General features: G+C 45.9%; 2 protein-coding genes across 5 annotated transcripts; one reads left to right on the forward strand and one right to left on the reverse strand.

Annotated features, from left to right (window-relative positions):
• Positions 1–29,449: 29,449 nt before the first annotated feature.
• LOC119372437 (zinc finger protein 337) lies at positions 29,450–105,071 on the reverse strand. The gene is made up of 7 exons (XM_049420243.1): positions 104,876–105,071; positions 90,934–90,996; positions 69,848–69,968; positions 65,532–65,654; positions 53,604–53,699; positions 34,852–34,905; positions 29,450–29,987 (listed from the first exon to the last, which is right to left on the reverse strand). The coding sequence occupies exons 3-7, from the start codon at positions 69,906–69,908 to the stop codon at positions 29,470–29,472; spliced, it is 852 nt and encodes a 283-aa protein (XP_049276200.1). The 5' UTR covers positions 69,909–69,968; positions 90,934–90,996; positions 104,876–105,071; the 3' UTR covers positions 29,450–29,469.
• A 3,011-nt stretch (positions 105,072–108,082) lies between these two features.
• On the forward strand, positions 108,083–113,512 carry LOC119372438 (uncharacterized). 4 transcript variants are annotated; one of them, XM_037642920.2, is made up of 9 exons: positions 108,094–108,409; positions 108,489–108,539; positions 109,391–109,462; positions 109,570–109,623; positions 109,746–109,817; positions 109,982–110,053; positions 111,431–111,636; positions 111,937–112,094; positions 112,805–113,512. In XM_037642920.2, exons 2-8 carry the CDS (start codon positions 108,521–108,523, stop codon positions 112,051–112,053), a joined length of 612 nt encoding a protein of 203 aa, XP_037498848.1. In that variant the 5' UTR covers positions 108,094–108,409; positions 108,489–108,520; the 3' UTR covers positions 112,054–112,094; positions 112,805–113,512. The 4 variants fall into 4 exon arrangements, with proteins under 4 accessions (XP_049276203.1, XP_049276201.1, XP_037498848.1 ...); XM_049420246.1 differs by lacking the exon at positions 111,937–112,094 and having other exon boundaries at positions 108,083–108,409; XM_049420244.1 differs by lacking the exon at positions 109,570–109,623 and having other exon boundaries at positions 108,092–108,409.
• The last annotated feature ends 30,667 nt before the right edge of the window (positions 113,513–144,179 follow it).

Genomic DNA, 144,179 nt, shown 5'->3' on the forward strand with positions numbered 1-144,179 from the left:
GTTTTGATTTATCAGTAAATATGGTTTTACTAAAAGTTCGGCCACCAGTGAGCAACTCCATTACTCGTCCAGATTCATAACCGCAGCTTCGCACAAAAGGTGTAGTGGTAGCAAATGGTATTTGCTACCATCTCAAAATTACTTTCGGCCATCTTGAATTGAACTCACTGACATATAATTAAAGCTTCCCGTGATAGCGTTAGCCTACTCTCTCCTGTGTGGCGCATGTTTTAACAAAGTAAAGCCTAACCCCACGCATTGCGTGAATCGATTTTACGCGACGCAGTCAACGAGTCAACGAAAAAGGTCACCTACGCGACCTTTTTCGCTTCGAGCCAAGAGTTACGAGGCGGATCGATGTCTTTGTGTAAACTGAAAAATAAATCTAGGGTCTTCCACTTACATATCTTCATTATGATATCGCGGGCACCTAAGAGACTAAAGTTACAATAAATTCTTTAATTTGGAAGTTCGACTCCTCCCTATATATATATATATATATATATATATATATATATATATATATATATATATATATATATATATATATATATATATATATGTATATATATATATATATATACCGGGTGTCCCAGCTATCTTTAGCCAAGGGTTAAAAACACTATATTAGAGGCAGGCGAGTGAAATCTGTTACAAATTGCTGACAGCGACCTTGCGCACTACAGACAATTTTTTTGTTTTGTAATTAACTAATTTGTTAATTAGGACGATTTAACTAAATTGCTAAATATTGACTTTAGGCGAGAAATGCTGCTTGCAAACTTCGAGAGCGTCTTCAGAAACCCCAATTGCATTATTTGCAATAAAGAAAGTCTCACGTATACCATTTTTTCCAAGCTGCAAAGAAAGCCCGCGAAATACAAAAAGAACCACTGTGACTAGCGCGCACGCGCCGCGAGTATGCTGCCCTCAGCCGTGGTTTGAGCGAACGAAATCAGCTGCGGCCGCGACTCACCAGCTCCGTTGCAGCGGTAGGCCGATAAGTTAAAGGTGGTTTCTTGGCCCGCGCTTGCTACAACTTGCATCGTCACGCGCGCCAACTGGCTGGCAACAGGCCAAGAAACCACCTTTAACTTATCGGCCTACCGCTGCAACGGAGCCGGCGAGTCGCGGCCGCAGCTGATTTCGTTTGCTCAAACCACGGCTGAGGGCAGCATTCTCGCGGCGCGCGCGCGCGCAAGTCACGTGGTTCTTTTTGTATTTCGCGGGCTTTCTTTGCAGCTTGGAAAAAATGGTATACGTGAGACTTTCTTTATCGCAAATGATGGAATTGGGGTTTCTGAAGACGCTCTCGAAGTTTGCAAGCAGCATTTCTCGCCTAAAGTCAATATTGAGCAATTTTGTTTAATCATCCTAATTAACAAATTATTTAATTACAAAACAAAAATTTGTCTGTAGTGCGCAAGGTGGCTGTCAGCAATTTGCAACTGATTTCACTCGCCTGCCTCTAATATAGTATTTTTGAACTCTTGGCTAAAGATAGCTGGGACACCCTGTATATATATATATATATATATATATATATATATATATATATATATATATATATATATATATATATTTGGGGAGAGTGAGAGAGAAATGTGCAAGAGCAAGTCGGGCCCCCGCCCCCTCCGGTAAAATGAAAACTCTCCGCCTATGCGCGAGGCCGTCTCATTAAACAGTTTGTTTTCCGCTGGTGCATACCTGCTCAATAAGAAGGAGCCAACATTTTTTAGCCTCGCAAACAGGAGTTACTCACTATCGTCAACCTTTTAGCCGCTAGGGGGCGCCGAGCAGTGCAGTCTAGCTCGCGTCGCGCTCCGTACTTTTGATTGATTTCGTTGTGAAATCTTGTCCCAAACCACCGAAAAGTGACACCGATCGATTCGTAAAGACGAGAGGAATCCGAAGATACCATCCACTCCAACCGGGAACGTCTCAACAACAAGCAACGTATGTAAACAAGTCGGCCCACGTGGTGCACTCGCTAGGCCGAACGGCTCTCAGGCCTTCAGCACCCTCTGCGCCGGCGGCGCGGGGTCTTGCTGAGAGCTGGGCTAACCATGACTACGGACACAACTGGAGTTTTCAAGAGCACCGAGATTCAACACCGGCAAGCATCGAATAACGACGACGGAATGGACCTGACTGGGCCCGGCACGTCGACGGGGTGTTCAACCAGCCAAGCGGAGGTGAGTGGACACGCTCTACCTTCCATCGACACCGATGCAGATTGGAAAACTGCGTTAACGCTACGCCAGCGGGAGAAACAAGCGTCGGAACGGAGGCGCGGGAACGCGCCGGCTGAACATGACGCGGAAACGAACACAGACATCAAGGACCCAGCTTCTTTGAAAAGAAGGAGAACACCCAAACTCCCACCGCTGCCAAAAGGCGATTTCAAGATCGTTATGCGACCACATCCAGGCTTACCCCTACGTAACATCACCACACCAGCACTGGCGACAGCCATTATTGAATCCTGCAACCACCAATTCTCTGGAGAACACTTTCTCCTGCGACTCAAGCCGGGCTCAAGCATTGCTATCTTCTCTACTCCGCACCAAGTGGCCATGAAAGCTTGGGGAATTCGTCTCCTCACCATCAACGGCAACGCACACGCGGCCAAAGCATATGCCGCCACCGGAGAAGATTCCCTGAGAGGAGTGGTGCACGGCATACCGCAACACAGTCCGTCGGAGACCTTGCTAGGCAACTTGCGGGTTCGTACGCAAGGAGTCGAGCTGCTGCAGGCCCGAATGATTGGAGATACTCAAAGTGCCAACCTCACGTTCAGCGGGCCCGTACTACCGAAAACTGTGTACGATTATGGAGGTGAACTCTTGTGCCACCCCTTTCGCACCACTATCCAAGTCTGCAAAATCTGCCGCGACAAGGGGCACCGCGGGGACGTCTGCCCTAATCCTGCGCGACGAATTTGCAATGTATGCGGCCTCGAGAACCCCAGCGAAGGTCACCCCTGTGAGCCGAACTGTGCCTCGTGCGGAGAGGCCCATCTCACCGGGGATAAGAGCTGCACTAAGCGCCTAAAGCAACCGCGACAGCCACGAGCACCGCAGACCTCGCGTTCGCAGGCCACCAGGCAATTTAGATGGTTTTCTTCCGAAGGCGAGGAAGAGGACTACAGGGCGGGTCGAAGCGCGCAAAGCAAAAGCGTCAGCACAGGCAAGTCTCGTTCCAAATCTGCGCATCGCGCAGCCACCACCACTGCAACAAGCACCCAGAAACAAGAAGCCCGATCCCGGACTCCGGAGAGGAAAGCACCGGCGGAAAAACCCAAAAGCCAGCAAGGATCCAAGACCGACTCCCAGAATGCTCCAGCTGAGGTAAGCCGGGTGGGGGGCGCGTCTTCCACGACCAAACTCGTCACGCAGAGTGAGGAACACCAGCGAGCCATCTCAGAGGCGAGACAACTTAAGGCCAGCTTAGATAGCAAAACGCGAGAGGTGGAAACACTCAAGCGGCAGGTAGCTATGCTCATGGCGCAGGTTAAGACACTAAAACCCACAACACCCACTCCATTGCCGTAACAGCAACCACCAGCACTTGCGACACAGCTCACGCAATCAGCACAAGTATTGCCTCAGCGGCCACCAACACAAACGCAACCCTCACCACAAGAAGCGACAACGCAAGGGACACTAATGCAAGTCGAACACATGTTTACGTTACAGCAAGGACAAATTCAACAATTTCAACAAATGCAAGAACAATTACAAGCGCAAATACAGCAGATGTTTGCGGAATTTCAGGAACTCAAACGATACGTGGATGGCTCAATTCATGAACTCCAACGACCGCGTAAACGACGACACAACGTCGCTTCAGACAAGATGAGCGCAGAGACCATGCTCTATACTGACACCGATGATACCGCAGCCTCCTAAACCCAACATCATGGCTAACAACACAACTAGACAGCAAGAGAATCTCACTATATGGCAGTGGAACTACCGATCACTACACAACAAACACGCGACACTAACACAATATATCAAGACGGCACTGGTTCCCCCCGACGTTATCTGCTTGCAAGAGGCGGGGAAGCAACCAAGACCCATTCAGGGTTACTACCTATACACGGACCCGGACTACCCAATGGTGGCAACTCTGGCTCGGAAAGACCTTGCCATAACGAGCGCCGTGGCACCGGGAGTAGAAATTAACCACCAAATTTTAACCATCTGGCCGGTGAAGAAGGGCCGACCCAAGTGCGTCTTGGTTAATGTCTACAGCCCGCCCAGAGACCAAAAAGCTGACTTTTCGCCACTACTTCACCACGTATACGTATCAACCCTACTCGTGCGACGAGACAAACTACTACTCCTCGGCGATTTCAACGCTTGGCATTCAGAGTGGGGATACAAGAGAGACACAGCAAAGGGCTCCAATCTTCTGAGCACAACACAGAAACACGACCTCTTGCTGATCACGCTGCCGGGCGTCCCAACCAGGGTGGGCAACAGTGTGGCTCGAGATACCACACCTGACCTCACCTTTGTCAACGACGTGAGTGGAGTAACCTGGAGCAACCTGAACGAGACGCTGGGCAGTGACCACTATATTATCAATGTAACCTGCAACACGGCAAAAGTACGCCAATCCCTGGGGACGGCCAAGCTCACTGACTGGAAAAAGTACAGAGAAAAACAAGAGACAGCACTTTCCAGGCCCGTAACTAGGGGGGGGTTGAGGGGGTTCTGACCCCCCCCCCCCCGAAATTTTTTTGATGCTTTAACTTTTCGGGTGATACTAAAATATTTACACGCCTTCACAGCGACCCCCAGCTGCCAAAGTTACACTGCAACTTTCCTGGCATTGCTTCCCTCTTCTTCCTTTCTTCAAACCTACCAGAACACCTCAGCGCTCCCTCCCCCGCACGCGCACCTACCCTATTTGTACAGCTTTGCACTTCGCCCTCGCGTTCCTTCGAGTCTTTTCTTTTTCGTCTTTCACCCCGTAGCAGCTCCTTTATTGATTCCAGATGCTTTCCTTGTGCATTGCCGCTGGAGAAGTTATCCGTCTGTGCGGACCGCACGTGTCGGCTTTGGGTTTCTACGAAAAGCGCGTCTCCTTCTGTGAAAGTAAACAGTTCGACAGCAACGGCAACACCAACACGACGTGCGCAAATTTGCCAGGGAACGAAACCCCTAAGCGGAAAAACTCAGCGGCGCATTCCGAGGACGCAGGCTGCAGGGTAAACTTTTCTCAAACTGTAGTCTTCGCCACCGAAACGAATCATCGAAGATGACATCTACTGAAAGACTGGCATATCCGAGCAACTTCGAACAACCTTAACCACACGCAAGGAAATCTACCTCTTCTGTACACACAAGGTATATGCGCCTCCCTACAAAGCACACAAAGCGAGGATACAGCCGGCACACAATCCGGCACCAGCGGTCAACTTTCACAGGAGAGAAAAAACGCCGCCAAGCTGGGCTGCGCGCGGGAGTACAGAGGCTGACGTCACAGCCTACAAAGTGCATTTTTGGGGGGTCACGGCTATTTAATTAGCGCAGCCCAGAGAGAATTATGCAGGCGCCCAGGGAGCCGTCTGTGAAAAGGTGACTTTTTCACAGGAACGGAGCAACACCTGCTTTCTGGACTGTACCACGGGAGTGCAAATGTCTCGGCAGTGCATTCTTGGGGGGTTCACGTATATTAAGGGGAGTATGGAGTGCCCATGGAGTCTTCTGTGAAAAGGTCTTTAAGTAGCGTTAATCCAGTTTGCTGCAGCGGGAGTACAATAATGGTCCTGCATGCACACCAGCTGTAGCGGCGTTCAGAAAACACATGCGCCACGCGGGAGCCGGCGCGTTCATCACACTTCTACATTCTAGCCAGTGTAAAGTGGATAAGAGAGGAAGAAAACATCGCCCGCCGTTCACGCCAGGCAGTCGAAGCAGTCGCAAACGTCTTTTTGGAGCCACTGGCCACTTCTGTGTGCGTGCACAGGATTGCGGCAGCAAAATGAAAAGACACTCTGCAACAACGAAGCAAAGGAGTCTTGCGTCTTACTTCAAGAAAGTTCGAACCGATGAAGCGGACGGAGAAGAACCGCCTCCTTCGAAGGATAAAACTTCGCCCTCCTCAGCACTGGTGGAAAGCCAAGCGCGTCGGAACTTCTGTAGCGACTCAGGAGAATGCACCGGTTTATGTGAATCACCTGAGAACGAACACAAGCAGGACACCCATGCGCCGCCGGAAAATGATGGTGGCCGCAGTGCAACTCCAAGTGACCTTTGTTCTACAGTCAACGCTGGGCAAAGTGACGCCTTTACCACTGGGCAATGCCCAAGGAAGGTGAGTGGCATGGCACCTACACATTCTGGTTCGCCTCCCCTCTGTGCGACGAGTGCGAATATTTTGGACTTGGGACTGTTTGTCTCGAAAAGCAATAATGTAAATGATCCAGAGACGACGGAGAAGCTGCTGCTCAATCCGTGGACCCCTCCGGCTAACTATGATTATCCAGCCACAGGGAAAAGGAATCTGAAGTTCCAACCTCACTGGGTAGATCGTTACCCATGGCTTGTTTATTCAGAGAAGCTTCAAGGAGCATTATGCAAATATTGCGTAGTCTTCGCAAGCGAGTGTGCAGGAAAAGGGGAGCACCAGCGCTTGGGCTGTTTTGTAACTAAGGAGTTCACCAATTACAAGAAAGCCATGGACGCCTTTAAGAGCCACGCATCCAGCAGTTATCACGCCATGTCAACAACGCTATCGGAGAACTTTTTAGCAGTCCGGTCCCGCTCACAGCATGACATCTTAACACAACTTGACCACGGTCTTAAAAAGCAGGCGGAAGAAAACCGCAAGAACTTGCTGCCAATAATAGAAACAATCCTTTTCTGTGGCAGGCAAGAAGTACCGCTTCGCGGCACAGACGACTCTGGTCCGATAAATATGTCTGAAGTGCTGCCATTGAAAAATGATGGAAATTTCCGCGCACTGCTTAGGATGAGAGCAAAATGTGGAGATGCCGCCTTGAGAGCTCACATGGAAACATCTCCGGCGAATGCGCTGTACACGAGCCCAAAAATTCAAAATGAGTTGATCACCCTCTGTGGTAAAATCATACAAAGAAAGATAGTTGAAAACGTCAACTCAGGTTCGTGTTTTTCAGTTCTAGCTGACGAGGCCACTGATATATCTCGCACCGCCCACATTTCCCTATGTGTAAGGTACGTTGGACACGACACGTCGGGAGTGCCCATACTTAAAGAAGATTTTGTAGATTTCGTTCCCGTGTACGATCTCACTGGCAAGGCGCTGGCGAGCACAATCCTGAACAGCCTTAGAGGTCATGGCTTTGACCTGAACCTACTTTGCGGGCAAGGATACGACGGCGCGGCATCAATGAGCGGCCACCTTAACGGTGTTCAAGCCTTCATTCGTCAAACAGCGCCCAAAGCGTTGTACGTGCATTGTAGCGCCCACTCGTTGAACCTTGCTCTGCTTCACGCATGCAAACTCCCCAGCATCCGCAACTGTTTGGGAACTGTATCCTCAACCTGTACGTTTGTGAGAGCTTCGCCACCGAGGACGAACCAACTGCGAGACAAAGTAGAAGATTTAACACAAGAAAAAAGAAAATCAGTTCTCTCCTTTTGCCAAACAAGGTGGGTAGAGAGTCACGATGCACTTCAGCGTTTCCTTGAACTGTACGTGCCTATTGTACAATTCCTCGAATATTTGGAAGAAGAGGCCGCGTCATCTGATACTTCATCAAAAGCTTCTCAACTGCTCAATGCCATTACGAAGCCCGAGTTTGTCGTTTCGCTTCAGATCTGTAGCGACCTCTTCTCTTTGACACTGCCACTTTGCAAGTTTCTTCAAAAAATTGACTGTGACTTGGCTCAAGCGTGCGATCACGTAAAGAATGTTATAGACGTTCTTTCCACAAAAAGGGCTAGTGCGGAAACGGAATTTAATAAGATTTTTCTGAAGTCGCTCTCTTTGCTGAAGATCACAAATGTTGAGATGGCCCTACCACGCATCACTGGAAGGCAGATGCAAAGAAGCAACGTACCTTCTGCTACTCCCGAAGAGTACTACCGGAGGAATGTGTATTTGCCTTTGCTGGCTGACTTCGAAAATCAATTAAGAGACCGGTTCGATGCCCATAAGAAGGTCGTGGTTGGCCTTAACATGCTGCTGCCGAAATTCTGCGCATCGGCTAGCCTTTCTGATATTGATGATGCAGTGCAGTTTTACCTTGGCGACATTCCTTCCGCTAATGTCATCGAAGCAGAGTTCACACTGTGGGTGAACAAATGCTGCCAGATCGAAGAAAAGAATCGCCCAGCTTGTGCTTTACAGGCCTTAGAGATGTGCAACCGCGACTTTTTTCCGAACATCCACAGCCTACTTTCTATCCTGGCGACTTTACCCGTGTCGACGTCGACCCCGGAACGGACTTTTTCCACACTGAGAAGGCTGAAGAGCTACCTTCGAAATCATATGAACAACGACAGATTGACCGGACTAGCACTGCTCAGCATCCATCGAGAACTTCAAGTGACCCCAGAACAAGTCCTCACAGAATTTTGCAAGTTGCCGAGAAGGAAAAACTTCCTCGTTTAAACTTCCCTCTATGTTTCAAGAGTCGATTAAAAGCTAAACCCAGCTAGCCCAAGCTTCAACCCTTCTATTCTTTCGCAATTACGAGGAAACTATCCAGCAAGCAGAATGTGCGAACGGTAACAAGAAGATCGGAATGTCGGGCGACTTGTTTGTTTGCTTGCATACATACTGTCACGGACTGCCATTTTTGCGACCCGGCGTAACGGCAAATTAACGGGCGCCGCACTCCCCCGCTGACCGGTGGAACCGTTCGCTCATGAAAAGACTGGTCTTTAGTGCAGGGAAGTACTGAATGGGGTGTTCTTCTTCAAATGTTAGTCGCCGATGTTTGATCCTTTGTACCTACGGCGGCGTCGGCAGGGTCGTCAAAGGCCGCGATGCACCCCGAACCAGCTGTAGACTGCAAGACGCACCGGCTGAAACCAAGGAAACTGACCATTCCCACGGGCAAAACTGCTTGTGGACAAGCCGTATGAGAGAACCCCAACAGGTTGTCACTCTCGCTCAGTTGAGGACCCTCTCCTAATTAAAAAGGGACGCGGTCAATATATTTTTAGGGTGGAGTTTCTAACAATGAAACGTGCATGATTGGACCCTTGTAGAGGTCTCTTTTCCCCCAGGACGAGAATGAGGGGACACGGAGGTCGATTTAAGCGCAGGATTTCGCCTTGCTAAGCAGTCTAGTTGCTGACCAACATGGTGTAGAAGGAGATCAAGAAGTATCCCTTAAGTGGTTGTGGCTCCGTATCGGCTGGCCACCTAAACTTAGCCATTCGTCTAGTTGTGACGCGAAATTAACGTCTGTAACGTAGGCATCGGTACTTGAATCTCGAGTAAGTTCAACCTGCCCGAGATCGGCTTCAAGCACTAGCCTACCGGAAACACCAGCGCTGCAACACCGCCGACATCGCAGTTGTGCCAGAACTCTCTCTGACTTCTTGCATCCGATCGTCGTGGACTCGAAGCTGCCGGTCATCACAGGTATCCCTTCACCTGCTTATACCTTCGGACTTTCTCATCTGTAGTTTTATTGTTGGTTAGTTTTGTGTAGTTTGTAATACTTCTCTCTTGTAAGCTGATTTATTGATTTTATATGTATTTTGTTAGTTGGTATTAAGTGTTGTACTAGATTCCTCGTGCTGCAATATCACTAGAGTTTGTTTTTCCCCACACACGTCTCTGATCTCTTCACTGTCTCTGCTTACGTACGGAACGACCTAACCTGCTGCCATTCCCGTCGCCGACTTCGCGCTGGCGACGCTAGAGTGGCAGCTTGTAACACATACATACCGTTTTTGTACCGTGGTTACATTGTGTTACTTCATCAGGAGCCGTTGGTCGCGGTGTCCCCGGCTTTGGTGGTGCTATTGTCCAAACTTATTTCTTGCTTTAACCAGAATTTGAGGTTGACATACCAATTTCTTTATTTGGGTACAAATAATTGAAAAGTACCATCGAATTATTACAAGTAAGCGATGTACTTGATTTATTCACAAAAATAAGCCAGTATAAATCTTAAAAAATGGCAGCCGTTCTACACGCAAACCCCCCCCGAAAAAAATTCCTGGGTACGGCCCTGGCACTTTCAACTTCAGTAAAACTTCTTTTGGGCCTAGTTGGTTCATAATTCTAGAGGTACATTTACAGCGCAAACGTAAAGACGCACCACAAAGAAAGAAACGACACACACAAGCGCTGACTATCAACTGACTTTATTACGGCGATTGTCAATGCATTTATACCTCCAAGGCAGTCTTACCGCGTCAACGAGCGGCTCAGGGAACACGCGCAAAAGATTAACAAGAATGCAGATAAAGGAGCCCATCTTGTGGCTCACATTAACGCTTGCTGCAATTGTGAGGCACGATTTGAAGGGACGTCGATCCTTGGCAGGAGCCACAATGAGCATGCGCGGCTGGCATTAGAAGCCTATCAATCAGAAAAAGGGCTCATCTTTGCATAAGCGACACGTCTCTGTCTCTGCACTCATCTGAGTTTGATTTCATTTCATCACGTATGTAATACACCGATTCTTTGTTTCCACCTTGTTTCAGTTTTGTTTTTATGTTAATTGCGTGGCGCATGTGCGGTAAGACTGCCTTGGAGGTATAAATGCATTGACAATCGCCGTAATAAAGTCAGTCGATAGTCAGCGCTTGTGTGTGTGTCGTTTCTTTCTTTGTGGTGCGTCTTTACGTTTGCGCTGTAAATGTACCTCTAGCACTTTCAACACCAGCCTCGGCAGGATAATGGAGCGTTTTCCTTAAAGACACATACAACGCCACTACCAAGGAGTATCACACCACACCGGAAACTCCGGCGGTAGACAACCACCTGGCACACCTCTGGGAGGCCCGCAGAAGTCTAGTAAAGCGTTGGAAGCGCCAAAGACACAACAAACTGCGTCGCCGGATAGCCCATTTGGCAGAAGAAGCAAACGCCTATGCCAGAAAGCTCAATAACAACTGGCGAAATTTCTGCAACTCCCTACGAGGCACCCTTAGTACCAAAAAGACCTGGGCTATTCTTCGTTGCATGCTAGATCCAACCAGCACGCGCACGGAAACAACGTCATGAGGAAACTCATCGGAGAATACCCAGGTACGGAAGATGAGCTCATCCAACTGCTTAAGGACACTTACACCACAGAAGCACAGACACCCTCAACCTGCCCCAGAGACTATCGCGGCCAAGAAAACGGAGATCTTGATGCCCCCATCACTTTCGCAGAACTCTATGCCGCTACTCAGACTTTCAAGAAGAACACGGCACCAGGCCCTGATCGGGTTACCAACGCAATGCTGAGAAACCTGAGTGATGCGACCATCCAACAGCTAACAGACTTTTTTAACGACATGGTATGGAAACCCAACGGTAGACTACCCTTCGATTGGAAAACGGCGAACATAATTCTAATACCGAAGCCGGGTAAACCGCGTGAACTACAACTACGGCCCATATCGCTCACATCATGCCTGGGCAAACTTTTCGAGCGAGTAGTCCTCAACAGATTAGAGACCTACATAGAGCAAAAAGACCTGCTTCCGTACACAATGTTCGGCTTCAGGAGAGGAGTATCGGCTCAAGACGTTTTCCTACTGCTGAAAGACGAAGTCCTGAACCCACCACCGGGAAGTCCGGACAGAATCTTGCTCGCACTCGACATTCAAAAAGCATTTGACACTATCTCGCACTCCACCATTCTTGAGGGGCTCGAAGACGTCGGGTGTGGAGACAGAATATATTGCTACGTGCAAGACTTCTTGAGCAACCGCACCGCCTGCGTTGGAATCGGTACGACACGCTCACTCCCGTACGATCTACCGGGACGAGGCACCCCTCAAGGCTCGATACTATCACCGCTACTATTTAATAACGGCCTACGCAAACTAGCACTACAACTGGAGAAACATCATGATCTAGGATGTGCCATATACGCGGATGACATCACGCTCTGGGCCACTCGAGGCTCGTACGGCGACCGGCAGGACACCCTCCAAAGGGCCATTGACATGGTCCAGGCCTTTGCGAAAGAAGCAGGCATGAAATGCGCCCCTTCCAAGTCGGCCTACCTACACGTCAGACCCAAGCACACTCAGGTGAATAGAGCACCGGCCCTACAACTATTTCTCGATGGCGAACCCATCAAGAGGACACCAAATATTCGGGTTCTCGGGATGCACGTACAAGAAACGGGCAGCGTCTGCATCGCGCTCTCCAAACTCAAGCGCACGGTACGCAGCATCTCCGCACTCGTCAACAGAATCGCGCGTGGCAAAGAGGGAATGACGGAGGCGGACACTTTGCGATTGGTGCAAACCTTCGTCATTAGTCGCATAACTTACGCGCTACCCTTTCAAGCCACGCGCCGCACCGAGACTGACAACTGAAGCTAGGGATGCACAACACCTACGAAGAACTCGCCGCAGCCACGATCATCGCTCAGCGAGAGCGACTCAACGCGACGCCGCAGGGACGTTGTGTTGAGACGCCTACACTACCCCCTGGCGCCGCAGTTTTGCGGGGACGAGACTGAAATGCTACCACACGCACTGCGAACACGGCTACATGTAGACCCCATTCCGCGCAACATGCACCCTACATACCACGCAAAACGAAGACGAGCTAGGGCGACAGCTCTGCTGAGGAGGCAGGACGACCCAGACACGTATTTTGCGGACGCAAGTCTGCACCCGCGCACAGCAACACCGAGCCCCGCTTTCGCTGCGGTCGCGACAAATGGGGAGCGCACGGTCGCGGCTGCATCTGTACGCACCTCATCCATTGCAACGGCGGAAGCCGCGACTGTCGCCCTGGCTATACACTCTACCCTGGCCATACGAGCCGCCGAAGCCAAGGAACAATCGGCATATATACTTACAGACTCACAGGACGCATGCCGCCTATACCTGCGGGGAGTCTTGCCAGCCAGTGTCCTACGCATCCTGGGACCGACCCTCACGGAATAACCTGGTGCCCAGCACATGCCGGAGTGGACGGCAACGAACGGGTGGACCGCCTGGCTCGAGGCCTCGAGGTATGACAGGCCGAGCCGCGGAGCACTCCGCCCCAACGAACGCCCCCACACCCGGCACGCCACGAGAAATTCTGGAGTTTCAGAGATTCGGACGAAGATCCAAGGCTCCTCCCCATCCCAAGCTCAAAAGGGGCCAGGCGAGAGATTGGCGCCGACTACAGACACATTTCCTCACTTGCAAAGACTACACAAGATGTACCCCGACAGACACGAAAATAAATGCCCTTGGTGTGAAGACACACCAACACTCCGCCACATCACATACGAATGCCAGATGCGCCTTGCAGGCGCCGTCTCGCCGCTAGTCAAAGACTCACTAGCAAACTGGTCGTGGGAGGCGCGACTCTCCGATCTGGACTTGGGAAGCCATCTGGCAACCCTCGGCCAGGCCCGGCGAGCCGCAGAAGCGAGTGGGGCCCTGGAATAGGGGCTCCACCCATCTGCACCAGGATTGGTTGGTTGGTTGGTTGGTTCCTTGGGGGAATAGCCCAACCCACTACGGGGGATCGGCCACGAAGCGTGCGGCAGTAGACTTCGTGAAAAAATAAGTTAAAATGAATATGCGAAAAAGATAATTTATAGTAAAGAAAAAAAAAATGTTTGGGCAATTTTGGTTCTTTTTTTTTCTTTAATGAAATGTTAATTAAACAATTGTTAAATAATAAAATTAAACAAATAAGCAATTACAGAAATTTAAGTAAGGGAATGAAAAGATATATTTCTACTTATAATATTAACATGGCAGTCTCTTTGTTTCTTTAATATAAATGAATATGGCATCATATATGCCCCTGTTGCATTGCCCTAGTGCCGACGCCCCCAGGGAGAGTAATGCTGATGTGGAAAGCTCAAGGCCAAGTTTTTGAAAAGGAGGTTTTAGAAGTCTTTGCCTTATGTTTTGGTATCTTCGGCATTCTGTGAAGTAGTGCTCTATTGTTTCCGCTTGATTACAATAATTACAGTTAGGGGAAGGAACGAAACCAGGCCTGTGTAAATAAAAATTTAGTGACGGTATTCTGCATCGCAGTCTAGTTAACGTTACTTCCAATTGCCTTGTACTACACCATGTGCTATTCCACGAAAACCTTAGGTGCTGAAAATATGTATTGTTTAGGACGGAAGATTTAGTGCGTTCCTCTTGCCGACAAAAATTTCGGAATCGTGCGATCGTGTTATTAGAAGACGGCCTCAGAACATTTATGACCGGTCCTTTAAGGGATGCTGCCGCCAGAGTGTCCGCCGCTTCATTTAATATCAGTCCAGTGTGGCCTGGTACCCAAACCAACCGGACGTGCCGTACGTGATTGGGCATATATGAGTAAAATTCTGTTAGGCAGCTCGATGGCTGTGGCGCTGTTAATGCCGTACACACAGACAAGGAATCCGTTAATATAACTGCTGAAGAGATATGTGCTGGTAGTTTCCGCAGAGCAAGAATAATTGCGATTAATTCTGCCTGGAATATTGGTGTGAAGTCGGGCAAACGGAGGGAAAATGACCAATTTAGTGCTGCTGAATAAATTCCCACCCCTGCCTTCTCATCAGTAACAGAAGCATCTGTGGCTATTACTGAATTTATCCGTACGTTTTTAAGGTGGTCTTCCAACAACCCATTTAAATATCTAATGGGCAATAACTTAGCATTTTTTGGAAATATGTCGTCATATTCTATTACTGCAGTGTGTTTGAGTGCGTTTGGGTAGATTATCTCACTAAATGTCACTTGTAATGGCTCCAGGAGCTTTTGCACGAAAATTATTTGAGGGCGATGTAGTCGGGACCATTCACTTTCAAAAAATGTGGACGGCTCTCTAAGAAATACATATTGGGAGCGTCTGTGTTGGGAGGCATATATGTTTAGAAATGTTTGAACTGTTAAAATTCTAAACCTAGTTTGAAGACATGGCAGGTTTGTTTCATGGTAAAGTATATTATTAGCTACAAATTTTGGAAGTCCGAGACATAAACGTAACGCCTCACGTTCTATAGTTAGAAGAGGGCGTAATTTATAAGCAGGTCCCCCGCAGAACAAAATGCATCCAAACTCTAATATTGGACGTACATACATGCAATATATCATTAACAATGTTTTTCTACGCATTCCAAAACGAGTGCTGTTGATTCGTCTTAATAATCCAATTGCACGTAAACCTTTAGCTGCAATGTACTCAATGTGCGAGCTCCAATTAAGATTAGGCGTGTATATTATGCCCAAATATTTTAATGAATCGACCTGCGGAATAAAGGCCTGGCCGTACATAAGTGCGATATGCACGGGGAAAGTCAATGGAAAAGCAAGAAGAGCACTTTTGTTAACATTCAGAGACAAATTCAGGTCATTAAGCCATATTTCGATCTCATTCAAATATGACTGTAGAATGTTGTACAGCGAATGTATATCACTGGAGGATGCAAAGAATGCAATATCATCCGCGTATACATACACTTGCACGTCGTTACGCGACGGAATCGAACTTAGTAATATGTTGAATAAAATGGGCGAGAGAACTGACCCTTGAGGAACTCCCCTTGTTTGTTTGTATTTTTGAGAAGATAACCCATTCTGCGAGCAATAAAATGTGCGTCCACTTAGAAAATTTTGTATCCATGCAATTATATATTCAGGAACATTTACACTTCGGAGTTTACTAATCAAGATGGCGTGTTCTACGCTGTCATATGCCTTCGCAATATCTAAGGTCACTAGGGCGGCATACTGTTTTTTGTGCCGAGCAAGTTTAATTCTACTTTCCAAATCAACATGGGCACACCAAATAGAGCGTCCAGGGCGGAATCCAATTTGCGATTCATTCAGTATATGTTTTGCTTCAATCCATTCTTCAAGATGTCTATATAACAATCGCTCTATTAGTTTTACGAGGTTCGACGTGAGGGAAATAGGCCGAATGTTATCTATTGCATAACCAGCGCCCTGTTTTTTAAGCAGCGGTACTACTTTGGCAACTTTCCACTCTGGGTGAATCCAGGCATTTTCTATAGAAAAATTTAGAAAGTTACAGAGATCGATGGGAGATAAATCAAACATAATTTTTATCATGGCTGCAGTTATATTATCTGGGCCCGGTGCTGAGCCTGGCAGTGACTTTACTACTTCCGTTATTTCTTCTAAGGTCGCTGCCTTATATTCGTTGGCTTTTTCTGTAACAGATAAATGATAGGGTAACACCGATGTGAAGCGACACTCCAATCCTTTCGCAACTGTTTCCAGTGACTGAACCAATTCTACGGCTGATAAACAAGCTGATTCTAAATTTATTGGTGGGGGAACAATCTTTTTGTGTCTCAGAAACCTAAATAATGCTTTCTTATTTTTTGTCTCTGACATATACCTGTATCGTTTGGAGTTATAATCTTCTTTGGCTTTGCTAATAGTCTGTTTAAATGTAGCAGCAGCATATTTATAATCTTTCCAGTTACGTGGACACTGGTTGTAAAGTAATTTTTTCCAAGCTGCTTTACGTCGCCTGTAGTCGCGATCACAGTCAGGATTCCACCATGGCGCATGAGCGCCGCCTTTAGTTGACTGCACACTGAATTGAGCTTTTTTCATACTATCTCCTAATAGTTGACAGAAATTAAGTGCCTTTACTTGGTCACTTAGTCCTGTTTGCTTGTTTAAGAGTGACCGTAATGAATCTTTAAATTTGTTGTAATTGACATAATTGCGAACACATTTGCTTAATGACGTAAGTGGGCACGCTATTTCAAAAAATATTGGTTGGTGATCACTGTTTGTGGCCGAAGTGATGGCAGACCAAGACGAAATGATGCAACCGGAGCTTGAAAAGGTCAGGTCTATGACAGAACGTGATAGGCCAGATACATAAGTAGGGGTTCTGGAATTCACACACTGAAGACCATTCAAGCTGGACCATTCTAGCAGCCGTTTACCACCGGCATCGGATCGGTAACCCCACGATATGTGGTGAGAGTTAAAATCTCCTGCTATTATTATGTTCTTTCTGCATGCTGCTAGTGCGGAATCCAGATAATTAGTACTCGTAACGCCTGCAGGAAAATATACATTGACTATGGAAAACGGTGTCCAGCCAGGAATATTTACGTCTACTGCCAATATTTCACTTTCTGTAGATATGGAATGGTGGGTAATCTTCGCTTTATGACAGATGTTTTTAGAGATAAAACACGCTAAGCCCCCTCGACAAGAAGGGCGATCCAAACGAAAGCAATGGTAGTTATTTAGATTGAAACTTTTTTCTGTAGAAAGCCAGGTTTCTTGCAATAGAACTAAATCTGGAGAAAGTTCTGCACAAAGGTGTAACAAATCAGTTGCTGCGGAAAAAATTGATCGGCAATTCCACTGTAGTACTTTTAATGAACCTATGTTGACTGTAAACCAGCAGTTTCAACAGCTTTCTGGAGAATGCTGTCTTTTAAGAAATCTTCCTTCTTCGATGGACTGTGATCTTGACATTTTTTTGTTTTCAGTCTATGTAATAGAACGGATTTCGGGGAGTAAGGGGCAGCTCGACGCTTAGTGGCTCTAATGTCCAAATCCATACTTTCTAAGCTTTCGGACGTGGTCTCCGAGATACTACCACCCTCCTGTTCGAACGAGATGTTGTAGTCTCATTGTCATCAGAAGCGCCAGATACGGCTTCTATCACAGGATCCTCTGTTAGTTCCTCATGGTTGGGCATGACGCCTGTATGAAGTGCAGTGCGCCCTGCAACTTTCAAGATTTGTGTCATATGATCTGTCATAACTTGTCCAATTGTCTCTGAAAGATTTTCAAAAAGTGCGCTCAGTACTTTCGACATTGCCTTCTCAACCGCAGCGGCTACAACCTCGCCTATAGTTGTATCCATGGCTTGCGAATGACGAGCAGCAGCTTCAGCATATCCGCAGGATCTCTCTAATACTATAGCTCGAGCTTCGCGGCGTGAGCATCGCTTCCTTTCTATAATTTCTAAAATTTGAAGCTCTTGAGCTCTCGCTAGGCAGTTTGAATGATCAGCTGGGTGGGAACCTTGACACAGACAGCATCTTTCGCTCTGAGAAGCACATGTTTTAGTGTCATGGTCTTCTCCGAATATCCGGCATCGAGGAGATGATCGGCATCCCTTAATGGAGTGACCATATCGCCAACACTGAACGCATTGCAGTGGACGGGGAGCAAGTGCCTCAACTCTATATATTAAGGGCCACGCCTTAATCTCTGTGGGCCTATTTATGCCGGCAAATGTCACAATGACTGATTCTGTGGGGACTCTTTGATTGTCAGATACTCTTGAACATCGATACACTGATATGGCCCCGGCAGCAGAAAACATTTCCAAGACCTCTGAAGCGCACAGGCTCGAGTCAACTCCACGAACTAAGCCTTTAACGCAAGCGAGATGAGCAGGAATAAATGGGCTCACCGGATGGGATGCAAACGATGTGCACTTTAACAGGTCGGATACACAGGCTTGGTCCGGCGAGCAACACAGAATACCACCCCTGCCAAACTGTCGAACATCGGTGATACTCTGGTAGTGTGAGGTTGCTTTCCGCAGTTCCTCCTGAATGACCTTCGGATTCTTCACTCGGATTAATCCCCCATTGGTCGGCACTAGAGCAACAGGAACGCTGTGGATACCACTGCGCAAAAAAGCCTCTATAGGCATGTCATTAGTGGGAAGAGAGGCCGTCCAGAGGAAAGTCCTCTGACCTGGAGAAGAGAGAGACATCAGGTACTCTCAGTACAATAAGATCAGAAAAGGTTGGAAGTCGAAAGAAAAATCACAAAAACACTACCGCCCGAACCGCGACCGACACCCCGTAACAGATCAGCGAGCCAGAACACCGGGGAGGAACACCGGGGAGGGGAGAACACCTGTGCGCATTAATAAAGTTGTTCTTCTTCTTCATCTATCAATCTTAATATTGTTTCACCCACCCTTTTACTTGAGTTTAACTGGAATGTCAATAAAAACCCCTACGGGAGCGACCATTTTCTCTTACTGTTAAGCACGCCAGAAGAAAACGAATCTCCACCACAGGCTCCCCAGTGGAAGGCCGATGCAGCAGATTGGGAGAAGTTTGGAACCCAGACCCGTATCTCGTAGGCTGAAATGTCATCCTTAAAAATTGGTGCTGCTGTTCAGATTTTATCGCTTTTATTATTGACGCCGCTTCGAAATCCATTCCCCTGTCAAGTGGCATTGCCCCCAAAAGTCGTGTCCCATGGTGGGACGACAATTGCCGGAACGCTCGAAAAAAGCAAAACAAAGCGTGGGGGTTGCTCTGCAACTCCCCTACTGCTGAGAATCTTATCAATTTCAAAATGATCAAGTCCCAAGGCAGGCGAACGCGCCGACAGGCAAGAGAAAGCTGGCAGAAGTATTTATCAGGTATTAACCTATTTACCCTGTTCCACGTCTTAGCCTCGTCTGTGTAGGAGCTAAGAGGCAAGCAAACACATGAACTTCCTTTAGTAAACGCAGATGGCAACAGTCTGGAAGACCAAGCAAACTTTCTTAGTGCACATTTTTAACGTGTGTCTAGCTCTACGCACTACTCCGACACTTTCAAACGACACAAAACAAATATGGAAGGGCAAAAGTTAGAAAGAAAATGTGCAAAAAACGAATCATTCAACGAACCATTCAACTTAGTTGAACTGCAAGCAGCGCTTAACTGCTGCAATGAATCTGCCCCAGGATCTGACCGTGTTATCTACCAAATGCTTAAACACATGCCCTACGAAACACAAAAACACTCCTCTGCCTCTATAACGCTGTATGGACTTCCGGCGAGATTCCCTTTGCCTGGAAAGAGGCCATTGTGATCCCTGTTCTGAAATAGGGAAAGTATCCATCTAGTGTTTCCAGCTACAGGCCCATAGCATTAACAAGTTGCCTTTGTAAAGTACTTGAGAAGATGATTAACTGCCGCTTAACACATTTCCTAGAATCAAACAAGCTGCTTGATCCATATCAGTGCGTCTTCCGAGAAGGTCAATCCACCACTGACCACCTCGTACGTATTGAGGCACAAATTCGCGAGGCTTTTGTTCACAGACAATTCTTCCTCTCTGTGTTCCTTGATATGGAAAAGGCCGATGATGCGACGTGGCGGTTTGGCATACTGAGAGACCTGTCACACTTAGGCATATGTGGCCAGATGTTAAATATAATTGAAAGTTATCTGTCAAACCGCACATTCCATGTTCGGGTTGGAAATGCTTTGTCACGATCGTTCGTGCAGGAAACCGGCGTTCCACAGGGTGGTGTACTCAGCTGTACACTTTTCATTATAAAAATGAACTCGTTGCATTTTTGTATCCCATAAACTATGTTTTATTGCACGTATGTTGACGACATCCAAATAGCGTTTAAATCGTGCAGTCTCACGATTTGTGAGCGGCAGGTCCAGCTCGGCCTGAACAAGGTGACCCAATGGGCAGATGAGAACGGGTTCCGGTTAAATCCACAAAAGAGCACCTGTGTTCTCTTTTCTAGAAAGAGAGGCCTCCACCCAAATCCCGAAACAGACCTGCATGGCCAGCAGTTCTAGGCATCATTCTGGACTCTAAACTCACCTTTATAGCACACATCAAATACATAAAAAATAAATCCAGACTACAAATATCCTAGAAGTGTTGTCGCACAATTCATGGGGCAGTGACAGAAAATGCCTAATGAACCTGTATAAAAGCCTCATTCGAACGCGCCTAGATTACGGGGCCATTGTTTATCAGTCTGCAACATAGAGCGCCTTGAAGATCCTCGACCCTGTCCACCATTTGGGCATCAGTCTCTCTACGGGCGCTTTTCGAACGAGCTCCGTAGCCTCTACGTTGAATCCAATGAATGGTCGCTCCACCTGCAGAGATCCTACATACCGTTCACATATTTTCTCAAGGTGCACGCAAACAACGAACACCCCTCACACTCTACTGGCAATGATTTGTCCAGCTCTGCACTTTTTGACAACCGTCCTTCAGTGAGACAGCCCTACTCACTTCGTGTGAGGGGCCTAGCTCAGGAAGCGGGTGTGCCACTTCTTGAACACCGTCTAATGGTTCCCGCTGCACAACTCCCGCCGTAGCAGTGGCAGCGTATTGATTGCGATATATCTTACGTGGAAGTTACAAAGCACGCGCCTAATGCGCATATCCGTGCATACTTCCTCGAACTAGAACACAAATACACTTGTCCAGAATTCTTTACAGACGCCTCAAAGTCCAATACTTCTGTGTCTTACGCAGCCGTTGGTCCATCCTTTTCGGATTCCGGTATTCTGCACCCTGATTCAAGTATCTTCACGGCAGAAGCTTACGCGATACTTGTGGCTGTTAAACACATTAAACAATTAAAACTACAAAAGGCAGTTATCTACACCGATTCCCTAAGCGTGGTAACAGCCCTCAAAACTCTCAAAACACACAAAAACCCAGTCCTCATCTCGCTCTACACACTCCCATGCACGGTCTACACTCTCAAACAGCGTGTCGTAGTGTGCTGGGTGCCAGGGCACCGCGAAATTCAAGGCAACGTGTTGGCGGACCAGCTAGCTGCATCCGCCCACAAAAACAGTCGTAATACATCCATAGCCATCCCTGCACTAGACTTAAAACCCTTCCTCAAAAGAAAACTCAGGGCCTTTTGACAGAGCACATGGGATAGGCACAAACAAAATAAGCTACACGTCATCAAGCCACATCTTGGCATTTGGTCACCGGTATCAAAGTCGCGTCACACAGAAATCACACTTTGCAGAATTAGAATAGGACATACACACAGTACACACGCACACCTTCTGTCCGGTGGTGACCCACCCATGTGTGAAAAATGCGGTGCACCACTTACTGTCCTGCACATCCTGCTTCAATGCACGCATCGAGAAGATATTAGAGAAAAACGTTTCCCATCATACCGCCAACATCTCCCACTTCACCCTTCAATGTTCATAGGCAGGGAACCTATTTTTAACCATGACTCACTCTTCCGTTATTTCAAAGATACTATACATAGTTTTAATTTACCCAGGGAACCGCAGCACGGCTTCTCCAGAGAGACCGCTGCTGGGGTAGTTCTTTCAAAGAAAAGCGCTGGTCTCCGTGCCTTTGGATGCAAAGGAAGTGAGGAGGCACACGTGCTAGTCATCGTTTCTCACCTTCCGCAATTATGATTGCTCATCACCTATTCAATAACCATAGACAACTCCATACATCATCGCCATAATTTTTACATATATTTTTTATGCTTGTACAGAGCACATCTTTTTAAGGCCCCTTTACAGCCATCCTACATCATGACAATGCAAATCACTGACAAGTCTAAACATCCCATCATTAGTAATGGTGCTCTTTGGCCATCAGTGGCCCTTGAGCCATGAAAACCCATACATCAATCAATCAAATGTCTAAAATAAGTAAATCCACCATTATTCTGGGTTTTCCAAACATGAAGCGCCTGCAATGAACATTGTGCCACTCAGTTGTCGCTGCTTGTTCCAATCGAGAAAGCAGCTTAGAGGAATAAATTATGACATGATTGACACATAGGCAAGTGTGTGTCCAACCAGCGGCTGTTTTCGTTCTCTGGAGGAACGGTCACATGCACAATGATGTCACTGCTTCCTGAAAATATTGAGCAGAGATCCTTCCTTCGTGACAACATTAACTCCAGATGTCGTACTGCCAAGCAATAGTGCTGTACAATGCATTATTTTCCTGTATGTTATTTGCTGTACAAGACTTGCTTTTTCATGTCTGGTTGGTGATAAAATTTTTTTGCAAAAGTCGGTAGTTGTACTATTAGTATGCAAAGATATTTGAAAAATATTCGATTCACACTTTGTTTTCATTACTTGAAATCACTCTGCAATTGAAAATTTGATGCTCGCATATAAAGAGTGAGCCACAATTAAAAAGACATGGGAACCATTGTTAAAAGCGCAACACCATGCAAAAAATCTAACAACGAGAGAAGTCATCTTGTCGACCACTGCATGACATGCCCGAATTGTGAACCACGTTTCCGATGTGCAAAAATTGTAGGCAGAAGCAGACAAAAAACGCCTCGTGAAATGTTGGAAGCATTTCTAATCGGAAAAGCAGGTGAGGAGTGTGTCAGCGACACTTCCATTGCACTGTAAAAAGCTGAAATTGATTTTCTTTCGCGACATGTTTGATTTTTCCGAAGATTGTTGTGACGATGCGCCTGAGCAGCCTGCTGGTATATATACCTGGAGATCTGCCTCAATAAATCAGTTGTTAGTTTGCGCTTGTGCCCATCTGGTCTTCTCTTGTGTTGTGTGGTGCTGCGCTTTTAACGATGGTTCCCATGTCTAAACACCAACTAGCACAACAGTGAACTCTCTTAAAACACAATTGAAAAGGTTACTTGAAAGTTAATTTCATCTGTAAATGCAAAAAAATAGGTGCTTCATAATTTAGACATGCAGCCAGACTGAGAAACTATATTGGTTTTGTTGACGTAGGTAGCCCAGCCGCAGTTCTATATTGCAGACACATCAACTGCACCAAGGAAAGATTGTCCCTTGGTGTCTATAAAAAACGGTGGGGGGATGCTGATAGGTTAGTGATCCCTGCGACCACTGCCATTATGTTATCTAGTTGTCCTACCCTTCTCCATTAAACTCCTGTAGGTAAAATATTGAAAATTTTCATCTGCTGAATGACACGCTGAACATGCACCCTTGCTGATGCTGTTTTCTGAGTACGTACAGCATCACCTTTTGTTATTTGTTGCCTTTTCTTGAAAGGTGGCCGAATTTGTTCAATTAGCCTTTCTGCACAACAGTCATCAATGAGGAAGCCACAGTCTGCCATCACTGCGTCTGACACAGGATTCAGGTTATCAAGTAGCTTACTTTGCAGAAATAGAGTTTTGTACGAAGTACAACCACCATAACCTTGTGTCACATGAGCAATCACAGCACACGGTGTTACAGTGATCATGTATTTGCATCTGAATGTATTCAAATACACAGAAGAGCACCTCAGTGCACACTGAAAGCAATTTGGCTGGGAAACGGGTATTTCTGTGCAGTATAAAATAATTCTAGCATTACTGAATTGTCTGAAGTGAGTTAGCATGTTTTCCACGACCTCTTCTTTTGATGGCAGCATTACAACAGATGACAATATTTGAGCAAGAATTCCAATTGTTTGTGTTATGGTATTGGTGCATGTTGTGAGGGAGCACCCAAACATGTGTTTAAGGAATGCGTTTCAGATATTGTGTTTTAACTTGATCAGAGCTAGTACAATTTTTTCTTCAGCTGTCAGGCGGCTCCTGCCATGTATTTGCTGCACCTGAAACATGCAACCAGGCTTTCCAGTAATTCCATGAATGGGAATTCTGTGTGTATGAGATATTAGTAATGTTGGTGTTGTCTAAGGTGTCCACAAATTTATGTGTAAATGCCCCAGTGTGTACTTGAGAAGCATTGTCCTGTCTTGATAGAGCACTGCCACCAAAAGCCATTTCAATAAGCACACTTGCGGCGTCTTCTTCTTCTGCAGTTGCATCTGCTTTTTGGCTGTCACATGAAACCTGTCACAAACGAGCGCGTCAATAAAGTGCGCGTGCGGCCGCTCTCAGATGGCAGCGACATAGCACGGCGCCAGCCGCTCGCCCAAGAAGCGCGAACAACGAAAAAACAAGTATTAAAAGACGCTGGCGCGGCGCTCCTCCTCACCCACTTGAGCCAGACGCAGACAACCAGATCGAACGCTCGGTAAAGCCTGTTATCATCTAGAGGGAAAGCATGATGCAATGCCGAGCGACGCCGCCGCGAGTAGAACCGGCGAGAAAAATCTCGAACGTTCCTTAGCCTTGGTTGTACTGCACGCCGAAGAACCCTCCCGACGCTTCTGGAACCCGGGGGAGAAGGGATAAAAGCGTGCACCGATGACGGAGTGAGGCAGTCGGCCCGGAGATGGTGAAGTTCTGCTGAGTGTTCATGAGGATGTGCGGTCAGTCGATCGTCGATCTGGAAGAATCAGATGACGACGCCGTGTAAGCCGTGACAAGTTACGTCGACGGAAGGAACAATGACAGACAACGCTGGAGTTGGCGTGTTTCCTAGAAGTGAAGCATTCAAGTACCGTCCAAGAATTGTGGACTGGATACGCAGTTGAATATTGAGGGCTTTAACTGTTCTTGAATTGTTGTAATGCATGAGATTGCATTTGTAGCGTGTGATCTGTTCGTTTAGTTCCCGTTGTGTTAACACCATCTGAGTTATACTGTGAAGCTGTAACTGATACCAGCCGAGTGTGCATGTGTTTGTGATGTTTGTACTGCCTTAACTGAGAATATATTTCGTTTGTGTTATCGACTCTCGGCTCTGACTCGGTCTTTGGACCACAACCGGCGTTCGCTGACGCACTAAAAGAACCAACCCTAAATGGTCCGCGCTTTCGTGGTGCGTTTCGGGGGGCCGATACGTCCGCCATAGGAATCCGCCCGGGGATTGCCATCCCCATTAACGGGAGTAGTGACACCATAGTTTGTCGATAATAGTACTGTCGTACTACTATCGTACTACCGATAGTTTGTCTACACTATCGATAGTTTCAAAAAAAGCTATCGGTGCTATTGATAGTCAATTTGCCGATATTTCTGCATCACTACTCAGAGAACACTTTGCTTGCAATGTGCTGCCACCTATCAAGAAAGTAACAAACGTGCAGTGCAGCGCTTGCTATAAAGCAACACACTGGTGAACTGGACGACGTTGGGAGCGGGGCTGCCGATCAAATTTCACCAGCTGGGGTCCACTAACGTGGATATACACATATTCCACCAATCAAACAATCACGTTTAATCTCCTTCGGAATGCGTCAGCTGAGGAGTTGTGAATTGTGAAGTTGTAACTGGTACCAGCCGGGTGTGAATGTGTTTGTGATGTTTGTACTGCCTTAGCTGAGAATACATTTCGTTTGTGTTATCGACTCTCGGCTCTGACCCTGACGCCGTTCGCTGGCGCACTAAAAGGACCAACTCTGAATTCTCCGCACTTTCGTGGTGCGTTTTCAGAGGGCCGAGACGCCAGCCCTTGGAATCTGCCCGGCGAGTGCTATCCCCATAAACGGGATCAGTGACAATTAACGGGATCAGTGACAAAACCTGAGGATAAATCAACCACACACACACTGAAGGTACTCACGGAAGGCTAGAGCAAGTGGGGTTACAACAGACTGGTCGACATTTAGGCTTTAATTTATTAGGTGTTAGAAATTTACTCATGAAACTGAGTAAATTTTGTTCACCTGTGTTGGTAAAGCTCCCATTTTGCTAGATGAAGGCTCATGTGCAGTCATCTTGAAATCTATGTACAGCACTTGGCTGTGGTTGGACATCATCCTGATTTCAAAACAAACAACACTCACTGCATGCATCAAATAGCTTACACTTGTCACCGGATCTCTGCTGCAGAAAGTCAGATTATTTTTTGTGTTTCCATGAAGTTGAGTAAATATTGCTCACCTGCGCAGGTAAGTCACCCATTTTAAGATACGAAGACTCGTTATGTGAACTGTCGCCTCGAAATCTTGACAAAGAACTTGCCTTTTCTTGCTCATTATCCTGAGTTGTAAATAAAACAAACAAAAAGCAGTTGCTGCATCCATAAAAGAATACCATTTACAGGTTACCGAATCTCCGCTGACCACCGTGTCCTCCTTTCTGAACTGTTGGAGGCGGGCATCTTTTTCGGCATCATGTACTGTGGGAGATTTTGATTTGGGACAGCAGTCCACTTTAGTCGTCTTCTGACACACGGGAAGTCTCAAATTATTCATACTGTATTGTCCAATTTAACTTCGTTTTACAGACAAAAAGGCAAATATTGAAAGCATGCCATTTACAAGTGAATGAGCCGTGCAGCATTGAAAAATTTAAAAGCAAACTTTGCATGAATAGTGAGTCATTGGCATAGCCGGGGGGTGAAGGGGGGGTTCGCCCCCTCCACCCTTCGAAACTTTTCATTCATATATATATATATATATATATATATATATATATATATATATATATATATATACACGCACACTACACATGCACGAATAACATAGTACCTAAAGGGTGGTGAACCACACCCCACCCCCCAAAATATGCCTGGCTACGCCCCAGTGATGGTAGTATTAATAAATTTGAGAAGTGACTAAGTATATTAATTAATTCAATTAACCATGTTAGGTTTCCAGAAATTAGTGTTGTTTATTCATTGGCGGGAGACGAATTGCAGCTCATGATTACTGAACTGGATACGGAAAGTAGAAGAGTAGGTCTGAAAATTAATATGCATAAAACTAAAGTAATGTGGAACAATCTTGGTAGAGAACAGCGCTTTGCGATAGGTGGCGAGACACTGGAAGTTGTAAAGGAGTACGTCTACTTAGGACAGGTAGTAACCGCGGAGCCGAACCATGAGAGTGAAATAACTAGAAGAATAAGGATGGGTTGGGGCTCATTCGGCAAGCATTATCAAATCATGAATGGTAATCTACCACTATCCCTGAAGAGGAAGGTATATAACAGCTGCATCTTACCGGTACTTACCTACGGAGCAGAAACCTGGAGACTTACAAAGAGGGTTCAACTTGAATTGAGGACGACGCAGCGAGCGATGGAAAGGAAAATGATAGGTGTAACCTTAAGAGACAGGAAGAGGGCAGACTGGGTCAGGGAACAAACGGGGGTTAAGGACATCATAGCTGAAATCAAGAAGGAGAAATGGATATGGGCCGGGCACGTAGCACGTCGGCAGGATAACCGGTGGTCATTAAGGGTAACTGACTGGATTCCAAGAGATGGCAAACGCGTGAGGGGGAGACAGAAAATCAGGTGGGTAGATGAGATTAAGAAGTTTGCAGGTATTAAGTGGCAGCAGAAAGCACAGGACCGGGTTGATTGGCGGAACATGGGAGAGGCCTTTGCATTGCAGTGGGCGTAGACAGGCTGATGATGATGATGATGATGATTCATTGGTATGGTGATAACCGCATCACTCTGAAACAAGCCTACTACAACATAATTAAGTTCCGCTGCACTGTGTCGGAAAGGAGCGGTGTGGGCGCAAGTTGAATGCTCCGTAAGCTTTTTGCTCTTAAATTTCTTGCAAGCTGACAAACCTCAACTGTTAGCGCACCGCGTTAATTAGAACACAGCATCGTCTGTAGACACCGCAGAGAAAACGCAGGCGTAACCACCGTACCTTTGTCCATCATAAATATATTTCAGGTTTCACTACTAAAGTGCGCGCGGAAAAAACGTACGTCAGCGACATGGGCGTAGCAAGAAATTGTTTTCGGGGTGGTCCAGCCACTGTTTACGTTCGTGCATGTGTTTGCATAGCTGTGTGTAATACACACATGCAAAATCGAAAATTTCCAGGGGTGGAAGTGGTGACACCTCCCCCCCCCGCCTACTCCAGTGGTCTGCGAGAATATTACTGCAGCTTAATTTGAGAATGAGCAGCACTACGACTAGCGTAGTGCTGCTCAAGCAAAAAATACACTCGCACATATAATGCAACTACTGTATTAAAGCGCTTGCTTATATGAATGAAACTACACCCCAATCTTTCAGAAGCCTGAATATTAAAAAAACACGCACACACGCTAAATATTGGTGTAATCACCGGGGAGACAGAAATCGTCTCGAGCGAAGTGATTAGAACAAACCACCATAGTGTTGGTCACCTTCTTTCCAATGCGTAAGTTTCTGATCCATGCTGTTATCCGTAGCGCGTCGTCTGCATCCTTTGGGAAGTGATGGAACGATACGTTGCCACCTTTCCACCGTGATGCCACGCATTGCAGCACACAGCAATATGCAGATCGATTTCTTCTTTTTCGGGCTCACGCGTGGTGGCATGGCGAAAATAAAGGAGCTATGCGACCACTTCTCAACGCACGCACCGTGATAACATGTCTCCTTTCAAGGTTGACCCTGCTAGTGCCGTTTCCAGGCGCCCCTGCTAGGTGGCGAGCGCTCAGTTGGAATCTCAAATGCTGTTCCTAATAAAAATGTAGAGCAAGCATGGCGTTACAAAATATGCCAAAGCCTGACGATTCAATTTATGTAACATAATGCACACTAAATTATCTGGTTGTTTTACGACTGCATTCTGTGTCAAGCTGCACATTTACACTCCGAATGATTAAACAGCGTGGGATATGAATGGAAAATACGAATAGAATGGAATTTTCGAAACAGCGTGGGATATGAATGGAAAATACGAATAGAATGGAATTTTCGAAAGTACGCATAGCAATGTGAATTCTGATGAGATTTCGCATTTTTACTTTTTATTCATTTAGGCTTGGCCAACACTTTCTGCTGTTTACAAGCGTGCGACCGCCTGTGGCGGGCCATGGTGCCAACTTGTGTAAATGTTCGTGAGCAGGTTGGACACTTGAAAGGCCTTTCTCCCGTGTGTGTGCGAAAATGGCACTTGAGTGTCAACCTTTCTGCAAAAGTCATGGAGCAGATGTTGCACTCGAATGGCCTCTCGCCCGTATGGATCTTCATGTGACGCAGGAGCTGAGCCTTCTGGGCAAAAACGTCGTTGCACACCTCACAGCAGTGCGGCTTCTCCCCCGTGTGGGTGCGCACATGCACGACAAAGTTCCTCTTCCGGTGGGTGCCGTACGGACACAGCTTGCAAGAGTAGTAATCCTTGACTTTCGACCTATTGTATTCGGCCACGTATTTGGAAAAGTTCTCGCTGTCCCTCCTGTCAACGCTACGAGTAGGAAGCTCACTGTCAGTCTCATCTTTTTCCTCAGCACTCTTATGCAATGTTCCAGAATTAGTGGTGCAAGCATTACCTGAAAAAAAAACAAAAAACATGCGAGGTCAGTGAACAAGTGTGCAGTCACAAGTGTACAGTCAAACTATGGGTTTAACATCCCAAACCTGCACAATGTTATGTGAGGCCCCAAAGCCGGACATCAAGGTGAATTTTAACTACCTAGGCAGTTTAGGTGCACCTAAATCATTTCACAGGCATTTTTTACATTTTCCAAAGGGCTAGTTACAGCGTGTGTGCTTTACTTTTGCAGCTTGTAAAATTTTCTCACACCTTCTAGAGGGCAGTGACTCCACATCAAACGGCATTCAGCAAGTGTTGTTTTAGCCACCACAGCGCAAGCTCCCATGCTACAGTGTACTAGAACTGCACCCCTGTTCCAGCTTATGTGAGTTGTCGTTCTTCCATCCGTACTTGAGCACTTGAGAGAACGGGAGTGGGCAAGACCAAGGGTGTTGCCTTACATGCACAGGGTGAGCCATAACCTGAGGAATGTGGCCACTACGTATGAAATTCCTGTTGTGTTTTCTGCTCCGAATAAACTGGTGCAATTGTGCCACCGAATCTCTCGTGGTAAGCCGCAAGGGCCCCAGAAAAGGAACATGAAAACTTTCAGGCGTTGTGCCACAGGTGTCGTCTGCAAGATTCCCCTGAGCTGTGGCAAGTCCTACATTGGAAAAATGGGATGGTGTATTAACGACCGCCTGAGGGAGCACGCCAATAGCATTGGATAAAGTGATGGTGCGCATCTTCCGGCGCATGTTAAGTGGTGCTCATGTGTGCCCCGTTTCCGCAAGTTAAGATTACTGGCAAGAGCAGAGGTCAAAGGGCGAGTTAACTATTAGAACCATTTAACATTAGGGGGAAGGGGTCCGCCTGAGTCAGTGACACATCAATTGCGCTAATATGGATCTGAGTTATCCTTTTTTAATAGACGGCTTTTGCTATGACATGTTCGACGTCACTCTTTCACACATCTGCGCATGCCCGGAAGTTTTCTTGGTTTGCGGCCTTTGCTGTCGATAAACAGCTGGTAGTTTGGTGCTCATCTGTCTCTTCTCCCTGTCTTTCTTCACGTTTCAAGCATTGCACCAGAAATAACATGAATAGCAAACTTAGGCCCCAACTCGCCCAGGAACAAATTCATAAGACTTTTCTCAAGCAAAAGAAAAGTGTACTGGTTTGGTTCCAAACACTGCAGCTTTTCCTCCACCAGAATTCCGAGGTGAAAAACAGATTGGCAATATCAATCCGCAAGTTGGGCGAAGAAGGAGAATCACCGATGTGAGGTCATGTGACGCGCCTTCCGCCCCTCCAAACCTTGACTCAGTCCTTTGTTTGAATATGCACAGTAAACAATGATGAGTGAATTGTTGTCCTGTGACTTCGACAGCGATTTCAGCTGCTGTGTTAACTCATCACGATAATGTCCACTGTGTCGAGGCCACCCTGCAGATGCTGGGCAACAAAAACATTATAATCACACTATAATACTTTATATGTGTTTCCTGGCTCTGGTGTGTGTGGAAAGCACTAAGGCTACGAAACAAAAAAGGAAACAAAAAACATCCCTTTAGCAATACCTCAAAATCGTGTCAGTACTCACTTAAAGGGACACTAAAGAGCCAAACGATTTGTCTCATATCAGTAAAGTTCTCTTTCATGATACCAAAAACACCACGCTTGCTGGAAGAAGACGCCTAGTAAAAGAGAAAATGCGCAAAAACAAAATATGAGTGGCGACGCCACCTTGAAGTTTCCGCACCATTCGCCGTGATGTCACATGTTTTGACGGCGCCTACTAGGGACTACGTAGTTTCTAATCGGTAAAAATGCAGTATAGTGTCCTCTGAGGGGCCCATAGACTTAATACACCAAGTTGGGGGAATTTTGTAGAGCCAATGGCGCCAAAATACATATATACTTTGAAATCCGTGACGTCACGCGGGGAGGTTAAGGCGCGAAATTTAAAACTGAAACTTTGAACTCAATTTCCTCCTCTATAAATAAACGTATGATGGCAAAATTAATGACATTAGAGTTCTCAGAGCACAATTTATCGATCTAAATGAATTGACTGTTTCTCTTAGCGTCGCTTTAAGTTTCAGCCTGTAGTTGGATTTCTGCACAATTAAACACTAAATTAGAAGCACCACATATTAATAGAGCAGAAATTCGTATTTGTAGAGGAGCCCATGTCCTGTGCGCTTTTTTTTTGTTTTTGTACATCACATGCTTAAACAGCCAAGAGAAGTTCTCAAACACTCCAGTTACTACTGCACCAAGGGAAACAGGGCAATTCCCCAATGACCTCATGCATACTAATATTATGTGATGAGGATGAAGATGCAGTCACTGAGCAAGTCAAGGTGAAAACAGAGACGTTTTGGAACCCGTACAGCTTCCAAATTGTCTTCGTGTTTTCACTTTGAGTTGGTCAATGACCGCATCTTCATGCTCATCATGATACCTGAGAAGACGAACTTTAACATTTTCAATTGCATAAGAATGGAAGCTTGAGCGAGTTGGTATGCGTTCATCTTGGTTGATACAGCGCACACGAAATGATGACGAAGTAGAAGAAAACACAGGACACAGGTCCTGTGTTTTCTTCTACTTCGTCGTCGTTTCGTGTGCGCTGTATCAACCAAGATCAACATCTTCAATTGTTCAACAGCACACAACTGCAATATACAGTGAAACCTCGTTAATACGTACCTGCCGGGAATGTGGCATAACTACTCACTAAACGATAGTACGCTTTAACCACCAAGTACAAATTTCCATCTCATGACGTGCGCCATCACTGCCAACAAAGAAATAAATACAGTGTCCTAGCAGATATTACCTAAAGGGCCAACCTCAAAGCCTTTTCTTTATTTTTGCCGAAGTGCATAAAAGATTTTGGCACTCTCACGCACGACCATTCAATAGCGCGCCGTGGTAACACTAAGGAGCATTTCGAAACTATTACAGGGTCCAGGATACGCAGCGACTGACATAGCGACAAAACGGACAGTATCTGTTTTCTGCGATACATGTGTACGCGTCTGCACCGTGATCTGCTACTAAGCGAAAAGCGACAGTTTCACTGAAACTCGGCACGGTCGCATGGAACCGATCATCTCGTCGCTGGTCGCGTGCAGCGTATCACCTACTCGGCTCATGCCACCACTGCCGGGGCCACTTGCTGCACAGCGCACACGTATTTGCCATAGGAGTGTCCTTCGTACCCACACCGCTCCAGACCGTGCACAGAAGCGGCGACGACAAGCTTCCTGCAAGGAATGTGCTTTTGGGTTGTCGCGTAATAAAAGCATGCAATATAGTTGCACCAGCGCTACGCTTGCTGTACCATACGCGTGACACCGTGAATGCAGCGATGTTTCTCGGCGCCCACGACCCGCAATGCTCAACTCCGCAACAGCGAGCTGCCTTTGTTTCTACAAAGTGACGCGCGTTTGAACATGGTCCCGCACCACGAGGCGGCAGCGATTGGCGCGTTCAGGATGTCGCCTATTAAAAGCGTGCAGTAGGCTTAAAGTGGTGCTAGGCCACGCGTGTGCCTGAGCAGATAGCTGAAGATACTTATTGTGATAAGGTTGTCGGTAATAAGTTATACTGGCGCATTCGTTGGTGGCCGCCACCTCGCCTTCATTCTTTCCCGATGCTTACCCTATAAATATGTTGGCGTCCACCTTACACCAGGACTTTCCTGGCTGGAACACATCACTGCTGTACGTGCAAAGGCCCCCAAAACATTAGGCCATTTGCGCTGCAACCTTCGTCATTGTCCCTCTAACATTTGCAAACTGTCCTACCTAACTTTCGTCTGCCCGCAACTTGAATATGCCTCATCTGTTTGGACCCCGTCCACTCATTATCAAATTAACATGCTCGAAGCAATTCAGAACAGAGCTGCACGTTACATTTACAGAATCTGCTGCCATCATTCCAGTGTGACGCAGCTTAAACTTGATTATTCATTACAACCATTATGCGTTCGCCATCAAGTGTCTTTGTTATGTCTATTTCATAAGTACGTCTACAGCAACAAAACATCATCGTTGCAACGCCCCCTATACACATCACGCAGGTTACATAATCATCTCAGCTTGACCCAGGTCTTTGGTAACGTAAATGTGTTTAATACATCAGCACTACCGCAAGCCATCCACATGTGGAATGATCTTCCCGATGATATCGCCTCTGATAGTACACCCTAGTGTTTCGGCAGAAACTTGAGATACATTTTCACAATGTAGCGTTGTAAGATTTCTTTTTTTTCGTCTAACTTTCAAGCTTTTATATTGTGAAGTATTGCGCTCTATTTTGATTAACGTGCTGTAATCTGTTTTTCGTGTACTATTGAATTAGGATGACTGATTGCATTGTTAATTTTATTGAGAAGTATTTTGTTGTTATTATTACTAACCTGCACTGTAGCTTTGTTCATTATGAGTTTACATCTTATTTCACTGTAACCCCCCTTACTCAATACCTTCGGGCCTGTAAGGTATTTTTCAATAAATAATAAATAAAGGCATCACCGCAATCACGCAGAAGTCGGAATCATTGATCGACTGATCTCCGCACTTCTCGAAAAGACAGAAAACCTACTAGGCACATTGTGGCATCAGAAAGTTCAGCGGCGCAGTTAACTTTTATGGCGCAAAAAATTATCGTGGTACGCACTAACCAGCAGGCATAGGATGATGAACCACTACGGCTTAAGCGATCAGCGAATGCATCAGGCTCTATGAGACTCTGTCGGGGATTCGTCGCAACTACGTTTTAACCATTAGTACATGTAAAATGGGTATGTATTAACGAGGTCCGACTCTAAGTCGCTTTGCAGAAGCCAGAGGGAAAGAATAGCTCACGTGTTTTTCGTGCCTGTTGCAAGATGTTTCTTCCTGGTCCAATGATGCAGTCCTCTGTAAAACAGAAAATCATTTGTAGTGGCAATACCCAAAACACAGGCCTGTGTAGAAGACATATTTTATTACCATGTTTACTTACACAACCTGTGCTCTCGCGTAATTTGCGCACATCTGAGGCATCACCTTGGTTTTCAAAAAAAAAAGGATGGCCACTTTTTGTGGAACCAGTGTTGTACACGTTCCTCTAAAGCAGGAACGAAAGTTCGTTCCTTGCCAATATTGGAACGAGTTCCCGTTACAAGTTCCTTCAATGTGAAAGGAATGCGTTCCAGTTACTTTTCAAACATTGGAATGTGTCACTACTTTAACTTTAGATATGATTCTTTAAATTAGGATATAGTGTCGGGCAGTCCCGAGGCGAAATGAAGCGATCAACTTAAAGGGACACTAAAGGCAAGTAACAATTTATGTCAAAGTGAAAGCTCAATGTATAACAATGTCTAAAACGGCAATATTATCAGCGGCAGTGGCCCACTTATCAAGAAATTAAGCTAAATATATCACACGACGTGCACCACGAGTGGGACATTTTTGAAATGATCCCGATGACGTGAGAGTGTCCGACTACAATTAAGGGGAGATGCGGGTCAAAGGCACTTTTTTTTTAATGTTCATCCTAGAGCATTGAAACTTGGGGTATTTGTAGAGTTTTTATGCTGATTTCAAATATATAATTAGTTTTCTTGTAAGTTGCATACTTTCTGTTCTGCATCATGACAAATGTGTAAAACATAGGCCCTTTAGCCCCCCTATTTCGATCCTTAAACTTCTACACATATTGACAATTAATGGCTCATATTGTTCCATTTGAACTGTAGAGTGCCGAAAACTATCCAGAAAGTGCAGAGAAAATATCTGCTAGATGTGAAAAATTCAAACATGGGAAATCCATTATTACCCAGACCCCGGTAAATGTTTACTTTCAAATTTTCTAATATGCATAAATAATGCTGCGGACAGCCATCAAAAGACGAATAGGCAGAAGACGACGACGACGATTTGGAGACTGTTGTGTGCTGCTGCCTTGCCCAAGTACTCTCCTGAAAATACACTTGTTTACAGTCCCTAGTCTTCGTCTCTTCACGTAACATTTTGGTGGAGGTGCTGGGTACCTCCCTTCGTCACGAAGCTTCGCAGTGGACGCCACCTTGAGCCTTCCAACATGGCTCTGGAAAATGCTTCGACCACTCCGGCCCCAACACCTGCCGCCAACACGACGTACATCAATGTCACCGCACCTCGCGACCCTGGTGTGTTTTCTGGCGCCAATGGGCAAGATGTCGACAAGTGGCTCAGCCTTTACGAACGCGTCAGCACAGGTAACCGGTGGGACTCTACTCTCATGCTTGCTAATGTGCTATTCTACCTAGACGGCACCCCGCGAGTCTAGCATGAGACGCATGATACTGAGCTGACAAGTTGGGATATATTCAAAGAGAAAATACGCGAGTTGTTCGGCAACCCTGACGGTCACCAGCTCGCTGCGAAAAAGGCGTTGTCGACCGGCGCGCAGACGTCAACAGAGCCGTACGTGATGTACATCCAAGACGTCTTGGCTCTCTGCCGTGCAGTTGACTCGCACATGACGGAACAAGACAAGGTTGCTCACATTCTCAAGGGTATCGCTGATGATGCCTTCAACCTGCTCGTCTTCAATAACGTGTGCACTGTTGATGCGGTCATCAAAGAATGTCGGCGCCTGGAACTCGCTAAAAGCAAGCGCATTATTCAGCAGTTTGCTCGCTTGCCTAACACCGCGCCGACGTCGTCCTGTGCCGATGTTCCCCCTTCTACAAGCAACAATGCAAACGTTACCCGAATTGTGCGACGTGAAATTGAAGCCACTTATCCAGCTACCTGCGAGCCCAGCACCTGCTCTTCCCCTGCAGTTCCGGTTTCGATGATTCAGGCAGTTGTCCGTCAGGAGATTGCCAACATGGGACTCCACTCTGTCTGCTCGGTAAACCACGTGGACTCTCGGCCGCATCCTCCGACTGCACCCCCTTCACCACCTCAGTTGCAACCACATTTCCGCAACGCTGAATGGCGCACTGCTGACGACAGGCCCATCTGTTTCATCTGCCACCGGATCGGACACATCTCTCGGCATTGTCGCAGTCGCTGGAACTCTGCTGCACAGTACACGTACACTGGCTATCACCGCTCCAATGGCTCCTACCGTCCCTCTACAGCACGTACAGATCACGCTGCCCCTGAATCTATTGCTCCTAGCCGCCCGTACTCACGCCCACCTTCGCCCCTACGCCGCCAGTCCCGCTCACCCCAGCCCCGTCGCTCCAATTCGCCAAGCTTCAACGTGCGCTCCCAACCGGAAAACTAGATGGTGCAGCGCCCGGAGGTGCCGCTGCATCAGTGCTCCCAACGCTTCCAAATCCTCTACTGACCCTTTCGACCAATATGAACCTCATTGATGTACACATCGACGGTGTTCCTGTTCGTGCTCTAATCGACACGGGAGCCCATTTATCTGTGATGAGCGCTAATCTTCGGACTCGACTGAAGAAAGTTCTAACACCAGCCGCGAAGCCAGTTGTTCGTGTCGCCGACGGCGGAACAGCTTGTGCAATTGGCATGTGTACAGCTCGAGTCGACATCGCCGATCGCTCTACCATCGTTCTTTTCACCGTACTCGCTCACTGCCCCCACGACGTCATTCTAGGCTTGGACTTCCTTTCTGCTCATTCGGCCCTCATAGACTGCTCTACCGGTACTCTCCGCCTTGACCTTCCTCTTCTAGATCCCCCTGCACCGCCTCCCATTCGCCTAAGTGCCGTAGACTTCGTTCGCTTACCACCCGCAGCTCTGACCTACGTTGATTTGGTACCATCCTCACCAGTGCCCGACGGCGCGTACATTGCGACTCCTGTCAAGGATGTTCTTCTCCACCAAGGTATTACAGTGCCTCGTTCTGTTTTATCTATTACATCCAATCGCACATGTTTGCCAGTGGTCAACTTTGGCTTGACAATGCAAGTGCTGCCACGAGGGATATCCTTGGCACATATCAGCGCCTTCGACGATCCCTCGATAGCATCAGTTACGTTGTAGGATGGTACTACCGAGCACACCGACCACTCGCAGTCCACCGCATCTGTTCTCGACGACCTGAAGAGAATTATTGCGCCAGATCTACCCCCAAAGAATGCTGACGACCTCTACCGGGTTCTCTTTTCGTACCGCAATATTTTTTATCTTCACGACCGTCCTTTGGCACAAACTACGACCGTGAAACATCGCATAAATACTGGCGATGCCGCTCCTATTCACAGACGTCCGTATCGAGTGTCACCCGCAGAGCGTCAAGCGATTCAAGCAGAAGTCAAGAAGATGCTCACCAAGAACATCATCGAACCATCATGCAGCCCATGGGCGTCACCCGTTGTCTTAGTGAAAAAGACGGCTCGTGGCGATTCTGCGTGGATTACCGACACCTCAACAAAGTAACAAAAAAGGATGTTTACCCCTTACCTCGTATTGACGACGCTCTTGACTGCTTACATGGTGCTCGCTACTTTTCGTCTATTGACCTGCGCTCTGGCTATTGGCAGATCGCTGTGGACGATCTGGACCGCGAGAAAACTGCCTTTATCACACCTGACGGTCTTTATCAATTCAAGGTAATGCCATTCGGACTATGTAACGCGCCAGCCACATTTGAACGTATGATGGACTCACTCCTTCAAGGATTCAAGTGGTCCACATGTCTGTGCTACTTGGACGACGTTATAGTGTTCTCCCCCATGTTCGCGAGTCATCTAGAACGCCTGTCTGCAATCCTGCAAGTTTTTCGCCAAGCCGGTTTGCAACTTAACGCATCGAAGTGCCACTTTGGTCGTCGCCAGATTACAGTGCTTGGTCACCTCGTTGATGGCACTGGAGTACAGCCAGACCCAGGCAAAATCCGCGCTGTTACGAATTTCCCGGTTCCTAAGTGTGTTAAAGATGTACGCAGCTTTATTGGTTTATGCTCGTACTTCCGCCGCTTTGTGAAAAATTTCGCGGACATAGCACGACCACTTACTGACCTTTTGAAAAAAGAGGCGCCATTTATATGGGGCGACGCCGAAGCTTCTGCTTTCGTTCATTTGATCCGGCTGCTTACAACGCCACCCGTTCTGGCCCACTTTGATCCTTCTGCGCCGACTGAAGTTCGTACCGACGCCAGTGGGCACGGCATAGGCGCAGTACTAGCACAACGACAGCACAGTACTGATCGCGTCGTCGCCTACGCCAGCAGGCTCCTCACAACTTCGGAGCGCAACTACTCTATCACGGAGCGTGAGTGTCTGGCCCTAGTTTTGGCGGTTGCGAAATTCCGCCCATACTTATACGGCCGACCCTTTTCAGTCGTCACGGACCACCACGCGCTCTGCTGGTTGTCCTCACTGAAGGACCCTACCGGCCGACTTGGTCGCTGGGCGTTACGCCTTCAAGAATATTCTTATTCTGTCATCTATAAGTCTGGCCGCCTGCACATGGACGCCGATTGCTTATCCCGTTATCCAGTAGTCGAGGCCGATGACACCGACCACGACGCACCACATGGCATCTTTTCTTTGTCTCCTTTCGACAACATCGCAGACGAGCAGCAACGCGACCTTTCGCTGCGAGCGCTCATCCACCGTCTGCAGACATCGCCCAATGACGCTTCAGTCCGCCACTTCGTCCTCCAGGATGATGTCCTATACCGTCGTAACTTCCATCCAGACGGGCCGGAACTTCTTCTAGTCATGCCGAGACAATTACGTCGAACTGTACTTTTCGAACTTCATGACGCTCCCACTGCAGGACACCTAGGTGTATCGCACACGTACGACCGCATCCGCCATCGCTTCTATTGGCCCGGTCTCCTCCGTTCAGTTCGACGCTACGTTTCTGCCTGTGATTCATGTCAGCGTCGCAAAACACCCCAGATGTTGCCTGCTGGTCATCTCCAACCAATCGACGTTCCAGTAGAGCCATTCTTCCGTGTTGGACTTGATCTTCTCAGCCCCTTTCCTACGTCATCCGCCGGGAACAAATGGGTAGCCATGGCGACTGATTACGCCACCCGATATGCCATAACACGGGCTCTCCCCACTAGCTGCGCTACCGACGTCGCGGACTTTCTCTTACATGACATCATCTTGCTCCACGACAGCTACTCACTGACCGCGGCCGTAACTTTCTTTCTAGAGTTATCGCCGACATTCTGCGTTCATCCGCCACGCAGCACAAACTGACCACCTCATACCATCCGCAAACGAACAGTCTCACGGAGCGGTTCAACAGAACCCTCACGGATATGCTGTCCATGTACGTGTCGAACGGCCACCATGACTGGGACATTGCTCTCCCTTACGTCACGTTCGCATACAATTCTTCTCGACACGCCACTGCCAGATTTTCGCCGTTTCATCTATTGTGCGGTCGTGAACCCACCCTGCCACTTGATACTGTTCTTTCTTTGGCTGCCACCCCAACTACCGGGTATGCACGTGATGCCATAGCACTTGCCGACCATGCACGCCAAATTGCCTGTACTCGGCTGACTGCTTCGCAAGACACCCAGCGACATTACTACGATGCCCGCCACCGCGACGCACAGTTCTCGCCTGGCGCGCTCGTGCTGCTCTGGTCTCCTTCTCGTCATGCGGGACTTTCGGAGAAGCTCCTGTCTAGATACACAGGGCCCTACCGCGTCATCCGCCAAGTAACACCCGTAACTTACGAGATTACTCTGGTCAATCCGCCTTCACCCTCTGCCGCGGCATCAAGTGACATCGTGCACGTCAGAAGACTCAAGGCCTACTCCAGTGTGTCTGACCCCTAATTTTAAAAGCCCCGGGACGGTGCTTTTACCGCCGGGGGTAATGCTGCGGACAGCCGTCAAAAGACGAATAGGCAGAAGACGACGACGACGATTTGGAGACTGTTGTGTGCTGCTGCCTTGCCCGAGTACTCTCCTGAAAATACACTTGTTTACAGTCCCTAGTCTTCGTCTCTTCACATAACAATAATATTGAGATTTGGAGAAGATAGCAGCACTCCTCACACCTTAAACAAAATTTGGGCCAAATTTCATGCAGATCTGAGCACCAGAAGTACCAAAAACAAGAGGGGCATGCTGAAAAAGCTGCAAAAAAAGTGTGTTTTGAGAAAAACGAATTTTAAAGTTAAAATTGGATGTTTATTTATAAAAGAGGTAACGAAATCCGATCAAAATTTCACACAAAAGAGGTAAATTGTTCTTCTAGTAGCCACTGCCACTAAAATGAGCCAGCACCACAAGTTTCTCCTTCACAGCTCTTTCGAGCAGAGTAGCTATTGCGCGAGCTCCCACTGCCGCAGGTCCTGCTTGCGATCGGTCCGTCACTCGCCGCCCCTACGCTGGACTCCTCGCTCGAAGCAACTCGCCGCAACGTATACGTAATCGAAAGAATACTTTCGGGGCACTCGCTGTTCTCGCATTGTAGTACCAGAAACGACGCCTTTACGTTTGTAAGCTGGATCTCGAATGCGTATTCCCGAGCGATGGCACGTTGGACACACTGCACCGATCACGAGGATGTTCAATGCTTTTATGTCAGCGATCAAGGAAGACTCTTTCTACCGTCATCCTTCTTCGTCGTCGAAGAGTCCGATCTTCTCTTTGAGAGGCCCTGACATACTCGAACGCCGCAGCAAACTCGTCGGAAGCATCGCCGTCGCTGTCGCTATGCCTCGCGGCAGCAGACGCACTTGCCGTTCGGCGAGTGTTTGGCTTCAATTTGCACCAGCAGCCTCAAAATTTGTTCACCGAGTGATACTTCACTGGCTGGTGACTGCGCTTGCTACGGTTCTCTTTATCCATGATGAAAATAAATACGCGAGAGAAACGTTCAGCTGCGCAGCTCGATGAAACACGGACCCTTGCAAGCAGGCTTCACAACACGCAAGGCATGCAGCGGCCAATGGCAGTCCCCGATCCGTACAACGTGATTTAAAAGCCAGTCCAATGCCTCCTCTAGAAAGATGCCTGCGACGTGAGTCGAAGAGCTGGTTCCCCGCCTTCTCCTGTTCTCTCCTCCTCCGCTCCCCCAAACAGTGTCGGCTGCGAGCGCTCGCTGCGGCGGCTGCTTTAAACCTTGTAGCCTCTGAGATTAAAGTACTGCCTACGGCCATCTTGGAGGCAATGCTTGCCGTTGTGGCCGAGCGGCCGTGCCACCGGCAGCGATGGCGTCACTTCCGAATCCAGCAGAAGTAGTAGTGTCGGCTGCGAGCGCTCCTTGCGGAGAAAGCACTGAACTACGGGGAACCTCCCGTCCCCATGGGAAAGCGTGCGACGTCGCAGGCATCTTTCTAGAGGAGGCGATGGCCAGTCGCAGCGCTCGAAAAGCCCGGCAAAAGCATGCTTTCTTTATTATTTCTTGTGCTTCTGTAGTGCGGGAAACCACGGTTATTTGAAGATCCCCTCATGCGATCCCCAACAGCGAGCGGCCGCGCTTTATCGGCCGTGAGGCACTAGAAGACGTCACACTTTCGGTCAAGATTAACAGCCACCTTGTGCTCTTTAGATGCAATTTTAACGCATTTCCAGTTGAGTCTCGACTTTGATTTTTATTTTCGGAACAGCAGAGATACTAATCTTAACAAAACAGGTGAAAACAAAAAAACAAAAAGAACAAAACACTGCTGGCAGCAGGAAATATGGAGGTAAAATGAACGTATGAAAACGCACCTAGACAATTTTTTTTATTGAGCACTGGATGTTCGTACTGCAAACATGTTTAACTGCAACACTAGTGCTGGTCCATTACAAGTGCAACACATATAGCGCTGTCAACTTCGGTCTTCAAATGTGCAGTCAGGATGCTTTGAATGTACAAACAGCAAGTTACTCACATGCACCAATAACTAAATGTCTTGCACAAGAAACTGCATTGAAAGAAGCAATACATAGCTGTTTATTGAACGCTGATTTCATATCACAATATGATTTTCAGAAAGGGAGGAAGGAAGGAAACGGAAAGGCAGGGAGATTAAGTAGAAAAGGTTGGCTACCTTACACTGGGATAGTATTGAGGAGGGAGATTAGAAAGACGGCGGGAAAATGAAGCACCGACCAATCATTAAAACACATACACAAAGACGTTTTGGTACCGCTACAGGGACCTTCTTCACAATGAATGAAATTTTTTTTTCCAAAGAAGGCCGATTACATGCGCTTCATGATGTGACGCAAGCAACGGGTATAGATCGCGGGCAGATGGCCTTAGTTTAAATTAAGCGTGTGCACCTTTGTTTGGATATGAAGGGATTCCAGGTAAAGCCTCGCCGTCTTCATTCTTTCTTTTCCAATTATGCTCGTGTTGTCCCAGTTGACGTCATGGCCTGTGGAGCCTGCGTGTTCCACCAACGCGTTTGTTGCCATGTGCTTCTTGTTAACATCGTTCTTGTGCTGCTTTAATCTTTTTGCAAAATTGCCTCTTTCCCCAATGTATGCGTGTCAACAATCAGCGCACGGTATCCTTTATACAACACGACACCAGGAAACTTATCTTCGCGAGCTTATCTTTCACCGTCACCAATGTGTCGGCGCTTGATTTTTCCGCCATGAACTTTCCCTACCAGACGGATTTCCGTCGTACCCTGGACTTCAGAACAGAAAGATGAGAGAGAGTGGAGGGAAGAGAAGAAAAAAGGGGGGGAGGAGGAGGCAGGAATATGTCTAGAATACATATTCCCAAGTTAATAAAATCGCTTATTTGAACTCTGAGTTGCATCTTGATGTTGGTGTCCGACAGGTAAACGCTTTTTTTTCGTGAGCGTTTTGTTGGCAATGTTCAAGAGCCGTTCCACCGAAGCTCTTGAAGGTACTGCTGTGTTATTGTACTTGAGGAAAAGTTCGTTCAAATTTTTAAAGTTCGTCTGCAAGAGTGGGTAGTCAGCTGGTACAAGCAGGTATTGCGACAGCTCATTCTGTGCCTCGGCACTGCTGACGTGTCCAAATGCACCGGCGCAAGCAAGCAGCGAACAAAGAGTAGCGGAGGAAGGAGAGGAGGGCACGATACGAGTGCAGTCACGACAGCACAGTGAGAACTGCAAGCTACGCACTTCACCTGAGTGCAGTGGGGCGCAAGCAAGTGCAGCTGGCACCAGCGAGCGCACGCGCAATGTGAGTGCCACCACGAGAACAAATGGAGTGGTGCACATTGCACACTACGCGCGGGCAGTGAGTGATGTCACCCTTACTCTCAACTGAGACGTAGGGTGCCGTGCACTACTGCAGTCTACTGTTGAACGTACGGTAAAACCTTAGTGATACAAATCTTGCGGGGTCACCAAAAATAGTCGTATCATCCGAACTTCGTATCACCAGAAAGCGTGAAAAATTAGTATGCGACAAAAGAAGGTTGGCATATGTTTTTCTTTATTGTCTCTCAGGGCCGCAGCGAGGTCATGAACAGCTCTGATGATTGCCAGTAAAGTGATGAGATGTCAGCGATCATACCTGTACTCGTAAATATACCGTGCATGTGTGCGTGTGTAATTAATGAACCAGATGTGTTGTGACCCGTGATCGCTAATAACCCCTTCGTAATCTTAGCACGCTTTTCCGCATGACAACGGAGTACTGCGGCGAAAGTGACTTAAGAAGTACTTTGCATGCGATAGATGAAGGCCAGAAAATTTTAGAACCGTTTCCTTTGTTGCTGTTATTTTGCTGCTGGTGTTTTTCGGGAGATTTACGGCCGTGCCCGTACAATTGGGAGGTTTGCTCAAAATGCGGGAGTCTCCCATGCAAATCGGAGTTGGCAGGTGTGCGTACGCAGCGAGGCCTAGCGCCTTCGCCAAGACCGTCCACTTTGTCTCTTGGGGTCCTCGTCCCCCTTTCATAGGACGGCCGACTGCGAGGACATGGCTTGCATCGACGTGGCAGGCACGTTTTAACACAGTACAGCGACGCTGCTGCCTCGAGCACAGCAGCATGCGTCGACGTGTTGGAAAGACCGAAGAGAGAGAGAAAAAAAAGAAGACCACGCCAATGCCATCTGTAATCTAAACACGAAAGCGCATTAAAGACTCCAAGATTTGCGCACACAATCTCGAAGGCAACGAAGCACCGCTGATGGTCGCGCAGCCAGTATTTCCGCGCCTGCAATGGTTTCTGTGTCTTCCGCGACAGTGCAGGCAGCACCTGTAAGTATCTTTACGCTAGTGTACGTTTGTATCAAACGTCGCGGGGTGAAAATCGGTTCGCAACAACTGTACTACATTACATTGCAGGCTAATGGAACTTGGCCGGGACCACAGGAAAATTCAAATCACCCCAAAATTCGTACGAGCTGTGATCGTATAACCTAGGTTTTACCGTATACCTACACCTCAAACTTCGTCTTCCTAGCTCTATTTGCAGCCAAGCTACAGGCATTCTACGGTCTAATCAGACCATTAATTAATCCTAATCAAGTAGAACACGTGGTAAGTATACTCCTTTCTAGCCCAACACATTGGTGCTATGCATCCAAGAAAAATCACTTTCCGATATTCAGTTACGGTGGACCTCTAGGCACTTTTCTGTGCTTTGATTGTGTAAGTGGCCCTTTTGGCGAGGTTTTAATGAACTATCCACAGGGCTAACTGAACTTTTGCTTCACTCAACTTAATCCTTACTATGCTGTTTATCCTATACACCTATTAACTAAAACCCTTACTAAGTTTTTATAACGTTCTTTTTCACTTTCGAGACTTTGGTTTCACCTTTTTTGGCGTCGCAAGACATCACCCTCATGTCGCTAGCAACTAACATTATAATATCTTTACTCATACATTTTGTGAGCTCTGCAAGGTTCCACAACGCACATGAAACACAGACATGGGAGATTAGTACGGTCATGCCGGAAAAGTCCAGGCAGACACTCATTACTGAGTGCAAACCCAACAGTGAGGAGTCCCGACCAGCATTCAATACGCGCTGGAAATAAGAGCTTTATGTATTTCCTAAGGAGTCACATTGCAGACTGGGGAGTCATGAAACGGCCGCAATGGACCATATGGGCTGCAGTAATGTTGGTCCCAGAGAGTGGTCACAGATGGGGTAAGCGCTAACGCTGACAAGAAGCCTCCGCAATGTAACCTCCTCTCGATGGGTTAAACCACCAGGGAGGCCGGACCCACATGGAGGTATGAGCTTGTGTGCTACATCCGAGGATTTCCGGAGCATCTGTCCATGAGCATCTTCAGGAAAATGCAGAAGGGGGTGTGCCGAACCTTCCCAAATCAGTTTTGACATGGCTCAGCAAAGCGGCCCGAGGCAACCACTAACACATATCCGTACAGTTGTGGAGGCAGCAAGATGGTGAATGCTATGCGAGAGATGTAGACCGATACACTCTGCGTATATTGTGGATAGCTTGCGTAGAGTCAGTGCGAATGATGAGCTGAGAATATCTAGCAGCATGAAGACACAGAAGCAGTGCGGCTGATTCCTCATGCATAGCAGCAAGCTCGGCAGGATGTGCAGGTGCAGCAGGATCGGCACGATACTGCCATGCGCACTTCTTTTTATATCTTTATGTAACCGGTCCATTACAAATATAAATACTGCCTTGTGGAAACCGTGCCCGAGTGTCCGGGAACCTTCCAGATTATTTTAGAATCTTCCGATAACACTATGCACTGCACACGAACAATATACAGTAGACTCTCGTTAAACGGAACCTGAAGGGACCAGGAAAATGCGTTCCATTTAACAGGAGTTCCGTTTACTGAGAGATGAAAAGGAGTGCAGAATCCAAGTACGAAACCAATTATATTAGATGCAGTTGTTCCATTTAAGCAGCAGTTCCGTTTAACAGATTTCCGTTTACTGAGAGTCTACTGTAGTTTATTCTGGAACTACCCAGGCCACCAATGATAACGCTGGAATCTTTGATGCCACAGGCATAAAAGGCCGACGTGCTTTACTGCTGATCAGATACCGACAACCGACAATGTTTTCACCACTATCAGTGTGCAGTGTGTATTGGTTGTACTTTAACTTTTCATTTCCTGAGCACAAGTTCGCTTGAATAAAGAGTTTCATCTTGAATGTGCCGATTGCTGCCTCCTTCAACATCATGACCCCGTGACATCTGGAAGAGGTGCTGCTTTGTTCATGATCCAGATGCCCCTATGAAGCGCCGACCCAAGCGCACGCCGCGAAGAAGGCAACGATAAAGACAACCCAGTGCGTAAAAATAGCTACAGGCAGAAGGGACAACAGCCAGAGTATGGGCGCCTTCCCAAAACACCAGGCAGCCCAAGACCGTCACATCGACCACTGAAACAATAACAGCCCTTGTGTCGTCGCCTACAATGGTCGTCGTGCATCAGCCCGAGAGCAGCCAACTTTCCGGGGATCACCATGTGAGGATCCAGAAAGCTGGCTGGAGGCATACGATCAGGTCGCCACGTTCAACAACTGGGACTGTGACGAGAAGCTTCGCCAAGTCTCTTTTGCCCTTGAAGATAGCATAAGGACCTGGTTCCAGAACCGAGAGCCCACGCTAACAACCTGAGATCTCTTCTGCGCCGCATTCCTTGGAACATTTACAAACATCGTCTGCAAAGAAAAAGCCGAAACCCTGTTGGAGACTTATGCACAGCTCCCAAATGAGAATGTCAGGCTGTACACTGAAGAAATGACTTGCCTATTCCGCCACGCCGACCCCGCCATGTCCGAGGAAAAAAGGATTCACTTCCCGATGCGGGGAGTGAGGGAAGAACTTTTTGCTGGACTTGCGCGCAACCTGCCTAGGACGGTCTCGGAATTTTTTTCGGAGGCCACGATGATCGAAAAGGCACTTGAAGTGCATACCAGGCAGTACAAGCGCCATATTCCCACAAAGACTTACGGGGAGGTTTAAGCGCTGCAATCCGACGATCTGCGCGAGACCATCAGAGCAATCGTGTGGTTGGAGCTGCGGAAATTACTGCCATCCTCACAGCCTCAAGTGGACTCGACTGCCGACGTCGTACACCAGGAAATCCAGCTATCACTGTGAGCACCTCAACCAGTGCAGCCTGAGCCCCAAGCACTCGGCTACGCCGCCATAGTCCACTGCAAAACTCCTCCATGCCCGCGTCAGGCGGCCTTTACCTGCGAGGCATGGCCTTTAACGCTGACCTAACTCAGGCAATCTTGAGATACAGCTAGACAAGCCACTGCCGAACCACCACCTACCACCCACAGACCAATGGCCTCACCGAGCGTCTAAATAGGACCATCGCCAACATGCTGGCGATGTACTTCGACATCGAGCAGAAGACAAGGGGTGCCATCCTTCCATACGTGACCTTCGCATACAACATAGCCGTACACAAAACGACACAGATGACGCTATACAAGTTGGTCTACGAAAGGAACCCAGCAACGACGCTCGATGCTATGCTGCCGAAATTCACCGACGAACAAAATCACGATTTTGTGCCTACCTGCAGCACGCCGAAGACCGACAGCTCGCCCACCTGCGCATTAAAAACCACCAGAGGGTCGATAGCCGTCACTACAATCTTCGACCACGCAACACGAAATGCCAACCCGGAGACCTTGTTTGGGTCTCGACACTGATACACCGACGTGGACTCTGTGAAAAACATTGACGTTACTTTGGGCCATACAAGGTATGCCGACATCTTGGCTCGCTGGACATGAGGTTGTCCTGGACGGCATTATGAACTCTCAGCGGCGCCGCACACGACCTGAAGTTGTCCATGTCGTTCATCTTAAGCCATTTTATACGTGTGTTAACAAACCTGAGGATTCTACTTCTCGCTTTATTATTGTTCTTTCTTCGTGTAGGCATATTTTTTTTCCTCCCATGTTCAGTTATAAGCACCGGGACGATGCTTTTTCAGAGGGGGGCATGCTATGTGCACCTTTTAAAGTTTTATGTAACCGATCCGTTACACGTAAAACAACTGCCTTGTGCAAACTGCGCCCGAGTGTGTGGGAGCCTTCCACATTATTTTAGTATCTTCCACTAACACTGTCCACCACACGTGAACTAACTCGGCCACGAACGATAACACTGGAATCTTCAATGCCACAGGTACAAAAGGCCAACGCGCTTTACTGCTGATCGGATTACAGACGGCCGACGTTCTGTTCGCCACTATCAGTGTACAGTGTATATTGCTTGTACTTGAACTTTTTATTTCCTGGGCACAAGTGCACCCGAATGAAGAGTTTCATTTTGAACATGCCAACTGCTGCCTTCTTCAACGTCACAACCACGTGACAATACAAGCATGCCTGGCCAGCTTCTGGTATTAATGGGTGCACAAGAGTGGTATGAATTGTGGTGCCACTAACACTGGCGTCAGTGTGTACACAAAGACAGTGGCATCATCTCGGTTATCAGCACGATAAAGGCAGGAAACTTGGGCATTTGCCTGGCGAGGAACCGAGCTGTAAAGGTGACCAGAAGGTTTCTTTTCACTCAATTGCATTTTGTTCCATAAAGCGATAGTGGTTGTTTCTGATGCTGGACTGTGAATTTCATTAGTTGTGTACCACACCAATGCAGTGGCCAGTGTTGCGACGTTAGGGTTGCATCGTACCCGGACTCCACTTGGTAGCGTAAGTTAGTCTTTAGGTTGAGGAATTGATGCTCCGAAGTTGGGAAATCGAAAACAAACAAGTTTACTGGCACTTTTTGTACACTCATTTACGTAGTGAAAAGGTAAGATTTCAGCAACGAGCGAATTGGATGAGCCATTAACTCAGGGCACAGAGCGTCTTCTCTCACTCAGCACCGTCCTTTTTAATACTTCAGGCTGGCTCCTCCTTCTTGATAGCAGCCAACCATGCAACACGACACCACCCACCAAGACGCCCGCTAATTGTACTGTCGCGGTCGGGTCGTTGCACTCGTTGATGCAGCAAAGTTCCTGTAGTCAATGATACTTACGTGGGGTCAGCCGAGACAACAGGATGTCAGCAAGTTTCTCCGCCTCTGACAAGAAAGGCAGGAAAGAGTATACAGTGACCTGCAATTGCTCTGGTCAAAACAGACGAGTTCGATTGGCACCGTAGCATCCGAAACATGTCAAAGCGGCCCATTGTGAAGACGGTGCCAGCTCTCTGTTGCCCATCGTAGCTTGCACGATTCTCTTCCCTTTGTGGGGCACTTCCCGCCGCGGAGAGCCCGCTTCTGGGAAGGGTCAAGGTGTCCCGAGTCGTATGGGAACACATCACCAGTCCACTCTCAAAGATGTGTCACCACTGTCAGTCATAACACCAGGCAGAATGTTGATGGCTTAAGGTTGCATGAACAGCGTTGCCGATGCACTAACTCATCAAGAATGTTGAGTAGAGGCTCCTGTTGCAGTGTTGTCAATGCAGGGATACATGGCAGTCCAGTTATGGCACGAATGGCTTTGTGGTTAATCGCCTCCAGGCGAGCTCATTCGGCCGTCGTGAGGTGATGAAACTGGGCACGGTAGACGAGCCAAAGGAGGCAAGCTCTGTTGGCGCTACCAGATTTCTTCACAATGTGTCATATATCAGATGCATTGTTTCTGCAGTCTGTTGTTTTTCACTCTTGACACAACGTCCTGCAGATCCGGCGGCAGCAATTTCCACACCAAGCACGCGGAGATTTGAAGCCTCATGTAGCAGCTGCTGATCCAAAATTAACTGCAGATGTCAGAATGCCAGTAGACGACGCCCGTGCTTGTTCGTGACCAACATAACCTTCGATTTTTCTCTGGAGATTGCAAGCCCTATCTGGGCACACTAGTCACGAATTACGTCGAGGGCCCCTTGAAGACCTTGTGGCTCATTTCAGGATGCGCTGACCAAAGGGTGATGTCATCTGCGTACGTGATGCATTTTGCGTGATGTATTGCCGTCAGCTTCCATGCCAGTGGGAGAAGGGCAACGTTAGGAAGAGCCGGTGCGAGCACAGATCCCTGTGGGACACCCCCATTCAAAACAAAATGTCCAACTGGTTGACCAGCTAGGCAAATGGTGAAGGTGCAACCGTAGAAGAAGGCCTTGACGAATGTGCACGTCTTAAATCTGTGATTAGAACCATTTGCAAGACCCAACTCATTTGTGAAGAGCGAGCTAAACTGCTGCTAAAGTGCTGGTGGCAGCAGCGTGGGCGGCTCAACCAAACATGTCAGGGCTATTTTTGCCGACGGTACCGTGCTCATTTGGAAGCACTGCAGTCAAGACCCCTCAATGCACACTTCAATGCCTTAATACGATCTGAGCCAATGAGAAAAGCGCTCCATTCGCTGACATAAAACAGATGCAATCTGCTGCGATCCTTGCATGAGACCTAAGAAAAGAAGCAGCCTCGAACTGAAACTGGTTTCTTAGAGTAACTCAGAAGTGTGACTCGCGAAACGACACAGAATGACATACCAGGGAAATGCTAGTCAAACACCTTTCCAAACAGAATGAAAATGGAAGAGCCTGAATCGACTGACAATTGCAAAATGACCTGCTTGACTTGCACGTTAATGTGAATTCCATATGCAACAAACCATTGAACCAAAAAACCTGGACAGCTTCCTCCTCCAATGACTTCGTGAACAGCTCTTTAGGACTGTTCCCGATTACAAACATTTTGAAAATGCCTGATATGGCCACGAAAGAAACATTTGTTTTCTTTCCTTTTAGGTGAGCAGCTTGGCCATAAAGCGTGATGCTGGCTAGAGCCACATCTGAAACAGTGGGCAGAAGTTGTGTGCTGCTGCAAACATGATGGACAGCACTCTCAAGATGGGGGGGGGGGGGGGGGGGGCTCCCGTGCGTAGCTGCCTTGTTCGGCTTGTCATGCTGACTGAAAGTTCAAGCACGCAGCCGTGAATGTGGTGACTGCGCCAATGAACTGCCTTGTGTGTAAGTATGCACAGATACCGTTTGCCGCCCCAAGAAATGAAAAGTTCCTTCATTTCCGCAGCTGTATGCTCGATTTGACTCGCGAGAACAACTGCTTTGTTGAAAGAATGCAAAGACACTTCCAACAGAACACATTCTTGAATGCTGTGCGAGGACACAATGGCAACAAACTGGTCACGTTATAATTCTTGTTGCGATTTAAATGAGCACACCACCGTGAGCTCTGCAAGTACAGTTACATACTCCCGAACAGACTCCCCCATGAAACAGGCGGTGAAATCAATGACGTTCGAAGACCAGGCTGCAGGCGGTATCAAAGTGTTTGGACGGTGCCGCTACCACGAAGTCGTAACGAGGGCCTCGTTCTGGCAGACTTGATGCCTTAGGTAGTATACGAGGGTTTAGTGGTCAGCTTCCAGCTCGTAATAAGATCATGTGCATGGTGATGCCAGCTGACAACGAAACAGTGTTCCATGCTCGCCGTCACTGCTGCGAGCGGTGCTGGCTAGTGCTCCCAGGACTACAGAAGCACCCAATAAAGTGGATGAGAAAGCAGTAGCTGAATGGGCATAGTATCGGATTCGTCAGTCACTACCTGCTGCAAGTTGATTTTTCATCGACTTTGATTCCTTTCCATTTTTGTCATAATTAATATACTACAATTAAAACAAACAAATAATGTCCCCTTCCTTAGCTTCGTTGTCTGCTGGTTCCAGTAGGTTGTGTCTAACAAAAAGAAGCGAGCCCTCGGTCAATCCCCACTCTTTCGTTGCCTCGGTAGGGCATATTTCAGGGAGGGGGTATCGTGTATATTTACAAAATCACAAAGGAGATTATGGTTACACCCAAGGAGCTCTTGTTGAGAAAACACTGTTACCACCCCCCACCCCCCCTAAGACGAGGGAGGAGTTGCAATACGGACAGACTGGAGCATGCTGCAAAAAGCTGACGAGCACCTTTTTTTTCCTCCTTTTCCAAACATGACTGAGCAATGTCGTCTGGTGGCTGAATCTGAACTACTGACAAAATGGCGACAGTAGACCGCCTCATTAACGCCCTTTAACAGAAATAAAACATTGCTGGTTCCCTTTCGTCGCCAGCAGCACTACTCGACGCCAAGGTGCCCAATTTAAACTCGAAAATTTCATCTGTAAGTGCGTACAAGTACCTAGGTGTCCATTTCTCTTCTGAGTCAACATGGTCCCTTCACAAAATGCACGTTACTAACAAAGCTAACCACGCTCTTGGCTGTCTACATCGAAACCTTTATCTGGCTCCTACCCTTATGAAACTAGTTGCCTGTCAGACCCTTATCACACCCAAACTGAAATACGCATGCGCTGTTTGGGACTCTCACCAATGTAACACCCCTCGAAGGGGAGAAGGAAAGCACACAAGAATAGTCGGCACACCATGTAAACGCGATGATGCTGGCAACATGTGGCCATCAACATCCGCCGCATCAGTTGGCCTTCAACACAACTCGGCAACACCATGCTGCATCCCCCTGTAACACCAACGTAGCCAAAAGAAACACTTTTGTGTTCTCATCTCACAAGAGTATGCTTAGGTATCCTCTGCAACTCTTTTGTATTGTTTTGCTATGGCAGAAATGTCGTGGCAGCACTCCAAACTCGAACTCAACTCAGTGCACTGGTCCCTCAGATATAATGGGCAAGGTGCACACACAATAATTGTACCTTGCCCACTGCCATTCAACAGGGGAGACCACACTGGAATATTGAGGCCCACCTTTTCCAGCAGACACAACTAGGCTGCGATAATGATGTCACAGTTTCTGCTATGATCTCACCTGACGCAGCACGTTTCCTGGCAGGTGGCCGCAGAGTCATCTTCAGAGGAGAGTGTGAAACTTTATTTTCAGTGGGAGGCTCTGATTGCTGGTTCGCTGCATCAAAAAACAAATTTATCATTCTTCTGTGGAACACACGAAGGGGCATTTTTTTCCAAGGGGCTCGTTTATATGTCAGACACAACTAAATTGAATTGAATAGACAATTAGGCAAGGGAAAGCATAGAGGATGTTAAATGTTGTCTTTGAGTGTAGTGTACTAATTGTGATGTAACTTGAGATTAATTCGAGTGGATGAAAAATCACCCTTTCCATTTTGGGATCTGAACCCACAATCTTTGAGCAATTGATGCGTAATTAGAAGGTTGTGGGTTCAGATCCTGCTGACGGAAAGGGTGATTTTTCGTCCACTTCAATTCATCTCAATTTAAGTCGCAACTGCAGTTAAAGACAACTAACGTTCTGTGTGTTTTCCCTGGTCTAATTGTCTGTTTAATTCATTCAGTTGATAGTAAATTTACAGCACAAAAAAACGAGAGACAGAAGAAGAAATACTACACAGGACAAGCGCTAACTGGCAACTACAACACTTATTGCGCATAACCTATGCTTAAATGTCTCTCATTTTTTCGCGCTGTAAATTTACCATGAACCAACTAGCCCAGCTTAGCACTCTTTTGAACTTCATTTAGTTGTATGGAACACAATATTAAAACGCTATGCCCGTTGTTGACCATTATTCTGAACACCCTTAGTCGTACAAAACATACTGCCCCACAGACTGCTCCGAATAAGCTTTTTACCAAGAGATCCAGCGAGCCGCTGTCTACAATGGTGCGAAGCATTTCTTAGCGAACCTTTGCCACTTTGAGCGTACCTACCTACCTACCTTACCTACCTACCTTACCTACCTGCCTTACCTGCCCTGCCTGCCTGCCTGCCTAAGTCTGGGTCCTCTTATGATCGCTTCCTTAACTTTAATGGTGTAGACCAAAATCGGCATGGGAGGGTAAGAGGATTTGACAAATATGACTGTCGGGTCATGACATGAATAACACGAAAATCCTGTCACGTACGTCGTCAAACCCTTTCTTCCAGACACATGCGGCACATAACCGTTTACAACGGGCCACGGTGTACAGGTATGCGCCACAGGTGATCGACAGTTTATATCTACTACCCAGGAACGGCGAGAACAGACATTGGTAATTTAAATACGACAGCGGTAAGAAAAACTGATATTGGCAGCGTTGACGCGATGAATGGAAAGAATGAAAATTAGGATCCCAGCAGGAATCGAACCCAAGCATTTTGCGGGGCAATCAGGTGCTCTACCACAGAGCCACGCCAGGTCTATAAACTGGTTTGGGAAAACAGCCTATGCAGGCGTAATGTCAGTGCAACATCAATTGTGGTTGTGGTGCTGGATATCTAATTTTACAAGAAAGTGATAAACACTACATATGTATTCCTACGATACAGGCATCATATCACATTAACGCCTGTGGTTCCAGTGTTGGCTCAGCTTTTATATCAGTCTAATAAACCTTACATTTGAATTCCTATGATTCAGCAAGTTATATTGAAGCATTGCTCGACCCCGGAGGAATACATTAACGAAAGTTACGTACGATATTCACATGACTGCACCATAAAGTGCACTTTGTTTTGATAATTTACTGACGTATGTACACTCAAACCTCGATATAACGAACACGGATATAACGAATTATCGGTTATAACGAAGTAAATGAAGAATAGTCTTGTCATAAATACAGTGTTACAAATAAATGGTTATAACGAATTTTCGTATATAACAAATTTATTTTCGTGACAGATGTGACTTTGTTATAACGAGGTTTGAGTGTATACTCTAATGTGAGGTGCTGACGTTACGTTGCATGATATGTTACCCTTTAAACGCCAGTGTTGCTGACATGCCTGGTAAGCCCACGATGTGCACACAGTTACTACACTTACAAAAACACGTCGATCCATCTCGTAACGCTTGGCTCAAAGCCATAATGCAGCATAGAAGTACTCGTTGACTGCTTCACATGAAACAGATTCCCATAAGGCATGGGATCTGCCGATATTTTTTCACATCTACTTTTCCAGGCACAAGTTCGACTACAATAAAGCAGTGTTTGTCCATTCTTGCAATACGTGGCAATATAATGCAGAACATTTAAGGCACAATGAATGTGTGCCACCAGCTACCTGTTCATTTATTTAGTTATTAATTAGGTATTTATTTTGTCAAACCTCAATATATTCAAAAGATATATATAGAGTTGTTGCCCATACCAAATGTTTCCCATGTCACTTCATATATATAAGAACTTGTTGTTGGGCTAGTTGGTAGATCATTTTCAAAAACTTAGAGTAACAAACACACACACACACACCCAGGCATCAACCATGTACAGCACTCACTTCCAACTGATTTATTCATCGCACGAAGGCTTTGAATATATACAAGCGGCACATGCGCGCATAACATCAGATAAAGTCAAAACACACACTAACAAGACATACACCTTCTTTCCTGCTTCTTTCTGGTCACAGTCTAGAACTGATGAACTGAATTTCCCTAGGAAACAAAGATAGAGACGGGGTGCTTACAGAGCGGTCCTTGCCGTTTTCTCTGCAAAAAAGCTCTAACACTTCACGTGCAGTTTTCCTTGTGCTTCTGCCCAGAATCTTTGCCTCAGAGAATCCTGCGTCATAGCCACACATTACAGCATGCGCAACCAGGTGCGCATACTTGTCTTGTGTTATTAATTTTTGGGCGTGCTCTCTCAACCGGTCATTAACACCCTTTTCGGTTTGACCGATGTATACCTTGCTGCAGGATAGGGGTATCGAGACACGACCCCCGCGGAACATTTCACAAAAGGCCTCTCATGCTTCTTCTCGCAGCCGCGCTTTTTGCTATCGCAAAGACGTTGGCACAACTTCCCGATTTCCTCGGGCGCCGAAAAGACCATGGGTACACTGTGCCTACCCACGACTTTCTTGAAATTGTGCAAGAGCTTATGGATATATGGCACAACTTGTGGCCTAATCCTTGAGGGCTGGGTAGCAGTCGTCGCTTTCCGTGTTCCACATTTAAACTTCTGCAGCAGTGATTCAGCAACAGCCCTGATGACCAATCGAGGGAAGCCAGCAGCCTCTAATCGGCTAACCTGATTACGGAAACTACATTCCATGTTGTGTGGGCAGGACCTCCTCAGCGCCGATTCCAAGCAGAGAGGGGCTACACCCCTCTTGACAATCTTTGAGTGGGCAGAGTCGTACGGCAACAGCTCCTTCTTAACACGGGGATGAAAAAATCAGCAAAAGTGCTGATCGTTCCACGTGAGGCTCAAATCTAAAAATTGCAGACAAGCTTCTTGTGGTAATTCGACAGTGAAAGACAGGCCTCGTCCTAGTCTCTTAAAGACGTTTAAAATAGCTTCAGGGGATGCAAGGTCTCCCTGTAAAAGAATTAAAAAATCGTCTACGTATCTAAAAACCCTTAGAACCTCCCCCCCCCCCATTAAAAGCATTATCCAAGTCCCCATCTACTTCAGCCAAAAAGATATCGCAGAGAACCGGTGCAACACACGAACCAATGCAGATTCCCTGCCGCTGAAGGTAGGGCGTTTCATTGAACATTATAAAGGTTACATTGAGGTAAAATTCTAAAAGCAATAAGTAATTGTCAACAGTAATGCCTGTGTCGTTGATAAAAGGAACGTCGCCATTCTTTTCGAAACGTTAAGGTTGTTCCTTAACGCTAAGTGTGTGTGTGTGTGTGTGTGTGTGTGTGTGTGTGTGTGTGTGTGTGTGTGTGTGTGTGTGTGTGTGTGTGTGTGTGTGTGTGTGTGTGTGTGTGTGTGTGTGTGTGTGTGTGTGTGTGTGTGTGTGTGTGTGTGTGTGTGTGTGTGTGTGTGTGTGTGCGTGCGTGCGTGCGTGCGTGCGTGCGTGCGTGCGTGCGTGCGTGCGTGCGTGCGTGCGTGCGTGCGTGCGTGCGTGCGTGCGTGCGTGCGTGCGTGCGTGCGTGCGTGCGTGCGTGCGTGCGTGCGTGCGTGCGTGCGTGCGTGCGTGCGTGCGTGCGTGCGTGCGTGTGTGGTGTGTGTGTGTGTGTGTGTGTGTGTGTGTGTGTGTTTTTGGAAAAAAATAAAGGTCACTCCATATGATCGCATTCATATTTCATTATTTCAAGTGGTCTTGGATGTAAAGTGGACATATCGAACTTCACCAGCCGAGAGCACGAACACTCAGTTGATAGCTTCCCCGCAACATCCTAGAATGTGGTGACATGGTAGGTGTTCCCAACAACTGTCCACAAGGCCTCACGCTGCATTGATCATGCCGAATGCACCGTTTGAATGTTGTGGCGTACATACACGGCAGCTTGGCTAGTTTAACAAGGCACTGCATTAGAAGCTCTGAGTTTGGTATTCTTTACGCCTGAAGTTATCTTTTAAAGCCCATTTGACCATGCAAGTGAACATCTCAAGCTTGTTTTTTTTATTGCTTTCCTCTTGTGTCTTGTGACGCTTCCTTATGTGAACAGCACGGCAAATTCAAGCCTGCTCAAAAGTTGTAAAACATCTCGAAGGCAAAGATAAGCCTACATTGTTAAGTCACATCCTTTGTGTTGCGCACGTGCGAGAATGGCACCACGCCTCATCTTCTGTTTTCAATAAAATCAGTCGGCAGTTGGCTCTCTGTGTATTTCTCTGCATCTGTTTTTTTAGCGCCCAGAAGGCGTGTTTACTAAATCACACCAATTTGCCCAAGCAAAAGTGTTATTAAAATACAGCTAGGTAGATATCTTCACATTAAATTAAAACATGCTTCATCGTTTCCTTAGCTTCCCCACAGCATGTGCATTGTTCTTCTTTACGGAATCTTGCTTACATTCTAAGGCGACCCGACCTCGCTTCAAACAGTAAGACGCTTTCCCTTGAATTATGATAAAATGCTCCCTCCTTATTTCGTCTTGGTCTTTTCGGTAGTTACTCAGAGCCATTCTTTTTTTTTCTTCCATCGCTGTCCTATAAATCCTCTCTGCCTCTGACTCTTCACTTAACGCTCTTTGTTGACATATTGCTTACACTACCAGCCGTATATTTACTAGTGAGCCTCCTAGTTCTTTTTCTCCACTGTGTGTCCACGCTCTTCCTATACAAATACCAGAACACCTTCTCTGCCCATCTACTATCCTTCATATTCCTTAACCTCACTTCGAACCTTATTTTGCTCTGAGCTTCCCTCGCCACAAAACTTGCCCATCTCATATCGCCCTTTACAGCCTCATTTGTCGTCTGCCCGTGAGCACCCAACGCGAGGCGTCCCACAGTGGTGTGCATGTGACCTTATGCACACCAGTGAGTTCCCAAATGTAAGCCTCAGAACCATTACACCTTTCCACAGACCTCGAAGCATCTCGTACCTATTGTATCCAAATAATGCTCTGTGCTTCGTTGTTCCAGCATTCCTCTTTCCCTCTGCTGCCGAGGTTTTTTCCTGTACCTCCGTGTAGTTATCACCCTAATTTATCCATACTTTAAGGTTCGCTTACCCTCGCTATTTCTTTGCCCTGTATTCACACTGCCTGATCACTGGGATGATCGAATACCATCAATCTACATTTTGAAAAATTCGTAAACAGGGCATGTGCAGGAGCCAACGTTTTGACAAGCAGGCGTCTCTTGTTAAAGGCTTTGTTGCAGCCTTGAAGAAAAGTCCACTTGTCGAAATGTCAGCTTCAGCAGACCCCCTGTTTACGAATTTTCCTCAGAAGCTTCCATTTTCCCCTGACTCTTGCCTTTCTTTGTTTGGCAATCTACATTTTGTTGCACTAAGTCCTAGTCCTGGAGCTTCACCTTCTCATTCGCATGTATCCACCAGCCGCTGTATATCATCTCGGCTGTCCGCAAATAAGACAATATCATCAGCATAAAGTAAACCTGGAAGCTGCTGCTCAGTCATCATGCCGGCCTGTTTGTGTGACAGATTAAAGCCAATGTTGCCGCCTTCTAGCAGTTTTTCCATCCTCACCATGTACAGCATGAATAACAGCGGGGATAAAGGACATCCCTGCTTCAGCCCCTTGTTAATTTCAACGTTCTCTTTGCTGCTCATTCTTTGCCATTCTACACAGAGTGTATTTTCTCCACATATCTCCCTCAAAAGCTGCACACAGTCGTCTATGCCCACTTCTTTTGATATCCCATAAAATTTCCCGATTAACATTATCATACGCCCCAGTGATGTCTAGAAAAGCCATGTATAAAGGTCTGTTGTTCTCTATTCAAGACATTTCCATACAATGCACAAGAACAAATAAGTCATCGTCTAACTGTCTGCTGATTTAAAATTCATTCTGAAGTTCTCCCAAAATACTGTTATGTTAACAATATACCTTGATTTGGGTGAGTTGGTTGATTCTAGCAGTGCACGTAAACGGTGAAAGTGACGAGGATGAAAGAAACACATAAGACAGGACTGGCTTCATGTTCTGCCCATGTTTCTATTTTTAATTTCAATGCTTGAATCACCTGTGTGTACAATGTAATGGTCAGCTGAGCAAACAGCGTCTTTCTCTGCCTTGCCTTTGTAGATGAAATGCGTCCTATTCTGTCGCCAATACTCTAGTGCAGTGTCTCACAGCCATGAATTTTTGGGCACCCTTGTGGACCGCTGGAATAGATGAGGGACCCTTTGAAGTGAGAGAAAGAAAGGTGGGCAAGAAACCACTACTCGAGTATTTGCCTGTCCTGTAAGCTTCTTTCAGCCGTTTTCACCAGTGGTTCTTTACTGTTATGTCCTAGTTCATTAATGAGACTAATGGGGACCCCATTTAAACCTAAAGCAAAGCGCTTTGGATTTTTTTTCCTCTGCCTTCTTCCAGCTGAAATTCTCCAGCTTCATCTCTCCCTCTGTTGCATCCTCTTTCATAATGGTACTCACCAGGGGAATTCCCCTGCCTGTTCTTTCTAAACAAATCACCTATTACCCTGTGGATGTAACTTAGTGCCTCATACCCTTCTAATCTGTTTCTTCCATTTTACGCATTATGTCATTGCATTGTGGCAAACTTTCTACCTGGCGATTTTATGTGGTCCCATAATAAATACCCCCGGTGCAGTTTTCTTCTTTTGCTGGATTTCTGTCAACCAACAATCACCTTCACCTTCAATCTTTGCACCGACCAATATCTGCAAAACACATTTTTCTTCTAGATATATTTCCCATTTTTTGTTGCCTTCGTACTGTGGCCGGTTCGCCTTTCTTGCCTGTCTACGCTCCCGTGATCCCTTACGTCACTTCTCGATTGCCTCCCGAATTTCCCTGTTCCGCCAGTTTTTTGTTTTCTCTTTCCTTTCCAGCAAATCGTTTCCTTCTCTTGATCTATCTCCCTCGTCATTACCTGTAACGGCCCGCTATACACTTGGCCCTTGCCTGGTGTTTCGTTCACTCCTTCCTCGACTCTTTTGACTATATATATTTTTAGTGGCACGAGTGCTGAGTGACACCCTTTGCTAACTTCCAGACCACCCTGTCAAGCGCCAGTGCAAGTTGTGTGAAAACCCCAATAAAGATATTTAAAAAAACTTGCAGCACACTTCAGCTTTGCCTTCAAGTGTAGAACGCAATAGCAAAATCGGGCCCCGTGCGCATTGCCTTCCCAATTGCTAGCCTGACTTCGGTTGTTGGTGCATGCCTCAACCGTGCCATAAGGAAACGAATGACTGTGCACGTAAGATTGGCCGTTTCAAAATATTCTGAATGCCTAGTGCAAGTACAGTTGTCAAGTGCCCACTACGCCAAACTCTTCTTCTTGAGAATCAGCGAAGGGCCCGTAAGGCAACATGCGAACCTACGCAGCTCCCCACTTTGTTGATGCTTTTGCAGCTGATGATGATTAAATATGCCTGAGCCCTTTGTAATGGGTGGGCCTTTAAAACGCCCACTCGTTGCGCAATTCACATGTTTTGACGCCTGGCACGATTCTACGCTCCTGCCACGCAATATTACATGCGTTAAGAAGACTACTTCCACTACATGACATTCATATAGTGTTTTTTTCTGAAGCAGTTTCAAGCAATAGCATAGCTCTGTCGTAGAACACCTGCTTGCCATGCAGATGGCCTGGGTTCGATTCTCACTCGAACCTAAGATTTTTAATGTTTATTTTATTTGCATCTTTTCCGATTTTTCGGTCACAGACCAGATGATGATTTTTCACTCACAACCAATGACGCCGACACCAGGATTTCTGCGAAATGAGCTCTTTAACCCTACCGCGTTAGTATAATAGAGATGGAATGGGTTAGGCTAAGTGTTGTATATGATGGAGTGGATATAAAGGTATGTGAAATTAAAATTGAAGTCATATAATTAGTAGAAATTAGTATAAACAGCAATTGCATCTCAGAAACCCATCGGATTGGGCTCATTGTGGCACCTGGCAGAGCAGATCTCGACCACACGCTTCTGTCTATGTGGCTTCGGCAGCACACGAAGCACAAAGTTCAACTAAGGAAGTACCAGGGAACACCAGCATCAGAAAGTGTAACTAAAAGGTACGGTATGGGTTAACTTAAAGATTGTACATGATAGAGTGGAATTTAAGGCATGTCATAACTTCCACGCTACTGCTATTCAAACCTTGCAACTATCCAATGTTGCTTCCACTTCACTTCGAATGAAAAAAGTGACATTCGCACGTGCCTAGTTCCAATTCTTAAAAATATTGTGCAAGTAGCTGGGTCATGACAAAAATGCTCATTTTTCTTCATATAGGTGACATATACTATTCGAACTATTCGATTCGAAATTATTCAACCAAATCACTATTCACTGCAAATCTGCTGTGAGCCTCAAATTTACTATTTGCCAATCCCCAGTTCAAATACCTTGGCACATGCACACAGAAAGTAGCCTATAAGAGGCAACAATGGATGGATCAATTCCTTTCAGAACTAGAGCTTTTCTGGTGCATTCAGAATCTCTGTGAAGTTCCCTGCATAGAAGCACACTATTCAGCATATTGGTGCAGGAAAGCATTAGGCATCCCGCCTATCAGATGATTTTTCAGTGAGTGGAATCGACAGAATTCCCTCCTCAGTGACAGCAGTATCAACGCGTGGCAAATGCCGTAAGATGTGGGCCGGTATCATCATCATTGAACACAGAAGTACTTCAGCCATTTCCTACATATCCCTTCTGATGGTATCATTATTTTAGTCACACAACGGAGAAGTGACACCAGAATGTTTCTAGGGATGTAAAAAGAAAGCTTTCTAAAGACACACTTTTAATAACAGACTTTTGCCCTCTGTATGTATACTGAAAATTGTGTTTATGCATTTAGCTCTGACTCCTAACTTGTGGACTGAAGAAGTAATAATAACAATAGGCATACACTGCCTATAACGTAAGTCACTGGATTCGCGAATATCCGCACTATAAGTGGTACCACACTATAACCAAAACAACATTTTTCAAAGGCTCAACACGTGCAAAACATGACCAATAGGCAGTCACGTGTTTCGGACAATCGAGGCATGTGACTTGGGTGTAAATTTGTATTTGTTTAAGTTAGCAAATGTTGAAAGGTTAACGTTCATGGACCTGCCTGCAGACATAACGAACAAAGGAAACAAAAAAAAGTGCCACAGCAGAAAGTCCCCGACTAACGGTTTGAACCTCCTCGTTTATGTGGACTTTGCTGCAGTACCAAACTGCGCAGAAACTATAAGTCAAGCTGCAATTGAAATTCCTCATGCTTTCAATCTTACAGGCACATGATGTCAGAAATATTGGCGACCATGCTTCACTACTCAAGTGTTGCACATGCACGTGCTCATTTTTGTTAAGATGCAAGTCGACCCTCCCAAATGCAACAAATGTAAAACGTGTCGTTGACTCGTCACCAAAGCACAACTTTGATTACCTGCGGCCACTACCGACGAGGCAGCTAGCGCTCATTAGGCTTAGCATCCGGATTGCCACTTTGCACGTCGTTGCGGGAAGCTTGTCCAAGACAACACGAACATAGGGCGTAGAAGAGATTGCACTCACAAGCTAAACCAAGGGCAGCACGCGTGAAACGAAGTTTCGGTTTGCGGTCGGGAGAACAGCCACGGCAACTATCCTGCAAAAGTCTGCAGAGCTTGTAAGTCCACCTGCTGGTGACAAAGGCTCAATCGCATCTTGCATTGTCACTTGAGGGGGAATCGAGGTCACACGCGCGATATCTACGCTATTTTCCAGACATCACCGAAGAGCCAAACAGCGCTAACGCACACTTGATGTGGATGCTTGCGTCCCTTCGGAGTGGAGCCACAGAACGCACGCACAACAAGCGGCCGCAGCAAAGGGGGCAAAGGCTTGTCTGTCGCCTCCCCCTGCTCATGCCACAGGCCTGCGTCATGCAGCACCTTTTTTCCTCTCCCCCCCGCTCCTTGTTCGTTCACTCCACATTCCCTCCTTGTTCGATACACCGTCATTTCTCTCCCCCTGGTTGGTGCACCTCCGCTGAGAAGCGCGCTTGCACCCTCGCTTCTCTGAGAATTTTCCGGCAACCGCACTACAACCAGTCTTCCATCTCGGGGGACTGCACAATAGACGGTATGCGTATAATACAGTTCTATGGGAGGGTAAACGGGAGTAAAACAAATGGCATTATAGCCGATCCTGCACTTTAAGTGGTTACGTTATAAATGGTCTGAACTGTAATTGTTGAGGTTTTACGTCCCAAAACCACGATATGATTGTGAGGGACGCCGTAGTGGAGGGCTCCGGAAATTTCGACCAACCGGTGTTCTTTAACGTGCGCCTAAAACTAAGTGCACGGGTCTCTAGCATTTTGCCTCCATTGGAATGCGCCCACCGTGGGAGACCTTTCCTCGCTCAAGGTCATAGGCTCTTTTGAACGACTGAAGTTCCTCTACCAAGTTATACACCAGCAGATAAAAATTAATCATGCCCAATACTTTGAAATTAAGTATCACGAAACTTCTCGACATCGTCACAGTATGTTTATACCCCCGCCATTTGCCCTGAATAAATGCTTCAAGTTTAGTTTTTTCCATAGAGCCATTGCAGAATGACCACATTTAGTTATCTGACTTTTCTTGTAAGTGTCCTATTTATGTATGCGTGTGTTTCTTCTATTATTGTCGCAGTATCTTTTTCAACTATATCCTAGTGGCTGCTATATTAGTTACATTTTTATTGTCGCTATATAAGTGTTATGTTAGTATATTATAGATCACCTAGAGTGTTATTTATTGTACTGTACTATATTTTCTAAAAAAAAAAGTAATGATTCTGTACATGCATTGAGTGCATGATAACATTGCAATGTACCTTCCACTCCTGTAATAGACCTACAACAGGGCGGACAGTATTAATAAATGAAATGAAAGGAAGATAATACTACCGTGACAGGAATCCTCAACCATGTCACAATGTTCCAATGAAGCGGGGCTGGTTTTCATTCGGTAGCTGGCCGTTGCGCATGCAGAATGCAGAAAGCCGGACAAGTTGTTAGGTCTGCCACCGCGTCGTGCATAAAAGCCAGAGTTTTCCTCGCTTCGAGTACAGCCTCTACTCTGGCGACAAGCCACTCCACTCTCTTCTTCGGCTGCCACACTTCAGTATACTCAAAATGAGGTGATGGACAATCTCGACTTAAAATTCACAGTATAATGGAGTTTTCAGCAGTAAGTACAACTTCGTTATATCAAGGTTAGGGTATATTCTCTAGCCTGTCAATGTATTACCCTGCACATTTGTGTTCTGCTGTATCATGCATATTCTGTAACCAGCTAGGTTTTCTTTTGCCGCTTCTGTGATGGCCTATTAAGATTATACTGCATAAATGGCAAGAAAAAAAAATTTATGCCTCTGACTGCCGTTTACCTGGAGTTTCGTTTGACTCGGGGGGCTCTGCACACGAATCTCCATGGCGCTCGAGCACTACACGGAGGATTCGGACTGCACACTGTCTCGAAGTTCTGGGTTGAGGCGTTTCAGAAGTCTTGTCTGCAAGCAGAATCGAAATTTGCACATTAAAGGATGAATGATTACAGCACAGTGGAGACCTCGAAGATCAACAGTGGCAAACTGATGGACAATGCTTGAGCCAACATTATGCAACAAATTCACCCATCTTCGTTGGGGTGACAACTGCTTTCCTTGATGATTGCTTTTACAGTGAACTCTTCACTCTAATATAAAAGGCAGGGGCAGACAGACGCGACTGCTCAAGCGTCTTTCTTCCCATTTTCGGCCGAAACTAAGGCCAAAAGGTTAACACCTATATTTTTGTCGAGCCAGCTATTTGTAGAAACTTACAGCACCAAAAAAACCCACAGTATCGCCACTATTAAAGTCCATTCTGTATTTGAATTTCCTCATTGTGGTTACACATTCCCTCTTCCAGTGTGAACCTGTGAGAAGGAGTTACACAAGTGCTGTCAAGGCAAGCAGTTGTCGCCCTGACAAAGACAACTGGTACGATGGGCTACAGAAACATCTCTGATAATAATAATTGCTGGGTTTAACGTCCCAAAACCATGATATGATTATGAGAGACACCATAGTGGAGGGGTCCGGAAATTTTGCCCACCTGGGGTTCTTTAACGTGCACCTAAATCTAAATACATGGGCCTCAAGCATTTTTGCCTCCATCGGAAAAAGCGGCCGCCCTGTCGGGATTCGATCCCGCAACCTTCGGGTCAGCAGTTGAGCACAACTAGACCACCATGGCGGGTAGAAACACCTCTTGATCAAATAATGTTGCTCACTGTGAATTGTATGACAATACAACCGTTGCATTTGACATACGAGCAGGCAAACTGCAAATAGATGGCACTCACAATGGCTGAGTCACATGGTGATCAGAAGGCATAGCACTAAGCTTCATTATGACAAAGTCCATGAAAATCACTGGGACGAAAATAAGCCCCAAACTGAATCCTACCGCCTCTGCAGCACATCACAACAAACAGCACAGTGGAGAGATGATACGATGACAACCCAGAGGCCAGCTCAATATTGTTCCTTGAATAGAGACAAGGCAAGAGGTGATGCTGGCACACACACAGCAGTTTAAACAAGATACTAGTGTCTTATTAAGACATGTTTTTGGGCAAGTTGGTTAATACTTTATGCAGAACAAACTGAGAGAGAGTTAATTTTTACTAGCTGGAGTACCTAAATCAAAGTCTGCATTTCACCACCACCAAAATGCTGCTCGGGTGCTTGCAATGTCACACCAACCAGCCCTAACCAATGCATTAGGATGATGATGATAACAGAAGAGCTAATCCACAAAAAGGGGGCAAACAGCTACCACATACACAAAGGCAGATTTAGAAAGAGGCCTTCAACACATCAACGTAATACCTCTGAATCTCGCATGCCAAAGGCAAGAACAAAATGTCATCAGCCATAACTAGAACACATAATGGAGACAAAAACATGTGCCTGCAGCAAACGTGAAGTAAGCATTCTCCAAAGGTTGTAACTAGAAAGGCATTAAGTGAACAAAAAAAAAGCACGTCCTAAAGTCACTCAATTCAGTCAGACGTGGTTTAAAGCATCACATTATTTCTACACATAACCTGATCTCGCAAAACAACAAGAAAATGGTAGGCTGCCCAGTGATGCAGGCCTCAAGGATGAGTCTGTTCATCACAAAAACAGCTGCATAATCTGGGTGCACTTGATCATGATTAGCACAATGGGTCATCATTTTAGCACAGTCGTAGGAGATTACACAAAAAATTGTCATTTCAGTCAGAACCACCTCGAGTAACAACTCGACTCAGTGACACAGTCAGAACCTGACAACTGCACCAGCAATGTATAACTGTATCTCCAAATACAGCAAAAAGCAAACGATAAAACTCAAATAAATTTTGTCAAGTATTCTCTACAAGTAGTCTCAAGTTAATCATGCTATCTCAAGTTAATGATGCTAATGAAGGCTGAATGCAGTTCGCATGTCATAATAACCACAACTTTGCCATTTTTATTGTAATACAATGGGTGTGCTGCAAGGCACTGGACCGTCACAATTTGTTTTCGTCTATATCAATTTGCAAAATATTTTACATCCATTATTATTTAGAAATAATTGTATCATTAACCATCCAGATCAGTGACCATGATGTTATTGCCCTTCAAAATGACCTAGGATTCAATCAGAATGTGGTACAATACATGCTTCAGCCTCTTAAAACTGGAACAACTATGAAAGCGTGATGTTTTCTCACTTACACATTGTAACAAACTATACGTGCCACATGGCTTCAGTTGCCATTCAACTCACGCCATCACGAACTATGATGGTGAACAAACACTGAGCTATCCGCTTTAAAGCTTTACACATGTGTAGGTGCCAGGATGTGTTGAGCAGACGTCAGTGAACATGGCAAAATAATGATGTTTCAGAACAAAGTCTTGATGAACACGGGGGCTCTCACTCAACCATTAGCAACACCCAGTTTTTAAATAATCCTCACAACCAAGCTGTGTATGACACAACACAGAACTGCATAACAAGCTCCTCTACTTTATCCTCAGGAACATCGGCCACCATCTTTCCAGAGTATGACTTACACAGAGAAACACTACTTGACAAGCAACACACAAAGACCTATCAAGCTAACAGCACTTGACCTTTTATCTGATAGGTTTTCGCCTTTCTTGTAGTGCGCCCGAGTATGCTTCGCTTAAGCTTGTGTCCATAGGGTTTAAAAGGTTCGTAACCTCATTTTGTGCCAAATCAAAGGAGACAGACACAGAAAGACAAGACATGCGCTTGTGCATGTCTCGGCTTTCTGCGTTCTGTCGACTTTGATTTGGTGCATAACACAGTTCTGAATCCCCATCACCAATTAGCCCAAACCTACAATAGACGAAGTAATAAAAGGTTGCAAGGATACACAGCTGAAGGCTCTGCCGTTTTCATGTGTGTGCCTTTCTGCAGTAAGTTTTTAAATTACCAACCTTCCCAAACTGCCGCTTATGTGACTTAAATTGCAGCTGTACAACTTGACTACCTACCTTACGATAAAATGATCAAAATTACACATCAGCTGCTCACCCAAGGCACTGCTCAATGCTCAAGGTGCAAGAGGAGGGGGGATCTAGTGACACTGGTAATTGAGTTCGGGTTACACATAGCTGGGGAAGTTAGCCATGATTTTCGCCAGAAAGATTGCGGAGCTGATACTTGACACTTATGATGAAGTAGCAGACACATTCTGCAACTTTCTTGAAAGATATTAGTACTTCTCATTACGAGAGTGATGTACGACAGTAACACTTCCTTAATGCGACCACAATACAGCTGTCATGGTGAAGTAATTAGATGCAAATCGGCACTCACGTTGAATTCCAATGGCAATGTCGGAGCGGCCAATGGTATTTGTGAGCGAGCACTCTACTCTGGCCTAGAGCAATGCCTTTAAATTTGCGATTGGAACATTCCAGTGGAGCAAGGCGGAAGCTGAAGTTCTATTGGTTCTATCTTTCGGGTGACGAGTTGCCCAGAATACCTTGCATGTAGTTATTCCAGTCTGCTGTCGAATTCCATCAAATTGCCGCTTACACGCGGCAGTCTCAGTGTCGCTATCACTATCGAATGAATCGCTCGTGAAGGAAGTGGAGCTCATTACTCGGAGCTGTTGCTATCAAGCAGCAGAAGCAATGCAACACAATTTTCTGAGCCGCCCATGTCGTCCACCATTACTGCCAAAACAAGCGGCTACCAGCAGTGCCCCCAAGCAGGCAAACGTGTTAAAGGAAGTACGTCACGCCAAGTTCTGGTCCACTTTGCCAATTTCGACGGAGCAACTCTTCCTGCTCCCCGGAGTGACATGACATCCCACTCTGAATCTACCTCCAACACGCTTGTTGGAACGCTTTCGACTCCCACCCTCACTCTCTCATTGGAACACACTTGCTCCAAAAGGAGCAGTAAAACTTGCTCCGACTCCGCCATTGGAATTCAACACCGTTCATGCACACAAGCATGTACTCAAGACCACCCCTCGTGTACAGCACTCCCCCTTCACACCGCACTCATATGGGGGAGGGGGCACTCTATGTAGTGGGTGGTCTTCAGTATATGCGTGTGTGCATGAATGAGTGCTAATTTGCCTCTAATTACTTCACCATAACCCAACCAGCCCAACAACAAGTTCTAGTGAACAAAACAGCAGCACCGTGAGGCAACAGCCATGGTTTGTTGGAGATGACAACAACACAGAGCAACCACTGTTGCATTAACTCTCCATCTTCCCATAGGCTTCTGTCTTGCACAGCAGTGACATTCAATTCCTTCAACTGGAAAGAAGGAGAAAGGTTTTTTTACCAACATTCACACCAACAAACTTCTTTAAACATTACCAGATAGAACCCCACGAAGATTGAAGTTGGAATATTCCATTTTTAGCATGTCGCATATGTGTGTAACAGGCTTGTGCGAACATTCGAGCACTTTGAATATTCGAACGAATATTACAGTATTCGAATTCGCTTCGATGCGAATTTAAGTTATCGTAAATTTTGAAGTAATCGAAATAAACGCATATGTGTATATTTGTCCGCATGTAACCCCCCCCCCCTATAAAGGTGGTTTCACTGCAGTGCAGTGGTGCTATGCCGTTAATACATCTATCCAGGGGAAATCCACACTGCCGCAAAGCCCCACTTCAAGGTTCAATGAACGTATTACCCTCGCATCGATTCATCATTTTTTAAAGTTTAAAAGCTGGTTATACCTACTTATATATTATACCTACTTATAGTAAATTTCGAAACGTAACATACTTTCAGGTAATCACTTGCTTCCTACCAAAAGTAAAATCCTGCTACAATTCAAAGTTGCTTCCACTTCCTTTGAACCAAAAAGAATGACATTTACACATGCCTTGTTTCAATTAAAAAAAAATATTGTGCAGGTTAGTTGGGTCATGACAAATATGCTCATTTGTCTTTATACATGTGGATATTGGATATATACTATTCGAATGTGATTCAAACCTAAAATTTACTATTCACACAAGCCTAGTGTTTAACCATGCCACAATAGCAAAACGTAGTAAGGGACTAGGAATCTGTAAAAAAGAAATACGAATACACAGTCGACACACAGCACAAGTTTTCTAGACATAAACTGTTGGCAAAAATGGTTTTAACCACAAAGGAGCACACAGAATGCTGTTTGAGGTTTATGAGCCGAGAGGGCCATTGTCCAGCCAGCTTTCAGCATAATTAAACTGCGTGAAAAGACGAGGACACGAGTGAAACACACACAGAACACCACGAGCACAGTCTGCCAACTGTTTATTTCTGGTAAGCAGGGAACAGATATTTCATTCAGGAACCTGGACACACGACCAACCTGTAAATATCGCATGTGCTGACAAACACAAGAACATTGCCGAATAAGAATGCAGTACAAGATGGCGGCCAAACGAACAGTGCATTGAATACACCACCCCACAAATACACTCTGTGTCATTTGTTTGGTGCCTTGTTGAGCACTGGGGAGTACTCTTATTGTTTCCTGTAAGCATTGGGCGCACTCTACCGAGTTTACAGAGAGCCAAGAAGACGGCCTTGACCCCATACTGGCTAAAAAAGAAACTGAAATGACGTGTTTCACCAACTAGCCCAGTGTCAAGTTTTCCTGAAGTACAATTCTTGAAAGCACAAAGTTCTCGTTTAAATTAAGGGACCAGACCGAAAGGGAGATTGTCAAAGCCTTTCATATCATAAAAACTGGCAACAAATGTACTGGCACACCATCTCTTTCTTTATTGCCACATCAAGTTGCTTTCCTAGAGAGTGCCCTGTAAAAACACCTGCGGACACCCGCAGAACACATGCTAAAAGTGCGGACGACCTCCAGTCTTTCACATGGAGTCTTGCCGTCCTTTTTTTTTTACTTTGTCACTTTTAATGCTGTCGCCTACAGCTTTACTTCAGTCAAATGTTGTCTTTTCATGTGGTTTTACTACCTATACATCTTTACATTTGTTGATCAGTAAACTTTTATGTTTTCTTCAAGCCATGTTACGTCCTCATCCTTCCACCTTTACTCAGGTTATTTGTTAGGTGACATCTGGCTTTTTTGGTTCCTTCACATGCGCAAAGCTCAGTGAGATTGGTCTCACGATTTGCACTGTTTGTTTGGTTGCTGTCTCGTACTGCACTCTTATTCGGCAATGTTGTTGTGCTTGTCAGCACATGCAATATCTACAGGTTGGTCGTGTGTCCAGGTTCCTGAATGAAATATCTGTTCCCTGCTTACCAGAAGTAAACAGTTGGCAGTCTGTGCTCGTGGTATTCTGTGTGTGTTTCACTCGTGTCCTCGTCTTTTCGCACAGTTAAAAACGTCTAAAAGCTATGAACCAACTAGCCTGCCAGAACGTCTTACTCGCCAGCCAACTTATAAGCAATCAAGAATGCAGAGCACCCTCCCACGCTACGACTCTACCTTACATTTAATGACAACCCGAATAAAATGGCCGAAGTGACGTTCTGGAGGCTGAGAAGGTAGCATGTCGTCTGCAATGTCAGATCGTAGAGCTAAAGCAGCGTGAAGGTACATCATCTACCAAACAGTGATTTGACAAAAACAGAACTGGGCAAAGACTTGCAGAAGCACAGACGTGGGCCATTCGGTCAGTGCTGCAGCAGAAGGCCATTCTGAATCGCTGTAATCCGTTGGCCATTGCATGAAACAGCGGCAGTATCGTTGTCAATCGTGTCTCGATATGGTCACAGATGCTTTCTTGTATCAACGTTCTGTTAGAACCCAAAGACAGATGAATAAGCAGAGAGCTTTGCCTTTAAACAGTATTCCTTTTTGTTAAAACTACCCTAGACTCTTGCCTCTTGTTAGGAGGCGACAGTGAACCTAAGTGCCAGTGTCATCTTCAAAATACTGGTCACAATAAACTGCTACCTGCAAAGGCGCATAACACTGAAGATGGCGAACAAACTGAATATAGCATATAAGAAAAAACTTCTATAGTATGCCAAAGCACATGAACAAACTGCCTGTTGAAGGTCAATTAAATGTTAGACAGAAACTGATCGAAATCGATTACCACAAGAAATGCATATGCTGCTTCCCTGACAAAGATAAACTTTCTTGTTTAGGTTTTAAGGCCACAGACATTCCCCACAGAGCCACTCTTGGTGCATGCACACAGCGTTCACAAGGTAATGTCAAGCACAATCTAAGAAAAATATTACTTTTACTGAATCTGAGCTTGTAGCTTTGCTCTTAAATGTGTGCCAACTTAATGCAACCGACACGATGTACTGCCCTGTCATCGTCTCATGTCTTGCACTGGCATCACGCAGGTCCCATGTTTGATACACATAAGCCGAGCAGGCTGCACATTTGAAATGCCAGCGTGCTCTTGCCCTTGAACGCCAGTGTCGCCAAAGGGCTCATTCGCCTGTCTGAGCCAGTGAAGCAACAGCGAAACACCAGCATCAGGAGTTAGACACAGATCTACAAAAGCTAGAAGCGGAGCCGAAACACCAGTGCCGGGAGTCAGACTCATTGTGCTCGGAGCAGCAAACAGTAGAAAAACAGTACGAAGGAGACCATAGAACAGAAAATAGATAATCGCAAAACAAATCAGATAATCCCAAGAAAACACACAAAAGGATAACGAATATCACATAATCACAAGGAAAGAGCAGATGATAAGACGTGCCTGGGCAAGTTGGTTCGTACTTAATGTGAAACAAACGAGCGCCAAGAAACAAGATGCAAACTGTGTAAAGGCGGCCCTAGATAAATCCTGTCAACACGAGATGCAAAAAGGGCTTGAAATCCAGATTGAACGTCTTAGAGCAGCCAAGTAACCGCATTCGTAGGTCCACAGCGTGTGCTCCAGAAGCTGAAACGCACTCGTAAAACTTGCAAAAGCGAAAGTGACAGACAGCCAACACTAGCTGTTCCTCATATCCATTGTATTTCTCATAATCTGAAAAAAAGTTACATCGAAGTACCACATCAATGTGTTTTCTGCCCCATGCAAACTTTCAAAAATTTGCTCTCTTGTTTCCAATAGGAGCCGTATGCAGTGTACCAGGAGGCATGCCACTCAGTTTACGGTATGTGCAATCAATGTTGTGTACTATATCCCTTGGGGTTGCGATAAAGTGTGTATTGGGCAAACTGGTTTTAATGAAAGGGCGAGAGAACATACTTTGTCGCACAGCATTGTGAAAGGTGTGCATGCATTCCAGAATTTGTGCGCACCGCTTTCCTCAAGTGTTCACATGACAGAACAGAGAGAGAAATTGTAGCTTTTCATATCCTCAAGTCCAGTGATAAATGGATCAGTGGGCCTTCTATCACACACTGCAACAAGGAAGTTGCCTTCCTAGAAGATTATACAGCAGTAGGCTTACACTGTTTGACAATGCAATTTTGCCCTTCCAGCACAGTTTCTCAAGGTGGTATGGTTTTTGTTTATGCCACGCTTTTTACTGTTTACTGACACAGCTCCTTGTTTAAGCATTGTTAGTGGCTTGTTTTAACCTGCTCAGTGACACGGCACTTTGGTGTTCAAGCTTTGTTGTTTTTATTTTGCTTTTTTGCTGTCTTTTGAAAACGTTTTCCAATTACACAGCTCTTCGGTTAAAAATGACATCGACGTTCTGTTCATACCTTTACAGTTGTTCTAGCCCAATTTTCTCGACTGACGGGTTTGTTTGTTTTCTATGTCAGTCTTCTTTGATGGTTTGTTTGGGCTCGGCAGTGCTTGGTTCCTTTAGTGTTGTCGATGTTTCGACCTTAGTGAACTTGTACATGTGCCACTCTAAGCATGTTTAATGCAGGAGTCAGGTGATACAATAATTTTGTTCTATTGCCTTTGTGTCATTAATCAGTACGGCATGTAAGGTGATGGAACATGTACTCTTCTCAAGCGTAATAAAGCATCTAAATGAGAACTCATTATTAAACAACTGCCAGCATGGATTCCGTACTGGACTTTCCTGTGTCACACAACTAACAGAGTTGACTCATGACCTGTCTAGTGCATAGGACAGAGGCGACACCATTGAGTGCATATTTCTCGATTTCCAGAAGGCTTTCAACGCTGCACATCATGATGCATTAATTGAAAAGCTGTCATGGTATTGTATTGACAGTTCTGAGAGTTCATGGATTAAAAATTATTTGCAGCTTAGGCACTTAAGAGTTATAATTAATGGTGAAAGATCAGGTAAGGCTGACATTACCTCAGGAGTGCCGCAAGGGTCGGTGCTTGGCCCCTTGCTCTTCTTGGTTTATGTGAACGACATCAGTGATAATATTGTTTCTGCTGTACGCATGTTTGCAGATGACTGTGTGTTGTATAGAGTAATTCATGACAAAAGTGATTGTGCAATTCTGCAAGGTGATATAGATCGGATTACACAGTGGTGCCCAGATTGGCATATGAAACTGAACGTTGAAAAAACAGTACACATGTGTTCTTATAAAAAAAGAACTCAACAATTTCAGACTATTTATGACATTAATGGAACACAGCTATTGTCCGTGTGTGAATTTAAATATTTGGAAGTGTTCCTAACCACCGATTTATCATGGACACGACATATTAACTATATTACTGCCAAAGCATCACATGTGCTCGGGTATCTCAAAAGGAATGCCAAACAATTTCCAGTCAGTGCAAGGGCTCTACTTTATCTTTCCAGTGTACGATCAGTGCTTGAGTACGCCAGTACGGTTTGGGATCCCTGGACACAAACGAACATAGACAAACTGGAAAGAATACGGAGTAAAGCAGTGAGGTTTGTTTTTTCAAAACTATTCAAGGCACTTCGGTGTATCCAAGGCAAAAAAGTTAATTGGATGGGGCAGTGTTCAAAAACGACGCTGTACTCATAAATTGAAATTGTTCCGTGACATCTACCATTCACGTACGGGAATCAACCGCACGAAATATTTGCATGACCCTGATTACGTGTCTAGGAGAGTGGACCACGATTTAAAAATAAAAGAAATATTCTGTAGAAGTGCCATGTATCAAAAGTCCTTTTTTCCCAGTACAATTACAGCCTGGAATCGGCTACCATCAGAAATCGTGAGGATAAGTTCAAATGCAGCGTTTGTCCAGGCGCTCCACAATGTTATTGTATAGGTACTATAACCATGTTGCAATTTACTAGTATAGTAGTTGGGTCATTCCATGCCAACTGTCCCAGTCTGGGCGCTCGACAAAAATCAATTTTTCTGGAAAAATCTGAGAAAATTACACACGTATAGACATTAGTCCTGCAGTATCTTCCCGAAATATTTTGAGCGGCAAAAAGTTTTCGGGCACGTGAGCACCATATGAACTTCTCGATATGGTGGAAAACCAGGTACAAAAGAAAAATTCGCTATAAATGAACCGTTTCACGCATTCATTCGAAACGTGCTTTTTTGTGTTTTTAGAGCATCGCGCTTTTATTACAGGACAGTTGCTTAGAGTAGCTTTATGTTTTTCACTCCTTGGCGCGTAGGTAAAATTGGGTAAATTGCAGCGTTTTCGGGAATTTTTTTACAAAAGACGACTGTAGATCAAATACATCAATTATTTTTATAGAACTCTCCATAAAACGTACTATCGCTTAAAATTCTTGTTATGCCTGTGTGCGGCGCACAGGCTTTAAAATAAAATCCTGAACTTGGAAAAAACGCTACATTGGCCTATCTTCAGACGTCTGTAGCACCCTAAGGTGGTCCAAGAAAAAATAAGCAGAGAAGCGCATACGATTGAGGATTATAACACCTTCGTCCACAGAAAGTTTCATCGAAGTAGTTTTTGTTTTAGTGAAGAAAAGCTTTTTTGAAGTTTAGTCCCACCGTTGCATTATTTTGCTATGGGGGCAGTACAAACCGACTGAATTTACTGCATAAAAGAAGAGGTAATGTATTCGTAGCACATGGTTTTCAGCTCCTTTTGTTAGTACTTTATGATGTATATTACATATCAAGTAGACGATAAACAGAGGTAAAAATATAACGATACCATTGGCTTAGGTGCCGAAATTCCCCAATAATGAATCGCATTATTTATTGCATACGGCTCTGAGAATCATTTGGCGTCAAAATAAGTTGTCTCAATGTTCATGTAAATCGGAGAAAGGAGGCGTGAGCGTGGTCATTTATAGCGGGTCCAAACGGAGCTCATCTAAGTATTCCGCGACGAACGGCACATAATGTGACAACGCGCCACGTATTCACGCATTCCGTCCGTCGACCGCAGCACTACTTACGGGATATGCCAAGCTATTTTTCACTTCCTTATTTGGATGGTTGCAGGCAGAAGATTTTGGTTAACGTAGAATTTGTCAGTCTGGTAACATGCACTGTTTTACAGCTGTTATGAAATCACAACAGCCTATTTATGTGGCGTAGTTGTCCGGCGCCGCTTCCTCCGCCTCCGGTGTGCGTAAACAATGCAATACGTAACGCGATTCATTATTGGGGGAATTTTGGCATTTAAGCCAATGGTATTGTTATATTTTTACCTCTGTTTATCGTCTCCTTGATATGTAATATACATCATAAAGTACTAACAAAAGGAGCTGAAAACCATGTGCTACGAATACATTACCTCTTTTTTTTATGCAGTAAAATCAGTCAGTTTGTACTGCCCCCATAGCAAAATAATGCAATGGGGGACTAAACTTCAAAAAAATTTTTCTTCACTAAAACAAAAACTACTTCGATTAAACTTTCTGTGGACGAAGTTGTTATGATTCTCAATCGTATGCGCTTTTCTGCTTATTTTTTCTTGGACCACCTTAGGGTGCTACAGACGTCTGAACATAGGCCAATGTAGCGTTTTTTCCAAGTTCAGGATTTTATTTTAAAGCCTGTGCGCCGCACACAGGCATAACAAGAATTTTAAGCGATAGTACGTTTTATGGAGAGTTCTATAAAAATAATTGATGTATTTGATCTACAGTCGTCTTTTGTAAAAAAATTCCCGAAAACACTGCAATTTACCCAATTTTACCTACGCGCCAAGGAGTGAAAAACATAAAGCTACTCTAAGCAACTGTCCTATTATAAAATCGCGATGCTCTAAAACACAAAAAAAGCAAGTTTCGAATGAATGCGTAAAACGGTCCATTTATAGCGAATTTTTCTTTCGTACCTGGTTTTCCACCATATCGAGAAGTTCAAATGGCACTCATGTGCCCGAAATATTTTTGCCGCTCAAAATATTTTAGAAAAATACTGCAGGACTAAAGCCTATATGTGTGTAATTTTCTCAGATTTTTCCTGAGATATTGATTTTTGTCGAGCGCCCCGGCTGGGACAGTTGGCGTGGAATGAGCCAGTTATGACCATATTTCTCTGTTTACGTATGTAACCTGTATTTTTGTGTTATGTACTTTATGTATCCCCCCTCCCATTGTAATGCCTATGAAGGCGCTGTGGGCATTTGATAAATCAATAAATAAATAGGCAGCCAAGACTGCTTTGTGTGTGGCCATGATGGGATGTTTAAGGTGAGGTCTCGACACTTTTGTTATTGGGTGGCTATATCATGAATGTGATCACCGTTGCTGGTTGCTGTCATAAATTTTTATGTTGCTTCAATAAACCTCAGCGGAAAGTTGAGTGCCTGTCCTGTGTGTTTCGTTTTAGTCCCCGTTTCTTAGCGCTTGTTCATTTAGAGCAGATAAACACAAGGTAAACACAAGAGAAGCGCAGGCAAATCAATGCTCCGCAGTCGTACAGCTTTCTCTTGATGTGGAACTGACTTTGATTTTTTTTTTAATAACAAGTGCACAGCTAAAACTTAATTTTTATAGCTTAATTTTCTACATTCGAGGGTCGAGGTTTGAAGTTCCCACCAGGACACCTTATACTCATCTCTGCGACGGTGTCAGCAATCTCCAAACATTCTCTGACAGAGTTGTTGCAGCATGCCAAAGCAAATTCTGATCTGCAAAGGCAAGTTGAATTTATTCAGCATATCAACGGGGGCATTAAAGAAAAACTGGGCTCTCGAAAAAGCGACATCTCCTTTCGATAAAATGCATGTCGTTAAATAGCACGTATTCCCCACATCCCTGCATCAGTGAAACTTATGCTGTTCCCTTTCTCTAATCAAATGGTCTCCAGATGCCTTGGTTCTCATCTTCATCTCGCCAGGGCACAATAAAATGTGCACATTTGTTCACTGTGTGGCAAGTGGACAGGGACGCCACGCAAGCACAACACAATCACTGCCCCCAATATGGAGGGAAGAGACACAAAGCATTCCATCAGAAGGTTTGGTCCTTCTCCAAGTTTTGGCACTACAGCTTATTCAGAGATTAGCTTGTTCTTCATAACAATTGGCTTAAGCCACTTGTAGTCATTGTATAAACCATGCCCTTCTTTGTTTAGCTGCTTGGTAATGTGGGCTCTTTTCCCACTTTAAAGAATGGAATTATAATAGCTTCCTTCCAACACGTGGGCATTTTGCCAGCTTTTCAGACAACAAAAGATGCAGCTTGGCCATCAACATTTTCCGGGACAGGTGGATGAGCATTGTGTAATGCACCTTGTCAGAACAAAGTAACGTTCCTCCACCTGCGGAGAGTACGCTGTTGATTTCAAGGAAAGCAAAAAGGGCACTGTGTGATCTATCTGAAAGACCTGCCGTAGGAAGCCTTTCTTTTCTTCAATACAACGTTCACAGGCTAAGAACGTTGCCAAATTGTTTGCCGAGTCAAATATAATGACCAGTGAAACCCCAATAGGCCTGCTTGTTGTCGTAAGCTTGTCTGGGCGCCTGGAGTTGACTGAATGGGGACAGTATAAGCAATACAAGTGCCATTAAACTTGCAAATATGGTCTCACATTATCTTGGATGTGGTTGAGCTACTGATTCCCGAGACATAATTTTACAAATTTTTTTCGGCCTCCTGCCGACATCTCGCCTTTTGAATGAGATGAGGTTACCTTGTGTTGGGTACTTTTTGTAAAATCCCCAACGATTGTCACAAAGCAAATGATCTTGTATGAATGCAGCCACATTGTGCTCACACAACCGAGACGTGCAAGTGGCATACCACTCACGGGCATCTGCTACAATTTTGACAGTTGCACTTGTCAGCTGTCGATGTAGTTTACCTGAAGAAACTGGCCACAAGTTTAGAACATTGGAAGAGACATCGCCCGGCATCTATGGAAAACATTACAAACTCCCCAGATGGTGAGCTTTGTCTTCTGGTTCTGTTGATGAAAAGTATAATTTGCATATTTATTGCCTAATTACTACCCGGAGTCCTTTTCAGTAGCATGCCTCCGTGACAGATGTATACCAATGTAAATATCACATAATTATTGCACCTCTTCAATTTTAAATAAGTGTCAAACATTTTCTAAAAAGCCCTGTGTGTCTGGGTATGTAGTAGCGTGTAGCATACATTCACCTGTGGTTTAAACTCGGCTCCAACTCAAGCAACAAGATTTTCACAGCACGCTAAACGTTTGACAGAAGTTACGAAAACTGTGCCCAATAACCTGACATGGGCTTGTGCAACTGACGCTTCACACAACGACTGATGAAATACGAAAAGACACAGGCACATCCTTAGCAGCACTTGGCAAGATCAGCTGAGTCTTCGCCTAAGCAAAGGCTGTTATGGTTAAACAAACTGCCATGACATGCATTTAATAGTGGTCACACTTGAAAGTGCTTCAAGTCTGCTGCTTTGCTACTTGCAACAGAAAAATGATAGAAGAGTACTACAATGTGCATGACACCAGTATGTGATCCAACCAAGTTCAGCAAATTAATTTGAAAGATGTACAGCAGCATACTCAACATACAGTGCACAGCCAAACAAGTTACCACTTCTACTGAAGGCTCTGTAAAACACGTTTTTTCTATGCACATATCTTAGATTAATTAAAGGAACCTTGAAAAAGTCTTGACTATTTCAAAGAAATGCATTGAGCCGGTGCCTAGGATCATTAGCAGACAAACTTAAGCTCTCTGCATAAAGCACTGTTTTGTAGCAGCACTGTTTTGCAGCCACACTGTCTTGCCCATGGCACGTTCCATGGGTGAGCGATGTCACAGAGGTGACCAATCTGATTGGATGTCCTACAGATGTTACGGTTTTATTTTTCAATTTATTGTGAACAAATATTGCTCATAATGATTGGAACACTTTAAAATTTGTTGTATTATGAAAACAGCAACAGAAAGGGAATACACAATCACAGTTTACTACTACCAGTGGCAACTTCCGGCAGACAGCGAGCGTTGTCTGCCTGCAGCAGTAATGGAAGTGACTTTTTACTTTTTAGAGCAGATTTAGGAGCAGAAAAATTACCATTTTGGAGCAGTGATAAGCGTTCTTGGAGCAGGAAAAATGCTAGTTTTGAGCACCTATTGGTCTTTTAAAAGGCAGATGGCAAAATGTGACATACAGGTCCTAGCATCAAAGCACTGCTGAAGTGTCTCATAAATATTATTTATTACGAAAAATAATTCACAGACAACCATCAGTGTAAACTGCAAGAAACAAACAATTAAAAAGATGGCTGTTTATGGGATGCGCCGTGAAATGAGCTATACATTTAACATACCAGTATTTGTGGCAGAAATGAGATCAAACTGGTAAAGCTGAGCGACACATTATAGAAGTAACCACAGTGACATAAAATTGTTGTCAAAGCAGCAGCTGATAAATGGTCTGTTAGTTCTCATTAAGCTGATAAATGGTGCAAGATCACAGCAATCTCTGTAATTATCACATTTCACCAAAATAGCCTGCATGTCAATTTGAAAGAAAAAAAAGAACAGCCAAAAGAGCTACATCCAGTTCTAGTTGGATAAATGAGATCAGAGCCAATAAAGCTGCGTACTAGTAGCATACTAGGATAATAGTATACAGATTGGTTTTAGTTTCTTTGGGGCTTGCAAGATGGTCACACATTTAAAGTTCCTCGTCTAAATTTTCGAAGTGCCATTTCGGAGCAGGTTCGGAGCAGTTACTAACAGAAATTAAAGATTGGAGCAGCATGTAGCAGCATTTCTCTTTTGGAGCAGTTTGGAGCAATTGGAGCAGCACTTCCATCACTGCCTGTATTGCAATGTGTTCCATGTTGATGTGAGCTGCACCACCAGTGCCAATCTACAGGTTCCTTTTCTCCACACCATTACTCCCTGTGTTGCAGGCTGCAAATACCTATCGGTGATGTGTTAAGCTGCAACACGTGCGCTTGTGCAAGGTAACTGATGGGCAGAGTCACTGCAAAGCCTCGGTACACCAAGCATCGGGCTTTCACTATCTGATCAATGCCACGATCCACACATTAGCGACCATAACTTCACCCCCGAAGATGACACCACAATTCTTGTATTTACGCTTATCGATGATCGTTGTCAGAAAGCTTCAGTTTGTCTGCGTTGTTCTTAGCACATCTTAGCTCAAACATGCACTGACGACAGCTGCTCAGTGAAGTTGAGAAGAAAAAGCGGTGCTGGTAAGGAAGGCAACAGCTGATTGCCCATAACTGCCTCAATACAAGGTGTGTCAATTAATTTATGAAGGAAATGATTTGATAATGCCGTAGCCTAAATGCTAACACAATTAAAAAAAGTTTCAGGGACTTTTCAACGTACACGTCTGAAAGCACTGCACAAGCACCGAGAACTACTTTAACCACACGTGGCTCTTGTATCCAAAGTGTGCTCCACGGGCATTCTTGCAAGCCATGCTCACTTGAGATGTGACGTCAGAAGTTTGGACACGACTTTGCACCCGGCAGCAGAATGTCACGGGGATCTTTCCCCCCCCAAAAAAAAGGCGAGGTTAGCGTCCTGCAAAAAAGTTTAAAAAGCATAGCAAGCTACTCAAGCAATTAAATTTGTACCAGCTGCCAGGCAGGGCCACCACCATATTACCACATGGTCAACATGCATGATCCAGCCCTGGAACATTTGCCAGTCATTGAGTGAGCCAGCGACAGCCCCAATATTTTGTAGCCCATCATGCAAGCAGGCAGACAGCACCAGAAGAGCAGGGGAGAGGCAAGTAAAGAATGTCTCGCTTTAAAAGCAGACATACAATGGCATTTTGATCAACCCCTGATTGTAGCATATTGTTACGGAGATGAAGTGAAGGAAGGCGAAGAGCTGGTGAGGCTGATTGGCGTGCGAGTGTGGTGGTCAGCCATCTTGACTCTTTTAACAATTTTTCTCTGTAAATACATATTCTATACATTCAAACAAGCCCGTATCATATTGGTGGACGTGCTGGGTATTGCAGCAGGCAACGGAGCTCTGCAGCGAACATCGCATGGCCCTCGCAACCATGGCTAACGTTGAGCCTTCCGCATCAACGTCACTGTCTCCATCAACGGCGCCATCGCCACCACTTGTTTTCGTACCACCTAAGGATCCCGGTCCATTCTGTTGGACCGATGGCATCGACGTTGAAGACTGGTTGGCCATGTTTGAACGCGTGAGTGTACCGAACAGATGGGATCTCACAATTCAGCTGGCTAATGTGTTATTTTACTTGAGGGGAACGGTAAAGGTGTGGTACGAAAAAAACGAAGAACTCACTAGCTGGGACCAATGCAAAGAAAAGTTGCGAGAGGTATTTGACAAACCCGCTGGCCGTAACATCGCCATCAAAAAGGAATTGGCCTGCCGTGCCCCATCTTCCACGGAATCGTACCTCTCATATATTCAGGACGTGCTGGCTCTCTGCTGAATGGCCGACAATGACGTGACGGAAGGTGAGAAGGTCGGGCATGTGCTGAAGGGGATTGCCGACGACGCATTCAATCTCCTGACATGCAAGGGCTGTTCCACCGTGGATGCGATCATCAGGGAGTGTCATCAGTTCGAGCAAGCAAAAAGCCGCCACATTCTGCAACCGTTCGCCAGACTTCCAAACACCGCAACAACCTTCGCGGCCGGAAAACCTGACACGAATTGTTCGTCGTGAACTGGAAGCAATGGCACCCTCAGCATTCTATTCGTGCAGCACCGATGCCACCCCTGATACCATTCCTCTCGTCCAAGCCATCGCTCGTCTGGAGCTGCAAAATATTGGAGTGCATTCCGTGTGTTCTGTCATCATGCCCAGAGTAAGCGAATGCCCTTCTGCTATGTCCTCCTCAAACCAACGGTTCTCTCCACGTTTTCGCAACCCGCAGAGTGGAGAACTGCAGATGAGCACCCAATATGTTTCACCTGCCACTGCGTTGGACATATTGCTCATTACTGCCGCAACACATGGTCCTTGGCACCTCTCGCAACGACCAATATGACCCGTTTTGACAGTAATGCCCACCACTTTTCACCCACTCCAGAGTCCAACACCGCTGAAAATGCTGCTTGCTAGGAACACTTGATACAGCCCCTCGCCTTTGCCATGTGGACACCAATCTCATTCGCCACAGCCACGACACCTATCGTCTCCTGTGGCTTTCAGCCACACCACTTTGGAAAACTAAGAAATGCAGCTCCCGGAGGTGGTGCTGCATTGACAACACTGCAGCAAATCCTTTCTCTGTTTTTTTTTTTTTTTTTCTGGGGTTTAACGTCCCAAAACCACCATATGATTATGAGAGACGCCGTAGTGGAGGGCTCCGGAAATTTCGACCACCTGGGGATCTTTAACGTGCACCTAAATCTAGGTACACGGGCCTCAAACATTTCCGCCTCCATCGAAAATGCAGCCGCCGCGGCCGGGATTCGATCCCGCGACCTTCGGGTCAGCAGTCGAGCGCCATAACCACTAGACCACCGTGGCGGGGCAATCCTTTCTCTGCACCCACTAGAAGAAGTGTCATTGATGTTAAAGTAGACTACGTACCTGTTCAAGCACTCGTCGACACTGGAGCGAACATATTGGTAACGAGTTCAAGCGTACGCACATGTTTAAAGTAAGCCCTCACACCAGCAGCTACACAAGTGCTCCGTGTGGCTAATTGTTCTTGGTATGTGTACTGCCCGCTTAAGTATAGTTGACCAACCTACTTCCGTCCTGTTTGCCGTGATTGACCGCTGACCTTACGACGTTATCCTTGGACTGAATTTTCGGTCAAATCATTTTGCTCTCATCGATCGCGCTACCGGCATCCTTCAGCTAGAACTGCCTCAGCTCGTCGCTGCTCCTAACACCACCCCACCACGCCTTTGCTCTCTTCACAATGTGCATCTATCACCTCAGGCAGCCATCTACGTTGTTTTGACCGCACGGCAGCAGGTTCCCAACGGTGAACATGTCCTCTATCCCCTTGTTGATGTTCTTTTGAGCCAGAATGTTACTGTTCCGCATACACTCATGACTGTCACCGACAACCGTACCTCGCTACCACTTCTAAATTTCAGCTTGTGCCCTCAAGTGCTCCCTCGTGGCATGTTCTAGGCCAACATATCTAACACTGACAAATTTGAAATTGCAACTCTCACTGCCGAGACTGATTTACTTCCGCCTAATGCGACTAACAGCTCCTCCTTTTTGCCGGATGGTTTCTCAAGGATGATTGCACCCGACCTCAACCCTGCCAATGACATCCGTCGCCTTATCACGTCGAACAGTGACATTTTTTATTTTTAGGGCAAACGTCCGTCGTTCAGCACCATATAAACAGTGGTGACGCAAGTCCTATTTGTCTCCCACACTGTGCACAGAGTTATCCAAATGGAAGTAAAAAAAATGGTCATCAAAGGTGTCATCAAACCATCAGACAGTCCTTGGGCCTCCCCTGTCATCCTTGTCAAGAAAAAAATTGGCGTAGCTTCCACTAAGCCGCGCAAGGCTTGAAAAAGCGAAACTGAACGATTATGAAGATTAATCTGGTTGCTTCTAGGTTGTTTCTAGGCCTTAGCTATGGTGATGAGGGTTGTTTCTAGGTTGCTTCTAGGTCGTTGCTAGGCTTTAGCTAGGTGATGCTAGATTGTTTGTACGTTTATTCTCAGCGCAGAGAGGTTCGAGTTAAACCACAGACAGTCACAGACACAACACGGATGTCCAAACTGCAGAGACAGAACCTCGCGCTGAAACCAAGCGTTTGTATCTCTCATAGATCTACGGGCACATCGTCGTTGGCGTAGGCCTTCCATTGCTTCAAGGTCTTCTTGCAGCCGCAGTTGCCTTTCCCATTCCCTTGTATTCTCTCGTCGTACGTGCTCGGTGTCTTCAGCTCGCCGCCATCGCTTCGCAGCCACTTGTTGGGCTAACTGTTGATTTCTTCATTTTTAGTGCACCAGTGGTGAGTAGTGCAATTTGCCCAATTTCTGTGGCACATACCTGTTTATGACAATAGTTTTTTTCATTCACCGGACAAGGAACGATTTGCTAAAAAGATGGCAGCTGGCGCTTCTGCATTGACTATCGACACTTAAACAAGATCACACGAAAAGACGTATACACGCTACCACGCATCGATGATGTCTTGGACTGTCTGCACGGAGCTACATACCTCTCGTCTATTGATCTTTGGTCCGGCTGCTGGCAGATTTCTGTCGATGCAATGGACCACGAGAAGACTGCCTTTATAACACCTGATGGTGTATACCAGTTCAAGGTCATGCCCTTTGGCCTATGCAATGCTCCTGCGACATTCGAACGGATGATGGACTCTCTACTGCGAGGTTACAAGTGGTCTACTCGTCTGTGTTACCTTGACGATGTGATTGTCTTTTTTTCCACTTTCGACAGCCACCTGACCCATCTCGCTGCAATTCTCATGGTCTTCAGAACAGCCGGGCTTCAACTGAATTCCACGAAATGCCAGTTTGGCCGCCGTCTTATTACCGTGCTGGGCCATCTTGTAAACGCTGACGGCGTCCAACCAGATCCTGGAAAGATCCGCGAGCTTTCCTGTGCCCCGCTCTACTTCTGAAGTGCGGAGCTTCATCGGCCTGTGCTCTTACTTTCGTCATTTTGTGCAAAACTTCGCTGACGTTGCTAGGCCACTAACAGATCTGCCGAAGAAGGACACCGCATTCTCATGGGGCCCTGAGCAGGCTCAAGCGTTCACTGCTCTAATCTGCTTCTTGACTACTCCGCCCATACCTGCCCACTTTGATCCATCTGCTCCAACAGAAGTCCGCACCGACGCCAGCGGGCACGGTATCGGAGCAGTTCTCGCTCAACGGCAGCACGGTCAACAGTGCGTCATAGCTTACACCAGTCGCCTGCTCTCTTCCCCCGAGCGAAATTATTCCATCACCGAAAGAGAGTGCTTCGCTTTAGTTTGGGCTGTCGCCAAGTTCCGGCCATATTTATTTGGCCGCATGTTCTCCGTCGTTATGAACCACCATGCCCTCTGCTGGCTCACTTCTCTCAAGGACTTGACCAGACGTCATGGTCACTGGGCTTTGCGGCTTCAGGAATTTTCGTTTACCGTCACCTATAAGACTGGACGTTTGCACAAGGATGCAGACTGTCTTTCTCCCTAGTGACGTGAACAGCGCGTGAAACACACAGGGACGAATATCCTCGTCGGTTATTCATCCCTGAGTGTTTCACGCGCTGTTCACGTCAATATGGAATGCCAACTAGCCCGGGCACACACCTTGCTGTCTTTCTCCCATACGGTGGGTCCTCCTGATCCCTTTGCACATGACCCGGACAGCTGCATAATGGCTTTTACTGACGTGAGGGATGTGTGCACCAAACAACGTCGATATGAGCCACTGCGCACTATCATCGACGCCATCTAGTCTGGCAGCACCGACGCCACGTTCCATATGTTCGTGCTGTATGACGGCATCCTCTACCGCCGCAACGTCAGCATTGAAGGCCTTGAGCTTTTGCTTGTCGTTCCTCAACATCTGCGGCCTGTCATACTTGAACAACTGCACGAAGCACAGACGGCAAGACATCTTGGAGTTTCGCGCACATACAACTGCGTAGACGTCAGTTCTTCTGGCCTGGACTATACAGCTCCCTGCATCGTTATGTTGCTACTTGCTAACGCCGGAAAAGGCCTCCTCCGCTGCCTGCTGGATTTCTCCAACCAATTGAAGTTTCCTCTGAACCATTTTATTGCGTCGGCCTTGACCTGCTTGGTCCTTTTCCGACGACGACTCTGGGAAATAAGTGGATCACTATCACTACAGATTACGCGACACGTGTTGCCACCACAAAGGCCATGCCAACTAGTTACGCCATTGACGTTGTGGATTTTCTTCTTCACGACGTCATCCTCCTCCACGGTGCACCCCGACAGCTGCTTACGGACCGCGGCCACTCTTTCTTGTCCAGAGTTGTCGACGACCTCCTTCGATCTTGTGCCACAGAGCACAAGCTGTCTACCGCCTACCACCCACAAACTAATCGTCTTACTGAACATCTTAACCACACACTCACAGAGATGCTTTCGATGTACGTCTCTCAAGATCATCGTGACTGGGACGCGACGTTGGCCTATGCGACTTTTGCATATAATTCCCCTTGACGTGACACCGCGGGATTTTCACCTTTTTATCTTTTGTATAGTTGTGACCCTGCATTGCCAATTCAAAGTGTCTTACCTTCCGTGCAATGTGCTACCACGTACGCTCGTGACGCCATTGCCGGGCTCACATGGCTTGTCAAGTCGCCCGATCTCGTCTCCCCACATCGAAAGGTATGCAAAAAGCCCGCTATGACCATCGGCATCGTAAGATGAAGTTTGCCCCAGGTGTTTTGGTGCTCCTTTGGTCACCATGTCGCCATGTAGGGATCTCCGAGAAACTCCTCTCCCACTACTCGGGATCCTACCAAGTCTTGAGTCAAGTTAGCGACGTGAATTACAAGATTGCGCCGCTGCACTTCGATTCGTCAAGTCCGCCACCTGTTGACATTGTGCATGTTTTGCATATGAAGCCCTACTTCTCTTGCACTTCTTCACCGGACTTTCACCGAAACGGCACTACAATGCCCGGTGGTCCTGCTACGGAGATGAAGTGAAGGAAGATGAAGAGCTGGTGAGGCTGACTGGTGCGCGAGTGTGTTGGTCAGCCATCTTGACTGTTTTAACAATTCTCCTTTGTAAATACATATTGTATATACTCAAACAACCCGGTACCAACAGCACTGTACAATATCCTACTTGGGTAATCAGTGGCACCAGGCACAAGTTCGTGCACACTCAAACATGACCCAGAGGTAGCATGTTATGGTTTAACTTGTTTGATATCTGCAGGCACAGTAAACACTTGCAGACCACTTGAGCAATACACAAAATGGCATGTACAGTACTCGCAGATTGAAACGCAAGAGTGTACGGCTCAGTAATGCACATACTTTCGTTTCCAGCGTGTAAAGTTCTAACATATCGGCATAATTTTGAGTCAAACACTTACATCAGAGCCAACATTACCAGGGATGGGTGAATAGTAAATTAGAGGTTCGAAGTGAATTTGAAGAGGATAGTGATTTGGTCGAATAGTATATACCACATGTCATCAGGAAAAATGAGCATTTTTGTCATGACCCAGCTAACTTGCACAATATTTTTAAGAATTGGAACTAGGCACGTGTTTGGTTTGAAGTGAAGTGGAGGCAAGTGTGAATAGTAGCAAGATGTGTATAGCAATAGGGTGCAAGTTATAACTGGTACAATACGTCAAGTTTTAAATGTCACTGCACTTAGCATATATATAAGCCCATATAACACGCTTTTAAACTTAAAAGATAACTACAATTAATCTTCAAATCTGGCAGTGCAGATTTCCCCTGCATGTGAAACCCCCTTTACAGGGGGTCATATGTGATCAAACATACATATTCGTTCATTTCACAAGCTTCGAAATTTCGAGTCCAGTTGAAGAAAATATTCGCAAGTTTGAGTCCGAGTAAGTCCTAAGCACAAATGTATTTCTTGAGTGAGTCTGAGTGACGTCCACCTTCTATTGCTGACCTATTGTCCTATGAGCGATTTGGTGCAAGCTAGTTGGTACAAATCCATAGTGAAAAAACAGCGCGACGTAGACACAGGCTAGGAAGTACACAGGACCAGCGCTGGTCCTGTGTACTTCTTAGTCTGTCTACCTAGCGCTGTTTTTTCACTATGCCTATTGTCCTATCTGCTCATCCTCAGCATTACTATCAGTCTTATATTGGCTTACGTTTATACTCAAGTCTATGCACACAAATGTCAACACACAAGCGTTCATGCGCCACCTCAATATTTATTGATCAGAGGCGTGAGTTGGGGGGGGGGGTGCCATGATTTTCCCCCACAAACTCTTTCACGGGATAATAATAATAATAATAATAATATCTGGAATTTAGTGTCACAAAACCATGATATGATTATGAGGGACGCCGTAGTGGAGGGCTTTGGAAATGTTGACCACCTGGGGTTCTTAACGTGCACCTAAATCTAAGTACGCGGGCCTTAAACATTTTCGCCTCCATCGAAAATGCAGCCGCCGCGGCCAGGATTCGATCCCGCGACCTTCGGGCCAGCAGTCGAGCGCCATAACCGCTAGACCAGTGACTGCAGCGGGGCCTCTTTCACGAGAAGTTCTTGATAAAATATCTCATGCGAGTTGTGTATTTCATAAAAATGTCCTTACTGGATTGAAACCACTGATTACATGTATTTGAAGGTACAAGATCAAAAGGCGTATCACAGAGCACCGATTATTGACATATTGGCATTAAAGAGTATTGGCACCATGATCGAAAAAGCTCATTTTACACTAACGGACTCATGAGTCGACTCACTCAGATTCAGGTTAAGCCGCGAGTCCGAGTGAGTCCGGCTGAGTAATATGTTGGTGGGTCCGAGTCCGAGTAAGTGCGGTTGAGGAAAATTTTAGTGAGTCTAAGTCCGAGTGAGCCCTCATAGCAAAATATATTTCTTGGGCAAGTCTGAGTGAGCTCCAATTTTTTTGCCGACCTATGCTACAGGTTCAGTACAGCAAAGTGTTGTTTCAATTTGCAAATAAAACTTATTTGTCTAGATTTTCTCGGGCAATGGTAAAGCATCACAAAAATGCAGCAGCAGAAGCGTCCATAGTGGCCGTATGAAGCAAGCACAATCATTAGGAGGGCCATGCACAGGTACATCTGGTAGCCAATGGGCTAAACAAGATGCATTACAGAGTGCAACTTTGTGCAAAGCTTAAGCATAAATGAGGGAGTAGTTTAGTTCAATGATTCAGCTGCTAGGTCTCATTCATTTACACGAGATCTACAACCTCATCAGCAATGAGTCCGCATGAAAGCCCAATCGGTGTGCACTCAGGAAGGCAACATGCAGCAAGCCAAGTTAGCGGTGACGGTGCAAAAGGCACAAATTTACTTGCAACAGACTCTGCCTCTCTGGACTGCAGGCGTTGGCCACACTGGTCCGTCAGGTCAATCCCTGAAGTGGAATACACTCGTCACAAACAACACAGGGCCCAGCTCAATGTCTATGCACAGTCACTTATTACAGAAAAACTTCACTTTAAAGGAGTACTGACACAAAATTTTGAAGGGCAGATAAATTGCGGGATAGATTTGTGTGGACACACACGCATCATCTGCAAAATGTAAACGGCTAATGTAGCCTAGAATATATTTAAAATAAATTTTAAAGTGTGCGTCACGCAACTGCATGCGATACGCCCCACCTCACAACATCGGCACCAACTTTGTTTCAACGTAAACAACCAACAAGCACCTGCAATTGCAAGTTTGTGTTGGTTGCCATGTTCTCGCGAGTGCTCCCTCCTAGAAGCGGAAAAGGGAGCACCTCCTTGCCTCCGCAGTGCATTTTTGGGGAGTGCCGCACATTTACAACATCCCAGAGGGGATTATCTCAGCACTCACGGAGCCTTCGTTGAAAAGATTTGTCAACGGAGTGCCCATGTAAACAGTTTTGTGTGCTCACATAGCCAGCTATGTTTACATGAAGATTACTCGGGGTGCCGCCTCTGCATAATTAACCATCACGTGCTCAAGCAAACGAGGTTTCCAGCCGTGATAAGTGGGTCGTTAGCTACTTATTGGAACAAAAAAAAAAGAACATGCAAAATTTTTGTGTCAGTACTCTAATACAAGCACTAAGGCCAAGTATGGAATATCATCAACTATACTATACAATAATGAACGAAGAAAGCAAATGAAAGCAGCCTTTCACGTCTATCTTATTTCCACGCACGGTAGCATTCAATCAGGGGCGTAGGAAGAAATTCTTTGGGGGCGAGGGGGGTTGAACCCCCTGGCTATGCCAGTGCAGTCCACGTCATCAGAGAAATTTTGCAGGTAGATATCTACAGCACGACATAGTCAGAAAAAATCGAGCAGAATTGTATATTCTTTAATCTCGTGAAGAAACATAACCGGTCTTATTAAGACGAAAGCCTTAGATGCCTCATGAAACACAAAAAGTGACTGTCGGCGTCAACGTGAATGACCCAAAAAGCACCACTTTATCACAGATGATGTCACATACCACAAAATATTCTGATTTCATATAACATGATGTCACATGATGAGGTCACCACATTACATTGTCGCTTGGTCACAGATAGCTTGATCCTGGACACAGTGCATGGCCACATAATGTGCAGAACGCTTCAGGGTAGAGGGGGGAGGGAGATCAGTACAATCAACTGGGAAGAAAAAGAAGAACATGGCATATGCCCTCATCTTAAGGGAATACTTAAGGAACCCGTGATTTCTGCGACCTGGGACAACTGTAAAGGTATATTGAAGGGTGAACTTGTCGGCTAGTTGGTTGATCATATCGTAGGGGGAAACAGCACGAGGACCAGGACAAAAAAAGGCACACAGATATAACCACACGTAGCGCTGACTGGCAACTGAAGTTTATGACAGCGAACAACGTAAATAAATACATATCCACATATCAGCCAACCATCTTGGAATTCACTGTAAACAGTGCCGCTGCCAGTGCTGGGCAGTATCGAAGATACATGTATCTTAGATACTATCTTAGATACACTTTGGGTATCTTGTATCTGTATCGCGATACGTCTCGAAAGACGAGTATCTGTATCTGTATTTCCGATACATTCGATAATGTATCGTGTATTTTAAGATACAAGATACTTCTATCGCAACACAGCCGTGCGAAACATTAATCGCTGGCCAAACTCCGCTTCTCAAGCTGGTGGTGCCACTAAGCGATCTGAATAAGTCTAAGGGCAGAGACGTTATTTTTACGCCAGAGTCGTCCAGTGAGGGTAGGTCAGGAAGACAAGCACGCGGACGTCTACGCCCAGCCCACGTACCTTTTGTTTTCTCGATTTCTTTTCTTTTTAGTTGCTCCAATGCCGCTACACTTGCTCATAGCCACTGTCCTACGCCGCGTACTACACTGCGTGCGGCGTCTCGCGCAAATTCTGACGTTGTTACAGTGTCGTTATTGGAGATTCTTTTGCGTCTTGATCCGTAACGAAATGTGATGCGTGCAAGAATGGGGTTGCTTTGCGTCGCGTGGATTTTACATATTAGCGATTTAAAAGATCTCGAGGATATAAGTTTGACTTGCATGCAATGAATTAACTTATATGCAAATAAGATTCTAACAACTTTAGCACCACAGGTACTGATGCTAGATCTAATAGAGCAAGCGTTTACCTAACAGAAAATATCTTGGCGTACGGTATTTTTCACTTCCATCTGCATTTATTCAAAGAATTTATGAAATCATAATTTGATTATTAGCACAAGGCACAAGTGCTTTCTTAGCTGTAATTTTGCGTCACATACATTACCTAGGTCTCTGCACTGTTTTTTCCGGTCTGGTCACTGCAGTATGTCTTTTGTAACGCGCTCCCAGAAAAAGATTGCTGCTTTATTCTTCTAACTGTCTGCTTTATTTCTACTACTGTTTACACATTTACACGTTGCCAAGGCGATTTTGAAAACAAATATATTATTATGCGGGCGTGCCTTTAGTATACAGTACAAAATATTCTACTTACTGCTTAAGAAAATAGCGAAAGTGAGTTTGCATTATAAAAATGGAAGAGCCATCTTAAAGATGTTAGGAAGGGTATTAGAGAAACGTTGTTTTAATGAATGCTCCGTTTTACTCATGAGCGTCCCAACGAGCCGTTTCAGGCAATTTTCCATAGGCACTGAATTTCACATTGTCTCAACCAAGCCCTTAGCCGGGGGGGCTGGGCGGCTAACGGCTTGGCTGCGGGGGGGAGTGGCCCGGGCCACCCCCCCCCCCCCCCCCGAAATTTCGGCGAAGTAGGTGGTTATACCAAAAATAAATAATGAAAATAGGTGTTTTTCTTAAATAGTCAAGGTTTTCAGCAAGTGCCCCCCCCCCCCCCCCCCGAAAAAATTTTTGGCTACGGGCCTGGTCTCAACAGGTTAGTTGACGATACTTCGTGATCATAGCTGTTAAGGGCGCCGTCTGTATCGTGTTTCTGTACTCATTCAATGTGAATGTGTGATAAACAACCACCTCTCTATTTACTTATATTTGTTTTCCGGTTTTAGGCCTTCTTAAATATTTTTCTTATTACTAATCGCTACGTAAAGGGAGCTATAAGCGGCAATAGCGCGAATAGCGGCGGTGTCCTGCGATGCTTCGTGTAGCTACGTAATACGTCTGAGACATTTCTGTGTTGCACATGTTCTCTCGTTCAAGAAAAATTGCTAAAAGATTGCACGTTAGTGAGTATATCAACAAAGAATCCCTTACGCCAGCAGCTAAGTAGAACATGGAAATTCATTGCAGGTTTACGTCATCTACATATACAACAGGGGTCTCAAACTCAGCTAGCCGGCGGGCCGCAGTCACGAAATTTAGCTCCAAAGGCCCGGGAACAGTGAAGATGGTGGGGTCGGAGAGAGTTTGAACAAAATGACGTTGCCATTTGAAAGGAGGCCTTTGACATATCTCATATATGGGTCATTTCTGAAGAGGATTTTGAGTCCGGATTCCAGAAACAACGATACGGATGTACATAACGACTGAAATCTGGACGCGGATCGAAATATAGAGTTTTTGTTCCACGGTTATGTTTCAGCACATGGTGACCACGTGTTCCTCACGAAAGAAACGCTTGAGAGCAGTCATGTCTGTGTAGCTCACTAACATACTTATTTAGAAAACAAAAGCACTTGGAACGGAGACGGTCATGTGTGCCGGCCGGGCCGCTAGCGAACGGTCTCAAGCCCCGTATACACCATGCGTTCCCCGCACCACTCCCCCCTGCTCCCCCCCCCCCCCTCCCCGCCAGGAAGAAAAAAAGTCGCTATTAGCGTTGTTGCTGCTGTACACCTGTCCGGATATACGGTATTGTGCAAACTGTCTTTTATGGACAAGGTAAAAGTCCACACCGGTATTTGCGCCGTCGTGCGAAGGCTTCTTATATTGACGTTATTGTGATTACATAGCAACCCGCTAGCTGGTCGGCAAGCTGAGCAGCGACTCCCATCAATTACAAAAATGACAAGCAAGAACCGCTGTCAGCGAAGTGTATAAAGAATTGTCTTGTGAACAAGCTAAAACAAGCCCCAATAAGTTGTTTTGGAAGGAAACTAATGTACTTTGAGCAAGAAGGGCAAAACTTTTGAGATACTAACAGACATTTCATGCAAGTGAAACTAAATAGGTCACAGTTCAGAAATTTTGAAGGAGACATCTTTGTGTATAGGCGTTTGCTGCTACATTGTATGGATCTATAATAACAAATTTGAAAATGTATCGAAGTATCTTAAGATACAATTGCCAAGTATCGTATCGGATACAAGTAGTGCGGCAGTATCTTGTATCTGTATCTCCAATACGTTTTGCCTGAGTATCTTGTATCGTATCGCGATACAATTTCAAAGTATCTTTGCCCAGCCCTGGCCGCTGCAATCCAGAATTCAGCAAATGCAAAGTGTTAGCCACCAACCGGATTCAACTAACGCGTGAAGTAATTGAGGCCCACAAAATTGCCATGTTAAAGGATAGATGTGTCAGCACTCCTTCTGTTTTATTAACTGACAAGGAAATTGTGTATCTCTCTGCTGGCGATTCATGGTAGCCATTGGTGTCATGTGCTCAAAGCTTTTTTACATCGGAGTAGTTTTATCATTTTTCGTTTTCCTTCTTTTCTTTCTTCTGTTGTCTGTTCTTGATTTCTTTGACGTTGGCTGATACGTGGATATGTATTTATTTACGTTGTTCGCCGCAATAAACTTCAGTTGCCAGTCAGCGCTACGTGTGGTTATATGTGCGCCTTTTTTTGTCCTGGTCCTTGCGCTGTTTCCCCCTACGGTAAAGGTATAAAACAGTAAAACTTCACCTAGAATACCTGTTTGCATCCAGAGTTTTTTGCAGGTTAGAACAAAATTTTTTGATGTTCTTTTCTAGCTAAGAGGCTATTGAAAAGCACGCAGAAAGATAAAGGAGACAGTGGTTTCCCCGGGAGAACCATGTCCAGTATACTGGACACTCGGTCGCACTTATGGGCATTCTGCTTTCTTTCTTGAAAGAATGTTGCTCTTGGTCCTGTCGGAAGGTTAACTGCCTTAGAAAACACAACGGTGTGTTTTGACCCGAGAAACAGGAAAAGTTTCGTACAGATAACTGTCGCCCACAGCACTTAGCACCATGGAGGAAAAAGAAACTAAAGAGGGAGCGCACCTAGTGTCCACAAGCGAAACTCTTCTGAAGCTGCCACCTCCTTGTGCTCGTGGCGGAATTCCCATCACGCTCCTGTTTCATTTTCTTTAATGCTGCATGGGCCCATGGAAAAAAAAAATTGAAGAGCGCGCACCTAGCGTCCAGAAGCCAACCTCCTCCAATTGCCGCTCCCTCCTTGAGCTGAATGCGCTTGAAAGAATCCCTAGCACACGCCTGTTTCTTTTTTTTATGGCTGGGCATCGCAATTGTCACGTGACACTACCTCCTAATTTATTTGTCTCTCCTCGTGTTTAGCATGATGCGCGCCATTGGGATCCTAGTGTCCGGTGTACTGGACATAAATACATTCTCGAATTGGGAGCAAATTTCTTATTACAAAGGCTACCTTTCCACAACACTGTTACCAAGCGGACGTAAGTTAGCTCGCATGATTTAAATTATTTGAATTGCACAAAAATAGCTCCTAAAATAATATTGTACACTTGAGTGCATTGAGAGCGGGAGTTCCCTCGTGGACCACGCCATTACTCTGAGGCGCCCCCATACGAAAATGCGGCTGAGGGAGGAAATACACTCAAGAAGATATTGCTCGCCTCTTAGAGAAGCTGCAAAAGTGGTTTCGGCTTCGGCTTTGCTTGCTTTTCTGCACCGCTATTGTTCTTATGACGGGGTCAAAAAGTGATATAGGTATGCACCATAAAGTGAGAACGGAAGAATCTGATGCACCTCGTTCACGGGCAAAATGACACCAATAAAATATAGTGGCACATCTCAGGCCAAGTGCACATTGGCATGCAAGCCTATGTTCTCTCGTGCAGCTACACAATGCGATACCCTACTGCTAATCACAAAAACTAGTAACCGTTGGCACAAGGGAAGTATGCACGTGATCACGGCTTAATGATTGGAGTAAGTATTGCCAAAAGGCAGAAATATTAAAGCAATTACTTTCAAAAATGTATTTATAGATGGATATTTACAGACTACGACGGTGCTGCATACACAAGATAGCTTTCAGAACAAGCTGCCTTAGTACTAAATCATCCTCACCTTTCCTATTGAGAAGAAAATGCCCCACTGCTCTGTAACATCCCGACCCAGTTGGAAAGGTGCCGTCTCGACACACACAATCAATGGGTCGAAATTGCACTGAAATAAGGTCCTAGACGTGAAGCCTAGACATGTGGACGTCAGTGGGAACCGGGACAGACGAGCGATAGTTCAGTGGCAAGAATTTGCAGATGACATCACCGAGCTGTCGCAAGATATTGTAAGACTCTGGGTAACACGAGAGGAATTTTAAATGAGAAGAATTTCTTAGCAAATGAACAGCATTTTCAGTGTTTCTATTAATCTGTCTAGCCGTCTACGTCTGGGTGCTCTCATAGTCGTCACCTTTACTAGGCGTATACCAAAATTGACACAGGGGGGTATGACTGTATGATGAACATGACTGACAGGTCATGATTTAAATAACATGACATGCACGTCGTGTATATCATGGAACCCTTTCCCACGGTCACGTGTGGCTCATACCCACATATTACAGCCAGGTATGGCCCACAGGTGATGTGATTCACAGTCTACATCAACACACAACAGTGAAAATGGATATTGAAAACTTATAAGACACGTTGCATGGATAAAACAACGAAGAGGCATACCGTGTGTTATAGTCGGCAATTTTAATGCAGCCCCCAAACGCTTGTATATGTACTTCGCGACTCAAAAGCTAGGTCTAGTGATGTTCGTCCCCGGAGGAATACGCGAACAAACGCTGCTTACACTTCGTTTTTATAAAAGTGACGTCAGTGCTGTAACACGAGCGCTAGTGTTAAGCCAGACAATGAGCTACCTTTTAGATGCCAGTGTAGTGAACGTGTCTGATAAGCCCATAATATGTAGAGCACTTAAATTACATAAAAATGCCGGTCCACCTCGTAGGACTTGGCTCAAAGACAAAACGTTAGCTTAAAGGCACAGGGTAGGGCAGAATATTTTTTAAAATGACTTTTCTATTTTTTTGCAACTTTGGAAGCATATCCTATTGTGCATATTTCCCATATTCGTGTTTTTCTTAGAAAGTCTTTTTTTTTCTGCTTAAAAACTGTTTGTCCGAAAGCAAGCAGTGAGTGAACACGACACCCTGAACACGCCCGATCGAATGCACTCAGCGCTTACTGTCTATTTTTTTATAAACTTCTCGCACGAAAACCAAGACGCTTGTCTGGAGTCAGCTCTATATCAGAAATTGTCAGGCAACTTTGGCATACCTGATTTTTGAGCTAGGAAAATTCGAAGACGCTGTGCATGTTTTTTTCTTTTTTTGCACATTTGTGGTTCGAGGCACGTCGGTTCAAACACCTTTAGATGTATTCCAAGGTAGCCAGTTCATTATTTGTTCTTGTCTTCTCCATAAGTGTAGACAGCTACTGTACCAGAATTGAAATTATGTGCTTAACAGTTTCAGTGTTACAAATCTTAAAACATGCAAATTAACTCAAAATATGGATCCTACTGGAAAAAAATTCACCAAAATAGTAATGCTAGCAGATTTTCATGAATTTGGCAAAATTAAAAGAGTGCAAAATTTGGAAGAAAATGACTTACATGGCAAATGATCTACATGGATCATTATGTGGATATCTCTTTCGGTTAGGGAGAAATCAGTTCCTCAACATGGTCAAAAATGCATGGGACATATAGTGCTTACCCTGTACCCTTAAGCAGCTACTTGCTAATTGCTTCGTACGAAATCAATGCCCACAGTGCATGGGATCTGCCATAATGTTTTTCATATAGACGAGTGTGGTGGTGCAGTGTCCACATCATAAGCAAAGGCACAACAGAGAACTGAGCGCCTCAGTGGCTGCTGTCATGGCTGGTCTTCTGTGTAGCCCTTGTGACAGCAAAGTATGAACCTGGCAAGCTGTCTGAGACTGTGTGATGTCACTAGCATATTAACAGTCTTTAGGTTCTTCCTATATTTTTTAACACGATGATATAAAAACCGGCTGTGGTATATTGATATAAACTACAAAGAAATAATATAAAACAAATTTCATCAAAATCAAGCCAGTAGTTCACTGAAAAAAAGTGGGACATATATGTCCCACTGACTCATGAGAGTGTTGTCAAAAAGTGGGAAAACACTGTCCCACTGTGTCATGAAGGCACCATCTCGCGATTGCATCGACGGGGGCCGAAGCAAGTGGCGCAGAGTATCACTTCTCAAATTCTGCTGAGTACAGTTGTGCGCACCTCATTTCCAGCAGTAAAACACCACCTGCATCTGCGCCTCTTCTGAGCCTTCATAGCGCCGTGGTCTGTTCCCGTAAAGCTTACTTCACCGCATGCACCAACCATTTTTTTGTCCATTTGCCTGTCCTTGGTTTGGCTGTCAAAATTTTCAAGTTCGGCTGTTGTCCCTGAATATGTGCCTACTTTTCAAGAGGGATATGATATCAAGAAAAATATTTCCACACACCAATATCTGCAATTACACTGAGGGTGTGGCAATTTCGCAGGGGATTGTGTTTCAAAACATTTATCGGTCAAGTTATTGCTCAAATTCACAAAAACACATGATGACTGGAAGCTAAAATCGCCTCTCTGAAAAACCAGAAAAAGAGGAAATTATCCAGCATTTATATTGGTACGTTTCTATTTGAAGAAGAGGAAAATTCAGAAGCCATCATAAAAAGTTTTTCAAAATTTACAGCCATTGTAACGCTACTTCCACCCTTTGAAAGTGTGGTAAAAGAATTTTCCTCGGGATTACGAAGACTTACGTATGAGTGACTTAGCGTTGCGCTAATTGCAATGGGTGATGAGGGATAAAATGTATCCTGCAGACGGAAAGGTGGGATGTATGTGTCCCGCTGTCGCAAAAAGGGTTAAGGGCTTGTTGCAACAGTAAGGAGCATGCCAAAGGACAAAGTTTGGTGGTGGCCATACAGAAGGTACAAAGGGAGAACAGCAGTGGTAAGCAAATGTTATGCATGGCGATGAGCCGCCATCACTGTGGTCCAGAGAAACATACATGGATGGCATAACTGTCGATGTCCAATGGAGCTGCTCACAGTCCATTCATCCGTGGGTGACAGGCAGTGGAGAATTTGTGCACAGTACAGCTGGAATAAAGACCTTCGGTAACTTGAGACAAGGTGCGGCCGCAGTCAGGGATCGGCTGCCACAGTGCGCCATGGTGAAGTATGAAGCTACGCAGTAGAAAATCTGCAATGTTAGCAGCACATCTCACTTGCGAAGCTCGCATGAACGCATAACGCGTGGTGTGGTCTGTCACAACAACTCGCTTGTTATTGGATTTTTAAATCTAGAAAGGGCCTCTAGGAGATTATGCCAACCCAAAAGAACGGTTAGGAAGGTACACCGGCAAGGCAAAGGCATCCAGCAGGCAGTACGGCTGGCCGTTCGCTGCACTGAAAGAGGCAGCAACGTAATGGTGCACAGAGCAGTACAAGCAAGGTCCATAGGAGCGGTGCCATACATGCTCATGGGTACTGGCTAAGGTGGCCAGGAGTGGGTGCCTCATGTAGTGCCCATAGACGGTGGGATAAAACGAGCAGGATTTGTGAGCCTTCAGGATGAATGTTCCATTGACGCAGAACGCTGTCGCGAAGTAGAAATATGCGAATAGTGGGTCTGGGATCAGCAGAAGCTACCAATCTAATGAGTGGCCATGGCATTGTTTGCTGCAAACGGTGTGAAAATCAGAAAAAGCTAGGATGCATGTGTCGGCATCAAGAGCATGATCTGGGCTGTTGAAAGGGTGATGGGAGACAGTCAACGTCTTTGTCCAAAAGACCTAATGTGTAAAGAACACTGAAAGTGTACTTCTGCAGCTGCAGCACCCAGTGCCCTAGTCATCCAGTAAGGTCATTTAGCGACAAGAGCCAGCACACTCGGCTACTGCCCAGACTAATGCCAGACGCTTGTGTTCAATGACAGAAAATTGTCGTTCGGAGTGCATGATAAGGCAGGTGGCATACACATATACACACCACGCATTATTCTGCCAAACGCGAACAGTCAGCCTCTCGAAGCAGCCCAGGTTTTTAGGACGCAAAAATATGCATTCTTGCAAGCCCAGAGGCTGAGGCATGCCGTGGGGTCCTAGAGTGAGAAAAGAAAGCCAAAGCACATGGTGGTCTGTTATCACTGAGAAGTGCATGCCATACAAGTACAGTCGCATTCAATATGACTTGCAACACGGGAGCGCATGGCCTCACGAGTTTAATGATCGCGTACGGCTTCAACTTGCTCCATTTCTGTAAGATATTATTTTCTTGTTTGGGAACATCTCCCAGTGAGAGAACAGTTTAGTTGTAGAAATAAGGGCTAGTGGAAGGAATGCGAAATCTTTAAACTCGTGAGGGCACACGCTCCCGTGTTGCAAGTCATATTGAGCGCGACTGTACAGTCATAATGTGGCAATGGCTCATACAAGAGCTTAGCACCGTCATTCTGTACTAGAGTAATTTTGCTCCGAAGGAGACAAAACACATTGTGCATAGGTGGCCATAGGCCCTTCTGCTTCCAGTGTGCAGGCACGGTGTCTATGCCATAATCAATGGCGTCTGTTCACTGGTGACCCCATGTGAAAACACCCCAGCACAGATACATGCAGGGCACGTGTTTTGACCGGATACCAAGAATCGGGCAACGCCCAGTGGAAATAGAATTACGCTAAAGGTTGGCTGCCACATACGGCTGGACGTTGGAAGCAAACAAGCAAGCGCTCGTCCTGTGTGTATCTCTGCTTTGTCCCCGTGCTTTCATGCTTCATAAGCACCAATCGATTCCAACGAGGTCAGATAGCTGCGTTAACACCCTAGAGTAGCCGAGCGAGAGGATGAGCCACTTCCATGAGGTTCTGGACTGACTGGCAGGAGTAAAAGCTTGGGCAAACAAAACGGCCCTCTTTGGCCAGTGTAGGGAAACTACAAACTGCATGGACTTTGTTAGGATCTGGTTGCATGCTTGCAATGTCACCAAGATGGCTGTACTTGCAGATTTTGGGGTGAACAAAGTAACACTTTGACAAGTGAAGTTGAAGATTAGCATGGCAGAAAACATTAAGCATGGTGGATAGGCAAGTGAGATGGCTTTTAAAATAGAAAAAAACATAGCATTATCTAGGTAGCAAAGGCATGTGGACTGCTTCATGCCTCCAAGAGTCTATCATTCACTCAAATGTAGCAAGAGTGTTACACAGACCAAAAGACGTCCCTTTAGAGTGATAATGTCAAAGGGCAGTCACGAGGACAGTCTTCCCTCGGTCATTCACAGCAATTTACTAGCATCCCAAGCACAAGTCTATCAGCCCAGAGCAAGCAGATGAGCCTGTCATCAGTACACAGCAGAGGATACACATCCTCCATCCTAATGTGTAATAATAATTCCTGGGGCTTCAAGTGCCAAAACCCTCGTGCGATTATGAGGCACACCATAGCGGAGGGCTCCTGAAATTCAGACCACCTGGGGTTCTTTATTGCACTGGCATTGCATAGTACACGGGTTTCCAGCATTTTGCCTCTATTGAAATGCAACTGCCGTGGCCTTATTGGTAAAGTGGCTGAATTGGTGGTGGTCAATACAGAATGCAAAGTCCTTTTTGACAAGTACAACAAGCGAGCTCCAGGTACTACAAGAGGGCTCAATCAATCCCTTGAGAAGCATTTCGTCCACACACAGCAGGGCCATCAGTGAAGGGGCAGATGAATGGGTAATGACAGATGTCTGGCCAAAAATATGATCGCCATAGTCCGAGATACCCTGGCCGGAAACAAGGACACCCTGAGATACCCTGTAAAATGAGGCCAATAGTGTCAGATAATAATTGTTGGGGTTTAACGTCCTAAAGCCACGATTTGATTATGAGAGATGCCATAGTAAAGGGCTCTGGAAATTATGACCACTTGGGGTCCTTTAACATGCACCTAAATCGAAGTACACGAGCCTCAAGCATTTTCGCCTCTATTGAAAATGCTGCCACCACAGCCGGGATCCGATCCTGCGACTTTTGGGTCAACAGTCGAGCATCATAACCACTGTGGCGGGTCAATAGTGTTAGATGCCCAAACGATGTGCTGTAAAGAAGTTGCGTCGGTAAGCTGAAACTGAGTATGGGAAAAGATGTTCAGTCGTCTGCAACTGTCCCCACTGTGTTGAGGAGCATGACATTGCATGTCAGAACGATATCAGGAATTGGGACAGCAAAATAGTTGCCACTGCGCACATATGGATAGGGCGAGAGTTGGACTGCGATTTGCGGCAGAAGTTGAAACTCGATGGGCTGCATACGGTGTGTCGTGCAGTGTCCCGCAAGTAGAAGTCATTTGCAGACATTACCTATGGTTTCCAGTGCTTACTGCCGCTGACTCACTCATACATAGCCAGCCAGTCATCGATGTCAACACCATTTGTGCCGGTGAATGTCCTGGGTTGCAAGAGAACGACCCACATGTCTGACGGGCACTGTGTCACTTGGTCGGTCATCGCAGTAGTACCAACGTTGTGTCCGTTGCAAAGATCCAGTCTCTGAAGTTGTAGTGAGTCAATCCAGCATGTTCCACAAGAGATGTTATGGGGAATGAACTACATACAGAATGTATATTTAATAAGGTGAGGCAAACAGCTCTACAGCAGTCTGCCCCTGTCTCATCGTGTCATACAAGCGCCGACCATAAAATCGCCGCTCATGACATGATGTGGGGTCGACGTCGGGTACTATCGTGAGCACTGTGAAAGGGAACAGGAGAGCGCGTGACATATTGCCTCGAACCCGACGTTGGGCGATTCGCGGCGGCTGAAGGAAACTGTGGAAAGGGCGCCACGATTCGGCTAAACATTGCCACTACCGCCTCGCTAGTGCCGATACGAAACAGCAGCTCATTGCTTGTTACAGGCAGGCAGCTCGCGTTGATAGGGCGGGAAAACGAAGCAGAGCGCGGGCGATCGCTGTTCATCCGCTCGTTTTTTCGTGTTTGTGTGCTTTCGTGTTAGTGTGTGTGCGTCAAAACACAACAGGCGCTACGATTTCAAGCCCTTATCTGTATCACACGTGTCGAAAAAAGCAGACACGTGAAGGGAGTCACAACAGGGCACGGAAAGGGGTTGCCCTTTCCACCTTACTTTTAACAGCGTCATCTGAGCGTCGACCCAGCGCCTGGCTATTCGCCACGCGCTCGCGTGTTCCCTGTCATAATGTTCATGATGGTACATACAAAGGTAATCGCTAGTACAATCAGCTATGCATGCCCTACTGATGCGATTCTCGTAGCTCGCAGAAATGCGTATTTCTAGCGTGCGCAGGCAAGCTGCAACCTTTTCAGCTTGCAAAGAACACGAAGGAAGAAAGTAACAATTCGGGCGCTCAGACTACCATCAACAAAAAGTTACGACAATACCTAAAAGGCAAATAGCGCGCTGAAAGCGGTATGGAAGTTTGAAAAAGCGCGCGACCTCCATGTAACACGGCAGCACGGTACAAGTTTGTTGATAAACTAATGCAACCCCACTAACCCATCATATTGAAGTAAACTTGTCTAAATGGGGCATAGTACGTTTGATATCAAGCAGACGGCTTGATGTGCACCCCACTTGCGTCACAAACCTGAGGACGCGGCACTCCGCACATTTGAAGCCGGCGACAGGACGTCCACACACATGCCTTGCAACGATGGCAAATTGAGCACTGCGTCAGCAAGGGCAGCGACAGCGTCGAGATGAGTTATGATAAGTGAGGAACGCTGATATTCAAGCTATTACCAAATTACCACCACAACGACAACCACTCGTCAAAACCACGATCTACTAAAACGCCAAAACCTTCAAAACATTAAAGCACCGGATGTTATGAGGGCTCAGGGCTCCCCAGCGCATGGATGGATGGATGCCAGGAAAGTGGTTAGATGCAGTCAGTCGACGCTAGCGCCAAGAGCCTCTTCAGTTATGACCCTTGCGGGCGGGGTCGTGCAAAATAGAGCTACACATGGCTGTTTACGTCGTCATGGCAACACAACTTGTGTCACGCTACGCGTCGTTTTATTTTTCTTTGTTTTTTTCTTCGCGTAAGTATCTCTAGATCACTGATCTCCACTAATTAATGGAGGTCAGTGCTCTAGATCTGTCTTTCTCGCCCGCGCGCTCGCGCCAGTACTGGCGCGCAGTGCGCCGTGCACTTGAATGTACGCGGCCAGCATGTACTGTATAAGACGGTAATAATATCTGGGATTTAACGTCCCAAAACCACCATATGATTATGAGAGACGCCGTAGTGGAGGGCTCCGGAAATTTCGACCACCTGGGGTTCTTTAACGTGCACCTAAATCTAAGTACACGGGCCTCAAACATTTTCGCCTCCATCGAAAATGCAGCCGCCGCGGCCGGGATTCGATCCCGCGACCTTCGGGTCAGCAGTCGAGCGCCATAACCACTAGACCACCGTGGCGGGGCTGTAAATGACGGTGGCGCAGAAAGGAACAAGGACGAAACAGGAAGAAGAGACGTATACAAGCGCACAAAGTCCTTGTCCCTTTTTCCGCCACCGTCTTATACTTAACTATGCACCAACTAGCCCCGCAACAAAAATTTTATTGGACAGCATGTACTGCCAGAACAGGCGCGTAGCCAAGGGGGGGGGGGGGGGGTTGGGGGGGTTCAACCCCCCCCCCCCGAAATTTTTCAATTTTGCTTGCGTATATGGGCACGCACACATACAAACGCACGCACGAACATACATAAAGTATGGTGAACCCCCCCCCCCCCGAAAAAAATTTCTGGCTACGCCCCTGTGCCAGAAGATAAAAAATCAAATCCACTCACAGCACAACATCGTTGGGACATCATGCACGAACTAACAGAAGTGAAGGATGACCAGCTCTGAAATTTAAAAAACTGTGAAATAAAAAAAAAATCCCCCCACCTCCCCGAAGGGAATCGTGAGGAAATGCGAATGCATTTCTTGCCCCGAGAGAGGGTACCGTTGCCGTCAGACATTCGCCTTCACCGACTTCTTCCATCGCCTTGAGAGGCGCCCAGCCAGCGAACGGTCGAGAGTGAGGCGCGAGCGGACGGGAGAGTGGGTCGCAGGGAGGAGAGAGAGTGAACGGCGAGAGAAGGAGCGGCGAAGCACTGCACCTACCCTCTCCTACACTCTCTCGCAACACATGCTCTCGTTGCTAGGGGCGAGGATAAGCGCGCGCGCGCGCCCGCAGCTGCTGCTATGGGAGAGGGCGCCGCGGACAACGCCGGACGCCTGACATAGCCCCACTAAGAAATGCATCCGCATTTAAAACAGAACACAATGAAATGCCTAGGCCATTTCTTGTTACACGATTTTTATTTAGTCCCATATTGACCAAAGTACAGGGGAGCTTCTGATGCATGCACTCATGCTCATGTTACAGTGAACTAAAATACCTTCTACCTAAGTATGAAATAATCAAGTAAAAATCTCTACCGCTGTGCCATTACGAAAACAAAAAGAATGAGATATATTCGTTCAGATATTGCACAGTACGTGAAAGGCATAACATATGTTCACGTTACTCAAGCCCGTAGCCAGCGGGGGGGGGGGGGGGGAGGCGGCCCCCTCCCCCGAAATGTTGATGAAACATGGTGTTTTGTCGAAAATAAATCATGAAAATGGGCGTTTTTCTCAAATAGTCAAGGCTTTCAGCAAGTGCCCCCCCCCCCCCCCGAAAAAAAATCACAGCATATCCACGGAGTGAATGATGATGAGTGGGCGAAGCTGCGGAGGTTCATCGGTAAACCGTGATTCTTCCGTGAATTCTGCCCAGTACATCATCACCGACGTGAGATCGGGCGCGTTTATACTAAAGGTTCGATGAGTTATGACGACTTGCAGCTCACTTTAATTTTACATGTACGCTGTGAATTTTCATTGTTTAGAAAACCATTGCTTTAGAAAACATCTGTCGTATTTCGTTGAGCAGCTGGCGTCTTTTCGTTTTGCTTTAGAAACATCTGGCGTTCTTTCGTTTTGCTTTTAGACAACATCTGGCGTCTTTCGTTGGCTCATTTCATCAATCAACGGCGTTTTGAACAAAATTTTTATTGTTTAATCACGCACAGGGGAAATCTCACCAGGCACTACCTTGGAGGTAAACAATGGCTGCTAATGGGAATGAGAGACAGAAGAAGTCGGCTTTTAGCTAACACTTACACTTCTACTTCTACTAACGTTTCCTACTGGAACATGCTACCCAGACAACACGAAAAGTCCTAAGGATGCCCCAAACAAGTACCGAAGTCCCACATCCAATAAAGGAAGTCATATGGGTGTCCCGTAGACTTCAGCGAACGGATGTCCATTAAACATTCCAGAAGAGGACATGAATGGGTGGATGCTTGCATGCCTCACATCAACACATGCGTTTTTAATCTACTTACTCATATTAGCACACATATATGTATGTTGTCTTCATGAATTAATAATGCACTTTTCCAGCGATCATTGTTTATAATCGCACCAATACATATATAGAACTTGCGCAACCGTTCACAAATAATTAACATATGTATTAATTAAACAGGCGAGAACACATAACGGCTCTTGTTTGCTGAAGTTTTGCATACTAATTATTCTTTCGTGCAGGCCTGAATAATTAAAGCACGTCCAACTTGAGCAACGTCATAGTATATTACGTGACGTGCTGTCGTGCTCGTTGCTCGTTTATTCGGAACCACATATATGCATGCGATCAACCTTGCCCACTAAACTTTCAACGTACTTAGCCCGGATGGCACACGAAAAAGTCCAATATAGTTAAACATTAATGGGGATTGAAACCGTCCCATGTAACCGCTCCGTTCGAGAAGCGGCGAGCAGTTTCGGTTTCAGTTCTTTGAATGTATCGTTTTACATGTACACTGCTCTTAAATGGGCCGGCGAAAAATTATAAAAACGACGACTTTGTAATTCGTATTTGAAGTGCGCTGTAGTTTCTTAACTTTTTTTCTTTTATTTTATGATCATTATATGTACGAAAACATTACGACAATGCGGCTGTGGCTGCAGTCTGTTTCTATAGTTCCGCATTTGAAGCGTGTTCTCTGCGTGCACAACAGTTACAATTCGCGCGCACTCTGAAATTTGGGTTCGCGGAGCTGGTTGTAATCGAAGGTAAGTGCTGTTTTCCGACTGTTTTTTGATTTGTCAAGCGTGAAGATATACGTGTGTTGGCCTTGTGTTTTATCTTTAGAGCTTGCATACGCTAGGCGGGAAGCGCGCGCCATGGAAAGCGAATACGAGAGTAAGTTATCGTTGCATTTATCATTCTTCCACGTTTGTTGTGTTCATCTGCCTTTTGTAATGTGCAGTGCGATGCTATACTTTAGACGTCACCCGCTTAAACAGCACGACAAAAGTGAGTTTACCGGTTACCACGTGGTTCACCAAGTGGTTTACCACTCTTCTAGTCGCCTAAAGATGGCTTCCATGTCGAGATCGACTGCTGATCAGTCACGCCGTGCAGGCCGATGTGCGCGCAATCTTGGTAGCTTTCACGTGTCGCTTTTACCTCCAATCAGCCAGAAGTTCCCGAACCACCTCTGAACCGTTCGCTCGGCCAAGTTGCGAGTGCCGGCATTTATGGCCACGTGCAGCCAGAAGTGTCCGAACCACCTTTGAACCGTTCCCTCGGCCAAGTTGCCAGTGCCGGCATTTATGGCGGCATGCTGGAATCTTGCGACTAGGAGTACCATACTGGTGACAACATGCACAGCGTTCCCGTGGAACCCGATAACGTGCCCGACGGGTGCCACAGATGCCTTAGCCTACACAGCAGGACACTGCAACAGATTCTAACTCAAGTATATTGAAAGAACTGGATATCGCATCGTTGAGAGAAGACTTGTGACAAGCTTAGAGTCAAGTGTGCCTCACGATGCCGTCATAAATCTGTTAAAGGTTCTTCGCTCGTATTCTTGCATGTGTGAGCTACCAAGTAGCGCCAGGGTGCTTTTGTCCACACCAAGAGTGCCAAATGTCACACTACTGCTGGATTCTGGACATTATTTTCATTTTGGTTTGCGTGAAGGGCTTCAATCTGCTCTCAGACATGTTTACCATGTGCCCAATGCCTGTGGTCTGTTTTATGTTCAGGCTCATCGCACATACCAGTACCCTCAACTCTTACTGCGGCTGCAGGGCCACACACGGAACCACGCATGTTTGGTATGTCATTCTGGTTTCACATAGCAATTTTTATATTGCTGCGGTTAGGTGTTTGCTTTTGCATTGTGCGGCAAGGTGGAGTGCGAACTATCGTTTCTATGTTTTAGGTGCTTTGCACATGTTGGAAGCTGCCAACTCTTTTACGGAACTGCAATCCCATGGTATGTCATTTATGCGGTATACATCATTATGTTGCTGTTATGCAATGTCTCCAGTTTTTACCTTGTTTTGTTGTACAGTCATTGTGCTATGGCCAAATGCCTGTGGTCTGTTTTATGTTCAGGCTCATCGCACATACCAGTATCCTCAACTCTTGCTGTGGCTGCATGGCCACACATGGAACCGAGCATGCTTGGTATGTCATTCTGATGTCTTATTGCATGTTGCTGTAGTTTATTTACATTTACTCGTTAAATTGAGAATCCTTTGCCCACTTCAGGTGTTTTGAGTACCTATTTCATCTCCGTCTGCCTCTCTGTGTAACTCTAGATGTTAACTTGTGGTGTCAGTTATGTTCAGATTCATCTTACAGTCCTGGACCCGCATATCTGACCGGGGCTACAAGGCCACAAACAGACGCACAAGTGCTCGGTATGTCATTCACCTTCTTTAATGGTTACAGTCCATAATGTTCTGTGTCCTTGGGTTCTAAGGGAAAAATTCCCGTCTTGTTTATGTGTTTTCTTGCTTCATGTTTACTTGAGGCAAATGTTTCCTTTGTACTGTAGATGTACTATTCACATATGTGATAATGCATGCCCAGAAGAGTGAAATTAATTCCACGAGTATTGTTCTTTTGTGTAACGTGTTGGAAACGGAAGGTGATATTCTTAGCACTAAATCAGCTTAGTTTTTTAGTTGGTGTTGCTGGCTTCATGATGGAAAAAATTATGGCAGAACCCATCTTACAATGACTGTCACCAGTAATACGATTTGTGTTCAAGCAGTGTAACAGCCTGCTGTATTGCTCCACCTCCATCTCTTGAGCTCATGTATGTGGGCAGTGTCCTATTTCCTTCATATATGCTATGTATCAGCATAAATAGAAACACAAACTGCATAGCTTCTGAACAGTGTGCCCCACCTTGCTCTGGTTTCATGATAATAGTATTAGTCTGAGCATTCATTACCCTCCCCTATGCCGCAGCCACATAGCACAAATGAAAAAAAAATTGTATGTTGCTGCTGGCATAACATACTTTCCCATTGTCGTTGTGACACAGTGACACACTACCATGAGTCATGTTGAAGAGACAGGGCGTGCAAACATGAAGACAAGAAAGAACTCAAGACACCACAAACGCCTTGACATCTTGGATTCTTTCTTGTGTCCATGTTCGTCATTCTTCAGCTTTCGTCAGCTTTCTGTCATTCTAACCATAAGTTAGTGGCGCAGTTTATCCCTTCGTTCTTCTTTAGGAGCATGCCTCATCATTTGAGCAACGATGGTTGCTAATGTGCAAGCGGTGACTTATAAAAACATTTGTGCTCGTGGTGCTGCTGCAACATCAATCAAATCGTAGATCCTCACTTACACTGTTATCACCAAGCCAGTGTCGCAAAAACTGCAAAGAAGGCTGTACGTAGATTTCAATTATGTTAAAGAACTCCAGGTGGTCAAAATTTTTGGCTCGATAATCATGTCGTGCTTTGGAACGTAAAACCCCAACAATTCTTAATGCAAAGGAGACTCATGCTTTGCTGTTAGCGCTCCTACAAGTAACTCTCAGCAATGTTCATGACCGTTTTTTTTATGTGTTGCCATATAATTCACTGAAAAGTTTTAAAGCTATATTTTGAATATAGGTTAACCTATAGCTACCTGGAACAGCAAAGCACTTTGAACATTACACACCTTTAGTTACCTTAAGCCCAGCTATGTTCAAATTATTGCGGTAGTTTTTCATCTTAAGACATATTGCTGAACTGAAAACTCTCATAACACTGATGTCATCACTTCTTTTTCAGCTTTCATGGAAAGGATTCAACATGTGTTAAATAGCATGAAGCACACCCAGCAAGCCTATTTGCAATATTTCAGCGAGCTGCTAAGTAATGCCGACAGTGCAGCTCCGCACCCTCATGGCCTCCCAGACCTGCCTTTCTCGAATGTGGCGGATGTTCTTGCGTATGAAGAGAAGCTCGAGACAGACAGCAAAGCTCATGATCAAATGGTAATTTCTCTGCTTCATGGCCTAAGCTCAGTATAATGTTGCCTGTCTTGTAACTACAGCATGCTGGAGTGACTAGGCATTTATAAATTCATGTGAATATTACTTATGACAGTCGGATTAATGACGTACTGTTGAATTTTTACATAGCTAGCTGCGTATGACAGTTCTAAACAATTTAAAGCTAGAAGCCAGCTTGTATTTCTTTATTACTACAAGATCATTTAGGTTGCAAAACATTCAAAGTAAACTGGATCCCAATGTGTCTTTCTAGCTGTATATCTTCTTGTTTCCTTTTAACAGAAAAAGCACATGGCTGTACAAGGGGGAGATTCGACGAAACAGAAAAGAACATGTGTACTGCAGTCCCTCCTCAGCTGGAATGCTGCAGTGGGCTTCAGTTGGTTTGGCACAAAGTGAAAGAAAATTCTGTGAACTGCACCTCTGCAAGCTGATGTGCGGTGAGTCAGGTGTAGCAAGCTTGATATCACTTGGTTTTTTGTGAAATCTTCTGGTCAAGCAGTATACTCAATATAGCTAGGTTGTCTATTTATACTTTGCTGCAATTAGTCCTGGTATTTACTGTCAGTTTTTAAGTGTGTAGTACTTTTGGGGCCCGGGCTGCCGTATGCTGTCATCGCTTGGCATAATGCAGGCAAAACCACGTATAGCATAGCCATCTGTAGAGTAATGAGCGCGTGATCGCACCAAAGGGGTCTTCCTCTTGTTCTTCGAGCGCCTTGATGATGATATTAAGTTTGGAGCACATTAGGGGCCCGGGCTGTCGTATGCTGTCGTTGCTTGGCCTTACGCAGGCAGAGCCATGTAAAAAATAGAAAAAAAGAGGAAGCAAGCGAGAAATAGACAGAGAGAAAGAACAGGAAGAGGTAGAAAGAAAATTAGAAAGAGAAAAATAGATAGAGAGGAAGGAATAAATAAAAATAAAAAGAGAAGAAAAGACAGCAAGAGGGAAAAGGAGGAAAAAAAAGAGAGGCGGAAAGAAAGAAAAAACCGAAGAGAAACAAAGAAGGCTGCCCAGCTCCGCACTTCCTACAGGCTTGACACCACACATGCGAAGCTGCCTTAATTTCTAGAAGAGTGCCATACCGGCCCAAGTTTTGTGTGGTGTGCAAAACTTATAGGAACGATAATATTGCTTTTGTGCATGCAGGCGTGTTGACTAATGACATCCGAAACCCGAATGCGACCCTGAAGGATGTGGAGAAGGCTGCGATGACCTGGTTCCGTCATGCTGCTGAGCGGCTGGCCGCGCAACAAAAATAGTTTATTTTTTTTTTTTTCAACTAATAAGATAATCCTGAAGGTCAGTTATTGTTGCAAATTCTCTGCATTGCGTGTATTAAAATATGTGTTGCTTTTTTTTCACCACTGTTTCATTCCTTCTTTGTTGTTTCTTGTTTATGTATGCCATATTCAGTGCCATCATTTTTCTGGTGAATTGTTTCCTGTGCTGGAACTGAACTTTTTGTTTCCTAAAACTTCATTTTCTTACTTGCACACTGCCTGTAGATTGAAGAGCAAAGAGTAATTAACTGCACCAATAGTGTAATGCTAAAATCAGGTCCACTACATAGTACATTGTTCAAAAAGTGCCCTGCAGTAATCACAAAAGCATCCGAGCAAGCAAGTACAACCCTGAATTCCACACTAGTAGATGAGAATTAAACAAGTTGTGTGTGCTAGTAAAGAAATTGTGTTTCAGGAAATCAAAATTTCAGTTAGGCTAAGGGAACGACAGAGCAAGAAAGTGATTACTTTAAGCTTTTTATTAACAGTTCCAGTGAGGAGAATGTTTCCTAATGATATATATGTGTGCCCTTTATGCATGGCAAATGTGCAGTAAAATAAAGAATTCAAACTTCTATTTGCATGAACTATATATTGTCTAAGTAAGTTATAGTGTGACATTAAACTAGTGTCATACATTTACAACAGATCCAGAAATACTACGAGTATTTTAAAAATTCATTTTTCTGTCTGAACACGCCTAACTTTAGCCATTTTCAGAAAAGTATGATATGTGTTGCACTTGTCCTACTGCTTTTTCTGTACTCATCTCTGTTATAGAACTGTTACAGGATCATGGAATTCAGAGCTTTTATCATTGGCTTCTTTACCTGTGCTTGAAAGCGCCTTCAAGCTGTTCTTTAATTCAGGCTTGAAATTGAAATACATAGGGCAAAATCCGTTGTTCTTCTATTTTACATTGGGAACTTTTACATGCAAAGTGCTCTGTAGGCAGATGTGTGGGGTTCTGCCCTTGCAGCAGTGTTTGCAGTGTTTTGAAGATTTAGAAAATAAGCAAAGAAGAAAGCAACAGAACCACTGAGCATATTATAGGCCTGCAGTCACATGAAAAAGCAGGAGTGAATTGCATTGCTGGAAGAGTACGTGCAGGGGTTTTAAAAACATTCAAAGAAATGTAAGGCTTTCAAAAAAGCAGTTCTTTCTATTAACTAGCATGTGCCCTTTAAATGCTGCATGTACTGATAATGGAATGTGCAACATCCAAATCTAATCCAAATATCATCCCGAGATGTCCTATGGGGAGGAAGTCCTATGGATCCCGTTTTTTGTCTCATTTTGGAGGCTTCCTGGAGGTTTGCGGGAATTATTTGGGACATCCTTAGAACTTCCCACACATCCTAAGGAGCGCATCCTAGGTGTATCCAAAGGACGCCATTGCGTTGTCTGGGCTAATGGCTGCTAATGGGGAATGAGACACAGAAGAATTCGGCTTTTAGTTAACGCGCACGCTGCGAATGTTTTATTGTTCAACAACGCACAGGAAAAATCTCCCACCGGCACCACCTTCGAGGTCAAGATCTGGTACTAGCGTTACGACTGGTTACGCACTACTACGACTACGAGGGACGAACGGGTGCCGCCTTAAGGAGCTTCGCCCCTAAAAAATTCCTGGCTACGGGCCTGTCACTACTGCCTACTGCTAAGCAAAATGAAAAGGCAGACTTGGCAGGGTGAAAATTTCCTGCTGGTTTTCTTCTGGGAGCTGCTGGATTGTGCTGGTTTCTGGTGGAACCAGCAGGTAACCTGGTTTTCCTACTGGTTGTACTGGTCCCAGCAGAATGCTAACTGGTCTTCCGCTGGTTCCAGCAGCGTGCTTGCTGGTTTTCTGCTGGTCCCAGCAGGCATCCTGCTGACTGTACTGGTTCCAGCAAGGTACTGGTTTTCTCATCGGATGCTGCTGAAACCACCAGGTGCTTAACATCGCAAACGACTTTCAGCGCTCTGTTTCTTCTCTTCCATCCCCTCCTGTCGTTCCCCGCAGGGGCGTCTGCGCAAGCAGGCGTTTGGTGTGTAGCGACACCACGGACCCGAGCTAACGGGGAGGTTTCGACGCCCTCCCACGCCTAGCCGTGCCTGGCTTTGCCGTGTCCGGGGAAAAGGGGCTCCTGGGGGTTGAGCCGACGCCAGGTGTATGGACCTTTAAGGCCCCCCGGCAGAGGCAACACACCCCTTTGGCCTCGGCTTCACGCAGACGACACCCCCGGGCTGACCCACCCTGGGGGAAATCGGCAGTCACCTCTTCCTATCCTGCTCTACCATCTTCGCCTTTCTCTCGCGCTTTTGATCTGTCCTGTCCCCTTTTTCTTCCGTTACTTCCTTTTTTCATGGTGGCTAGGGTTAACCGTGCGTGACCATTCTTCCTTGGCTGGTCGCGTACGATTGTAATAGTTATGTATGGCTAGTGCTATATATACACTCCCTGGTTGGGCTCCAAGGTGGGCGGCCAGCATGACTACCGAATATTACATTTTTTTTTTTTATGGAAAAACATCCCACTTCCCAAAAAACTGATCGGCTCCGAAAGCGGAACCGCACCGAAGTAACGAAAGAGTTCATGTCTAAATGCAACAACTTCACCAAGTTCTTTGTCATCACTTCAAAAAGTACAACACCGATGCAGGACATATCACCTTTTCCGATCGCCAAAGCCATCAAAGAAAGCATCAGCGGAGACTACGATGCTAGGAAAATGAGTTCCGGTGACCTTTTGATAGAAGTCTGTAATGAGCAACAAAGCAACAATATCAGAAAACTAAACAAAATTGGTGACCATGAGGTATCTGTCACACCACACCGATCACTAAACCATGCCAAGGGCGTGATCTCCGACAATGATCTTGTAAAATCAACAAAGCAACAATATCAGAAAACTAAACAAAATTGGTGACCATGAGGTATCTGTCACACCACACCGATCACTAAACCATGCCAAGGGCGTGATCTCCGACAATGATCGTTGTTTAAACAGTAACCTTGACGATACTTGTGTTCTTAAAGTTTTTAGGTATGTAGATGATTTTTTAATTCTTCTGAAGAAGCCGCAGGTCTTATCCTTAGACAAGTCTGTTGATGCTGTTCTTAACACTTTTAGACAGTGCGCGAAAGGCTTGACCTTCACTTATGAATTACCCACTGACAACGCGCTGCAGTTTTTAGATCTTCGTCTCGTTTTAGCTGACCATTTATGTTGGAGCTATAGTCCCCGGGTGCAGAAGGCATTGTTGCCTTACGATACTGCGCAGTCGAAGCTTGTAAAGAGGGGTATTGCCAAACTGTGCCTGCGTTCTGCTCTCACAAAATCTTGCCCACATGCAATGCAAGCTAGCTTTAACGATCAGGTTCGGCGCTTATTAGCTGCTGGTTACCCTTGCACGGTCGTGACGGCGATCGCAGAGGTACTTCTGCGTGTTGTTAAGGCAGCCCGTTCCAATGAAGTGAACCCCGTTGGCCCGCAACGTAGGAGGCGCCCCGAGGTGATGCCATATATGCATCGCGTATCCCACAACCTGAAGAAGATAGCGAGCAGGCATGATGTACCATTGGTTTTTTCCGCCCCGCGTAAGCTGGCTGGGCTTTGCCCCAGAATCTCCTCTGGCGAGATAAAACCTGGCGGTTGCGGAAAGAAACACGCTTCGGCGTATACTAGATGTGCGACTGGCGTCGTGTACGAAATACCGCTGTCTTGTGGGAAATCTTACGTGGGCCAAACCGGGCGCTGCGTGAACGACCGTACAAGGGAACATGAGCTCTCAATTAGGAATAATGGGAACGCGCATTTACCTGCGCATTGCCAGGCTTGCACGTGTGCACCGGTTTTCGCGAACATTAAGATATTAGGCAGGAGTAAAGATACTACCGCCCGTGAACTGATGGAGGCGTTCCATATATCTGCAAGAGGGAAGGCATGTGTTAGCGACACGTCCGTATCATTGTTTGCTAGTGAACGTGCTTTTTTGAGTGCTTTTCTGTAACCGGTTAGATTTGTGACCATGTGACCACGTGCTCAGGATCATCCCTGTATCATGAGTATATATTGAAGGTTGAAGATAAATAAAAGTTAGTTGAAAGTAGCGCCTGTCCGTGTTCAGTCTTCCTGTGTCCCTGTCTTGTTTATTTGCGCTTACCAGTTTTTACCTTTAAAATGCACCGATGCAGAAATTACCGAAGCCTTAGCTGATCAAGGAGTGCTTTCCGCTCACAACATAATGATCAGAAGAGAAGGAAAGGAAATCAGAACAAGGCATGTAGTATTGACTTTCGCGAGCACAACCCTCCCATCTGCGGTACACGCCGCCTACCTACATCTCAAAGTAAGACCCTATGTGCCAAACCCACGACGGTGCTTCCGGTGCCAGCGGTATGGCCATAGGTCACAGGCGTGCCGAGGAAAAGCGACGTGCGTGAAGTGCGGTCTCACCGACCACATCGATGATGAGTGCACAAACGAGCTTCGGTGCATTAACTGCGAGGGCCCACATGCTGCATATTCCCCGGACTTGTCCTGTATGGAAAAAGGAAAAACAAGTAAACACATTGAAAGTACAAGACAACATTTCATACGCCGAAGCGAGGAAACGAGTAGAGTTCGCCCAGAAGGGCTCCTACAGCCAAGCGGTACAGCGAGGGCGGGTACCGCAAATGGTGTCGGTCAGCACTCAGGTCCGACTGCAGGACCTAGTGTCGGCACTGCAGCCCTCACGTAGAGAGTCGGAAGGTACTCAACAAGCACCTTCCACTCGAGGCCTGGAAGCCTGCATTTCCAATATGAGGTCACTGGTCTGCATTTTTCCGCAGATCTGGGGATCCGCGGAAAAATGCTCAAATGTCTAGCTGACTTTCTGTCAAATCGAACTTTCCAAGTCCGCCTTGGAAAAACGTTTTCACGTGTGTTCATCCAAGAAAACGGGGTGCCTCAGGGATGCGTACTGAGCACAACCTTGTCCGTGGTAAAAATGAACTCTATAAACAAAATAATATCCCCTCTGTCATGCATTCATTATATGTCGATAATCTTCAAATCTCGTACCGAGGATCAAACATGGTTACCTGCGAACGACAAGTTCAAAGCACATTAAATAAACTGACACAATGGGCGACCGAAAACGGGTTTCGTTTCTCTGCTGAAAAAACTGTTGCAGTGGTCTTCTCCCAAAAAAGGGGCTTACACCCGGACCCTGTTCTAAAGATGCACCGATCTATCTTACCAGTTAAAAAAGAGCACAAGTTCTTGGGGGTTATGTTTGACAGGAAGCTAAACTTCATATCCCACATAAACACTTTGAAAACTAAAGCAACTAAGGCACTGAATGTGCTTAAAGTTTTGTCACGGAAACGATGGGATTCTGACCGGGAATGTCTTCTGCACATATACCGATCATTAATACGCAGCAAAATAGACTACGGATGTGTAGTATATGGTTCAGCCAGACAGTCGTTCCTCAGAAAAATAGATCCAGTGCATAACCTTGGGCTACGCTTGGCAACCGGGAACCGGTGCGTACAGAACATCCCCTGTTCTCAGTCTGTACGCTGAAACAAATGAGCCATCCCTGGAGCAAAGAAGAACACAAGTCATGGTGACCTACGTGCTCCGAGTTCGATCATTACCAGGACATGTATGCAACGATATCGTTAATCACTGCAACACTAGAATACACTATGAAAATAAGCCGCAAGCCATTAAACCCCTAATATTTCGGTACGAAGAAAAGTGTCGCGAGTACAGTATCCCACAAGAAGTACTTCATGTAGCCGAAAAGCCATCCAGATTACCTCCTTGGTGCGGCTTCGCACGGTTTCTGGACTTTTCTTTGACTCACCTCAAAAAACAAGACACCCCGCACGAGCACATAAGACAAGAGTTTTACTCAGTACGAAAAACATACAGCGGCCACAGTGAGTTTTACACAGATGGTTCAAAAACACATGAATACGTGGGATGCGGCATCGTGTCAAGATCGCGGGAACAGACCATAAGACTCCCGCAATGCGTTTCAGTTTTTACAGCTGAAAGTTACGCCCTGTGGACAGCTATGCATAATGTGATAACAAACACAAGAAAGCAGTCATCTACACAGATTACTAAAGTGCCCTCAAAGCCCTCAACTTCAGATCTCAGCAAGAACCTCTCATTGGCGACATTCTACACACACTTTTACACGTAAATCCGAACCACTCAATTCGTTTTTGTTGGGTCCCAAGTCATGTTGGGATTCCAGGAAACGAAAAGGCGGACAGGTGCGCGGCTAATGCCAAACGTGCAACTCTATCAAATATAAAGGTACCTTTGAAGGATGGGCTTCGCACCATTCGCGGAGCTCTGAATGACAAATGGCAGACCCAGTGGAACACAAACTACACTAATAAGCTGCACCTCATTAAACCGGTATTAGGACAGTGGAAAAGCTGCAATCACCAAGATCGCTTCATCGAGGTCATCCTAGATACACTTCGAATAGGACACACACACCTCACGCACAGTGCTACTCACAAAAGAAGCACAGCCCACATGCGAAAATTGTAACGCTCCTCTCACAGTTTTGCACATTCTAATTACATGTCCACATTACGAAATACTGCGACAGAAACACTTCAGTCAATTATACAAGACCCACACCCCATTACACCCATCATTAATTCTAGGAGACGACCCACTAGTGCCTCTCACAAATGTCATGAAGTTTCTAGACGACATAGGATATCTGAACAAACTTTAAATAACGCGGATTCATCCTTATACCTAGCTCCTTACACCCTGCTCTTGGCGCAGCATAGCCCAAGCAGCTTTTGCGCCAATAAAACCCAAACAAACAAACAAACAAACAAACAAACAAACAAACAAACAAACAAACAAACAAACAAACAAACCTCCTGTCGTTTTCCGCTCTTAAGCACTCTTTATCTTATTTCCAGCTTAAAACGATGCAGGAAAGGTGATTTGCAGCTGTAAATTAACACCGATTTTCACGTGCACTGCTAGAACCAGTTCAATCCAACTGAAAACCAGCCTAGGTGAAAATGTTTCTGCTGGTTTCTACTGGTTTCTATTGGTTTCAACTGGTCCCAGTTGGTAATCAACTGGTCGGCTACTGGTTTCTAATGGTTCCAACAGGAAGTTGCTGGTCTTGAACTGGTACTGCACTGGTTCCAGTAGAACGCTACTGGTCTTGAACTGGGATCAAACTGGTTCCAATATGAGGTCACTGGTCTAGAACTGGTCCCAGTAGGAACTGTTCCAGTTGGGACTGCAAGGCTACTGGTTGAAACTGGGATTGCACTGGCTTCAGTTGAAGATGCTTATTTGGGAAGTGCAGCACTATGAGTGATCGGTGCGCACTGATGCATTTTCACTTCCGTAGATATAGGTGAAAACTGCTGCATTTAAATATCAAATAGTGGGCGTTGATAAAATATTTGTGGACGTTCTTTCACTTACATACATTAAATATACCTACGCGAGAACAGAATTTAATCCGCGGCCAAAGGATCGAGATAGCCGGTGCATATTTCCAAAAATGTATTAATTGCACTCTATCGCGACACGTAAAACAAACCATGTGTACTTAAAAGGGATATCACTGACCACGTTGCAATTGACCATTACTCCAAAATATGTCTGAAAACACACATTTATTCGATCTTTGTAGTATATCGCGCCCGATCGACACGGCGTCGACTGCAGATGTGCAACGAGGCGCTTGCTCAATTTGGTCATACTAAGCCGTTGCAGAAATAACTCGTGTTTAGCACAGCAGTTACGAATTCCCTGTAAAAAAGAGCCGTTGTTTTCAACATTCGCTATTGAATGACACGATCGGAAAACAGTGAACTCGGCTTGCTTGCTCTTTCTATTTTCTATGACGCCGCCATAAAGAACGCCGCATTGCCGCAATATTTGATTGCATCTCAGTAGCGATAGTCTTGTACCTTTTATTTTTGATGTTTGCTGGCTCTAATCGTAAATAACCTACTTTAGAATATGAATGTTCAATAAAAAAAGATTGTGGTTTTTATTTACAGTTAACAGCATCACAGGCAACGGTCCAATTACACAGGATAAATGAATATGACACTTTATGGCCGCAGTTTCGTACAGCACATGGTGCCTAGGCTTGGTGTCATCACTGCATGTGCGTGTTCTGTGTGTTCTCAGAATGCAGCGAGTTTGCGACAGGAATCTGTGTGAAATAGTTATTTTTGGTGTGTTTAATCTGTGAAAAGTGTTACGCGACAAGACCAGCACGTTCGAGCGGTTTTATCGCGGTACTGCGCGACGTCTTGGATTCATCAGCGCCGATCGCGGGATACGGATTCCCTCAGCTCTGATTCCATTTCAAGTATAATGCATGCTTATCCGGTATTTGATGTATGCGGTGGTTATTTATGCGCCAAGTGCATGCCGATTTGTGTAAGCACCCTCAGTGCTGTGTAATGTAGCTATAGCGCTTAATAATGGCTCAAATGCGCCAATGTAGCTGTTTGTGCTGCCGCAGTGCACGCGGCAGTGGATTGCTCCGGATAATTTCCACTGTCCGGGGTTCTTTGACGTGTTCTCACATCGCACAGTACACGGGCCTCTAGCATTTCACCTCCATAGAAATGCGATCGTCCGTCGCGGCCTGGTTCGACCCCGCGATGCTCAGGTCAGCAGCCTAGCACCGTAACCAATATTTATATTTATGTTAACTGTGTCTTCACTGCTGTTAACGCTAAATAAATGTATTATATATATGCATGTTTGTACTTACAGGATACCGAATCCCACATCATCAACCTGACGATGATTGAAACAGATCTGCTATTGCATCCCCACACCAAAAAATAAAAGTTATTTGGTATCATATCGATGTGTTGCGTGTGTACTGCTGTGGACCGCCTATGAATGTCCACTCATCAAAATGGACACCCTATAAATATTGCATGGATATTGTATGCTTGATATTTATTGAATGTCCATTGGATGTGACGTGGTTGGCAGTGCCAGCGCCAACTGGTCCAATCACCAACTGATCCCAGGACCAACTGGTTCCAGTAGCAACTGGTCCCAGTAGCAACTGGTGCCAGCACCAACTGGTCCCAGTAGCAACTGGTCCCAGCACCAACTGGGAATTGGCTAATAAACCACTTGAACTGTACCAACACGCCCAATCCTACTGTCTCATGGAAATAAGAACCATTCCTAGCTTGAAATGGCATTTCCAGAGTCGGGAATTCATATCTTCAGCTGGAAGTATTTCAAGTTACGTTGGGAAATAATACCCTAGCAGGAAATTTTCCTCTCTTGAAGTGCAAGAAGAACTCCAGCTGCATTACAGTGCGCTATTCGTCTCGTGCGCCACCGATGGCGGCGCTGCGAACGGCGCTCCGGTGACTTAAGGGCGGGGATTCGGCTTTTGTCGTCTGCTAGGCTCTGGCAAGAACACCAGCATTTTCGTTATAGTTCGCTCGCGTCGCACGGCGTTCCTCGACTACTAGCTGTATTTTCTTGTAACGGTAGTTCTTTAGATGACTGCTAGCATTACAGGAGGTTAAGAAACGTTAACATTTAACGTACAGTCGCGCTCAATATGACTTGCAACATTGGAGCGCGTGGCCTCACGAGTTTAAAGATTTCGCATTCCTTCCACTAGTCCTTATTTCTACAACTAAACGCTGTTCTCTCACTGGGGGATGTTTCCAAATAAGAAAATAATATTAAGTTACAGAAATGAAGAAAGTTGAAGCCGTGCGCATTGATTAAACTCGCGAGGCCACGCGCTCCCGTGTTGCAAGTCATATTGAGCGCGACTGTACCTTCTTAGTCTTCTATATACATACAGCCATCGTGGTCAGGATCATGCCACCGAGTTCGTAGCGTCACTCACTGGGCTGGATGGCGTTGACATAGCTTACGTGAAAGCGCGAAAGTCCCGTCAAGCAAGTTAAAAGCGCGGTCAATTTTACGGCTTATTCGCAAAAGTTAGTGTCATGCAAACAGACTTGAACGAAAGTTCACACTCCACTCCCAATTGTAGTCATGTACACAATACCTTTGCCGACAAAATAAAACTGATAACTTCATACACCAGCGGGTTATTGCGGACAACTAGCGTAGATTGGGCGAGTTGGATGCACATTAAAACTTGTTACACGTACTATCGGCTCCGACTGAAACGCCAGTAGTGGTGCGCGTGGTACAGTTCGCGCACGTAATATTAGAGATAGATACGTTCTTGCAGTTTGCCGCTCGTGAGCCAGATTCATGCTTTCCCTAATCGGGTGTGCGCGCCTGTCAGTGGTGATGACAGGACGGCGCGCATTCAGTTACTATTGCTCATAGGTCGGCAAATTCACTCATGAGTCGACTCCCTCAGACTCACTCAGACTCAGATCGGGCCGTGAGTCTGAGTATGAGTGAGTCCGGGTGAGTAATATTTTGGTGAGTTTGAGTCCGAGTGAATCCAGTTGAAGAAAAGTTTAGTGAGTCTGAGTCCGAGTGAGTCCGGTTGAGCAAAATATTGGTGAGTTTGAGTCCGAGTGAGCCCTAAGAGGAGAATATATTTCTTGAGTGAGTCCCAGTGAGCTCCAACATTTGTTGCCCTCTTATGGTCCTATCTACTCATCTTCAGCATTACTATCACCCTTATGTCGGCTTACGTTTTTACTAAAGTTTACTCGCACATATCTCAGCACACTAGCATTCATGCGCCACCTCATTATTTATTTATAGAGGCGTGAGTGGGGGAAGGGTGCCATGACCCCCCCCCCCCCGCAAATTCTTTTATGGGAAGTTCTTGATAAAAATATCTCCTGTGAGTCACGTATTTCATTAAAATGTCCTCACTGGATCGATATATTATAACGATGATATATGATATGTGATGATAACTAGTTTTTGAAGGCACAAGATCAAAGGGCGTATCGTATAGCACTGATTATGTGAGATATTGGCGTTAAAGAGGATTCCCATCATGATCGAAAAAGCTAATTTTACGCCAACGGACTCATGAGTCGACTCACTCAGGCTCACTCAGACTCAGGTGAAGCCGTGAGTCTGAGTCTGAGTGAGTCCGGCGGAGTAATATGTTGGTGAGTTTGTGTCTGAGTGAGTCCGCCTGAGAAAATGTTTAGTGAGTCTGAGTCCGAATGAGTCCGGTTGAGGAAAAATTTGTTGAGTCCGAGTGAGCCCCCAGAGCAAAATATACTTCTTGAGTGAGTCTGAGTGAGCTCCAATTTTTTGCCGAACTATGCTATTGCTTGAGGAACGCGCTCCGCTGTTCGTGTTTCATTTGTCACCGATCATACAGCTTGGTAAACAGTATGATTGGCGAGTATGTCCAGGAAGAGGAGAAAGAGAGCTCTTTCCCACCATTGAAAATTTGGCCCCTTTGGCTGGTTATTGCTATAGTTTACCGCGCTGTAACAATATTCAATATTTTACGCTGAAAGCTTTGGATTCCTGATCAAAAGCGAAAATTCACTGTCGGCAGCGCCAACACGAGTGATGCAAAATATCATCACGCGATGACATCACCTTAGGACATCCTCATGACATCACAGACCGCCAAAATTTGTGACGCAATAATGTCACGCCACATGATGACGTCATCACATGACATCGTCAGTTTGCATTGCCTCCGTGATCGGTGGGTTGATCACAGAGGCAATGCAAAACCAGGTGGTAAGTAGAAAGCTTGCAATGCCTCCGATCTTGGAGGCAGTGCAAAACCAGGTTACGTCCAAAAAGCATTCGGAAGGGGGCGGGGAAGGAACAATACATTGACTGAACAAAAAGAAGATGGATTTCGCCTTCGAGTCGTATTAGGCAAATGCATAAGGGACCCTGCGAGTCTTTTTAGTACAGTGACAGCATCACGCCCTATCAGGAGTCGACCGTTGAGAGTAAATTACACTATTTTACAGCAAATGCATCTTACTACGATTTTCGATGCGAAAGCTTTGTATTTATCTACGTTAGTATGATTGCACTAATTCTGTTCAGCATGTTTTCAAACGGCCGAGAACGAGTCAGGAAACGTTCATTTATTAACGTAGCGATTAAAATGTGCTGCAAAACTAAAGAAAAGACAACTCCGCACAACCTACGATATATTTCATATCACCGTCGTGCATGCCCTTTTGACACGTGCTCTCAACCTTTTTATTTCTTGCTTGAACTTGAAGTACTTACGACGCACCTTACACGGCAGCTGCTGAGAACTTGAATTTAATCGAAACGTTGTGGCCTGTAACGACCATTTAATTTATTTGAATGACATCACACGTCGCTTGTCATGCGCTTAAAACTCCGAACAATTGAATCGAAGGAGCAGGCTTGGCAACCGAACACGCGCAGCACGCGGTATACGTATATTGCGCTTTAAGGCATACACGGAAGCCGAAGCTCGCGAACGCTGAAATCAGTGATCGAAAATGGGCCGGAAAGTCATTTTGAGTGCGCCACAGCCATAGAACAGTCGAGAAAAGAAATCGTCGCCATACATGCAGATGGCTAGCAGACGACACCAGGAGCAATCGACACTGAACGTGCTCCTGACGGCAACTCCGCTCGATTTCGCTGGGCATTTTGCTTGAACATTCAGTACAGATTGCTTTATGAACTTGCCCACTAATGTTTCAATAACTCGAGCAGGACAGACTGGCCGGTAGCGTCGAGCAGCCTTCACGTAGCGAGCGCGCGCGCGAAGAGCGGCACCCGAGTCCTCTCTCTGACGTCACACGCGAGAGGGCACCACTCAAAGATCTAGAAGCGAATAAACAAGTGACGTATATAGCAGGGTGTGCATTCATAAATAAATATGATAATGTTCGTCACACTGTGCATAGTGCACATTTTACAACTGAGATCTTAAGCGCCCCGACGGTTGTGTTGTAAAAAAAAATATCTCTGGGAAGAAACGCACTTTTATTCGACCTTTCCTGTAGATGTGCGTCCGACTGACACGGTTCACAGATCTTGCTAATGTAAACGTCCAACTTAAGTTTGGTCATACTGAACCGTTGCGCAAACAGGTAGCGTTCAAGGCATAACGGTTACTTCCCTGCGAAAAAAAGCTTTTTGTTATGAATATTCGCCACTATCTGCCACGATCGGGCAGCAGCGAACTTTGCTAGCTAAATTGCTCTAAAACACTAATCTCTGAACACTTCTTCGAGAGAACTTGTGATTCCCGGAAACGTCTCAGACGTATTGCAGAGGCCCAAAGCGTCGCAGGACATCACGGCTGCTCACACTGTTGCCGCCAGCTACTATTACCTGGTTATTTGTAACATCAAAAAACTTTCCGGTGACCAGAAAAAGGAAAACGAATATATCTAAGTAAAATAGCAAGGCGGTTCCGTATAAAACAATCACAGTGAATAAGTATACAGGGTGTTTCACGTAACTACGACCAAATATTTAAAAAAAAATGCAGCCAATCGCAACTGATTAAAACCAACGGCATACGGTTTACCATCATGTAGCACTCGTTATGTTATTTTTCTATTGCGCTTAATTGGTAAATAACTAACGGCAATTATGAAACACTTTTAGTATTCACATTAGGACCAAGGGCGTTTCGTCACGTCGTAGAGGGCATGCGAAAAACGACCGATCCAATTTTTGGGGGGCGGCGTACATGCTCCGTGGTGGTTTTTTTTCGGCTTTAAAAGAAAGCCCTCGAACTATGAAATAAAACCATGTGATTGCGCTCATGCGCTACCACACTGAAGCGCTCTCAAACGTGCTTCGAGCGAAACCATGGCACGCGGGCAGTCAGTCTGTCGCTTCTCTGTGACGATGGTGCTTCCTTGTCATGTGCGGCCGTCAAAAATGCTGACGCACTGGGAAGCCGGTGCATGGAGCCGCGGCCGCTCATTTCGTCGCGGTCCGCGCGCCGCTAGTTTCGCTCGAAGCACGTTTGAGAGCGTCCCATTGCGGTAGAGCACGTGGTCATATTTCCCGGTCAGACAATCGAAAACTCAGTGCCTATGGAAAATGGCATAAAGCGGCTAGTGTGAAGAAAGGAGTGCTTTGTGTGATACTGTTTCTCGAATCCCCGTAAAGATGTTTTCTTATAACTTCCGTTATTATAATGCATGCCCAATTTTGCTTTTTTACGAAGCAGAATTTTTGTTACTGTGTACTCTAGGCACCCCCAGATTATTTCACCTTTGTCTTCAACATCGCATCTTTTCTATTCTCCTTCATTCCCCTTTTTCCGGCGCAGGGTATATAGCCGGTCTAAGAACTGGCTAAGCTCTTTCCGCTTGTTCCTTCATTCCTTGCTTCATGTAAATAGTAGGTATTACACACACAGTTAAAGAATAACAGCAAAGCAGTGAACGTGTTTTAGCAGCAGGTTACAAAAGACATATAACAGTAAACAGATGGTCAAAAACTATACAGAGGCCTAGGTAATGTATGGGATGCTAACAGAGAACGTAACGAGAGCGTAACGAAGCACCACGCAAGAGCGAAACTTCGATAACGACACTACAGCGGCATCAGAATTTGCGTAAAGACGCCGTACGCATTGGAGTATGAAGCACAGTAATGTGGCTACGAGCAAGTGTCATGGTACCGACACAAATAAAAAGAAAGAAAATATTCATAAAATAAAAGGCCGGCTACGCATAGACGTTCGGGCGCTTGTTTTTGTCGAGATGGTGCGAGTGCCACCACGTGACTCTCCTCAATTAATAGGGACGCGCAGACCCCCTCACCTGCCCTCGCTCGAGGACTGTGGCAGAAAGATACAAGAATGTCACAGTCATGAGTTTTAGGGGCGAAGCGCCTTAGGGTGTAGGCGTGTCCGTTGTAGTGTCCGTGCTCACGGCACAGCACCGTGTAAAATCCCCTAAAAAAGTTTAACAATAGACTAATATCAATCATAATGGTGACAGAACAATCCAAAACACCTAGAAGCACAAACCCTTTATATTAGCCGGCGATTTCAACGTAGACATTATGGACCTTAGGACCTAGCTTTGTCGTCGACGCTCACTGTCCGCTGTCATGGTGGTTAGAAAACCGTTGCTATAGTCGAAACATATGTGTGTATGTGAATAAAAGAAGGTTTACAATAGACGAACAACAATCATAATTGTGACAAAACAATATAGAACACCTACAAGAACAAACCCTTTATACTAGTCGGCGACTTCAACGTACACGTTATGGACCTTAGGACCGAGCTTTGTCGTCGACACTTTATGTCACTTTGTCACTTTAACATTATATGGGGCAATGCTCGGCTGACATATGTGAGACACAAAAAAAAAGGTTGAACTAATATAAATAAAAATTGTGTCAGAATATAAAACTCCTACAAGCACAAGCCCTTTATACTAGTCCGCGACTACAACGTAGGCATTATGGACCTTACCCCCGTATTCACAAACGCGCCTCGACTTGACCCTTCACTCGAAACGCTCCTTGAGGGCCGTTTTCCGATTCACAAATCGCCCTTCACTCGAAACGCACCTCGACTTGAGGAAATCTCCAGTGTTTCACTTGAGATTGCCAAGGTAGCGCGGGAGCTACCTTGAATCGTTCCCTGAGTAAAGTTTCTGCGTCAGCGCGTGAGCTCCGAAATGGAGGGCCCGCGCGCTCGCCATCTCGGAGGCCACGGTCAGCATGGCATCCATGAGGAGCGTCGCTCACTTGTTTTGCATTTCCCGATGGATCAAGCTGCCGCTGCCTTTTTTCTTCCGACAGTGAAGGTGCGCATTTACTATGGCGTTGTCTTCGAGTGGTTCGGCAACGGCTCAGGTATAGTGTGGCTGCTGTGGCTCCGAGAGAGGCGGTATGATGTCAAGAGAACCGCGCTCTTGTGCCGTGATGTGTTGCATTCTGTGCATGAGCCATGGATTACCTGTTTTCGGATAGTCATCGTGCGAGTATTCCAAGTCTTACTATGGTCGCCAGTGCTTTCATGTGTATTTCTATGAAGACCTTACGCCGCATCAGTTCAAGCCCTGTGCGAAAGACTTTACGCGATAGCGGAAGGAAAGCGTAATAGCGAAGTTTTCTCCAATTATTGGGTGAATTATTCATGCCAGCTTCATGGATGCGTACCTGACTATTCATGCGCCGGCATTCACCGCACGCCCGAGTGGCTTTCGCTCAGGCAAATCTGCCCTAACCGAAATACGACGAAGCATACCTCTGCAAGGAGTTCTTCTGTATCGACGTGAAGGTGCGTTCTTCTATTTTGTTTTTCACATTTTTCCCGTGTTTGATAAGATCCATATTTGGGACGGTTTATGGAAAACAAAAGACAATGTACCGGGGCACAACGAGTGTGCAGTTGCTGGTATTGAAAGTTTTAATGACTACGTAATTCGTAGTATTTATGTAGCCCACAATATCTACGGACGTCCAAGCCCAGCCATATGAAATCAACCAAGTGGTGGTGCAATATGAAACCCGCATGAATGCAAAAATGCATGAAATGTATCAAAACACAAAAGATACAGCAGAAAAACATTATTATATTAATGTTTTATTTTCAAGCTTAGTAATAACACTGCTTCTAATTAATAAATGACGGCAAATTGTAAGAAAAGAATAGCACACGCGGTGTAATTGTAGACGTTTGAGCCATTATATAATGAAGCTAATGGGTGTTGGATAGCCATATGAGTGCCTGGCCCAAACATGTATCTAAATAGTGAGAGCTCATTAGGTCAACAAAACACATGCCTGTTCATGAAGGCTAGAAATATTGATGAATGTGTGTAGAACGAGAAGTAAAGAAAAATGCAGCTTTAATGTGCCACTATGTAGTTCATTATTTATTACCCCTTTCTTTTGTGCAGGAACCTGGCTGCTGACACAAGAATATACACCAACCCTCTTTCCAAAGTGCAGCATTTGCAGCGTTTGCATGGCTGTAGACAAAGGAAGAAAAGCGGCAGCTAATAGTTCCACTGCATGGATTAGTCACACTAGTGTGGCTACCACCTGTATCTTCTTTATGATGTCCTACAAGCTCGAACTTCATGGCAGTATGTAGGCTGCATATGCTTGATTGACGGACACCTTGCAGCTTTACACACTTGTATTTTGTCACCTACGTTATTCTTCATCAAGCACATATAATAAAGATTCATTTACCCTTTGCAATTAGTTTAGAGTTATCTTTGTGCTTTCGTGTTCGGACAGGATCGCAAAAACATCGTCTGCTCTGATTCTACAGAAAAAGCAGTTCTACAACAATTAAACATGTTCTATAGAATGCAGCACTGTTCCTCTTCCATGGAAGGGAGGTGGCGCGGTTCCAACAGGTAGGCAAGATAATTTTTGCAGTGATAGCGTATATTTACAAATATTTACAGGGTTCTTGTGACCAGAAGTAGCTGCGATGACTGCAAGGCCCTTGAGAATCTTTCAACATTTCGGTGCTGTCGTCTTCGTTGAATCGGCAGAGTAGTTTACTCTGCTTCTTTGCAACACATCCGCCCAGGTTGAGTGCGTCCACACGGTCGTCGTTAAGGCAGAACAGCAGTAAAAGTCAGAAACGGCTTCAGTATCATGATGTGCAGAATAACAAAAGATGCTGTGGAATGCCAAAGCGTCCCTATACAGCACAGACGCCGATGCCCTCTCAGCAGGTACTCCCAGGGGTCACAAACTGCAAATGAATTCCAAAACATCAGCACACAGGGCACTCGTGCACTAAGTACAGGCTGCCATGCGCTTCCAAATTAAAAAGACAGGACAACCATTTTAAGATATGGCCGTTGCGTCCACTAGAATCTGTCACGTTAGGTACATCGACAAATGCACGGCGAATAGAAAAACGTTGATGGAAGTAATCAACTGCTAACTTATGCATCATCCGAATATTAAAACTTTGCATAAAGTATACCTGATGTCAAGAAACGCTGTTAAAAAGAAAACAAACACACATCAGTCCAAGTTAACCGACACCATACGCTGCCAATTAAAAAAAAAAAAAAACGACTAAAACACTGCTTCCGTCGATAGTGGAGAAAACACAAACGAATGCTTTCCTCAACCTGCGTTACAGTCTAATTTGAACGCTCAACCACATGCATAGCATACGTACTCCTTAACCCGACACTGGGATAACTGAGTAGCAGTTGCGAGCAGTCTCTTCCGCATTTGTAAAATAAACGAAGCGGAACCACTACCAGTGTCGCGCTAAATGTCTCAGGAAATGAAATGAGAAAAATAACAATTGCACAGGCCCCTGTAATTATGAACTATGCTAGCACTCCGCACCGAGAGCAAATTTATTTACGGTAAGTAACTCTTGCGCACAGTGCGGTGGCGAATTCACCAAGCACATCAGTATAATGTGATCCCATGTAAAAATGACTCACGCGCATTATCCGTTCTGAAGCTGCATCAATGAACAGACGGCTCTGAGCAGCAGGATGGTAAACAAAACGACAAATCGTCCGAGCGATGGGCCCTGCTTTTCGCTATCACCCAAGTAGTTCGTCAGTCACCATGGGGAAAGCTGGGTCACGAACAATACACAAGCAGACACTACCATAATCATATACGGCGATTAACAGACGCATGCGGCATAAAATAAGTTAAGCGCATGGAAACGATTGGCAGCAGACACATCGAAGTCAGCTGTTCGGCTGTTTTTTCAGCAGCCGGGGTGCGACCGCTGCCAGATTTCAAGCGGGGGTTTCGCTTACTCTATCGGCTCAAGGCTTACGGAAGCTACACTACAGATTTAAAGGTGTGTATTTTGCCGTTACGTCGACTGATAATGAAGATTAAGTAAGAAACGCACGTAAATATTGTGCACAAAGAGCCATTTCCTAACCACATTTAGGAATATTCTTGTTATCAGACGCCTTTCTCGGCCCGCGCATCTCACTCGAGTCAAGGGAGCGTTGGCAAGTGTCCCTTGGCGAAGGAAAGGCCGAGGAGAGTTCAAGAAACGCAGCGGCGCCTTGAGTGAAGGAAGGCGCTTCGCCTTGACTTGGCTAAGTCGAGGCGAAGCGTCGAGTGAAGGTGCGTTTAAGAATACGGGGGTTAGAATCTAGCTTCGCCCACTCGTCATCATTCACTTCGGGTAGATGCGTTCCATTTTTTTTTTTTTCAGGTGGCTTTGTTGCAGCAGTATCACCTTTCAGAAGCTGAGTTCAGCCAACGTTTATTGTTTCGGACGGTGGTGTTTCTATAACAGTATCTTGTATCTTAAGGTATACGATACATTATTGGATGTATCGGAAGTAAAGATACGGATACTCGTCTTGCGAGACGTACGAGGGTGGTCTGAAAAGTTCTCGGCCTCAATAAGAATCACGCGAGCGAGAACTTGTAGCACTCACGTGCACGTTCATACAAGTCTCTGCAAGTCTCAAGTGGAACGCCATCTAGTGTCGATTGGCAGTTTGGCTTTGACAGTCGATCACAGTGGGTGTAGTGTGAAGCACCGGAAGGCATGGAGAAGCTTGAGTACCGTGCGGTGATAAAGTTCTTTGTAAAAGAAGGTTTATCTCCGAATGAAATTCACCAAAGGGTTTTTAAAGTTTACAAGCAAGATTCACCTTCATACTCCACAGTCAAGAAATGGGCTGCTGAGTTTAAGCGGGGGAGAGAGAGCATTGAAGATGGCCCGCGCGAAAGGCGCCCAAAAAGTGCAACAACTCCTGAAGTGATTGACCGCGTGCACGATATGGTTTTGGAAGACATGAGAGTGAAGTTGCGTGAAATTTCCGAGGCTGTTGGCATCTCAGTGGAACGTGTATGTCACATTTTGCATAACGAATTACACATGAACAAGCTCTGTGCAAGATGGGTGCCGCGCATCCTTACTCCTGAGCAAAAACGCAACCGCATGACGATGTCACAGCGTGCTTTGGAGCTGTATAACGAAACTCCAGCGGACTTTTTGCGCAGATTTATAACAATGGATGAAACTTGGATTCACCATTATACACCGCAATCGAAACAACAATCAAAGCAGTGGACTGAAGCCGGGTCCTCTGTACCAAAGAAAGCCAAGTCAGTTCAATCCGCAGGAAAGGTGATGGCCTCTGTTTTTTGGGACGCTAAAGGCATTCTGCTTGTGGATTATCTTGAAAAGGCTAAAACCATAACTGGGGAGTATTATTCTCACCTTTTGACTCAATTTAATCAGAAAATTTGTGAGGAAAGACCAGGTTTGCAGTAGAAGAAAATCATCTTTCATCAGGACAATGCACCGCTGCACAAAGGACATCTTGCAATGGATAAATTTAACGATTTGAAGTACGAATTGTTGGAGCACCCGCCCTATTCTCCTGACTTGGCCCCGTCGGACTACCACCTGTTCTTAAAACTCAAAATCTTTCTTGGTGGGCAATGTTTTTCATCAAATGAAGAAGCGATTGCTGCTGTGGATGAGTACTTTTCAGGACTTCCACAAAGTGATTTTAAGGACGGAATCCTGGCTCTGGAATATCGATGGACCAAGTGTGTAGAGTTGAGAGGAGACTATGTTGAAAAATAAAAATAATTTTGAAGGTCCAAAACGCTTTTTTCTACATCAGGCCGAGAACTTTTCAGACCACCCTCGTATCACAGTACAGACACAAGATACACATAGGGTACTTAAGATAGTATCTAAGACACATGTATCTTGGATACTGCCCAGCACTGATGACCAGGATATCTGGAGCACGTCTGGTATAGGGCCAATTGTAATGCTGATAGCGTAAACATGTCGCGCTTTGGAATGATTCCTTCCGTGCACGGAAAGTTGAATTTAAATGCCATCTTGCAATATAAAACGCACTGGGGCTCGAAGACTCATGTTTTGGCAGTTTTTATTGCGCTAGCAATTATATGAACGCTCTCGGTGGGTTTTCGCCGCTATCGTCGCCGTCGTGCTCAGTACGATGTCCAAATTGATAACATCGCTCCGCGCATCGTATGTTCTACGTGAGGGTAAAACTGGTAAGCGCAAATAAAGAAGACAGGGACACGGGAAGAATGAACATGGACAGGCGCTAACTTTCAACTAACTTTTATTCATCGTCAACCTTTAATAATATATACTCATGATACAAAGATGTGCATGAGCACGTTGTCACATGGTCACAATCTAACCGGTTGCCGAAAAAGCACGAAAAAAAGCGCGCTCACTATCAAATAATGATACAGAGGTCGCTAACACAAGCGTTCCCTCTAACAGGTATGTAGAAAGCCTCCATCATTTCACGGCCGGTAGTATCTTTGCTCCTGCCTAATAATCTTAATGTTCGCGAAAATCGGTGCACAAGTGCAAGCCTGGCAATGCGCAAGTAAATGCGCGTTCCCGTTATTTCTAATTGACAGCTCGTGTTCCCTTGTACGGTCGTTCACGCAGCGCCCGGTTTGGCCCACGTACGATTTCCCACAAGACAGCGGTATTTCGTACACGACGCCAGTCGCACATCTAGTATACGCCGAAGCGTGTTTCTTTCCGCAACCGCCAGGTTTTATCTCGCCAGAGGAGATTCTGGGGCAAAGCCCAGCCAGCTTACGCGGGGCGGAAAAAACCAATGGCACATCATGCCTGCTCGCTATATTTTCCTTTTTGCGCTTACCAGCTTTACCCTCAAGTATATGAACCAATTCGCCCAGTTACAAGTTTCATTGAACCGTATGTTCTACGCGTAAGTAAAAGCATTCAAGCGCTGGGGACGAACGCGGCTGAAGCAGAAATGAGACATGGACACAGTGCTGGCTGGACTGAAGTGGCAGACGCGTGTCATTCCACGCCAAACGTCGCAGCCATTTCGGCGACCATCTCAAATAGTCTCGAAAAAAAAAATTACGCTGATTTCTTGCATTAAAAGCAGTTAATTGCTACAATACTTCGGAGAGAAAAAATGTTTGGTCACGTGGGATCCTACCATATTTCGCAGAATATAGTCTGAGTGTTTGTCGGAAAAAACATTCTGAGAGTATCGTCTCTTGTTTCAAAACCAAATTTGTCTTAGATATTAAGCAAATGCGTTTTTCTAAAGTCTTCGAAGCTCAACAATATTACTGCAATTTTTCATTCATACAGACCTTCAGAAATTTGCCAATAAAATATATGTTCGCATTTTTTCGCAATTTAATACAGCGCTATATATGAATATCTGACTAATGAATACTTACTCTACGGAGGGTATATTCTGCGGTAAAAAATATTTTCAGACCACAGATGTTTCTAAGTTTTACAAGAAAACAGCGCAAATTTCAGAAAATTATCATGTTTTACCACATTGAGTCTGGGTGCTCTCATGGTCGCCTCCTTTACTTGGCGTAGACCGAAATTGGCATGGGAGGGTAAGATGATTTGACGAATATGACTGTCGGGACATGACATGAATCACGTGAAAATCCTGTCGCGTACGTCGTCAAACCCTTTCCTCGAGACACGTGTGGCACATACGCGTTTACCACAAGCCGCGGTGTACGGGTATGCGCCATAGGTGACTGACAGTTTATATCGACCCAGGAACGGCGAGAATAGACATTGGTAATTTAAATACGAGAGCGTTAAGAAAAACAGACACCGGCAGCGTTGACCCGACGAATGGAAAGAATAAAAGTTAATATCCCAGCAGGAATCGGACCCAAGCAGTCTGCGTGGCATTCAGGTATTCACGGTACTAGGGTTGCCGTGGCGTGGATTTGAAAAGTAGCCAGAACTCAACCTAAAATAGCCAAAGTAGCCATTTCACTTAAGTTTATCGCCAAATTTATAGCCAACTTGAGCAGGAGTGGTATTATGAGTATAGAGTTTATATTATTGAACAATAAATAATAACACTTTGAATAAGGAAGGCCATAGAAGTAAGAACACATTTTTCTCTCTAGCTCATTGGTCTTCAAGCCACAAATAAGTTGTAAATAAAAGAATAATTTATATAATTTGTTCCAGGCATACAGTTTATGCAGAATAGATATAGTTCGTGCCAGATGCAGAAAGAAGGAAAGAAGATGACTTTTAAGGGCTCGTTTTTGTTTATTAGACACAATATTAATGAGAACTGATTGTTTGTTAGTTCTCATCGCCAGATGCAGAGTAATTTTGGAACATTCCAGCCAGCAAGTCCGCACGAACATTAAACGTTCAGGCAGTATTTCCTTGAAGCCACAGATCGAATTTGATTAGTAGATCTTACGTAATACCAGTCCAGCTTCAGATAGTCAAATCTTGGTTAAGATGAACAGTCGAGCTCCATTTGACGTGGAACTCTGTTTTTGTCAAGTTCACAAGAGAACACGCGCTGCGTATCAGAATTTGAAACTTGCGCGTGGCATTAGCATAAATGGCGGGCAGCGTCAGGAGCGTGCTATTTACGCGATTGCCAACATGCACGTAACTTCGCCACTTCATATGTGCAGGCGCGCGTGCGTTGCGTTGGGATGCCTAGATGCGCACCAGCCTGCTGGTTGGAGAGGACGCGCATCGGCTGATACGACAGAACAGCTTGCAAATATTTCGTCTTGTCTGCAAGTAATATGAAAAATGGCTACTTAATGCGCCAAAACAAAAGTTAAAAGTGGCCAGAAAGTAGCCATGGCGCCAACCTGAAATTTTTGTCGCCAGACGTGGTCGTAAAGTAGCCAGTGTGGCGCAGAGCAGCCACCAAAGACAACCATGCACGGTACAGCCCATTCTTTGTACGTTTGCTACAAGCGCCGCAGCAAAACAGAAGGCCCTGATTGTGTAAACTCCCAAAAAGCTAAAAATTTGTGTGTTTGCTCAACACAAGATAATAAAAAAGAATAAAGAGTAAAGAATCAAAATCGAAATCATTTTTATTTCAACATCAGATTTCGACAAATACAAAGCATGAAAGGCATGCCGCAGAATCATAACTGACATACTCCTCGCTAATGGTATGCTATGTAGGTGCTCAACAAGAACTGCGCATCTTGGTGCGGGCGCAGTGTACACTGTCAATTTTTATGAAAGGGAACACGCGAGCGCGTGGCCCGCGAGCTCCGGCGGCTGCTTGCAGCGCCTTCAGGCGTGCGCGAGAGCAACCACGGTTTCTTTTCGCGTCATCTAGTGGCGAATAAAACAACCAGTCATGGGTAATATGCAACCAGGTGCAAGATTGCAACCCCCTCCCCCTTCAAGGCGATTGCGCAAGAGGCCGGGCCAGCGGCGTGTCGTCTGCTGCTTGTAAACTGCGTTTGGCACGCGGGCGCAATCGAAACGCGGAAGCTCTGTCGCTTGGCTTCCGCGCGTTTCACTTCGGCCGATTTTTAGATTTAAGCGACAGCGGTTCAGTCAGGTAAATTTTCGTTGCTGGTTTCCGGTTTTCAAATCTCGCATGGAATGCTGTCGAAAACATTTTTCTGAGTAGAATCCCACTTAGCCGAGAACGTGTCACCTGTCGTTACAAAATGTACTGGCAAGTCTGCGCTTTGTGATGAGAGCGCGAAATGGCGCTGCATAGCAAACAGAAGGAGAAAATGCTTTGTCATGGTTGTAAAGATTTCGATCAATAATTGTCGCTAACATAAATGACGTGAGCACGAAACAAGAAAAAAAATTCAATGAGTGTATTGAAACTGGAAAAACGTCGTCTTGCTTTTGACGTCCACATAAAAAGTAAAAACGTATTATGACAATTGTTAATACCTGGTGGCGTCACCATTTGTGGCCATAACAGCTGCCATTCTAGCTGGTAGGGATTGATAAAGAGCGGCCGTTAGGGACGTGTCCCTTCTCAGCTTCTCCCACTCCTCCTTAATGACAACCCAGAGGTCGCCCGCCGAGAGTCCATGCAGGGACCGGCCCGCCAGCGCGCTTTTTAAAAGTCGCCAGACGTTCTCGATGATGTTAAGATCTGGAGTCCGCGGAGGCCACTTCAAAGCGTTTGAACTCTCATCGGAGAACACCACCCGCTCCCACTCGATGGCTGTCCAGCTCTCGTAGTCCTTGGCAAACTGAGTTCCCGAAGCAGCGGTTTTCGACACGCGACTCTCTTCTTGAGACCAGCTGCGGCGAGACACAGGTTTACAGTTGTTGGACTGACCTCAAGGTGCTGTATGATTTTTGGCACTGGGGTCCGAAGATTTAGAGCCGCTGCAGCCCTGTCTTCGTCCTCCGTAGTCGACCGGGGTCTACGCCTATGTGGAGCGTCTTTCGCACGACCCTCCTTTTTGTAGGCTTGAACATTCCTATTGTCTTAAGCGGCCTTTTTATAAGTGATGCAATATACCGCTGGCTGTAGCCAGCAATGCTCAAAGCAATAATTTTTTGTCGTTCTTCTATAGGAACACTAGCCATTTTCACAGCTTTCGCCTCACACACACAAAAAAAAATGAACGAAGCTGCGCTTGCCCGCGTGATTTCTTATCAAGTCAACCGTTCAGAATTATCCCTATTCCTCTCGCAGCGTATTCAAACCCGAGATCAGTAGGCATGTTACAGGAAAGAAAGTTCGGTGATTTGATGGACTGAAGTTATAGCAGTTAGAGTGTCAGTCCAGCATCAGAGAATATTTTCTGCAGTTGCAGAAAACAGTAGTTCCAGCAGCGGCAGCTGCAAGTAGCCGTTTTGCAAGTGACTCGAGAGCTTTCTGTGGCCTTCTAACCAAAGACGGGCTTGATCCACTGCTACGCACTAAGGATGGATAGATTGAACAAAGGAACCCCAACAAATGAAATTAGCGAATGAAACAGTTATAACATTCTTTTTACTCTCATAAATAAAAAACAATGTTTTCAGTCCTACTAGGGCCCTTGATCAGGGGTGAGGGGGCGCCAAAAAGAATCAGCTGCAGAAGAAGTGAACGAACATGAAAATCTGCTTGCGGCCCACATTAATCTCCCGTTCGACAATTTTATTCGTTGGTGTTCCTTTGTTTCATCCATAAGTTCCTTCTCAACCTGACTGACCTTTGTGTGAAATGTTCACCTTTAAACTGAAGACAGATTCACGCCTTCCTCGTACTGCTCTACCCTATCACGTGGTGACGCCCTACATAGAAAACTCCCCTATCCACACATCGAGAAAGGTGACAACCTTCCTGGAAGAGCGTGGAATCAACGCTTTGCAGTGGCCTCCCGAGAGCGTCTGTGGACTTTCGAGAACGTCTGGGGACTTTTGAAAAGCGCGCTGGCGGGCCGGTCCCTGCATGGACTCTCGGCGGGCGACCTGTGGGTTGTCATTAAGGAGGAGTGGGAGAAGCTGAGAAGGGACACGTCCCTAACGGCCGCTCTTTATCACTCCCTACCAGCTAGAATGGCAGCTGTTATGGCCACAAATGGTGACGCCACCAGGTATTAGCAATTGTCATAATGCGTTTTTACATTTTATGTGGACGTCAAAAGCAAGACGACGTTTTTCCAGTTTCAATACACTCATTGAATTTTTTTTCTTGTTTCGTGCTCACGTCATTTATGTTAGTGACAATTATTGATCGAAATCTTTACAACCATGACAAAGCATTTTCTCCTTCTGTTTGCTATGCAGCGCCATTTCGCGCTCTCATCACAAAGCGCAGACTTGCCAGTACATTTTGTAACGACAGGTGACACGTTCTCGGCTAAGTGGGATTCTACTCAGAAAAATGTTTTCGACAGCATTCGATGCGAGATTTGAAAACCGGAAACCAGCAACGAAAATTTACCTGACTGAACCGCTGTCGCTTAAATCTAAAAATCGGCCGAAGTGAAACGCGCGGAAGCCAAGCGACAGAGCTTCCGCGTTTCCATTGCGCCCGCGTGCCAAACGCAGTTTACAAGCAGCAGACGACACGCCGCTGGCCCGGCCTCTTGCGCAATCGCCTTGAAGGGGGAGGGGGTTGCAATCTTGCACCTGGTTGCATATTACCCATGACTGGTTGTTTTATTCGCCACTAGATGACGCGAAAAGAAACCGTGGTTGCTCTCGCGCACGCCTGAAGGCGCTGCAAGCAGCCGCCGGAGCTCGCGGGCCATGCGCTCGCGTGTTCCCTTTCATAAAAATTGACAGTGTACATTGTGAAGCCGAGCTAAAGAAATTCGATGGCATAAAAAATTTGTTAAGAAAGTGACGACAGCTGTGACGGGACCTGTTGTGTGCGTTTCACACTATGGCTGCAACAAATGTTTACTACAACTGCAGTGGCTGTAAGAGGCATTTCTGGAAGAGATAAAATTGCCACAAAGACTATGAAGGGTTTCGACAACCCTTTCTGCTGTTGATGGGCTGTGCACTATTACGCCCCTAAAGAAATTCGGATATCTTGATTTCCGCAAGGGAGCCTTACAGGAAAGAAGCTGCTCCTTTCAGGCGTTGACCTTGTGTAAACGCATATGATATCCCTTATTTTAAGTGCGGTGGGTCCGTACGCATGCACATTATCATCACAGACACGAGGATGTGAAATCTGCGCTGTTTTTTTTTTTCTTTTCGTCTTGTGGGTCTCATAAGCCAATTTAAGGGGAAGTCGTTCGAATCCTTGCCGTGTAATTGAAAACACTCCCATCTCTTCTACCGGTGACAGAATAGCCTCGTTCTTCTCTCTTGGAAGCTGCAAGGAAAACCCAATGGTTGGTCACACAAACCGAGGCCGGGAGCCCTGCTACTATTTCGCTGACTTGGTCGTCGAAAAAGCAGGAAGCTGTCGTCACTTTCTTTGGTCACCAGAAGATGGCGCAGACGTCCCACCACGCAACCGTACAAAGTCTTTGGCACGAGGCGAGGTGCAAGTCCAAGGCTTCGGGCCGCTTCTTCGAACAACAGGCCGATCGTCAAGGAGAGGGAGAGGATCATCAGCGAAAATGGAAAGTGTCGACCTGGCGGCACGCCTACATTGTTCGCGGGGAATGTGATCATAAGCGGAAGGGTTGCCATTGGACGTAACTGTGAAAACTTTGACATCTTGGCAGTTCATGTCAGTAATAAGGACTCGATATGACATATGAAACGTTGGACACGCGCTAAACAAAACATGCAGTATTAGAGTGTCCCATCGGGAGGCCAATGTGTGCCGCATTCTCTCGTGTCCTGTCAGGCCAGTGCGCTTTTAGTCCCTGGGCGCCGGCAGTGCTCCCGAACAGGCGGCGGCGGTAGAGAGCGAAGCCGCCAAGAGGGGTGACGCGAGCGTCAAGAGGTGGGGAGAAGAAGGCGTTCGCGCCCGCGTTGTATAGTGAACCAAAATAGCGGTGCCCCGGTGAGCGCCACCCCCCTCTCCTTTCGCGGGCTACCCTTTTTCCGGTCCGTAGTTCTGCCGGCGGTTCCTCGGCGCCGCTGGTGCCTCGGAATTCTGGCCGCCGGCTCTGCAGTCCTCCACCAGCTCTCTCTGGAAAGCGTGGGGCCACCCAATCTCCGCGCCCTCTCCGAAGGCCGACCTCGTCTTCTTCGGCCGTCCAGGTACAGGACTCGGTACGGCGTTGCCCCGGCAGAGTTCAACGCTGCGTGGAGGACAGAAAACGCGGTGGGCCGTGTTCCGTACCATCCGTGTGTGATTTGTCAGCGTGTGCCCAAGCAGTTTGCCTTGTTGCGGACCTGTTCTAGTGCCGCGGCGCCGTGGGTTTGCCAAGCGAGTGAACGGTGGTGTTTCGGAACCCTACCAAGAGTCCGTTGTTGTTCTGCAGTGTTCTCGCGACCGCAGTGTGTGGTGCGGTCGGTCCAGCCTGCTCGGATATAGCCGCCAGCATTGCTCGAGCGAGGTCGTCCTTGCCGGAGAGCGACGATGAGGTAAGGGCCGGAGGACGGCGCCCCTTCTGGTTTTCACGTGGGTCACTCGGAGAGCCGCCTCAGGTGACCTGGTCATTTTGTCGGTCTATCGTCAGAATGTATACCGCCGTGCGTTTGGTCCTGTACGTTTGTAGCAACTATAGTTGCTCAGGTGCTCGCACTCTCGACTTGGTGCAGTTTTAGGCCGCGGCTCTCTCATGCACTTCTCTCTCATGACGGACTGGCGAAAGAAGGGAATGAATCGATGAGCTCGTTTCTTCGTTATACACAACCTAATGAAGCCAACAGACGTGAAAGCATAAGAGACGTTATCTGCAGTTTGTAACTGCAGTGTAGTCGTTATGGTGTAAATGGAAGGGAACTAGAGTGTACGAGTAAACAACTTGCCTCAGATAGGACGTAACCTGCAACCTTCGGATAACGCGTCGGGTGCTGCGATGAAGGTCTGGCCGGACTTTTAAAGAATGCCTTGAAGGTCGGCCGAATTAACCGATGTCGAATTGACGGAATTGGATACGCGGATGAGGTACGTCGTGAAGCGAGATCCCGTTAAATACTATACCGCGCGTGCAACCTTTCGAAAAGAGCTTGTGCAACTGACGGTGAGTCATTCACCGCGTCGAGAGGGCTATCTTACCTTTCGTGCCATACAACGGACATAATCCCGAAATGATCCGCCTCCTTGAAAGAAGCAAGGGACCATACACGTTTCCACCCTGCCGGAAGCACACGTGGTTGTGAGTGATTGCACGGGTTCTGCTAAAGGGGGCTTATCTTGGCGCGAATGCCTTCATTGCTAAAGGCGAGCATCTGCAGCAGCCAAACATTTCACTTTCAACCAAGGGAGTGGCATATAAGAGCGTCTGTTACGTATATCTATACATGCATTTTACAGCGAAAGCTGTTATGAGATCATTTCACCGGCCGTTTTTGGCGCCGTAGTTGTCCGCCGCCGCCGCCGCCGCCGCCGCCGCCGCTGCCGCCGCCGCCGCCGCCGCCGCCGCCGGTGTCCGTAACCAGTATCGCTCGAAATAAGAAAAAAAAACTAAATAAGAAAAAAATTCCAGGATGGAACGAGGTTCGAACCTGGGCCCTCTGTGTGGGAGCCCAGTATTCAACCTCTGAGCCATGCCGGTGCTTGAGATCGCTTTGCAAAAAGGTCCTATACAGGCTTCATGTCGGGAAGGAACCACATTAGCATATGCAATATAGCGTGGTAGAAGAGTAAAATAAGCACCAAGTGTCGCACAACGCGAGTTCTGTAACCAGGCGTCACACAATGCGAATTGCGCAACGAGTAGGTTGTTGAATGCTTCCAACCAAGGAGGTCTAAACCTCATTGCTTCCAACCCATTACAGGGCTCTGCCATAATTCTTCGTCGTCATCAGGCACAGCATCAACAAAGTGCGCATAATGCCTTACATGCGTTTGGCAGGTACCGCGGCTCTCCGTAGAATGACGAAAAATGGCACAGTGCCTGCTGCCCTACTTCTCAAAAATTACAATAATTTATAGCGTAGTGGGTTCCTCGCAAGTGCACTTGTATTGGTTGCCAAGGAAGCCCATAAGCGCATGATCCATTTCCTCGGGGTCTCAGTAAAATTAGAATGATTTAGAGCGTAGTGGGTTCCTCGCCAGTGCACTTGTATTGGTTGCCAAGGAAGCCCATAAGCGCATGATCCATTTCCTCGGGGTCTCAGTAAAATTACAATGATTTATAGCGTAGTGGGTTCCTCGCAAGTGCACTTGTATTGGTTGCCAAGGAAGCCCATAAGCGCATGATCCATTTCCTCGGGGTGTCAGTAAAGTTCTTCGCCCCCGCCCCCCGTCTCTCTTCCACGTCAACGTATGTTATACAGTATGACGGGGAGAGCGAAATAGCGACCGGGCGTCACCCAATGCAAATTACATAACTGGTGGGCCGTTTAAAGCTTCCAACCCATTACAAAGGGCTGAGCCATAATTCTTCATCGTCATCAGTCGTCGCGTCAACAAAGTGCACATAATGCCTTACAGACGTGTAGCTGGTGCCTCGCTTCTCCGCAGAATAACAAATAATGGCTTAGTAGGTGCTTCCCAACTTCACAAAAATTGTGATTTATGGCGCAGTGGGTACCTTTCTAGTGCACTTGTATTGTAGCCCCAAGAGAGCTTACAACGGGCTCTAGAAACGCCGCTCTTCCAGCTTTCGCTGTGACTGTGCTGCGGTTTCAGCGCAGGCCTGGCGTTTTTTCTTGGTGGTTACGCCAGTGAGATGTGTTTCAGCAAGCATCCAACTAGCTCCGGGACATGCGCCTTTTTCTACATTGCGGCTTCGTGTCTCGCACTGGAACGCCCGTGTTCGGATTTGGCCCGCTGCCTGCGCCAGTGTAAGGTACATTGCGCGGTGTGTGCAGTCGAAAAGCACGCGTTTCCAGCCAAGTTAGAGACGCATGTCTTTGCATGCGCGTCTTTTGAAGACATCCCAAAAGGGCTTGTAGAGAGGCCCTGTAGAGATTAAAAGTTTATAACTTTTATAGTAGGAAACTTCTCATTGTTGGATGATCAGAGAGGTCCTGTAACTAAAGGTTTTTCTT

The sequence above is a fragment of the Rhipicephalus sanguineus genome, chromosome 10, assembly GCF_013339695.2.
Source record: "Rhipicephalus sanguineus isolate Rsan-2018 chromosome 10, BIME_Rsan_1.4, whole genome shotgun sequence".
In the NCBI taxonomy this organism is placed as follows: domain Eukaryota; kingdom Metazoa; phylum Arthropoda; class Arachnida; order Ixodida; family Ixodidae; genus Rhipicephalus; species Rhipicephalus sanguineus.

Coding starts and splice junctions, on each gene's coding strand:
- LOC119372437 (XM_049420243.1), bottom strand. CDS start 69,908: ATGCAACAGTGGTTGCTCTGTGTTGTTGTCATCTCCAACAAACCATGG. Junction 53,700..65,531: donor CGAGTCAAACGAAACTCCAG/GTAAACGGCAGT, acceptor TTTTTGATGCAG/CGAACCAGCAATCAGAGCCT. Junction 34,906..53,603: donor CAGGAAACGTGCTGCGTCAG/GTGAGATCATAG, acceptor TCTGTTTTACAG/AGGACTGCATCATTGGACCA.
- LOC119372438 (XM_037642920.2), top strand. Junction 109,463..109,569: donor CACGGAACCACGCATGTTTG/GTATGTCATTCT, acceptor TCTATGTTTTAG/GTGCTTTGCACATGTTGGAA. Junction 109,818..109,981: donor CATGGAACCGAGCATGCTTG/GTATGTCATTCT, acceptor AGTTATGTTCAG/ATTCATCTTACAGTCCTGGA.